At 46.0% G+C, this 110,106-nt stretch overlaps 1 protein-coding gene across 1 annotated transcript; it reads left to right on the top strand.

Annotated features, from left to right (window-relative positions):
* Positions 1 to 8,404: 8,404 nt before the first annotated feature.
* Positions 8,405 to 109,729, top strand: TLCD4 (TLC domain containing 4). The gene is made up of 7 exons (XM_075321049.1): positions 8,405 to 8,734; positions 49,748 to 49,908; positions 65,439 to 65,528; positions 70,209 to 70,267; positions 79,831 to 79,925; positions 104,512 to 104,585; positions 107,337 to 109,729. The coding sequence occupies exons 2-7, from the start codon at positions 49,754 to 49,756 to the stop codon at positions 107,650 to 107,652; spliced, it is 789 nt and encodes a 262-aa protein (XP_075177164.1). The 5' UTR covers positions 8,405 to 8,734; positions 49,748 to 49,753; the 3' UTR covers positions 107,653 to 109,729.
* The last annotated feature ends 377 nt before the right edge of the window (positions 109,730 to 110,106 follow it).

The following is a 110,106-nucleotide window of genomic DNA, read 5'->3' as shown; positions in this document are numbered from 1 at the left end:
GTATGATGGACCCCACACAGCCCTCCAAACAGTATGATGGAACCCACAAAGCCCTCCACACAGTATGAAAGACCCAACACAGCCCTCCACACAGTATGATGGACCCCACACAGCCCTCCACACAGTATTATGGACCCCACACAGCCCTCCAAACAGTATGATGGAACCCACAAAGCCCTCCACACAGTATGAAAGACCCAACACAGCCCTCTACACAGTATGAAAGACCCAACACAGCCCTCCACACAGTATGATGGACCCCACACAGCCCTCCAAACAGTATAATGGAACCCACAAAGCCCTCCACACAGTATGAAAGACCCAACACAGCCCTCCACACAGTATGATGGACCCCACACAGCCCTCCACACAGTATTATGGACCCCACACAGCCCTCCAAACAGTATGATGGAACCCACAAAGCCCTCCACACAGTATGAAAGACCCAACACAGCCCTCTACACAGTATGAAAGACCCAACACAGCCCTCCACACAGTATGATGGACCCCATACAGCCCTCCACACAGTATGAAAGACCCAACACAGCCCTCTACACAGTATGATGGACTCCACACAGCCCTCCACACAGTATGATGGACCCCACACAGCCCTCCACACACTATGATGGACCCCACACAGCCCTCCACACAGTATGATCGAACCGACACAGCCCTCCGCACAGTATGATGGACTCCACACAGCCCTCCACACAGTATGATGGACCCCACACAGCCCTCCACACAGTATGATGGACCCCACACAGCCCTCCACACAGTATGATGAACCCCACACAGCTCTCCACACAGTATGATGCACTGCACACAGCCTTCCACACAGTATGATGGACCCCACACAGCCCTCCACACAGTATGATGGACCCCACACAGCCCTCCACACAGTATGATCGAACCCACATAGCCTTCCACACAGTATGATGGACTCCACATAGCCCTTCACACAGTATTATGGACCCCACACAGCCCTCCACACAGTATGATGAACCCCACACAGCCCTCCACACAGTATGATGGACTCCACATAGCCCTCCACACAGTATTATGGACCCCTCACAGCCCTCCACACAGTATGATGAACCCCACACAGCCCTCCACACAGTATGATGGACTCCACACAGCCCTCCCCCTCCACACAGTATGATGGACCCCACACAGCCCTCCACACAGTATGATGGACCCCACACAGCCCTCCACACAGTATGATGGACTCCACACAGCCCTCCACACAGTATGATGGACACCACACAGCCCTCCACACAGTATGATGGACCCCACACAGCCCTCCAGACAGTATGATGGACCCCACACAGCCCTCCACACAGTATGATGGACCCCACACAGCCCTCGACACAGTATGATGGACTCCACACAGCCCTCCACACAGTATGATGGACCCCACACAGCCCTCCACACAGTATGATGGACCCCACACAGCCCTCCACACAGTATGATGGACCCCACATAGCCCTCCACACAGTATGATGGACCCCACACAGCCCTCCAGACAGTATGATGGACCCCACACAGCCCTCCACACAGTATGATGGACCCCACACAGCCCTCCACACAGTATGCTGCACCCCACACAGCCCTCCACACAGTATGATGGACCCCACACAGCCCTCCACACAGTACAATGAACCCCACACAGCCCTCCACAGAGTATGAAAGACCCAACACAACCCTCCACACAGTATGATGGACCCCACACAGCCCTCCACACAGTATGATGGACCCCACACAGCCCTCCACACAGTACGATGAACCCCACACAGCCCTCCACACAGTATGAAAGACCCAACACAACCCTCCACACAGTATGATGGACCCCACACAGCCCTCCACACAGTATGATGGACCCAACACAGCCCTCCACACAGTATGAAAGATCCAACACAGCCCTCCACACAGTATGATGGACCCCACACAGCCCTCCACACAGTATGATGGACCCCACACAGCCCTCCACACAGTATGACGGACCCCACACAGCCCTCCACACAGTATGATGGACCCCACACAGCCCTCCACACAGTATGATAGACCCCACACAGCCCCCCACACAGTATGAAAGACCCAACACAGCCCTCCACACAGTATGATGGACCGCACACAGCCCTCCACACAGTATGATGGACCCCACACAGCCCTCCACACAGTATGATGGACCCCACACAGCCCTCCACACAGTATGATGGACCCCACACAGCCCCCCACACAGTATGAAAGACCCAACACAGCCCTCCACACAGTATGATGGACCACACACAGCCCTCCACACAGTATTAAAGACCCCACACAGCCCTCCACACAGTATGATGGACCCCACTCAGCCCTCTACACAGTATGAAAGACCCAACACAGCCCTCCACACAGTATGAAAGACCCAACACAGCCCTCCACAAAGTATGAAAGACCCAACACAGCCCTCCACACAGTATGATGGACCCCACACAGCCCTCCACACAGTATGATGGACCCCACACAGCCCTCCACACAGTATGATGGACCCCACACAGCCCTCCACACAGTATGATGAACCCCACACAGCACTCCACACAGTATGATGAACCCCACACAGCCCTCCACACAGTATGATGAACCCAACACAGCCCTCCACACAGTATGAAAGACCCCACACAGCCCTCCACACAGTATGATGAACCCCACACAGCCCTCCACACAGTATGAAAGACCCAACACAGCCCACAACACAGTATGATGGACCACACACAGCCCTCCACACAGTATTAAAGACCCCACACAGCCCTCCACACAGTATGATGGACCCCACACAGCCCTCCACACAGTATGAAAGACCCAACACAGCCCACAACACAGTATGATGGACCACACACAGCCCTCCACACAGTATGAAAGACCCAACACAGCCCTCCACACAGTATGATGGACCCCACACAGCCCTCCACGCAGTATGATGAACTCCACACAGTATGATGGACCCCACACAGCCCTCCGCACAGTATGATGGACCCAACACAGCCCTCCACACAGTATGAAAGACCCAACACAGCCCTCCACACAGTATGAAAGACCCAACACAGGCCTCCACACAGTATGAAAGACCACACACAGCCCTCCACACAGTATGAAAGACCCAAAACAGCCCTCCACACAGTATGAAAGACCCAACACAGCCCTCCACACAGTATGAAAGACCCCACACAGCCCTACACACAAAATGATGAACAGGACTGTTGCTCAGTGGTCCAAGGTGTTGTTTTCAGATGAAAGTAAATTTTGCATTTCATTTGGAAATCACGGTCCCAGAGTCTGGAGGAAGAGTGGAGAGGCCACAATCCAAGCTGCTGGAGGTCTAGTGTGACATTTCCACAATCAGTGATGGTTTGGGGAGCCATGTCATCTGCTGGTGTAGGTCGACTGTGTTTTAGCAAGACCAAAGTCAGCGCAGCCGTCTATCAGGAAATGTTAGAGCAGTTCATGCTTCCCTCTGCCGACAAGCTTTTTGGACATGAAAATTTCATTTTCCAGCAGGACTTGGCCCCTGTCCACACTGCCAAAAGTACCAATACCTGGTATAATAACCACAGTATCACTATGCTTGATTGGCCAGCAAACTTGCCTGACCTAAACCCCATAGAGAATCTATGAGAGACACCAGACCCACCAATGCAGACAAGCTGAAGGCTGCTATCAAAGCAACCTGGGCTTCCATAACCCCTCAGCAGTGCCACAGGCTGATCGCCTCCGTGCCACGCCACATTGATGCAGAAATTTATGCAAAAGGAACCCCAACCAAGTATTGAGGCATTTGCTGTACAGACTTTTCAGTGGGCGCCAACATTTCTGAGTTTAACATCATTTTTTTCAGTTGGTCTTATATAATATTCTAATTTTCTGAGATAATGACTTTTGGGTTTTCATTGGCTGTAACCATAATCATCAACATTAACAGAAATAAACACATGAAATAGATCCCTCTGTGTGCAATGACTCTATATAATATATAGGAATAGATCCCTCTGTGTGTAATGACTCTATATAATATATAGGAATAGATCCCTCTGTGTGTAATGATAATGACTCTATATAATATATAGAACTAGATCCCTCTGTGTGTAATGACTCTATATAATATATAGCAATAGATCCCTCTGTGTGTAATGACTCTATATAATATATATATATCCATCTGTGTGTAATGACTCTATATAATATATAGGAATAGATCCCTCTGTGTGTAATGACTCTATATAATATATAGCAATAGATCCCTCTGTGTGTAATGACTATATATAATATATAGCAATAGATCCCTCTGTGTGTAATGACTCTATATAATATATATATAGATCACTCTGTGTGTAATGACTATATACGGTAATATATAGAAATAGATCCTCTGTGTGTAATGACTCTATATAATATATAGAAATAGATCACTCTGTGTGTAATGACTATATATAATATAAAGGAATAGATCCCTCTGTGTGTAATGACTCTATATAATATATAGGAATATATCCCTCTGTGTGTAATGACTCTATATAATATATAGAAATAGATCCTTCTGTGTGTAATGACTCTATATAATATATAGAAATAGATCACTTTGTGTGTAATGACTATATATAATATAAAGGAATAGATCCCTCTGTGTGTAATGACTCTATATAATATATAGGAATGGATCCCTCTGTGTGTAATGACTCTATGCAATATATAGGAATAGATCCCTCTGTGTGTAATGACTCTATATAATATATATAGATCCCTCTGTGTGTAATGACTCTATACAATATATAAGAATAGATCCCTCTGTGTGTAATGACTCTATATAATATATATATATAGATCCCTCTGTGTGTAATGACTCTATACAATATATAGGAATAGATCCCTCTGTGTGTAATGACTCTATACAATATATAGGAATAGATCCCTCTGTGTGTAATGACTCTATACAATATATAGGAATAGATCCCTCTGTGTGTAATGACTCTATACAATATATAAGAATAGATCCCTCTGTGTGTAATGACTCTATATAATATATATATAGATCCCTCTGTGTGTAATGACTCTATACAATATATAGGAATAGATCCCTCTGTGTGTAATGACTCTATACAATATATAGGAATAGATCCCTCTGTGTGTAATGACTCTATACAATATATAGGAATAGATCCCTCTGTGTGTAGTGACTGTGTTTCCCTTTTTAATTGAATTACTATAATAAATTAACCTTTGATGATATTCTAATTTATTGAGATGCACTTGTATGTCTAAAGTAGGGTTCAGATGAGTGTATGAACAATCAAATGCAATATTGATGCTGAATATGGGACCTGAGTTTTCCTGCACCCATAGTCTTGTATTAGTGAGTCTCATCCGATATACAGAATAGAATGGCGCATCCTGTGATTTTTTTTTTTTATCATACGGACACTCGACCCCTCAGAATAAACTTCATTTGTCCTTTTGAATAATATTGGTGAGCACGATGTCTGATTTTCCCCCGGACAGCACACTTCCATATAATACGCTTGTCTGTACAAGCCTTAGGGGTACTCTGCACGTTGCGACATCGCTACTGCGATATCGTCGGGGTCAAATCGAAAGTGATGCACATCCGGCGCCGGTAACGACGTCGCAACGTGTAAAGCCTAGATGCGCCGATAAACGATCGCAAAAATGTCGTAAATCGGTGATCTGTGTAGCGTCGGTCATTTTCATAATGTCGCACCAATAGGAGATACGATGTTGTTCCTCGTTCCTGCGGCAGCACACATCGCTGTGTGTGAAGCCGCAGGAGCGAGGAACATCTCCTTACCTGCCTCCACCGGCTATGCGGAAGGAAGGAGGTGGCGGGATGTTTACGTCCCGCTCATCTCCGCCCCTCCACTTCTATTGGCCGCCTGCCGTGTGATGTCGCTATGACACCGCACGACCCACCCCCTTAGGAAGGAGGCAGGTTGCCGGCCAGAGCGACGTCGCAGGGAAGGTGAGTGCATGTGAAGCTGCCGTAGCGATAATGTTCACTACGGCAGCTATCACAAGATATTGCATGTGCGACGGGGGCGGGGACTATCGCGCTCGGCATCGCTAGCCGATGCTAGCGATGTCGCAACGTGCAAAGTACCCCTTAAAAGTTGGGACTACATTCCTTCCTTTTAACTGTTTAATATACAGTGTGGAGAAAAAAAATTTAGTCAGCAACCAATTGTGCATGTTCTCCCACTCAAAAAGATGAGAGATGCCTGTAATTCACATCATAGGTAGATCCCAACTATGAGAGACAAAATGAGAAACAAATCCAGAAAATCACTGCGTCTGATTTGATAAGATTTTTTCTTTTGCAAATTATTGTGGAAAATAAATATTTGGTCAATAACAAAAGTTCATCTCAATATTTTGTTCTTTATCCTTTGTTGACAGTGACAGAGGTGAAACGTTTCCTGTAAGTCTTCACAAGGTTGGCACACGCTATTGGTGGTATATTGGCCCATTCCTCCATGCAGATCTACTCTAGAGCAGCAATGTTTTGGGCCTGTCGCTGGGCAACACGGACTCAACTCTCTCCAAAGGTTTTCTATGGGGTTGAGATCTGGAGACTGGCTAGGCTACTCCAAGACCTTCATATGCTTCTTATGAAGCCACTCCTTCGTTGCCCTGGCGGTGGTCATTATCATGCTGAAAGACCCAGCCACGTTTCATCTTCAATGCCCTTGCAGATGGAAGGAAGTTTGCACTCAAAATGTCATGATACATGGCCCCATTCATTCTTTCATGTACACGGATCAGTCGTCCTGGTCCTATTGAAGAGAAACAGCCCAAAAGCATAATGTTGCCTCCCCCATGTTTCACAGTAGGTATGGTGTTCTTTGGATGTAACTCAGCATTCTGTCTCCTCCAAACACGAGTTGTGTTTTTACCAAACAGTTCTACTTTGGTTTCATCAGACCATATGACCTTCTCCCAATACTCTTCTGGATAATGCAAATGCTCTCTAGCAAACTTCAGACGGACATGTACTTTAAGCAGGTTAAAAGGTTTTGGTACCGTGTTAGCCAAATCGGTTTAAGCAGGGGAACACGTGTGGCACTGCAGGATCTGAGTCCCTGGCGGCGTAGTGTGTCACTGAATGAAACCTTTGTTATGGTGGTCCCAGCTCTATCCAGGTCGTTCTCTAGGTCCCCCCGTGTGGTTCTAGTATTTTTGCTCACCGTTTTTGTGATGATTTTGACCCCACGGGGTGAGATATTGCAGAAAATGAGCGGGCCCATCTGGCCAACCAAGGTAGTTAGCATACCTAACGGCCAAGTTTTATAAAGTTATTTTTGGTCTGGAAGGGGAGTCAGGGCCAAGGTGCACCTTCATAGAATGCAGCCCAGGAGCTGCAGAAGGTGATTCTTTTAGTTTAAAGGGAACCTGTCACCACTTTTTTGGCCTATAAGCTGCGGCCACCACCACCGGGCTCTTTTATATAGTATTCTAACATTCTGTATATAAGAGCCCAGGCCGCTGTGAGAACATAAAAAACACTTTATAATACTTACCTAACGGTTGCGCGGTTGGCCATATGGGCGTTTCTGTTCTCCGGTGCTGGCGCCGCCTCTTTTGGCCATCTTCATCCTCCTTCTTCTATAGCTGGGGTGCATGACGCGTCCGACGTCATCCACACTCACCGGCATTCAGGTCCTGAGCAGGGCAGATCAAAGTATTGTAGTGCGCCTGCGCAGGACCGGTGAGTGTGTATGACGTAGCCACGTCATGCACCCAGGCTTCAGAAAGAGGACGAAGATGACCGAAAGAGGTGGCGCCGGCACCGGAGAACGAAGACGCCCATCTGGCCAATCGCGCGAACGTTAGGTAAGTATTGTAAGGTGTTTTTTACGTTCTACACTGCGGCCTGGGCTCTTATATACAGCATGTTAGAATACTGTATATAAGAGCTCAGTAGTGGTGGCCGCAGCTTATAGCCAAAAAAAGTGGTGACAGGTTCCCTTTAACTGTCATAATGCCAGTGGTAGTCTCAGAACTGACCACCAGGCGGCGCTGTGCTGTTACAGCATTAAGACCTATGGTGAATATTTCCAGTTTTATTAGATATGAAGCATGGATAGTGTATCAGTAACTAAAGTGTAACCATCTGTAACAGAATGCAGCCTCCCATCCTCTGCACTGACAGAGCACTATATGCTACACCTGCTTACATTGCTTGTTTTGATGCAAGTGTCATTTATTCTCTCTTGTATTTGTAAACACAGAGAGGAAATCTAAATTTATCTTCATTGATCCGATCCACATGCAAATGATCCAGCAGGGGGCTACCAGTGATATCTGGAAATTCAGGAAAGGGAGGTGTTAGATGCATTCCTCCTATGAATGGGCAGGGCTGGCAACAAAGGTGGCAGCCCCAGAGCCTGGGTGCAGAGCACATTAGCACAGCAGATGCCACATGACTACCATCAGCTGGATTGCCATACATTGTATACAGCAGCATCCCCTATTCAGCTTTCATCACTGCCTCCTCCTCCTCAGTGAGGCCCTGGGAGGGGGCAGAGATCTCACATACAGCAGTGTCTGGGAACAGAGCTCCTGCCATAGCCTGGATGTGAAGCCTGGATCAGCAGTGAATGCAGCAGCCAGCATGGTCTCCCTGCAGCCAGGACAGCAATGAGCTCCACACTGAAGCACCCTGACCTGCATGTAGGACCCCAGCCCACAGGTAATGCACTGCTTGCTTGTAGGCCTCCTGTATATCCTGCTTGTCATAATGCATGCACATAGGTATGAATTATATATACTTCTGTATTCTACTCCCTTGTTTTCCTCCCTTTGTTCCCAACACTTGTCATCATGGAGTATTAATCATCCTCCAATGAGTGGGGATATTATTATAGGGGGCTTTTTCCATTTGCAGCTGTATTTAAATTTATGGCTTTGCTTGTAATTCTGCATACTGTTACATAATGCTTCCATTACCTGTGATTACAATAGGCCGAGCCTTTCGCTGCTGGTCCATTTTTATCAGAATCGCTTATTTTTCCAAAATGTTGCACATCTGATTCTTCTTCTTTATAATAGAGGAAAACTAAGATTTTTGTAGATTTCTTAGAAAACGGCGTAACTCATTCACAAATCGAGCCAATGGTGGAAGCGCCAACGTTACCTGTGCACCTAGGCCTGATCATGGAGTGCAACATTGATACATTCACTGCTATATCAAAGACAACATCTGAAACCCTCTTAGGCCCGTTTCATACATCCGGCATTTCGCCAGATATCAGATCCGGCACGCATGCAGTACAGTACATTAATTTACAGTGGAAGCGTAACACCATGCGGACAAATGCGGTTGTGTATGATGCACAAAACCGCATGGTGTCGCGCTTGCACTGTAAATGAATAAAAATAATAAAATAAATCTTTATTTTTATATAGCGCTAACATATTCCGCAGCGCTTTACATACATCAGGAACACTGTCCCCATTGGGGCTCACAATCTAAATCTTGGAGTTTTTGGAGTGTGGGAGAAAACTGGAGCACCCGGAGGAAACGCACGCAAACACGGGGAGAACATACAAACTCCTTGCAGATGGTGTCCTTGGTGGGATTCGAACCCAGGACCTCAGCGCTGCAAGACTGCACTGCTAACCACTGAGCCACCATGCTGCCCATACTGTACTGTACTGCATGCGTGCCGGATCCGGTAAAATGCTGGATGTGTGAAACGGGCCTAAACGTAACCCAGGTGCACACACACACACACCCAGGGGCCAGGATCAATACAAACACCAATATGGCTGTGAAAAGCTCCCCTGCATGCATTAAACATATAGATAATGGAGCCATAAGAATCACCAAAAACTTTCTTTTTAAAAATATTATACATTTTATTTAACATTAATTAAGACAGACAAATACAGACAGTATATTAAAAAGTGCATGGTGCAGGACTCAAGATAATAGCTAAGATGCCAGAGTATTTAAAGTGCATGAAGAGAATAGATTACATTAACTAAGCCATTCGTAAAGGCATTACTAATCAAGCTCCCCCGACAAAGCCTACGCGAAGCGCGCGTAGGGGTTGTCGATGCCAGTAGTCCACTTGGTATATATGGGTGAGTGTATTTGATAACCTTATATCTGTGCTGTACATCCATGGGAATCTTGTTATCCCCGCTTGAGTTAAATAAAATGTAGAATATTTTTAAAAAGAGAGTTTTTAGTGATTCTTATGGCTCCACTTATCTATAGGTTTAATTCGCTGCTATAAGTTGAGTCACAAATGTAATTCCTTATTATATCACATACACATGGTATAATGGGAATTATACAGGAACAATTGGCCAATATGTAAAATCCACTTTCTACATGGTTAATTCTATGTATAATGGGTTATATCTGTTAGAACTTGTACATCCTGGAGTTATTACATTGAATCATTGGCACAGACTCGCTGTCTGTCAAAACATGGCCTCTCGGGTACAGCATTAGGCTAGGTTCATTTAGGTACAGTGTTCACTGCTGAACTCTTCGTAAGGTTTCCTGTTGGAATTCCCAAAAACGAGATTCCGACAGACACTACGACTAAGCCATTCACGTCAGTGAAGCCAACAGAGTCACTGTGGACACGGCCTGGCTTCCATCCTGGCAGGAGTCACCTTTTTAAGACCTACACAAAAATGTGGTCTATAAACAATATGTATGGGAGACCTATGGATTTGTTCCATTTGTGGAGCTGTCTAGGCCATCCACAGCAACAAAAAGTAGACACTTGCACTCTGTAGTGCTAAGATATGTGGAACAATGAATATAGGAATATAGACATGCATTACCGCTATGAAAAGCATGCAAAAATTGAGATACTTAGTGTAATACTATTGTATGAACTGAGGATTTCGATTGCGTTAGGGCAATGACAACCAGAGATGGGTTTTGATGCAAAGAAGTTTTATAATATGCAACCAACAATATATACACAGAGAAGAACATAAACACAGTAGATATCTGCCAGGTTCGGAGCACGGGGGAATTCGCAGGATCGCGCACTGGACTCCCCCAGGGAGGCCATCAGGAGCGAACCCCTGTATAGGAGCTGTCTGGCGATCACCCTAGAAGGCCTAGATGCGCAGCAGCCGGGCAACGAAGGGGCAACAGGTTATCATCCAAATTGTCCATACAGGATGTGGAACGCAGATCCTAGGGTGGATATGGACCGGAAGGGACCGGGCACAAGCGCCTACCGGAGACGGCGGATGGAGTCTGGGACCAGCGAGGGAATAGCTCGATGAGACCAGGTGGAGTCTAGGACCGGTGTCAGGTGATTCACCAGGATCCAAAAGAACAACCAGGAAACAAGAGCAGTGGAGCAGGAGTAGACAGGAAGCAGTATACTCAAGCAACTAGACTAAGCTTAGGGGCGGGCTTTTAAACAGATGAACAGGAAGCAGGGCAACAGAACAGAAAACTCCATGTTAACAAAGGGCAAGATCCTTCAGAAGCAAACTGGAAATCCTGGAACAATGACACTTAGCACACAAAAATGGCCAGTTTTATGTGAGCCCAACAGCCAGCAGCAAGGCGACCTCTTTTTGTTGGGTTCCTATCAAACTAATGCCTCTCTTTGGGTTAAAAAACCTACAATTTATGGGTGGACAGGAACCTGCAAATGGAAAATTAATAGAGCCTGAGGCTGAAGAGCAGGAGTGCTCAATCAATCCTCCAAAGTGAGGAAGACAGTCATTGTCACTGCTCTCCATGCAATATAAGCATACTAATCAGAAAACCCTTTTTCTATTAACTCAGAATAAATTCTCTAATTGTGCATATATTTTAGTGTTCCCCCTTAGACAAACCATGTAAGCGCTAACTGTGGAACCACTTACCTTCTTGGCACCATCTGCCAAATATTTGACGGAAGACCCCAGGCAGCATCGGACTGGCTACCAGAGGAATCTCCAGTAATGCCAGGCCTTGATTCAGTTACCTGCACTGAACTCCAGAGCTCTCACCTGAGCTCCAGAGTGCAGCCGAGACTGTACCGCGAGCGCCTTGTGATTGATTCCCCGGCGATTTCGGTTCAGTTCATGTCAGCTGCAGACAGGCCGAGCTGTTCTCGGTGCTCTCACCTAAACTCCGGATTGCACCCCGGCCTGTCCGCAGTTGTCATGAACTGAACCGCAATCGCCGGGGAATCAATCACTCGGCGCTCGCGGTTTAGTCCTGCAAACTCTGAAATCAGACCAGGCTGCAGGTGAGAGCTCCGGAGTGCAATGCAGGTACCTGAATCCAGGCCTGGCGTTACTGGAGATTCCTCCGGTAGCCAGTCCGACACTGGCCCCAGGGACTGTATAGAGCGGGCTCAGGAGCAGAACCTGCGCCATATGAAGTGTGAGCTGGCTCTAATACACAACCGGCTACTGCTTTGATAAGAAATTATTATTATTATTATTATTTATTATAAATAAAGATTATAAGAGATAACCTAACCCCAAACATTTAACCGTTTATATGCTGCTGTCAGTAGCTTTGGTGGGATACAGGCAGTTAGAATGAATTTAACTGACTGTTCTCGAATCACAAAACATGACCTGACCACCTGGTCTCCTGACCTGGGCTTACTGACTTATATAGGTTTAGGAAACTCGCCAATTATTGTGATCCATTCATGGTCTGTGTTTCATTGATGTGGGAATTCGTCCTTATAGAAAGGATTGGTTTATAATGGCAGGATGAAGTCTAATAAATGCCATATTAGTAGGCCTTTTAAAATGAATCTGTCACTAGGTTTTTGCCACCTAATCTGCAGCATAACATAGGGGCAGAGATCCTGATTCCAGTGATGTGTCACTTACTGAGCTGCTTACTGTGATTTTAATAAAATCACTGATTAATCAGCAGTAGATTATCATGCTATCAGTGCAGTCCGATGTTTCACACTCACCCATAGAATTGTATAGGTGTGCGTGATCTCGAGACTAGTTGCCAAACACGGCATGCATCGATTTTCCTCTTGTGCCGATTCGGCATAAGAAAAAATTGCAGATCTGCTCTGCCTCATTGAATAACATTGGTTCGAGTGCAATGGGTGATTTTTTTGCATTGTACTTGTACGATTCATACGCTCATGTGAGCGAGGCCTTACTCTTCTCCTATGTACCCTGTTTCCCCAAAAATAAGACACTATTTTTTTTTTTGCCCTGAAAAAAGCATTAGGTCTTATTTTCAGGGGGTGTTTTATTCCCGAAGAGACATGGATGGGGGTAAGTTTACCCCCCACAAAAAGCAGACCCCTTCCCAGGATCATCATACTTACCAGCCCTGGGCGTCTGTATGTCTCCCAAATCTCCCTGTGATCTCCCAGCAGCTGTGCTCCCCTGCGTCAGGCCGACGCTCACACATCAGAACAGTCACACATCAGGCAGCATACACTCACACATGGATGCGCGCGCACACACACACACACACACACACACACACACACACACATACAGCTTTCACATCATTCCTCCCTGTGCTTTCCGGTGGGCGCTCCCAGTAGCTGTGCTGCACACCGTCCTCCTCTGCCTCCCGCCAACATTCACAGATCCGATTGCATATATTCACACACACACATCAGTCAGCATATACGCACACATCCGATCGCATACACTCACACACATTCACGATATCGCACATACGCGTGCACACCCTCACAACATCCGGAGATACCACATGCTTCCGGCTATGTGATCCTCCGGCAGGTCCTGGAAGGTCACTGCACTGCACAGTATCGCCACCGAGAAGCAAACGATATCGCTGGATGTGGTGAGTGTGTGGATGCGATCTGATGTGTGTGTGTGTGTGTGTGCGTGATATCTGATGTGTGTGTGCATGTGCGTTCCGCTGAAGGACCTTGATGCGCTCACCTGCTCCGGCGTCTGGTGAGTATGATCGCGGGGGTCTTCTCTCTTCTTTCTTCTTTCTTTAAGGGGTCTCCGCTGTCTATAATGAAGTATCCTGCAGTGTCTTTAACTTTTTTACCGCTGCATGACACTTCATTATTGACCGCGGCTAGGTCTTATTTTCAGGGGATGTCTTATATTTAAGCATCCCTGAAAACTCCTGCTAGGTCTTATTATCGGGGGAGGTCTTATTTTCGGGGAACCACGGTATGTACCTGTGCCACCTTACATAATAGAGATACTCCTAAGATTTTACAATTAATTTTATGATTATGTGTGATGAGGGTCTGCAAACTAAAATCTGCACCAGACAAAATAGATAATTAATTTTTCTTTCTTTTTTTTGTATGTAGAGGTCACTCACTTTTCATTTTAATAAATGAGTCAGGAAAATGTGTCATTGGGAATATTTAAAGGTTTACAAGCCCACAATTAATTATAATGACGCACGAGCACACATGTGCATCCATCGCTGAGGAGGGGAACAGCGAGTACTTGTTCCCAAAATCATAAGAGCACATGTAGTACTCAACCCTATTAATATACAGTATATCATAACTCTATCCCGGAGCAATGACATTGAAGAATATATAAATATTCTCCAAAAGATGTATTAGGACTTAGTTTCAGGGGGTGTCTAATTTTCAGGGAATGTCTTATTTTCAGGGAATGTCTTATTTTCAGGGGGTGTCATATTTTCAGGCGGGTCTTATTTTCAAGGGATGTCTTATTTTCGGGGAGTGTCTTATTTTCAGGGGATTGTCTTATTTTCAGGGGATGTCTTATTTTCAAGGGATTGTCTTATTTTCAGGGGATGTCTTATTTTCAGGGGATGTCTTATTTTCAGGGAGTGTCTTATTTTCAAGGGATTGTCTTATTTTCAGGGGATGTCTTATTTTCAGGGAGTGTCTTATTTTCAAGGGATTGTCTTATTTTCAGGGGATGTCTTATTTTCAAGGGATTGTCTTATTTTCAGGGGGTGTCTTATTTTCAGGGGATGTCTTATTTTCACAGGATGACTTATTTTCAGGGAATGTCTTATTTTCAAAGGATGTCTTATTTTCAGGGGGTGTCTTATTTTCTGGGGGTGCCTTGTTTTCAGGGGGTGTCTTATTTTGACGGGGTGTCTTATTTTCAGGGTATGTTTTATTTTCACAGGATGACTTATTTTCAGGGGGTGTCTTATTTTCAGGGTTTTTTTTATTTTCGAGGGATTGTCTTATTTGCAGGAGGTGTCTTATTTTCAGGGAATGTCTTATTTTCACGGGATGACTTATTTTCAGGGGGTGTCTTATTTTCAAAGGATGTCTTATTTTCAGGGTATGTCTTAGGCCCCTTTCACATTGCGTTTTACCTTCCGCTCACAGGTCCCGTCGGAGCATCCGTCCGAACCACCCCTCCCCCACTCTGCCAAGCGTGTTCCAGACGCATGCGCCCGGCAGGGCCATTCACTGCTATGGAGTGCACTGCGTTAGCGTGTGCTCTGTTTTGTGCCATTTTGTGCACATGTACGTTTCTGCAGACGGACACCCGAACGTAGACCACCTACGTTCGGGTGTCCGTCTGCAGAAACGTATATATGCACAAAATGGCACAAAACAGAGCACACGCTAACGCAGTGCGCTCCATAGCAGTGAATGGCCCTGTCGGGCGCATGCGTCCGGAACACGCTTGGCAGAGTGGGGGAGGGGTGGTTCGGACGGATGCCCCGACGGGACCTGTGGACGTAGAGAAAAACGTGAACGTGAAAGGAGCCTTATTTTCACAGGATGACTTATTTTCAGGGGGTGTCTTATTTTCAGGGGTGTCTTATTTTCAGGGGATGTCTTATATTTCCATGTATAACAATCTCCATTTATTCTTGAAAAACAAAAAAATAAACATTTATTCAAATAAAGCCTTTGCTCTCCTGTCAGGAAACCATTCATCGATCATGTAGTCCAGCTCGGGAAACAAGTGTTGCCGACCTGATCCACACTTGCGCTTTTAGCGTTTCCCTTGTAACCTGTGACTGAGGTTTTCACACTCTTCGCCATTCTCAGACCATTTGAATACCCAGCATCTTCTCTTTGCAGAAAGCAGTAAGCTTTTTGCCCCGAGAGTCCTCCACGATTCCTTTCTTGCACTTGACGGAATAGCTCTATCTTTTTGCTGTCAATATACTAGTATAATATATTTCTTGCTCTTCTGTTTACATACGGTACTGTACCGTAGTACATGGTGGACAGACCCTTCACCACGTTAGGCAGACACAAGCTAAAGAATCGCACTCAAAAGACCCAAAAGAATATGTTGCGTGAGAGACTGGCACTTACCAATCCTTATTGCTTTGAGTCTTGTGGGGTCTTTTGAGTGCTATTCTTTTGGGGGGTGTCCACTTTCTTTTATTGAAGGGTCCTTCTGTCCTGCTACATTCTATTGCCAATTGTTTTTTCATGTATAGCCGCCTGGACACTCAATTTTTTTTATGAACTGTAACTAGGGCCTATTTTTTGGAGTAGGGCTTATAATTCGAGCATCCTCAAAAATTTTGAAAAATCACACTAGGGCTTATTTTCAGAGTTGGTTTTGTTTTCGGGGAAACGGGACATATATATCTCCAGAAGAACAGCGCTACCTAGATGGGTGCAAAACTACCCCAAGGAAACTGATAAAGCTTCTTACTAAAGATATAAAAATCCCAGAAAGGAGGCAGCACATTCAAAACAGTGATAAAGGTAAGGATTCACCAACACCAGCTGTGTTTCAGCTCTCGCTATGGAGCCTTTATAGAAAGAGCTGAAATGTAGTTGGTGTTGGTGAATCCTTACTTTTTCACTATTTTGGATGTGATTTCCTCCTTTATTGGATTTATATACATATATTTTGAGATAAAGCAATCCTAAAATGTATAATCGATGGAGATAGATTGACCTTGATGGACCTATTGACACAAGCAGATTTTTGCAATCATCGCCGATTGTCATGGTGGTGTCAGGATCTGTGGATACTAAAGATGCCTGCACTCTAACTTTATTTATTGTTTATTATCAAAGCAGGGAGACTCAGGTGTCAACCCAAAGACTTGTAGTTCATAGGCAGGATAGCAAGAGTTAATCTCTGCTGTGCTATTTGTAAAGGGTGCTTTACACGCTGCGACATCGCTAGCGATAGCACCCGCCCTTGTCGTTCGTGTGACATTTGGTGATCTCTGCCGTAGCGAACATTATCGCTACAGCAGCGTCACATGCACATACTTGTTCTGCGACGTTGCTGTTGATGCCGAACAATCCCTCCTTCGAGAGGAGGTGCGTTCGGCGCCACAACGACGTCACAAAACTGCCGTCCAATAGAAGAGAAGGGGGCGGAGATGAGTGGACGGAACATGCCGCCCACCTCCTTCCTTCCTCATTGCCGGTGGACACAGGTAAGGAGATACTCCTGGATAAAGTGCTATACAGCGCGAAACGTGCGTCGGAGAGGGTGAGGGACATCATTCACATTTATGTAAGATTTTGTAGGTATACTGATCGCTACTTTGTTACTATTGACTTAGCTGAGTCTTGTATTTTTACAACACTTTTGTGTTATATTATATATATATCTATAGCTGCAGGAATATTGGTATATCTTCTTTGCTATGATTATTGTTATGTGAAATTATGGTGTTCCCAAACATGACTTTGTGAGTTACATATTTTTGACCCTTTTAATGGGGTTTGTTTTTTCCTGAAGACATCTTTGTCTATGTTCTTATTTTTTATCAATTAATTAATAAAAGTTATTTTTATCAAACTTCTTCTCCTTTCATTGTCGGTGATTCATAGGTGTGACATGCTGCAATGTCGCTAATGATGCCGCATGTGCGTCACAAACACCGTGACCCCAACGATAGATCGTTAGCGATGTCGCAGCGTGTAAATGGCCCTTTAGTCTCCTTTGATCATATGCTGTGGGAGAGCCAGTCATATTTGCTCCCCTCCTGTATATGCTGGCTGTACAATTGCCAGCCATAGTTTATACTGGTCTTGAGAGGTGGTTTGAGCCAGTCTTACTGGCGGTTATTGTGCATTATTGCTGTGAGTAGTTGTGGTGTTAACCCAGGTTGTCCTTTTGTTGCTGCCTTACTTCTCTTGCTTTTCTCCTTAGTTTCTTACTGTTTGTTTCTGTGAATTTGCAGTGTGTCTGAGTTTTGCTTTTTTCCCTATCTACATATGTGTTTCCATCATGCTCCTGCTACTTCCTTGCCTGGAATGGGGGTGAGGGGGAACAGATTATCTCTGGTCAAGAGAATAGCCAGGCATGAGACTCGGGCATCGCCACCATTAGGGGTAATCCGAGGGTTAGGGATAGCTTAGTGTGAGGGACACTATAGAAGCCCCCTGTCCCTCGCTAACCTGCAGTCACATTGTGACACCTATATCTTTTTTCAACCTACATAACTATATATAACTATGAAAAATAAAGAGCTCCCTGGACATATCCTACTGTAAAAATAAAAAACGCTACCGCCTTACAGTCTTGTTTCCCAAAGACAGGTTACAAAATTATAACGCAGCACCCATTTTGTGCTGTAATTATTTATTTTGTATTGTACGAGGCCAGAAACAGTCTAGTTGGATTGAGGCCGGGAGTGTGCATATCATATACTTGTTGTCACGTGACCTCTGTTCCCGGCTCTGACACCGAAGAATCCTCGCACTACGTGCAATGTGAGAATTCACAAGTCTGCAATCACATAGTGACAAAGTGACCAGACAACCCTTTTAAGGCCTTTCTCTACTAATTCATTCTCTGAGTACGGTATGTTCAGCCCAGTGCGAGCCTCTTGCAGTCTTTGAATGGCAAAGACCCGAACTACCCAACCAGTGACTTCCAATGAGGTTTGGGTCCAGAAAAGAACTTTATCTAAAGTGTAACTGAACCCGAAATTCAACGGGTCCACTTATCTCTACTGAATTAATTACATTACAGATTTTAGAATTAAGCCGGCGTCACACGCGCCGATATGTCGTGCGATCGCACCCACCCCCATCGATTGTGCATCACGGGCTATTTCTTGCCCGTGTCGCACAAAGTCATTAACCCCCGTCACACGTACTTACCTGCTGAGCGACCTCGCTGTGGGCGGCGAACATCCTCTTCCTGAAGGGGGAGGGACTTCGGCGTCACCGCGACATCACACAGCGGCCGACCAATAGAAGCGGAGAGGCGGAGATGAGCGGGATGTAACATCCCGCCCACCTCCTTCCTTCTGCATAGCCGGCAGCCGCAGGTAAGCTGCATTTCGTTGGTCCCGGGGTGTCACACGGAGCGACGTGTGCTGCCTCGGGAACAATGAACAACCGGCGTGCAGAGGGAGGAACGATTTTATGAAAATGAGCGACGTGTCAACGAGCAACGATAAGGTGAGTATTTTTGCTCGTTAACAGTCGCTCGTAGCTGTCACACGCTACGATACCGGATGTGCGTCACTAACGACGTGACCCCGACGACATATCGCAGCGTGTGACGCCGGCTTTAGCAAGGAAGATCTGCAAAACAGAGTCTTTCTCCCCCACAGAATTTATGTGACACTTAGAATATCTATTTTCTAGCAAAACAAGTTTAACAAGATTTCCACATTTAAATAACAATGTTTGTGCTGATAATCCTCGCTGGTCAGTAGTGTGTGACCTCTGGTCCACATAAATGCAGAAAGTGGTAAAAGTTCACGTCATTTCCCTGCTGGAGATCTAGCCTTTGCCTGTAATGCCTCACTGACAAATACAGTTCTCCATTAGGGCAACTGTATTTAAACTTTGCCCTTGTCACTTGTTTCCAGAAACAAAGAAAACCTGTAGAGCGAGTTGAATATTGCATTTCTGTAGTCTGGATTGTGATACGACAGGTTCCATGTTCTGCAGCAAATATGCACCGGCTTCTTCTCAGGTTCTGTGAAATATGTTTCTTGGCTTACTAGAGTTTCTTGCACTATGACAGTGCAAAGTCATAAAATCAGTCTGTCGACTTCCAGGATTCCCACTAAGGACGTGACGCAATATGATATAACTTCTACGCACCCATCTCTCAGATGTTACTAGGACTTGGTCAACTCAATGCACATGGAGTTTTGCACAAACTTCCCCGACTGTCGCGGAGGCACTGGACTCTGTTCAGATTGCAGATTCTGACACTCTGCCTGATGGTTTCTCTGGTGTCTGGGATAGTGTTGAGCGGACCCGGATCCGCAAAATCCGGATCCGCACGGTTTGAGAGCCCGATCTGAGTCCGACCAGTACTCGGGATTCGGGGTGCACGATCCGGATCCAGTTGTTGTTGTGTGTGTTTTTTTGTTTTCTCTCTCTGTCTCTCTCTCCCCCTCTCCCTCTCCCTCTCTCTTTCTCTCTCTCTCTCCCCCTCCCCCTCTCTTTCTCTCTCTCCCCCTCCCTCTCTCTCTCTCGCTCTCTCTCTCCCCCTCCCTCTCTCTCTCTCGCTCTCTCTCTCCCTGGATCCGGCTCCCCATTTATTTACATGGACGCGGATTCCGGATCAGATCCGGACTTCTACGGCAACCCGATCCGGATCCGCCGGACCAATTGTAACCAATCCACTCAACTCTAGTCTGGGATCAACACAGGCAGATTCGGGCATCGACCAGCTGTGTGCTGATTCTTAGGTTAGCAAGAGTCAATCTATACTAGTATGCTTGCTCCTTTAAAGGGAACCTGTCACCGTTTTTTCGGCCTATAAGCTGCAGCCACCACCACCGGGCTCTTATATACATCATTCTAACATGCTGTATATAAGAGCCCAGGCCGGGGGTATAACATAAAAAACACTTTATAATACTTACCTACCGGTCACGCGGTGGGCCTTATGGGTGTCTCCGTTGTCCGGTCCCGGCGCCACCTCTTTCGTCCATCTTTCTTCTCCTTCTCTAGCCGCTGTGCATGACGGGTCCGACGTCATCCACACTCGCCGGCATTCAGGTCCTGAGCAGGCGCACGTTTATCTACTCTGAGCAGGGCAGATCAAAGTATTGTAGTACGCTTGTGCAGGACCGGCGAGTGTGTATGATGTAGCCGTGTCATGCACACAGGCTTCAGAAAGAGGATGAAGATGACCGATAGAGGCAGCGCCGGCACCAGACAACGGAGACGCCCTGGCCTGGGCTCTTATATACAGCACTTTAGAATGCTGTATATAAGATCCCGGTGGTGGTGGCCGCAGCTTATAGGCCAAAAAAGTGGTGACAGGTTCTCTTTAATCACATGTTGTGGGGAGACCTATCACATTTGATCCCCTCCTATTTATACTGTTGGAATCTTTCTACCCATGCTAGCCAAAGTTTATTCTGTGTTGGTCTGTGAGGTGTGGTGTACGAGACTTTCTCTGGTGAAAGTTGTGCTTAGTTGTTGCCTTTTGCTTGATGCCATTGTGGATTTTACCCCTGTTTTGTACTTCCTTCCTGCTCTTGTATTCCTCCTGAATCTCTTATTGTCTTATACTGTTTGTCTTTAACTGTGCTTTCAACATACTTCTGTCCCATCCCTCCCAGGGAGCAGGGAGAGGAGGAATTAGATCAGGGCTGATCACAAGCAGGGTCAGGAAGGAGACTGTGTCCTCTCCACCATTAGGAGTATCCCTGAAGTTATGGATAGCATAGGGTCCCCTAGCTTGAGGGACAGCTTAAGGGCCCTGGTTTTCAAGTATCCCAAACTCATCGTGACACTCAAATTGTGGTCAAAAGTTATAATTAAAGTCCCCCTAGCCCTGACCTTATATTGGTATTGTTATAATTATTGTCAGGAAAGTCCAGATATTTCATAAACTTTGCAGTTTTATCAGTAGATATTTAATGTTTATAAAACTAAAAGTTCTTGGGAACTTCTAGGGAAGCGATTAAGAATTGTGATGCACTATGCTGTATTATCAAAGCTCCGATGCTCTTGGGAACATTTTTGACAATAAGTATTATTTCCATATTGCGCATAGAGACAACTGGAATACATAGCTTTTATAAGGTTTTCTTAGACAACTATGTTATACCCACAAAATATCAGTGGGCACCGAGGCCAAACAGAATCTGCGAACATACATTAGGTCTTAAGCTGGTGTCACACATAACGACGACGACAACGACGTCGCTGCAACGTCACCATATTCTGTGACGTTGCAGCGACCTCAACAGCGACGTCGCTATGTGTGACACATAACAACGATCAGACCCCTGCTGCGAAATCGCTGCTCGCTCCTGAATGCTCCAGGTCATTTTTTGAACGCTGCTATCCCGCTGCGCCATGCTGATAAGCTGATAATCCTTTTGTTTGACACCGCAGCAGGGACGCTACGCTACGTCTGAAACCACACAACGACCGTCGACGTCGCTATGATCGCTACTCCGTCGCTGCTTTTTATAACATGTTTGACAGCTTACTAACGATCATCTATGGTCGCTGCTACGTCACAGAATATGGTGACGTTGCAGCGACGTCGTTGTCGTCGTCGTTATGTGTGACCCCAGCTTAAGGGGTACTTTTTATCCAAAGAGAGGTCTCAAATGTGGGGTCCCCAGTTATATCCCATTAGTGACATTTCCTGTAGAATCTGCCTGAATTGCAATTGATGCCAAGGTTTTTAAACCCAAAATAAAGTTGTTTTGCTGCTTGTTACAAGATTTATCAAGATGAAGGTCCTGATTTATCATTATTTATTTATTTATTTATTTTAATTTATTTATGTTTTTCTCTTTTTGTCTTGTGATATTCATTGCCATTTTTTGCCAAAATTCCTTATTGCATGTGGCTTCAAGAATTTTGGGCAAAATTACAGATTTCTTTTTGCACCTTTTTAAAAGCAAAAAGTTGCATGAATCTTTTAAAATGTTGCACGTTTTTCAACTGTTCAAAACTGAAATTAGACGACATTATAATGGAGTATATTTTTCCAAAAAAACACACTCGTAATGCCCCTCCCCCCCCAAAAAAAAATAAAAGACAAAACTAAACTAAAGTATCTCAGATTAAGAGTAAACTATAAAGTAACCTTTATGTTTTCACCTTATTCATTATTAGAACCATCTGTAGTACAGAAAACAAGTGCAAAAGAAATGATGAATCGGGAACAAGGCATCTTGGTTTGAAAGTACGCTCTGGAATATGGATGTTTTCCAATGTGGCCACCAGTTAATGCTTCATTTACAGCTCGGGACATCATATTTGTGGCCATAATGCAGTTAAAAAGTGTTTTAGCCAAGGTTTGATACCAGGAAAGCGGTGAAAGACAGGCAGTAATACTGAGGGGATTGGCGCTCTATAGTAAATTTCAAAGCAACTCAACGCAACCTAAGGCCTCAATCTCACTTTAGTATTTTTGCATCAGTATTTGTATAAAACAAAAGAAAAGATTCAAGCTCATCACATTGGACATAATTCATAGAATCATAGAATGGAAGAGTTGGAATGGGCTTCAAGGGCTATCAGGACTAACCCCCTGCGAGTGCAGGTTTTCCTAAATCATCCCAGCTATATATTTATCCAGTTTCTGCTTGAAGATTTCCATTGCTAGAGAGATCACCACCTCCCGTGGTAGCCTGTTCCACTCTCTGACTGCCCTCACTACCTCCTGTGGTCGCCTGTTCCACTCCCTGACTGCCCTTACTAACTCCCGTGGTTACCTGTTCCACTCCCTGACTGCTCTCACTGTTAGAAAGTTTTTCCTAATGTCTAATCTGAATCTCCTTCCTTTAAGTTTCATCCCATTGCTTCTTGTATTTCCTTGTGCTAATGAGAATAGGGTGGTTCCCTCTGCACTGTGACTACCTTTCCTTTCTTCCATTTGGAGCACAGATGTGCTCTCCCTCAGCGTGTAGAAATGACGAAAAACTTGGAATCTGGCACTACAAACTTCAAATTTCTTTATTCTTTAAAATATTGTACCAACGGAATACACCAAATTCTCTGTGAGCCCAGACATGTTATTTGGTGTATGCTGTTTATACCACATTTTAAAAAATAAAGAAATCCGCATTCCAAGTTTTTCTTCACCAGAATTTGTATGCCAAAGCCTGGAGTGAAACTTCCAGAGAAAAAACAATAACACTAGTATACAGTGATCTTGCTGCCAACAATGTCTGAACGGTTTTATATTATGTTTATGGTGCTGATTAAGAAAATGACTTCATTTTTTCCAAATTGGCTCTAATTTCTCAGATATTTAATAGTTAATCAATTAACATACATGATTCAAAAACATTCAGAATTGCAAAAATATTATTTTTGTTACAACTAGTAAGTAAACAATCTAAAATCATGCAAAAAAAGAAATTAAAAAAATGTCTAACAGTGACAGGGAAACGTTATGTATGATTTAATTAATATAATATTAATTAGTAAATGAAAAAGCATAAAAAAAATACTGTTTGTGATTTCCTTTCATGTGTGTCATTAGGACAATCAGGTTGGAGACTCCAACAGTCTGCCATCATGTGTGTGAGTCTTGTCTGCCGCCATGTGTGTGTGTCCTGTCTGCCGCCATGTGTGTGTGTCCTGTCTGCTGTCGCGTGTGTGCGTCCTGTCTGCAATCATGTGTGTGTGTTCTGTCTGCCATCGTGTGTGTCCTGTCTGCCGCCATGTGTGGTGTCCTGTCTACTGTTGCGTGTGTGTCCTGTCTGCCGTCGTGTGTGTCCTGTCTGCCGTCGTGTGTGTGTCCTGTCTGCCGTCGTGTGTGTGTCCTGTCTGCCGTCGTGTGTGTGTCCTGTCTGCCGTCGTGTGTGTGTCCTGTCTACCGTCGTGTGTGTGTCCTGTCTGCCGTTGTGTGTGTCCTGTCTGCCGTCATGTGTGTGTGTCCTGTCTGTCGTCGTATGTGTGTCCTGTCTGTCGTCGTGTGTGTGTCCTGTCTGCCGTCGTGTGTGTGTCCTGTCTGCTGTCGTGTGTGTGTGTCCTGTCTGCCGTCGTGTGTATGTGTCCGGTCTGCCATCATGTGTGTGTCCTGTCTGTCGTCGTGTGTGTGCCCTGTCTGTCGTCATGTGTGTGTCCGGTTTGTTGTCGTGTGTGTGTCCTGTCTGCCATAGTGTGTGTGTGTCCTGTCTGCCATCATGTGTGTGTGCATCCCGTCTGCCATCATGTGTGTATATCATATCTGCCGTCGTGTGTGCGCGTCCCATCTATTTTGATATCTCTCCTCCATCAACTTTATATCCTGGTAAAGCCTTCCGCCTTGTTCCTCGCTGAAGTCTCCAAGGTTATCTGAAAATCTGAAAAAATGCCTATGGAGATATTAACTCCCAAATTTCTGAAGTTAGAGAACATCTGTTGCCCCAATTCGTCATAATTGTCTGCTCTGTGATAACCCAAGTAGTTCTTCACAACAGACACAAAACTCTTCCAGGCCGAAGCCTCAGCGTCATTCATGCATGTGGTAAAATTGGTATCATTTATGAATATGAAGACCATCAATGATTTCAGCCTTTTAGTTTTTCCATGCTCAGTCCAGGGAATGATCTACAAATATACTTGAACCCGATTTGTCCAAATTACTTCATTAATCCTAGCTTAATATGAAGCGGTGGGGGAATTACTTTGTTCTTGCCCACCAGCGGCTTGTTGATGATATTTGCAGAGCCAACAATCATTTATTTCCTTGTAGGCCATGATAATTTTGTCCAATGTTCATGCTTTGCCCTGCTATCCCAGAGGCACATGAGTATTTTGTTTTTCCAGACTGCTGCCCAAGCAAGAAGTTCACCATCTTCAGATCAACACAAATCAACCACTTATGTTCATGATAACTGATTTTCTTTAATATGATTTTTACATTTTCATATTTTTCTTTAAGTTTTGTTGCGTTAGAAATGGAAATAGCGATTACCATTTCAAGCTTCTAATGGAGTCATCTATAAAAAAGCCACCAGTCTTCTGGTCGAAATTCCATTAGTCCTATTTGAAGTACAATTCTTGGGATATCATTGCAGTATACAAGATCATCCTCTTGGTTGAAATATGGGAGAAGCCTCTCTTCTCTTGTCCAATAGGCTGTAATTTTAACTTCCGTCTTCGTAAGATTGTGTTCATTAAGTCTGGACATTAAAAGTTCACATGGACAGATTTAAGGGCGGCTTTGCACGTTGCAACATCGCACGTGCGATGTTGGTGGGGTCAAATCGAAAGTGACGCACATCCGGCGTCACTTTCGACATCGTACTGTGTAAATGCTAGATGATACGATGAACGAGCGCAAAAACGACGTTATCGTATCATCGTTGCATTCACCGACATTTCCATAATGCCGGTGCAGCGACAGGTACGATGTTGTTCCTCGTTCCTGCGGCAGCACACATAGCTGTGTATGAAGCCGCAGGAGCGAGGAATAGCTCCTACCTGCGTCCACCGGCTATATGGAAGGAAGGATGTGGGCGGGATGTTTACATCCTGCTCATCTCCGCCCCTCCGCCGCTATTGGCCGCCTGCCGTGTGACGTCGCTATGACGCCACACGACCCGCCCCCTTAGGAAGGAGGCGGGTCGCCGGCCAGAGCGACGGTCGCAGGGCAGGTGAGTGCATGTGAAGCTGGCGTAGCGATAATGTTCGCTACGCCAGCTATCACAAGATATCGTACCTGCGACGGGGGCGGGGACTATCGCGTGCGACATCGCAGCATCGGCTTGCGATGTCGCAACGCGCAAAGCCCGCCTAAGTCTTGAATCAGGTCACAAACTTGTTTTTGGCTTAATGGTTGAGGTCTCAAAGAGCTTCGGTGATATTCCCTTCCACTGCTACTCCCTGCCTTATCCTCCAATCCTGGCCGCTCTTCAGAGTCTGACCATGGATGGTCTGGTATCTGATAAACACTGGTATGGGAACATCATTGTCATGTGGAATAGGTCGTCTTGCTGATTTCAAATCAGGTGAATCCCACCGAGCTTTCTTATACCCATTAAAGTCATTCATCTTTATAGCACAAAAATAACATTTGCCATGGTGGTTTTTTGGTTCTCTCCATACCGTTGGCACCGCAAAGTTTAGACTTTGTCTTTCATCATTTGTTCACTGTCGTAGGCGCTCTACATATGTTTTGAAATTCAATTTGTGGAGCCCAAGACTTAAGGGGCTTTACACGTTACGATATCGTTAATGTTTTATCGTCGGGGGTCACGTTGTTAGTGACGCACATCCGGCGTCATTAACGATATCGCAGCGTGCGACACGTACCTGCGACCTTAAGCGACCTCAAAAATGGTGAAAATCGTTCACCATGGAGAGGTCGTCCCAAACTCAAAAATCGGTAAGGGTTGTTTTTCGTTGTGGTTCGTCGCTCCTGCGGCAGCACACATCGCTATGTGTGACACCGCAGGAGCGAGGAACGTCTCCTTTCCTGCCGCCGGCCACAATGCGGAAGGAAGAGGTGGGAGGGATGTTTACATCACGCTCAGCTCCGCCCCTCCACTTTGGTTGGCCGGCCGCTTAGTGACGTTGCGGTGACGTCGCTGTGATGCCGAACGTCCCTCCCCCTTGAGGGAGGGGTTGTTCGGCAGTCACAGTGACGCCGTCGACCAGGTAAGTGCGTGTGACGCTGCCGTAGTGATAATGTTCGCTACGGCAGCGATCACAAACAATTGCATGCACGACAGGGGCGGGTGCTTTCGCGCTCGATATCGCTAGAAATTGCTAGCGATATCGCTACCGTGTAAAGCCCCCTTTATTCTGGTCTCCAAAATAACCCAGGTATACTCTATGCTCAAAGTCTGGGATATTTCTTCTTTGAGCTTCAACCATGTACTCTCCACAGATATAGCAGAACATATCAGGATAGTTGATGCCGACTCTTCTTGATTAAATCATAATTTTTACAAGTATTTATATACTTATTAAGGTAGAACTTTTTGGGTATAAACCAAGATTGGGATGACAAACTTTTTCTGTAGCCGAGTTCTTTCCTTAGCTAATTCATTCTACAATTCTGGCTTCAAAAAGTTGTTTTTATACCATTGTAGGCCTACAAATTGAAAAACAAAGTGGGATATTTCATTACCTTAAATACTGTTAGAGTGAAGAGATAGACCAAAAGCTATTCCATCTGTTATCACACACAAGTCACATTGGGGCATGCATTATTTTCATGGATATCCATTAGTTCAAAAATTAGAACTAATTCAGCAAAAGTAATGGAATTTTTTAATTCAGTACCCCCAAACTACCCTAAATCCATTAAAAAAATCCTTGGCACCTGAAATTTATTTTTTTTTGGAGACCTGTGAAGACTGACACTTGTTGTCATGTGATGTTCCGGCCCACACTCGCGGGGTGCCGCTGTGGTGTCAGACTCTGTTCACATTGCTGAGTCTGACAGGCAAATTGATCTTTCCTAGTTGTTAAGCCTCAGTTGGTCAATAAAAAGAAAAAACAAGGCTAAAAAGTGGAAAAATGTCCGCGCTGCAATGCCAATAAAGAGTTAATTTCAAATAAGAGCAATGCAGAGTGGTTTATTCTACACGTTTCGGAGATAACCCCTCTCCTTCATCAGGAAATCCACCAAAAAAAGTTGGTCGATGGCTGAGTCTTTCCAGTGTTTTCCAGTTTTGCAGGAGTTAAATCCTGTGGAGTGGTGTGCGGCTCCTTGAGAATCAGGTTGCTATTTCCTATTTGCCTGTGTCCTCAATTCAATAGACAATTGCCTTCAGATGACCCCAAAGATAAAAGTCTAAGGGGGTCAGATCTGGAGACCTTGGTGGCCATTCAAATGGCCCACGATGACCAATCCACTTTCCAGGACACTGTTCATGTCGGAATGCTCGGACCTGACACTCATAATGTGGTGGTGCAGCACCAGGTCCGAGTATTCCTACATGATTGGTGTCCTGGAAAGTGGATTAATTATCGTGGGCCAGTTGAATGGCCATAAAGGTCTCCTGATCTGACCCCCGTAGACTTTTATCTTTGGGGTCATCTGTAGGCAATTGTCTTTGTCTATGCTGTGAAGATACAAGATGTGCAGCATCTGAAACAACGAATACTGGAAGGCTGTGCTAGCATTTTTTCTCCGGTGTTGCTATCAGTGTGTCAAGAGTGGGAGAAGAGGGTTGCACTGACAATCCAACACAATGGGCAGCACTATGAACATAGTGGTCATAAAACTGTAAATAACTAATGAACAAATAAAGTTACATTGAAACTAAGCACACCATTGTTTTTCTCTTGAAATTCTCAATAAACTTGATGTTGCATGACCCTCTTCCCATTAGAAAAAATAAAGTTGGATCCAAAATGTCCGACTTCAAAATCGCCGTTTTAGTCACCACCCATCTTGAAAAGTTTCCCCCCCCTCCCATTAACTAATTAGCCAAAAACAGAAAGTTGATATCACCAACCATTCTCATTTTATTTAGGTGTATCCATATAAATGGCCCATTCTTTTTATATATATATATATATATATATGTATACATATGTATACATATATATATATATATACACATGAAACTATATTATATACATATCTATATATACTGTATACATATTTATATATATATATATATATATATATATATACAGTATATATAGATATGTGTACAATATAGCTACATGTGTATATATATATATATATATATATATATATATATATATATATATAGTGTGTGTGTGTGTGTGTATAATACAGGGTGGTCCAAAAGTTGGTGGACAGTATGTGTAAGAGGGTTATCAAACATGGTGTAAAGTGAAACTGACTCAGTTGCCCTTAGCAACCAATCAGATTCCACTTCTCATTCTTCACAGGCTCTTTGGAAAATGAAAGGTGGAATCTGATTGGTTGCTAAGGGCAACTGAGTCAATTTCACTTTACACCATGTTTGATAACCCTATTATACATACTGTCCACCTACTTTTGGACCACCCTGTGTAATTGTATATATATACAGTATATAGTATGTGTGTATGTATACTATAACTTTATATATGTGTATATACTGTATATTGTGTGTGTATTTACGGTATATATATATATATATATATATATATATATATATATACACACAGACCAAACGTTTGGACACACCTTCTCATTCAAAGAGTTGTCTTTATTTTTATGACTCTGAAAATTGTAGATTCACATTGAAGGCATCAAAACTATGAATTAACACATGTGGAATGAAATAATTAACACAAAAGTGTGAAACAACTGAAAATATGTCTTATATTCTAGGTTCTTCAAAGTAGCCACCTTTTGCTTTCATTACTGCTTTGCACACTCTTGGCATTCTCTTGATGAGCTTAAAGAGGTAGTCACTGGAAATGGTCTTCCAACAGTCTTGAAGGAGTTCCCAGAGATGCTTAGCACTTGTTGGCCCTTTTGCCTTCACTCTGCGGTCCAGCTCAACCCAAACCATCTAAATTGGGTTCAGGTCTGGTGACTGTGGAGACGAGGTCATCTGGTGTAGCACCCCATCACTCTCCTTCTTAGTCAAATAGTCCTTACACAGCCTGGAGGTGTGTTAGGGGTCATTGTCCTGTTGAAAAAAAAATTATGGTTCAACTAAACGCAAACCGGATGGAATAGCATGCATCTTCAAAATGCTGTGATAGCCATGCTGGTTCAGTATGCCTTCAATTTTGAATAAATCCCCAGCAGTGTCACCATCACACCTCCTCCTCCATGTTGCACAGTGGGAACCAGGCATGTAGAGTCCATCCGTTTACCTTTTCTGCGTCGCACAAAAACACGGTGGTTGGATCCAAAGATCTCAAATTTGGACTCATGAGACCAAAGCACAGATTTCCACTGGTCTAATGTCCATTCCTTGTGTTCTTAGCCCAAACAAGTCTCTTCTGCTTGTTGCCTGTCCTTAGCAGTGGTTTCCTAGCAGCTATTTTACCATGAAGGCCTACTGCTCAAAGTCTCCTCTTAACAGTTGTTCTAGAGATGTGTCTGCTGCTAGAACTCTGTGTGGAATTGACCTGGTCTCTAATCTGAGCTGCTGTTAACCTGCGATTTCTGAGGCTGGCGACTTGGATAAACTTATCCTCCGCAGCAGAGGTGACTCTTGGTCTTCCTTTCCTGGGGCGGTCCTCATGTGAGCCAGTTTCTTTGTAGCGTTTGATGGTTTTTGCCACTGCACTTGGGGACACTTACAAAGTTTCCCTATTTTTCTGACTGACTGATCTTCATTTCTTAAAGTAATGATCGCCACTCGTTTTTCTTTACTTAGCTGCTTTTTTCTTGCCATAATACGAATTCTAACAGTCTATTCAGTAGGACTATCAGCTGTGTATCCACCAGACTTCTGCACAACACAACTGATGGTCCCAACCCCATTTATAAGGCAAGAAATCCCACTTATTAAACCTGACAGGGCACACCTGTGAAGTGAAAATCATTTCCGGTGACTACCTCTTGCAGCTTCATCAAGAGAATGCCAAGAGTGTGCAAAGCAGTAATGAAAGCAGAAGGTGGCGACTTTGAAGAACCTAGAATATAAGACAGATTTTCAGTTGTTTCACACTTTTTATAAGTATTTCATTCCACATCTGGTAATTCATAATTTTGATGCCTTCAATGTGAATCTACATTTTTCAGAGTTATGAAAATAAAGAAAACTCTTTGAATGAGAAGGTGTGTCCAAACGTTTGGTCTGTACTTTGTGTACATATATATATATATATATATTATATGTATGTATGTATGTGTACAGTATATATATACACACACATTTTTCCTCAATCTCTGCTTGCTGTGAGTGAATTCAAACTTTCTACATTTAGAGCCCATGAGGACCAAATCTATTTCCGCTCGCACTGCTGAATTTATTTAAATATATGGATATAATCTATTCTCCTTTGTATATGGAGATTAGTACGGGGAGAAGATTTGCGCAGCGGCTTTGTTTAGTAAGCGGTGATTCGTCTACATTGATACATTGGGGTCAGGATAAGTTTTCAGCATAGAAACAAAAAATGTTCCTGTTCACAGTCTGAAAACAGAACTTTTTATTAGATGGTGGTTTATATTTATCCAGATTTTATATTTATAGATGACTAGACAGTGCGTTTCCCTTTATTTAGAAATGCCTTGTAACGGTTCATTAATAATAGATGTGTTCATTATAGCAGAGGAGTCCCGATTGGCCGCTCTTCTCTTCATCCAGCATAAGACACATAATTACAGACAGAAGCTGTGACTACCCCTAATATAAAGCGCTGCCGGGGGCTTCATGGCAGATCTCTGGCCTTTGGCAGCGTTTTGCTGATGAGGTTTTGAAATTTATTTTCATGGACGAATTAATCAACTGCAATTTGATAGAATGATAAATTTGTTGTATTTTCCATAATAATAATACACATACAGCATACATAAATCATATACGCGGAAGGAAATCATCCCTTGTTGTGAAATTGAGAAGGTGACATATTGGATTGGTTTAGTGTTTCCTAAACTGCACTGGCGGACACAAGCAGAAACGGGTCCCTGTGCAAGAAGAATATATGGGCCCTTTGCAGTCCAAAAACTCATGAATGCACAATTCCACCTGATTTGGAGGTAGAAACGAGCCCCTTGACCCCCTGGACCCCTGTGCATCTGCATCAATGATATGTCCGCCTTTGCTAAATTGTATATTTTGCTCAGACTTGAAACCCTGCTCTGTCCCTTATCTCAGAGGTAGGCTTGATGGTAGCCAGGCAAAGAGGAAAAAATCCAGCATCCAAGTCCACGTAATAAAAAACTCCAATTTTATTGTGTATTCATGTTAAAAAACATGGTAAAAAAGACTTCATCAGGGTAACATGATCATGTAGCAAGAAGATGCGTTTCGGACTGAGGACATCTGACTACTAAGGATGCAAGGTAATAATCAAAATTTCCGTATAAATATCACCATTAAGTTTCAATAAATATCAAAAATACCTTCAGATAAAAAATCCGTTAGGATTAAATAAATAAAGGAAATGATGATAGCAATAAAATTATTATTTTTATTCAACAATTAAAATAAATATTTCTTACAAATCCATATAAATATAAGGCAGGAAAAATGTCCCATAAATTATAGCAGCGGTTTCACTAGGAAAATAAGTTGCATAATGCCAAGATCAGTTAAAAAGTCAATCCCTAATATATGACAAAGTGCACAGTGCAAATAGTATCCAAATCCTATGTCATATATAAATAAGGTTGTGGTATAATGATATGATCCTATGTGATAAAATATTATTAACAATTATTTAATTTGCAAGGAAAATAATACCTTAAGTGATCTGTAAAAACTCCAAAGAACACCGCAAAGCCCCGACACGTGTTTCAGCGATCCTTTCCTCAGGGGGAGGATCGCTGAAACACGTGTCGGGGCTTTGCGGTGTTCTTTGGAGTTTTTACAGATCACTTAAGGTATTATTTTCCTTGCAAATTAAATAATTGTTAATAATATTTTATCACAAAGGATCATTATATGTCAGGGCCAGGTGGACGGGCAGACCCAGGAGGTGGATCCACTGGGCCGAACTCCTAGATGGTGGTAAGGGGTCCGGTTGCTGGAGCACTATAGGCAGCAGAACAGTCCGTGCATACGAGTATAACGGAGAAGTCCCTGGGACCACGGAGTCACTGATGGTAGTCCGGGTGACGCAGCTCAGGTTCGGAAGCCGAGAAGATGTCAGGTGGGGTCCGGAACCTTTGGAGCGGGATGACGGGTCACCGCAGGGATCCGAGATGGTACGGACTGTCAGGATGGCAGATGGACAGCGTTCGGGGGTTCGGGATTCGGCAGGACCGGATGGCGAGGCAGGCATGGCTCTACAAGAGAGATAGGTGAGTATATCATAGAGACACCAGGAGACCTGACTCCTAGCTTAAGAAACACGAAGATCAGGCCCCGCCCCCTTGGACATCAAACCCCTTTATACCCTGTACCTGTTTGCATCATTTCCTGTTAATGGACGCTGGCCCTTTAAGAAAGGGTCAATGACCGCGCGCGCGCCCTAATGCGCATGCGCGCGGCCCGAGTGCCAGAAGCCAGAGCAGGAAGCTGCGAGGAGGAAGCAGCAGGGCTGGGCTGGGGCTGAGAAGCCGACGGGCGCCGGGAGCGGGGACCAGGACGCCGGGGACGCGCCGGCAATGGATGCTGGAGAGCGGGGAGCGGCGGTGACCGGACCAAGGAACCGGGAAGCGAGGCAGGGGAGCCGGGGAGCGTGACAGGTGAGCCGGAGGGCAGCGCAGGGGACCCGGGGAGCGTGACAGTACCCCCCCCACGCCCCCCTCCCCGCAACCGGGACAGGAAGGCACGGATCAGCGGAGTACCCACATTCTCCCGGGGCTCCCAGGACCTATCCTCAGGACCATACCCAGCCCAGTCCACCAGAAAGAACTGTCGACCCCGTACGGTCTTCATGGCCACGATATCCCTTACCGCATAGATGTCGTCATCGGCAATAGGAGGAGGAGCCGAACTGGCCGCAGCGGAGAAGGGACCAAGGACAACCGGCTTGAGCAGGGAGACGTGGAAGGAATTGGGTATCCTCATCGTGGCCGGGAGCTGTAGCTTGTAGGAGACCTCATTGATCTTGTTGAGGACTTTAAACGGCCCGATGTAGCGAGGACCCAGATTGTAGGATGGTATCTTCAACCGGACGTACTTGGAAGCAAGCCAGACTAGATCTCCAGGAGAGAAACACGGAGGGTCCAGACGTCTCTTGTCTGCGTGTCTCTTCATCCGCAGGGAAGCACGCCCAAGGGACACCTTGACAGAGTCCCAAATGGTTGCAAAGTCACGGGCTACAGTATCAGCAGCAGGGACATCCGAAGAAGGGGATACAGGCAATGGAACGGAGGGCTGAAGTCCGTAAACGACATGGAAGGGAGAGCTGGAGGACGACTCACTGATGTGGTGGTTATGGGAGAATTCAGCCCAAGGAAGAAGCGTGGACCAGTCGTCGTGATGGGCGTTGACATAGTGACGTAAGAAGGAGGTCAAGATTTGATTGACCCTCTCCACTTGGCCATTAGACTGAGGATGGTAGGCAGAAGAAAAGTCCAGAGTCACTCCCAGATGTTTGCAGAGCGCCCTCCAGAAGCGGGAGGTGAACTGAGTTCCTCTGTCGGATACGATGTGTGATGGAAAGCCATGCAAGCGGAAGATATGATGTATATAGGCGTCCGCGAGTTCCTGAGCAGAGGGCAGTCCAGCCATAGGGACGAAATGAGCCATTTTAGAGAACCGATCCACCACGACCCATATGACTGTGTGTCCGGAGGACAATGGCAAGTCCGTAATAAAGTCCATCGCTATGTGTTGCCACGGAACTGAGGGTATAGGCAGAGGCAGAAGACGGCCATATGGCAGGTGTTTGGGCGTCTTGTTCCTGGCACAAGAGGAGCAGGCAGAGACAAAAGCAGCGACGTCCGTGCGAAGGGATGGCCACCAGTAATGGCGTACAATCGCACCCCATGTTCTCTTCTGGCCAGCATGACCGGCTGTTTTCGAGGCATGACCCCAGTGTAACACTTTTTGCCTGTCAGTCTCAGAGACATAGGTCTTCCCGGGCGGTATCTGGGCCAGGGTGACAGGAGCCACCGGAATGATTTTGCTAGGACAGATGATGGGTTGGGTAGTCTCCTCCTCCTGCTCCATGGGCATGAAAGACCTGGACAAGGCATCTGCGCGTACATTCTTGTCCGCGGGTCGGAAATGGAGCTGGAAATCAAACCTGGTAAAGAATAAGGACCACCTGGCTTGCCGTGGGTTCAGTCGCTGAGCAGACCGCAGGTATTCCAGGTTCTTGTGGTCCGTGTAAATAATCACGGGGTACACTGCTCCTTCCAGAAGGTAGCGCCATTCCTCCAGAGCCAGTTTGACTGCCAATAGCTCTCGGTCACCGATGGTGTAGTTGCGTTCAGGCGCTGAGAAGCTCTTGGAGAAGAAACCGCAAGTCACCATCTTCCCGTAGGAGGACTTCTGCATGAGCACTGCTCCGGCTCCCGAGGAGGAGGCATCCACCTCCAAGGTGAACTGGCGGTTTAAGTCCGGACGGTGGAGTACAGGAGAGGAGGCAAATGCCCGCTTCAGAGAGCCAAACGCGGCGTCGGCCGCAGGTGACCAGTCCTTTGGATTAGCCTCCTTCTTGGTCAAAGCGGAGAGAGGAGCAGTCAGAGCAGAGAAGTGAGGGATAAACTGGCGGTAGTAGTTGGCGAATCCCAGGAAACGTTGGATTGCCTTCAGTCCAGAAGGAGGAGGCCAGTTGAGAATGGAGGAGACCTTCTTTGGATCCATCTGCAGTCCGGTATCAGAGATGATGTACCCCAGGAAGGGGAGAGAAGACTGCTCAAAGACACACTTCTCGTACTTGGCGTACAGACGGTTCTCTCTCAGTCTTTGTAGAACCAGCTGTACGTTCTCTCTGTGGGTCTGGAGGTCCGGAGAGAAGACAAGGATGTCATCCAGATACACTACCACACAGACGTAGAGAAGGTCCCGGAAAACGTCGTTCACCAGTTCTTGAAAGACGGCTGGGGCGTTACACAGGCCGAAGGGCATCACGCAGTATTCATAGTGCCCATCGCGAGTGTTGAACGCGGTCTTCCATTCGTCCCCAGAGCGGATGCGTACCAGATTGTAAGCACCCCGAAGATCCAGCTTGGTGAACACACGAGCTCCTCTAAGCCGGTCAAACAATTCGGGGATGAGCGGCAGAGGGTACTTGTTTTTTACGGTGATTTGATTCAATCCCCGGTAATCTATGCATGGGCGTAAGTCGCCCTCTTTCTTCTTGCCGAAGAAGAAGCCTGCTCCAGCAGGAGAGGAGGATCTCCGAATGAATCCCCTTGCCAGGCTCTCTGTGATGTAAGTAGACATGGCCCTTGTTTCGGCTGGAGACAATGGATATATCCGTCCTCGAGGTGGTGTAGTTCCTGGGAGCAGGTCGATGGCACAATCGTAAGGACGATGTGGCGGAAGTACCTCAGATTCCTTTTTATCAAAGACGTCTGCGAAGGACCAATAGGCCGAGGGCAGTCCCGGTAGGTTCTCTGGAACCGGAGGTCGTCGGACGGGTTGGATGGTCTTCAGACACTTCTCATGGCACGAAGAGCCCCATCAGGTGATTTCGCCAGTACCCCAGCTGACTGATGGTTCGTGTGTCCGCAACCAGGGAAGTCCCAGCAGGATTTGATGGGACATGTGTGGAAGGACGTAGAGAGCGATGTTCTCGGTGTGCAGGGCACCGATACGCAGTTCGACCGGCCTGGTGATCCAGGAGATGGTGTCAGAGAGGGGTCTCCCATCCACAGAGGCAATCACTAGGGGCTTGTCGAGTGGAGTAACAGGCACCTGGTACTTGTCCACCGTGGCCTGCTGGATGAAATTGCCTGCTGCCCCGGAATCGAGGTATGCCTCAGCCGTGAAACGCGTCTCTCCCGTTGTCACTTGCACAGTCCACGTAACCGGGTCTGAGAGAGTCCCAGCACCTACGGTGGCCTCTCCTACCAACCCTAGGCTTTGGAGTTTCCCGGCCTCTCTGGACAGGAGCGTAGCAGGTGTGTGCCCTCTCCGCAGTAAAAGCAGAGACCCTTGGCGAGCCGCTCTGCTCGACGTTGTTCAGACTGCCGCACTCTGTCGATCTGCATGGGCTCGTGGACGGGGGCCCCAGCTGTTGATGACTGAAGTACGGAGGGCTTCTGCGGAGGAGAGGAATGCCGTACCGGACGTCTCTCACGGGACACTTCCTTGGATCGCTCCTGAAAGCGAATGTCTACTCGAGTCGCTAGGGCAATCAGGGCATCCAGGGTGGTCGGTACATCACGACCCGCCAGCTCATCTTTAATTCGCCCCGAGAGTCCTTCCCAGAAGGCGGCGGTTAGGGCCTCATTGTTCCAGCCGAGTTCCGCAGCCAGGGTGCGAAACCGGATTGCGTATTGACCCACCGTCAGAGTCCCCTGATGTAAGCGGAGAAGAGACGAAGCAGACGCGGAGGCGCGTCCGGGCTCATCAAAGGTGCCACGGAATGCCTGCAGGAACTCTTGGATGTTCGTGGTCACAGGATCCCCCTTCTCCCACAAGGGGTTCATCCACGCCAATGCCTCACCCTCTAGATGGGACATGATGAAGGCGACCTTGGCTTGGTCGGAGGCAAACAAATGCGGCAGCTGCGTGAAATGGAGGGAGCATTGGTTTAAGAATCCCCTGCAGGTCTTGGGGTCTCCGGCGTACCGGGGTGGTGAGGCCAAACGAAGTCTGGAAGCTTCTGAAGAAGTCGCCACGGGAGCTGGAGCCGTGGCTTGACTAGTGGAAGCCCGGGATGTTGAAGACGTAACTGCTGCTTGTAGCGTGTTCAGGCGGGCGTCCACAGAAGACATGAATTGCAGCATGCGGGTCTGAGTCTCACGCTGGCGTTGGAGTTCCTCCTGTACGGCTGCTAGTGCTGCAGCGGGATCCATGGCCTGATCTTACTGTCAGGGCCAGGTGGACGGGCAGACCCAGGAGGTGGATCCACTGGGCCGAACTATTATATGGTGGTAAGGGGTCCGGTAGCTGGAGCACTATAGGCAGCAGAACAGTCCGTGCATACGAGTATAACGGAGAAGTCCCTGGGACCACGGAGTCACTGATGGTAGTCCGGGTGACGCAGCTCAGGTTCGGAAGCCGAGAAGATGTCAGGCGGGGTCCGGAACCTTTGGAGCGGGATGACGGGTCACCGCAGGGATCCGAGATGGTACGGACTGTCAGGATGGCAGATGGACAGTGTTCGGGGGCTCGGGATTCGGCAGGACCGGATGGCGAGGCAGGCACGGCTCTACAAGAGAGATAGGTGAGTATATCATAGAGACACCAGGAGACCTGACTCCTAGCTTAAGAAACACGAAGATCAGGCCCCGCCCCCTTGGACATCAAACCCCTTTATACCCTGTACCTGTTTGCATCATTTCCTGTTAATGGACGCTGGCCCTTTAAGAAAGGGTCAATGACCGCGCGCGCGCCCTAATGCGCATGCGCGCGGCCCGAGTGCCAGAAGCCAGAGCAGGAAGCTGCGAGGAGGAAGCAGCAGGGCCGGGCTGGGGCTGAGAAGCCGACGGGCGCCGGGAGCGGGGACCAGGACGCCGGGGACGCGCCGGCAATGGATGCTGGAGAGCGGGGAGCGGCGGTGACCGGACCAAGGAACCGGGAAGCGAGGCAGGGGAGCCGGGGAGCGTGACAGGTGAGCCGAAGGGCAGCGCAGGGGACCCGGGGAGCGTGACATTATACCACAACCTTATTTATATGCGCCATAGGATTTGGATACTATTTGCACTGTGCACTTTGTCATATATTAGGGATTGACTTTTTAAGTGATCTTGGCATTATGCACCTTATTTTCCTAGTGAAACAGCTGCAATAATTTATGGGACATTTTTCCTGCCTTATATTTATATGGATTTGTAAGAAATATTTATTTTAATTGTTGAATAAAAATAATAATTTTAATGCTATTATCATTTCCTTTATTTATTTAATCCTAACGGATTTTTTATCTGAAGGTATTTTTGATATTTAAGGATGCAAGGTGTCCGAAACACGTCTTCTTGCTACATGTTACGCTGATGGGGTATCTTTTTTACCATGTTTTTTAACATGAATTCACAATAAAATTGGAGTTTTTTATTACGTGGACTTGGATGCTGGATTTTTTCCTCTTTGCCTTGCTGTGGATTTGCCTCCCAATCCGTGCACCGTCCCAGGATTGTCTCCTCAAGTGGTGAGTTGGACTCTTTTCCTTTGTTCATTTGATAGTAGCTAGGTCTGAGCCCCCGGCATGACCCTGACTCCTGTCCAAGCTCTGATCTTACTATCCTTCGCCCCCACCCTTGGGGCGGGCCAGAAACTCAGTAACAAAACCCCACGAAAACGACACGGACAAGGGAGAACGGAAACTCGTACACACTGCAGTCAAACACAAAGGAGAGACAATATGTGTACAGGGTAATAAAGAGAAAGGAAAGAAGTAAATGCACCAAAGGGAAAATACCACACTACTCAAAAAAGCAACAACAGATCATCACGAACTGGATCACCACAAAGACCAGAATATCTGGAGCTATGCTGAAGCTATTTTCGGCTCTGAGTAGCCAGGTCCAGAATCTGATATAGGAAGCAGACGGCTGGAATTGTTAATTAGCAACCTGAGCTCTTTAAAGAGTTCCCTAGATCAGCAGGAATTAACTCCTGCAGGACTGAGGGACAGAGCACATGAAATAGCCAACGTCCAGTTCTGGCTGAACAACCAGGAGACATCAAGTTGCCTGTCAGGCTCTGAGGTGTGAACAGAGCCTGACACCGCCATGACACCTAATCGCTGGAACCGAACATTGTATGACAGTGTACAGTTGTGACCAAGAGTTTTTAGACTGACACAGTTTTATCTTTTAGTCCGTTGATTCTATAATCAATAATCAGCATTTTATTAGTTTATATACTTGTATTTACAAATACAACAAGTTTATGTAAAGACTCAATATTTTCAGAGTTGACCCTAAACTTTCAAGACTTCTGCCCTTTGCCCTAACAGATGGATATCAACTTCTGGGACGAGTTCTGACTAATGTCAACCCATTCTTACTACCTAATTAGAATTACTGCTGCAGCAAAATTTGTGAAAACCAAAATTTGTGTCAGGGTATGTGCCCAGTGCCCACAATCAGGGTTATGTGGCGTTCTGGACGCAGCGTATTTTTGCTGCGTTCTCTCGCATAGGAAACTCAAGCATCTCCGCATGAAAAATTCAGATGCGGCGGGTAGGAAACCCAGCACGGTCACGCAAGTCAGTTTATGCAACATTAAAAAAGAAGCCCCGTGAACAAATAATTTCTATAAATCCCATCCACTGTGCTTGTACTGTACAATGCAGCGTTTTGGACGCAGCGAAAATACAATGTACCCAAAACGCTACTAACACTGATCGTGGGCACGGGCCTTTAGTCCTTAAAAACTTTTGATCACAACTGTATATTGGATCTACATGTTATTATATAAATGTTTTATTTGGGAGGGCAAGATGGCTTTTGATACCATTTAGGATTTACCAACGTTCCAATTGATCTCTAATATATTATGGAGATTTTATTTTTACCCCAGGTTACATATGGAGTGACCTAATTGACATTAAAGAGAACCTGTCATGTAAAAAAAACCCCAAAAAACAAAACACTATTAACCTGTAGATATTTGGTTAATTTGCAGGGTAATAGCATTCTGAAGCTGCCTGGTGCCAGTGCTGAGTTCTGGTGCTGGGAGGAAATTAACTTTATTCCTCCCTGCAGCCTCTGATTTCAGTCACAGGGGTCACACTGGAGTGGCTTCAGTCACCACTCTGTGTATGGAGAGTGGTGGCTGAAACTGTGCCCTCCTGCACTGACTGACAGCTGGGTCTAATGCCCAGGCTGCCGAGAGGAGTAAAATTTATTTTCTCCAGGCAGTAGGTCTCTTAAGGGAGTGTTACACGCAGCAATATCGCTAGCGATGTCGCTGGTGAAAGCACCCGCCCCCGTCGTTTGTGCGTCATGGGCAAATCGCTGCCCGTGGTGCACAAAATCGTTCGGAGCCGTCACACGTACTTACCTGCCTAGCGACCTCGCTGTTGCCAGAGAACCGCCTCCTTTCTAAGGGGGGGGCGGTTTGTGTGGCGTCACAGCGGCGTCACTAAGCAGCCGTCCAATAGAAGCGGAGGGGCGGAGATGAGCGGCCGTAACATCCCGCCCACCTCCTTCCGCATTGCCGGCGACCGCAGGTAAGCTGTAGGTCGTCGTTCCCGAGGTGTCACACATTCCGATGTGTGCTGTCTCGGGAACGGCGAACAACCTGCGTTCTCTACAATCAACGATTTTATGAAAATGAACGACGTGTCAATGATGGACGATTTAGTGAGTATTTTCCATCATTAAAGCTGGCTTTACACACTACAATATATCTTACAATGTGTCGGCGGGGTCACGTCGTAAGTGACGCACATCCAGCATCATAAGGTACATTGCAGTGTGTGACAGGTACATGCGATTGCGAATGAACGGTAAAACGTTCATCGCACGCACGTCATTCATTCCTCATGGATTGAACGTCAGATTGTTCATCGTACCCAGGGTAGCGCACATCGCAATTGCACCTCACTTGAAGTTTTTTTTTCCCATTTTCCAGTACAATATGGGGCAAAATGGATGGTGTCATTCAAAAGTACAACTCGTCCCACAAAAAAATAATCCCTCATATGGCAATATTGAAGGAAAAAAATAAAAGTTATGGCTCTTGGAAGAAAGGAAGGAAAAAACAGAAACGGAAAATTGCTGGGTGGGGAAGGGGTTAATGGTTTTCTGACAGCTGTTTTTTTGTATGTGGTTTTAAATTAAAGGAATATACGCCAATTTTTTTTCAGAATATATTTTCACTATATCTTACCCAGGCTTCTATTGTAAATTCTAATAAATCGATTGAGCTGCATTGTCCTTAACGTGTTCCACTAAATCATATCAAATTTTTAAGAAAAGTGAATAGGGAGGCAGAAAAAGGAAAATAAGTATAGACGAGTGGACTGTGTATGTTTGGGTTCAGCCAGACTTTATGAGGTTAAGTTAGTTTCGGGACCCATACTTGACCTGAACTTGTTCCCAAACCCCATATAAGTCAATGGGGACCCAAACTAATGGGCTCGATTCTAGTAATGAGTATAATGTAAGTTAATGATTGGCCACTTCGGCTCTCTGCCCACATACAGTCAGCCATAAATTGAGCTTTTCCAAGGGAGGGCAAGGTGGTTTTTTTTTTTAGTTTTTTTTTTCCAAAAATGTTGTTGTTACCTCTTGTGAGAGCCATTCAAAGACTGCAAGCGGCTCTCAGTGGGCCGAGCATCGAGTGTACCCAAGCACAGCATTTGACACTCAAGTGGTTAGCTGTTAACACAGTCCTCCTGTGGTGTCTGGCTGTAGAAGGTCGCAGTGTTTGTCTACACAAAGTGCTCCCTGACATTCTATTCTTCCTGCTGTGGCATAAATTGTATCCTATGTATCTTCTCTGCCTGGGGTTAATCCCTTTCCATTTAGGACCCTGCGGTCCTCACGTTTTAGCTGTTAATCATCATCACTTCGCCTTGTGTCCTTAAATACCCACATTCCCCTTGGTGTTTGGTGATAGTTATTTTCCTATACAGGCCTTGGATGCAAGCAGTTGGTTTGTATTAATTTGAAGAAACATTGTTGCTTGTTGCTGTATCTCTCCTAGAAACATCCTGGAGCTAAGTTGTTTGTATATGTGTGTCCTTTAGAACTTAGTGGGATTGACTAAGCACTCATCCCATCTGATTCTTACTTAGGGCCCAGTGCAGGGTCACCCAAGACCAGGTATCCTGCTCGGCGCATAGGTGCTAAACCTATCTAGCTAGGGTGGTCAGGGAAGCCAGGGGTCAGCGGAAAGTTTGGTGAGGGGGTCACCATCTACCCCTTCCCTAGACACAGGGTTTGCCCTCCATGTCACCGTACGTGTGGTGCTTCCCCATACCTAGCGTGACATTAGCATACAACTTTTTGTTTAATTCTGTGTTCAGGTTGAGCCCGGACACTCTATGTTCAGTATGAACCCTGAACTTTATAATTCGGGTTTGCTCATCCCTAACAAGAAGCTTTATAGTACAAACCTTCTAAGAAGAACCCTGACCAAAACACTTCATACTGGTTGTCTAGCTGAGCCCATAACCCTGGTTATTGCCAGTAATCGCACCCCACCTAAGCGTGAGCATGATGAGATCGATGTGTATGACGAGAACACAGACTGGCACACATTCAGCCAGAAGCCTGTACAACCTCTCTGGCACATCGGGTGGTTTCCACCTTTGTTTTTTTTGGCACTGGGAACCATATTTTTAATCTAATCTCCAGAGCGGAGAATGAGGAACTGAGCTCATAGGGAAACCGAGCGGCCGATAAAGAGGAAAGAGCAGGGTCTACCTCTCATCAAAATGATCTACTAAGACTTGAAGAACCTGGTCATTTTCAAAACGTTTTTTTTTTTTTCACAGTTTTGGCTTTTTTTATGTTGGGTTTGTGTAAAGGGTGTGTTCACTTTTGATTTTTATTTTCAGGAGTTTTTAGAGCATAAACTCTCTAGTGTTTTGGGTTTTTTTTAACTCCTTGTGGTTTTTTGCAGAGTTGCTGCTCCAAAAACTCCTGGAAAAAGCTTAGGGTGAACAAATCCTGAGAGTATGGCCACTCCGTTTCTTTTTCAGGCAAATCCTCCTTACAAAGCGCAAAACTTTTCAAAAATGTGGAATTTCTGCTCCGAAAGATCTTCAAAAAAAATAATCTTAGTGTGCAAATTTCTTTTTTTTACCATAAAGCTTTACACTTTTGACATAGGCCAAATACATGGCACAGTTTACGCTGTGTGTAAATTCTGAGAGTCACCTAGTTGAACAGATGCCGCCGATCTCTTTATTTAAATGATATTGTGAAATGCGGTTGTATGCTCGCCAAAAGTGTGTTTATTTATATCATTCACAGCTTATTCTCTGTTCATGAGTGGATTTAGGTGCTGCTTCTGCTTTCAAACAATATTTCCTGGATAGCGCTAATCTCTGCTCGGGGATTATAGTTTAGTATGTTGTTGTGACTTCATCTAATTTTTAAAGTGCTTGTCTCGATGATTGCAACATCATGGAGACAATGTATAAAAACTATTGGATTTCAATGATGACAGAAGACACCAAGCAGATCTTGACCTTGTCGTTGTGGACTTTGAGGCTACGTTCAGCTGAAAACAAAAAATCCTTAGCAGATTTGCAACAAAATATGCACCGTACTCATGTGGATTAACCATAGATTGAGTCTTTCTGGTCATTTACTGTGGATTTCATCCCTTACAAATAATACAGCTATTTTTCAACAAGAATTTGTAGTTCTAAAACCCCCAAAACAATAAGTTTCATTGCACAGAATATGGTTGACTTTTTTCTTTTTTTAAGGGTTTCACCTGAGGTTAAAGGGAACCTGTCACCACTTTTTTGGCCTATAAGCTGCGGCCACCATCACTGGGCTCTTATATACAGCATTCTAACATGCTGTATATAAGAGCGCAGGCCGCTGTGAGAACATAAAAAACACTTTATAATACTTACCTAACAGTTGCTCGGTTGGCCAGATGGGCATCTCCTTTCTCCGTTGCCGGCGATGCCTCTTTCGGCCATCTTTGTCCTCCTTCTTCTCTAGCCATGGTGCATGACACGTCCGACGTCATCCACACTCGCCGGCATTCAGGTCCTGAGCAGAGCAGATCAAAGTATTGTAGTGCGCCTGCGCAGGACCGGCGAGTGTGTATGACGTAGGACGCGTCATCCACACAGGAGTCAGAATGAGGACGAAGATGGCCGAAAGAAGCGGCGCCGCCACCGGACAATGGAGACGCCCATCTGGCCAACTGAGCAACCGTTAGGTGAGTATTATAAAGTGTTTTTTATGTTCTACACAGCGGCCTGGGCTATTATATACAGCATGTTAGAATGCTGTATATAAGAGCCTGGTGGTAGTGGCCGCAGCTTATAGGCCAAAACAATGGCCTATATATATATATATATATATATATATATATATATATATTTTTTTTTTTTTTTTCATTATTTGCACAGCATAAACCGACCTGCACTGAGTGTTTCCAATCTGCAACATAAAAAATTCTCTTGTGAGTACGCTGAGTTATATATGAGGATTTTCCACATTAATTTGCATAAGATACAGAAAATCAATAGGTAAAAAGAACACAGTTTTGCAAGGTGTGGAGTCCCCCATCCAGCCCCGATATATCATGTTACATGACCCCTGTCGCGGGCGGGGAGGACGCCACTGCGCTGCGCTCGCCAACGCTCGGGTCCGGCGCTGCTGCGATGGCTGCTCGGTGGCTCGAGTGGTGGGCCGAATCCGGGGACTCGAGCAGCGCTCCTCGCCCGTGAGTGAAAGGGGTGGTTGGTTTGGGGGATTTAGTCCGTGACGCCATCCACGGGTCGTGGTGAAGATGGGCACCACCGCTGCTGGTGTCGGGGATCCCGGGAGCGATGGTAGGGAACAGCTGGGATGTTGTTTTCCCCCTCCGTGGGTAGGGGTTGGTGGTCCCGGGGCCCGATGATGTGACGGGGAGGCAGGGTTGGTGAGGCGCAGGGCCGCAGGGACAGCGCGGCGCGGTGCCGGATGGCACGGGTGTACTCACTCAGCAAGAAAGGTACAAAGTCCTCGGTAAATCAAACGGCTGGATGGACGGGTCCCGCAGCCGGCTGTAGTGTCTCTCCTCGGACAGGTGATAGCGGCTGTCTTTCCCTGCACCTTGATGTTCTCCTTCTGACTACTATGGATTCCCAACGGTAGTCGCTCCCCAGTGTATGGGTACCGGAGGAGCCCGTTTGCCCGCAGGCGCTGGCCCTTGGGTCTCTAGCCTTAGGCGGTAGCTGTATACCCTCACGGTGTGGGCTGTTGCCTTCAATCGGGACTTTTGCTGTTGTGAAACCCCTGGGGTTCCAGTTACATTCGGATCTGACTATTGTCGGCGGCTCCAAGCCTGGTCGGGGTCCGATGGCCCTGCCTGTGTGTGCTGGCTTCACTTCACTCCCCAGTCGGTACCGGCGGGCCGTCGCCCGACCCCGGTCCTACGGTTCCGCGTTGCTCCACCACTGCTGCAGATGGCCACCACCATCTGCCAACCTTGCTGTCAGTGCCTGGGCCACAAACCCAGACACCCAAGTGTTCACTCCTCACTCTTCACTGCTCAACATTGAACTGTCACTTTTCCCGCCTCCAGGCCTGTGAACTCCTCGGTGGGTGGGGCCAACCGCTTGGCTCCGCTCCACCTGGTGTGGACATCAGACACTGGAGGGAGGCAACAAGGGTTTTGTGTTTGGCTGGTGTCCCTGTCTAATGGGGGTGGGGGTGTTTGTGTGTTATCTGTGACGACCTGGCTAGTCCAGGGCGCCACAACCCCCTTGTTAGATCATGTGACATATCCATGATTAATGCACAGGTGCACATCTGCACTCCTAAAATGAGAAAGACAGTGCTATATATAATAGAGTAGGGGTTGGAATTAATTTTCCCAAGGGGCCACAGGAGAGGCCATGAATGATGAGGAGGGCTGAACCAGAAGGCTAGAATTAATTCTACTCAATATTAATATTTATTATTATTTTATACTAATATTAATTGTATCGCAATATTGAGCAAAATTAATTCTGCTGACAATCCCCTATATACAGAATGAGCCCTCACACAGCCCCTCTATACACAATATGATCACCTATATAAAGTATGAGCCCCCACATAGCCTCCTATATACAGTATGAGCCCTCACATAGCCTAGTATATACAGTAGGAGCTCCAACACATCATCCTTTATACAATATGAGCCCCTATATAGCCTCCTATGTACAGCAGGAGCCCCCCACATAATACAATATGAGCTCCCACATAGTCTCATATACAGCATGAGCCCACACAGCCTCCTATATACAACAGGAGCTCCCACATAGCTTCTATATACAGTATGAGTGAGAACACACAACCCCCTATATGCAGCATGAGCCCCCACATAGCTTCCTAGATACAGTAGAAGCCCCCACATAGCCTCCTATATACAGCAGGAGCCCCCACATTATCCTTTATAGAATGAGTTCCCTCATAGCCTCCTATATACAGCAGGAGCCCCCCACATCATCATCATTATACAATATGAGTTCCGACATAGTCTCCTATGTACAGCATAAGCCCCCACATAGCCCCCCTATTTACAGTATGAACCCACACATAGCCTCATATGCACAGCATGAGCCCCCACATAGCCTTTTAGATACAGTATGAGCCCTCACATAGCCTCCTATATACAGCATGAGTCCCCAGATAGCCTCTTATATACAGCAGAAGGCCCCCACATCATCCTTTATACAATATGAGTTCCCACATAGTCTCCTATGTACAGCATAAGCACCCACATAGCCCCCCTATTTACAATATGAGCCCTCACAAATCCTCCTATATACAGCAGGAGCCCTCATATAGCCTCTATATACAGTATGAGCACACACACAGGTCCCTATATATAGCATGAGCCCCCACATAGACTCCTATATACAGCATGAGCTCCCATATAGCTTCCTATATACAGTTTGAACCCTCACACATAAAAATCCTCCCACATGCTCACCTCGCTTCCATTCTCTGGGGCGCCACTTCTTCTTGATGCTGACGCATACATCCTGGTGCTGGCTGATGCATAGTTCCAGGTAAGCTCCCTGCTTGGAGATCTGCGTCAGGGAAAGAGGAAGAAGGTGAGTATGTGTTGCTGCACAAAACATTATAATAAGGGTAATCTGGCCATGGGTCCCCCAGGAGCTATGGGCCCTGTGCGGTAGCCCAGGTTGCATCATTATAATCTGCCTATGTTTGTTACGGAATGTTCTGAAACTGTCCCATTCTTGTGAGATGATCCCCAATCAAGTGGATAGAATGGATTTTCAATGGCAGAAATTTTTGCATCAAAATCTGCAACCTGTGAATTCACCTGAAAAAGGTATTACAATATAGACATTTCTCCTATATCCTAAAGGGGGCTTTACACGCAACAACATCGCTAACGAGATGTCATTGGGGTCACGGAATTCGTGACGTACATCCGGCCTCGTTAGCGACGTCGTTGCGTGTGAAACGCAAGAACGACCGTTAACGGTCAAAATTACTCACCTTATCGTTGATTGTTGACACGTCGTTCAAATCCCAAATATCTTTGCTGTTGCAGGACGCAGGTTGTTTGTCGTTCCTGCAGCAGCACACATCGCTATGTCCTCCAGCAAAGAGGTGGGCGTGTCTTACCTTCGGCTGCTCTCTGCCCCTCCGCTTCTATTGGACGGCTGCCGTGTGACGTCGCACGAACCGCCCCCTTAGAAAGGAGGCGGTTCGCCGGTCACAACGACGTCGCTAGGCAGGTAAGTCTGTGTGATGGGTCCTAGTGATGTGCGCCATGGGCAGCGATTTGCCCGTGACGCACAACTGACGGGGGCGGGTGCTTTCACCAGCGACATCGCTAGCGATGTCGCTACGTGTAAAGCAGCCTTTAGGATACATAATAAATGTCTGATAGGTGATGTTCAAACTATTAGGAAAAGTAGGGGTCCTAAAACTTGCAAACAGTAATCCAAGGTTACTGGGAACATCTGGGAAACGGGGCAGACATAGTGAAGACCCCTGCTGAGGTGAGGTGGGATCCCATTTAATCAGACATTGATGATATATCCTATCGATGCAATGAAAATGTCCATGGCCATGATATGAGCAACATGATGGCAACTTAATTTTAGGATTTAAAAATATTCTAATATATATATATATCTAGCGTAAAATAGAAAAGACAACCAAAAAGGTTCGAGGAAGATAAAAAATGATATACGGTGAGTCCGCCTGCTTATTAATAATTCCACGCTCCTAGATGCTATTCTTAGATTCATTTGATGAAGTCTAAATCCTTCTCAAAAGTATTTCGGTGTCACCTGCGACTGCATATTTTTTTTTTATATCTGGTTAAAACAATACAATACAATACAAACAAGTGTTACAATATCTGCAATGCATCGTTTGCTATTTTGGTAAGGAGAATCAATCCGCTGGTATGTATAATCAATCCCTCCTTCAGATTTGCTGGCTCGGTTCAAGGCAATAAGTTAATGTGTCAAGGAGTATCAACAATGCAGCATTTTAGAGGACTGCTTGAAAGAAATGCGCTGTTGGCACTGGAAGTAATGGGAGTTATAAAGTGAAAGCTAAGCATATTCTAAATCTGAAGCATGCTGTATTTAATCTCTTTCTCTTGTAGGTTACCATGCCTAATTTCAGTCCGCTGACACTGTGCATCTCCGCGACGGGCTTTGCCGTTTCTCAGTTCCTGTTTCACGTAGGAAGCCGTTGGCTCTCGACGCGTTTTACCTGTGGCTTCGCCAAGCTCAACCAGAAGCAGAAGATTGAATGGAATTCCAGGTACAACTGGGAAGAGTGGAGCCGATTGGTGACATATCACACATTGCTGTCTTCACGTTGCGTTATGTATTCTGTTTATTCATGAGGATTTAAACTCTAAGCTTTACAGTATTTTTTGTGATCGCCCTTTAAAGAAATATATACTATTGATGTAACGTTTTGAATATTGTGCATACAGAAAAGCCCGCTATATGGATAATTACTCCGCTGTTTCGCATTGTGGAATATGTAATGCTCACGACCAACTTTGTATAGTAGACTTTTGTAGCTATAACTTTGGATTAGTAGAAAATAAGTAAATGTCACGCTAGGTACAGGGAAGTACCAAGCGAAAAGGAAGGGAAGGAAAACCATGTGTCTAGGGAAGGGCAAGATGGTGACCCCTGACCAAACCTACTTCTGGTCCCTGTGGTCCCTCACCACCCTTGATAGGTTCTGCAGCTATGCGCTGAGGGGGATACCTGACCCAAGGTATCCCTAGTGCTGGGCACTAAATAGGGAACAGGTGAGATGAACTCTTAGTCAACTCCACTAAACAGCTATAGAGGACACAAGGGAAGGGGAAGATGGTGACCCCCTGACCAAACCTACCACTGGTCCCTGGGGTCCCTCACCACTCTAGATAGGTTCCGCACCTATGTGCCGAGCTGGATACCTGACCCTTGGTATCCCGAGTGCTGGACTGTAAATAGGGAACAGGTAGGAAGGGCTCTTAGTCAACCCCACTTAACAACTATAGAAGAGACAAGGGAAGGAGAAGATGGTGACCCCCTGACCAAACCTACCACTGGTCCCTGGGGTCCCTCACCACCCTAGATAGGTTCTGCACCTATGCGCCAAGTTGGATACCTGACCCTGGGTATCCCTAATGCTGGGTACAGATGAGATGAACTCTTAGTCAACCCCACTAAACACTATAGAAGACACAAGAGGGACATACAGGGGGAAAAGAATGAACTACTTATCTACAGATCACACAGTTAGAAGTACAGCAACGATACCACAGATGAGTACAAACCTCCTGCTTGCAATCAGAGCTAGAATGAGCTGAATAATATCACCACTACAAGTATAGGCAAGATGGGAGTATTTAAGTACAAGGGGAATACTGATAATTATCAGCTGAACGGAAGGAGCGCTCCCTTTGGTCCTAAAGGGGCATAGATGAAAATCCAACAGGATATCTATCTAGTACAATGAATACTGAGCAGGAACAATAGAAAGTCTGGGAGCATTTTGTGCAGCCAAACACTGTGACCTTCTATTGCCAGCAACCGCATGACTGTGTGTCACCTGTGACTCACCCATGACAGTAAAGAAAAGTATTTTTTAATTTGTGGAGTCCTATCAGCTGACGCACAGGAATATTTTGGCTCCATACAGACTCCCTAGGCTTTTGTGTGCTTCTTTTACTCTATAGGTTCCTAATTTTAGATGTAGTTGCAACAACAAAAACCTGACATTTTCCATTGGATATTGCATTGCAAATTATTTATTAACATAAAACATATTAAGGAAAATTCCATTCCTGCATGATAAAAAACATATTTATATAACAGAATAGAAAAATCTGAATTTTATGATACAGATGTGGGCAGTCCATATGTTTTCTTATCCCAATGTATGTAAAGTGCTATGGAATTAATAGCGCTATATAAATGAATAAATTATTATTATTATTATCTTCAATGCTGGAGAGTGGAAGTGGAAAGCCATGCTGTCGCCAAAGGATGATAAAAAATTATTGATTTAATGATAGATTATTTTTTTCCATAGGTCTACGCGTTTCGAGGTAAAGACCTCTTCTTCAGGACCACAAACAGCAGCAAAATCAACAATACATCATAATGTATTGTTGATTTTTCTGCTGTGTGTGGTCCTGAAGAAGAGATCCTTATCTTGAAACGTGTAAACCTATGGAATAAAATAATCTGTAATTAAATCAACTATTTTTTATCATCCTTTGGTGACAGTGTGGCGTTAACCCCTTCCACTCTCCAGCATTGAAGATAGCTTCACGTAGGGCTGCGGCAGCCGCCATTATCTGTGCACTTATTGTGGTGGTTGTGACTTTCACAACCACACTAGGGGAGTGTACAGTAGCATACCTTTATTTTAACATCTGGTAAGACACTATTTGGCGCTCTCTTTTTCTTCGTGTTGCATATGCTTTCTTGTGATATTGGAGGTCCACTGAAAATGGAGCACACTGAGAATATTATCTTCAGCGATTATGTGCGGGGGAACAATGCATTTTTGTTTGTACAGTAGATGAGAAATGGTACAGGAGAACAATGGCTATCATCTGCAGTCTTCCCAGTTGTCAATATAAGCGAGTCAAAGTTTCTTTTGGCAAAGATAAATGATAAAGGGTGGTCTATTTAGAGGTATTTTGGATAGTCCTGTGGGATCAAGTCAAGAGCAGACATATCATTGGTGGAGCCTGAGCAGTTGCACAGGAGCCTACGAGGGAAGGGAGCCCATTTCTACCATTTCTACCTCCAAAGCAAGTGGAATTGTGCATTTTTATGAGCTCTTAGGATGAAAAGGGCTCATATATTGTTCTTGCACAGGGTCCCTTTTCTGTCTGTGTCGGCCAGTGGATCAGGTGTTGGGAGCATTGGTAAAATGATGTAGTGATCAGACCAACCGCCGCAGCTGATAAGTAATCATTAAAGGGACTCTATCATCACAGAATGTTTGCTCAAACTAGTACAGGCGCTTGGGGCATTATGGCGTGGCCAAACGTTTATGTGTACCTTCCCACCTACTTGTTTCCCATCTATCTCCACCCTCTTCTTTGATTGACAGCTCTCACTTTATAGATCTAGAGAATTGTGTAGTTAGAGGGAAAACCAGTAGATGGGAAGGTGCACAAAAATGTTTGGCCATGTCATAGTGCACCAAGCACCTGTACTAGGTCACAGAGGCATTTTTTTAACAATATTGACATAGAGGAGATTCCACATTTTTGTAGTCTTGTTTTGAACTCTTTGTAGTATAAGATCTGTGAGTTGTTGGTATTACTCCAACCCATGCAGCCTCTTTCCCTAAACTGTTGACTCGTAGACCCTGGTCTCGAAATGAGTCTAAATATATTATCTAATCCAACTTCTATCTCTTAAGGGTGGTTGTGTAAACTAGATAAATGTTAAAAGAACCAGATAATTACAAGGGCTTGATCAGACAACTGACAGCTTTGTTCACACTACCATTATGGCTTCACATCGCAAAAGCCCCCGTCACACACAGCGAGATCGCTAGCGAGATCGCTGAAACGTCACAGGTTTTGTGACATATCAGTGACCTCGCCAGCGATATCGCTGTGTGTGACAAGCAGCAGCGAGCGGGCCCCTGCTGCGAGGTCGCTGATCGTTACAAACCGATCAGGACCATTTTTTGCTCATTGGTCTCCCGCTGTGCAGCACACATCGGCGTGTTTGACGGCGGGAGACCAATGATCTAAATGTGCAGGGAGCCGGTGTCTGGCAGCCTGTAAGCGGCGGTACACTGGTAACCATGGTACACATAGGGTAACTATGGAAAGCGCTTTGCTTAGTAACCCTATGTGTATCCTGGCTACATGTGCAGGGAGCCAGCGTCTGGCAGCCTGTAAGCGGCATACGCTGGTAACCATGGTACACATCAGGTAACTAAGCAAAGCGCTTTGCATAGTAACCCAATGTGTACCCTGGCTACCAAGCACAGCGTCGTTACACGGGTCGCTGGTGGCTGGTCTCTGATCGCTGTGGAGATCTGCCTGATTGACAACTCACCAGCGACCATGTTGCGACACTCCAGCGATCCCTGCCAGAAAGGATCGCTGGTGGGATCGCTGGTCGCGTCGGTACGTGTAACGGGACCCTAAGCCAGATCTGTTGTTCGACTGATATCAAGGCACCCAACAGATCTAGAGAATTGTGTAGTTAGAGGGAAAACCAGTAGATGGGAAGGTGCACAAAAATGTTTGGCCATGTCATAGTGCACCAAGCACCTGTACTAGGTCACAGAGGCATGTTTTTAACAATATTGACATAGAGGAGATTCCACATTTTTGTAGTCTTGTTTTGAACTCTTTGTAGTATAAGATCTGTGAGTTGTTGGTATTACTCCAACCCATGCAGCCTCTTTCCCTAAACTGTTGACTCGTAGACCCTGGTCTCGAAATGAGTCTAAATATATTATCTAATCCAACTTCTATCTCTTAAGGGTGGTTGTGTAAACTAGATAAATGTTAAAAGAACCAGATAATTACAAGGGCTTGATCAGACAACTGACAGCTTTGTTCACACTACCATTATGGCTTCACATCGCAAAAGCCCCCGTCACACACAGCGAGATCGCTAGCGAGATCGCTGAAACGTCACAGGTTTTGTGACATATCAGTGACCTCGCCAGCGATATCGCTGTGTGTGACAAGCAGCAGCGAGCGGGCCCCTGCTGCGAGGTCGCTGATCGTTACAAACTGATCAGGACCATTTTTTGCTCATTGGTCTCCCGCTGTGCAGCACACATCGGCGTGTTTGACGGCGGGAGACCAATGATCTAAATGTGCAGGGAGCCGGTGTCTGGCAGCCTGTAAGCGGCGGTACACTGGTAACCATGGTACACATAGGGTAACTATGGAAAGCGCTTTGCTTAGTAACCCTATGTGTATCCTGGCTACATGTGCAGGGAGCCAGCGTCTGGCAGCCTGTAAGCGGCATACGCTGGTAACCATGGTACACATCAGGTAACTAAGCAAAGCGCTTTGCATAGTAACCCAATGTGTACCCTGGCTACCAAGCACAGCGTCGTTACACGGGTCGCTGGTGGTTGGTCTCTGATCGCTGTGGAGATCTGCCTGATTGACAACTCACCAGCGACCATGTTGCGACACTCCAGCGATCCCTGCCAGATCGGATCGCTGGTGGGATCGCTGGTCGCGTCGGTACGTGTAACGGGACCCTAAGCCAGATCCGTTGTTCGACTGATATCAAGGCACCCAACAGATCTTATTGTTTTAAAATAGGGTTTGCCCCATCCATAGCATAGATTGATTCTTTCCATAAAATCTTTAGAGACTGATAAAGGACTCTGTGAATCTCTGAGTCTAAACTGTATGGGGAATTCCAAGGTTCCTTCCTTGAGGGGAAAGAAAGCTTGAACAGTCCTTTATTTGTCATGGAGATAAGCGATTACCGATAAGCAGATGATCTGGACTTTGATCATCTCTCACTTATACTAACTGTAACAGTGCAGCTTATCTATTTATTATAATCATTCATTCATCACACATCACCATGGAAGATAATGCAGTAGGCATATGTCCTTCTTTCCTCCCACCTGACTCCTCCTTTTATCTAATTACATATTGGACAGATTAAGGGTATGTGCCCATGTGGAGTATTTGTATGCAGAGATTTCTGCACCTTTCCTGCATCTTTTGGTAGGAAAAACGTAGCGGCACAAAACGCGTGTGTTGCTACATTTTCAATACATTTTTATATGCAATTTTCTAGCCTTTTTGGACACCAATGACTGCTATAGAGATACATAATAGATATAGACAGACAAATATATAGACAAATATATAGTATAGACATATAATAAAATTGCATCATGCTGTATAGATCTCTGGAAAAGACCACTCTCCTTGCCAACTCTGCACTTGTACCACCGCCGCTTGCTGCAACCGCCGAGCCGCTCGGAACCGTGCTCGTACTGTGAGTGGTGGCTCGAGCTTCTCACGGACCCGGGGGTCACGTCGCTCTGCAAGGGAGTTGGCGCTACACGCGAGGATTTGGGTGTTTGATTTGGAATGACAGTTTGTGACGTCACCCACGGGTTGTGGTGATTGTGGACACCAACGCTGCGGTGAAGGTGCGGGGATCCCGGGAGCGGTGTAATGGCGCAGCTAGGTGTTGACCCGTCCGTGGGTAGGGGGGTGTTGGGCCTGGGGCCCGGTAGGCGAGGGCCGGGATGCAGGGTGAAGTGTTGCGGTGCAGTGCGGTGCGGTGCCTGAGGGCACTGGTGTACTCACTCTGACCTGACACAAGACACTGGAGTTGCTGGTAAACCAAACGGAGTGATGAACGGGGCCCGCAGCCGGCTGCAGCTTCTTCCAAATTAGGCTGGTGGTCTCCACCTTTCTCCTGCACCTCTGTGTAAATGTTTTGACTCCTGTGCCTAGACACTGGTAGTCCGCTCCCCGACTGATATATGCCGGAGGAGCCCGTTTGCCCTCAGACGCTGGCCCTTTGGGTCTCTATGCCTTGGCGGTGGCGTTACCCGGTATGGTTGGGCTGTTGTCTTCTAAAGGGACTTGTGTGGGGTAGGGCCTTAAGTCCAGCCCGCAATCAGTTGATTCGACTCAGCCCTGTCGGTTCAGGGATTTGTACTGGGTCTGAGTACCCTGCCTGGTGCTCCGGTATCCAGTTGGCTCCCCGGTTCGGTTCCGGCGGGCCATTACCCTGTCCCGGTTCCTTACGGTTCCACCGGTCGTTTTCCCGGTCTACTGCAGGCGGCCACCACCCCCTGCCTCCTTGCCAATGGTGACTGGGCTCTGACCCAGCCACCAATAGTCTTTGGCAGGCCTGAGCGCAGGTCTGCCTGTGAACTTGTCTGCTCTGCACTCGTCCTTGAACTTGGCTCAGACAGAGCCTGAACTAGACTCACTGTTTTCCCGCCTCCAGGCCTGTGAACTCCTCGGTGGGCGGAGCCAACCGCCTGGCTCCGCCCAACCCCCTGGTGTGGACATCAAACCTGGAGGGTGGTAACAAGGGTTTTGGTTTGGCTGGTGTTACCTAACAAGGAGGGGGGTGTGGTGTGGTGTGGTGACTTCCTAGGACGACCTGGATAATCCAGGGCATCACATAATGATAAGGGACAAAAAAGCCCAAATTAGCTTTTTTGGCTAAATATTCTTATCTCTTAGTGTCAGAGCTCCATTCCTAGGGTTTGAACCAGTGATCTTTAATTGTTGGTCGGTTTCCCTCTTGGTTGGATCACACCCTGTTTTGTGTTGCTTTAGGATCTATTGTCTTTCTTATGCTTTGCCTTGCTGTTTCACTTCTAGTCTGATGCGTGCACTTTCTCACTTGGTTTGCCCTATCACATTTTGGGAGGGGCTATTTATACTCACTACTCACATGCCTCAGAGTTGACTATATTTATGGATAGTTGGCTAGAGTCCCAGCTCCTTGATTAAGGTTTTCTTACTGAGACATTTGTTATTGCTGTTCGCTGCACTTTGTGGGAATCCCTTCCCAGTTGTCTCCTATTTTTGGTTTTTTTTTAGGTTTGGGAGGTTTTCCCACATATTCTGTTATTCTTTTTTGTTTCTTGTATTCCATCATTCCTGTACAACTGTTTTTGCACGTTCCTAGCCCTGTGTCTCACCCTCTGCCTCTGTGCACTTCATTTATGTTTATAGATATTGTTTTGCTACACGTGGTTTATAGCTTAGGGTGCAGTTATTGACACACAGAGTCAGCTTTTGACGAGTGGGGGCGCTATGATGTGATCTTAGGGTGCCAACCTCAACCTGTCGGGCACGGATAAAGTAGGTTCTGGTCTAGGTCAAGTACTAGCCTGTTTTACGACCAGTGAATTTCTCTTGGTTTGTCCATCCCTGTGTTGGGGTTCAGTCATAAAACTTAGAAAATACATACTTGTCAACTGTGCGTCCCTGTACTCAGCAATTACGTCACCCATCTAATTTCTTATAGTGTCTTGAGTCTGTTTACTATCTGTTAACACCTATGTAATAGACGTGACTAATAATTATTTTATTTCTATAGCACCAACATATTCCACAGAACTTTACAAATCAGAGGTGAGCTGCACAGACAATAAAGACATTGTACAGTAACACAAATTAAAGGGAACCTATCAGCAGATTTGGGGCCTATAAGCTGCGGCCATCACCAGTGGGCTCTTATAGACATCATTCAGAATACTGTATATAAGAGCCCAGGCCGCTGTGTAGAACAAACCCATTTATAATACTCACCTAGAGGGCGATCATGTCCGATGGATGTCGCTGCTGTCCAGTCCGGCGCCTCCTCTCTGCTGCGATCTCTGTCCTCCCTCTATCAATCTTGGGCCGGTAAAGCGCAGGTGCGAGGAAAGGTTTAAGAACACCCACGCATGCGCACTACAATACTTTGATCTGCCCTGAGCAGGGCAGATCAAAGTGTGCCTGCGCAGGACCTTAATACCAGCTAGTGTGGATTACGTAGGACACGTCATGCACACGGACCTCAGAAGAAGAAGGATGTATATCGCTGCAGAGAGGAGGCACCGGACCAGAGAGTAGTGACACCCATCGGACCGGACCACCCCCTAGGTGAGGCACCGGACCAGAGAGCAGTGACACCCATTGGACCGAACCACCCCCTAGGTGAGTATTATAAAAGTGTTTTTTATGTTATACAGAGCGGCCTGGTCTCTTATATACAGTATTCTGGAATGCTGTATATAAGGGCTCACTGGTGGTGGCTGCAGCTCATAAGGCAAAAACCTGGTGACAAGTTCCCTTTAACAAATACCCAAAAGAGTGAGGGCTCTGCTTGCATTGTTACTATCAATTGTATAATGTATAGGGGCATAAAAATATTGCAGGATGAACCAATCACCAGCCAGTATATGTTTAAGTACAGATACAAAGTACTATTGAATGAGTTGAAGGTGAGGAAATAGATGATAGGAGGGACCACATTCAAAGCAAAAGTTAGGGAGAAAGAACAGGGAATAGTTGATTGGCTAGTCAAGAGCACATCTGAAACTGAAGATACTAGGAATTAACTGGATAGTGTATTTCAGAAATCTGGCACAGCACAAGAGAAGACTTGGAGGCGAGAGTGGAAGGACAGGATTACATGGGATCTTAGTCTTAAGTCATTAACAGAACAGAGCTCATGGATCGGGTGATAGACAGAGATGATGGAGGAAATTTAGATCAGTTCAGAACTGTGGAGAGCTTTGTGGGTGTGAGTGATAAGTTTATATTGTACTCTGTAGTGATTGGGCAACCAGTGCAATGACTGGAACAGAGTGGAGGCATCGGTGTAGCAGCTGGACAGAAATATGACCCTGGATACTGAAATCAAGAGAGGGGAGAGTTTAGTAAGAGGGAGATAGATTAGTGGAGAGTTGCAATAGTCCAGACGAAAATGAATCAGAGCAACAGTAAGGGTTTTTGGATGATATTATCTACTAAAATTTGACAATTGTGCACTGACTGACCATATGAGCCTGTGTTGCCATATGTTGATTGAGTTTGATTATCAGAAGTTTTATAACAAGCCATTTCCTGGCCTAGCTCTGACTGCAATGCACAAATACGTCTCAGCTTTGAATTTCACTGACTGGTATCTCTGGGTGTAATATGATGTGCCTGTGGGGAATGTAAAGTAGCTTTCCCCTCTGTCTTGGCAACCAAGCAAGTTAATGTGGCTCTTTTGAGATGCAGAGCTGAACGGAAGGAGACTGTTGTATAGGAGATCCTGAAGCAAGATTTCATGCATTAGAATGCTAAGAAATGACATATTTCATAGCAACAGCTTATTATTTTGTCATTTCTGTGCCTAAAGTTATTGCATCAATTTGACTGGCTGTCTGATTGGAGATGCTGTCTTCCTGAAGCTAAAACAATGTCTTAATTATATTCCCATTTATTAGAATAACCCTCTCCCTAGTCTGTTTTCCCGGATGACCTTTTAAATATATTGCAATTAATACAGTGTAATGCATTTAATGGAGCACAGTTAGTATAACTTGCAGTAAGATTTGCAGGATTCGGCTGATGAGTGGCATCAGGTTATCCAAGGGTCTTCTGGGAACTAGTGTTATATCTACAAACTTAATTTTAACCTTAGCAATAATGGTTAAAATGTATCTACTAATAAGCTCAACAGCTTAGATTAGGTTCACATTATAACGGTGCTCTTCGCCAAGCACTACATAGGCGTTTCTATTCGAATCCCTAAAAAACAGTATTCTGATGTGAACCACAACGAGAGCCATCCTCGTGAATGGAGTCAATGGAATTGTTGTTGATACTGTTTTACCTGAAAAATAACAAAACTGCTAAGATGGAAGCCAGATGGTGCACAGCCGGTAGTGTTGGGGTAGTTGCCCAATTGTGGGGCACAGATGTTGGTTAGGTGTACCGATGGGTTTGGACATCATTAAAATAAAAATTTACTGACTGTTTATAAACTCCCACAGTCTAACAACTTCTTCTTCTTCTTCTTCTTCTTCTTCTTCTTCTTCTTCTTCCTCTTCCTCTTCCTCTTCCTCTTCCTCTTCCTCTTCCTCTTCCTCTTCCTCTTCCTCTTCCTCTTCCTCTTCCTCTTCTCCTTCTCCTTCTCCTTCTCCTCCTCCTCCTCCTCCTCCTCCCCCTCCCCCTCCCCCTCCCTTCTTCTTCTTCTTCTTCTTCTCCTTCTCCTCCTCCTCCTCCTCCTCCCTCTCCCTCTCCCCCTCCCTCTCCTCCTTCTCCTCCTCCTTCTCCTTCTCCTTCTCCTCCTTCTCCTCCTCCTCCTCCTCCTCCCCCTCCCCCTCCCTCTCCCTTCTTCTTCTTCTTCTTCTTCTCCTTCTCCTCCTCCCTCTCCCTCTCCCTCTCCCTCTCCCTCTCCCTCCCCCTCCCCCTCCCCCCTCTCCGTCCCCCTCCTCCTCCCCCTCCCACTCCTCCTCCCCCTCCCCTCTCCTCCTCCTCCTCCTCCTTCTCCTCCTCCTTCTTCTCCTTCTTCTTCCTCCCATGGCGCTTTACAAGTGAAAAGGGTATACATAAAAACAAGTACAACAATCATTAACAATACAAAACAGACTGGTACAGGAGGAGAGAGGACCCTGCCCGCGAGGGCTCACAGTCTACAGGGAATGGGTGATGGTACAATAGGTGAGGACAGAGATGGTTGCGCAGTGGTCTACTGGACTGAGGGCTATTGTAGGTTGTAGGCTTGTTGGAAGAGGTGGGTCCAGGTTCCTCTTGAAGCTTTCCACAGTGGCAGAGATTCTGATATGCTGGGGTAGTATGCTCCATAAAGGCACTCAATCATTGCAGTTACACAACCATAAAATAGTGTTTCCCTGAAAATAAGACCTACCCCGAAAATAAGCCCTAGCATGATTTTACAGGATTTTTGGAGTATGCTTGAAACATAAGCCCTACTCCAAAAAATATGCCCTAGGTACAGTCAGGGGGAGTCAAAGTACACAATGTTTCAGGGCTCCCACTCTCTTTGGGACCCCAGTGTTTGTATTCTGAGGTTAACCTTGTTTAAGGACCTTTGGTGGCTTCACAGTCATGTGACCATGATGTAATCAAAGGTCTCATAATTGCTGAAGTCTAAAAGAACTGAATAGGAGATGGTCTGGTATGCAGGACTGACAATAGGGGGAAGGGAGAGAAAACTGGCATTTTCACAGGGCCTCTATTCTCCTAGAGCCCCCATGGTTTGATACACGTGCTACACACAGGGTTTGGAGAGTTATGTTGATGTTCCATAATGTGATATGATTATATTTGAAGAAATTTTGATGTTTTTGTTTTGTTTTTGTTTTTTTTTGTTCAAGAATAAATGTGGATTGTTGTTCCTGGGGGGCGGGGAATAAGTCATCCCCTGAAAATAAGCCTTGACCCATCTTTTGGAGCAAAAAATAATACAAGTCCCCTACTTATTTTCGGAGAAATAGTGTACGTAAAGATATTGGTTATACTTCTGCAATCATAGTGGTTCACCTACAGTTGGGCGCAATGCTTGGGGTTTTCAGTTGGAACAATATATATAAGGGTTTCCCTTTTGCAATTTTTACACAGTAATTTTTCACCAGTAATTCATACTGCTTTAAAATGTCTCAAATACTTGTCCAAAGATTGTACTTACTGTTTTTTTAAGAGTTAAAGGGGTGATCTGGCTCTGCTCACTTCTGCAGCAGGAGATGAGTTGGCCAGTGATGTGACCCTTACACTCACCTGACAGCTGGCATGCATGAGTATCGTGCACCTGGTTATTCTGATGAATGTATCTGCAGATATGACATCTCCAGTTCCTCTCCCCTGCCAATGCAGATATGCGTATGACTGGATCACCCCATTAAAGCAACGCTTTGATTCCCTCTGGTGTCTTAGCGGAGTATTGCCTGTCAGTCTGTAGGGGAGCGCTTAGGTTTGATGAACAGTTCAGGCAAATGCCACTGACATATAGCAGCAGCAAGAGTGCAATGAAGCAATGTATTAAAGCCATCCATGGCAGCATGGCCTGCAGTGGGCACTTGGAAGGTAGGCAAGTACAGTCTAGTCAGGACTGCAGTGTGCATTTGGAAGATAGCCTAGTGCAGGCTAGTCAGGGCTGCAATGTGCAGTTGGAAGGTAGGCTAGTGCAGGCTAGTCAGGGCAGCAGAGTGCAGTTGGAAGGTAGGCTAGTCAGGGCAGTAGGGTGCAGTTGGAAGGTAGGCTAGTCAGGGCAGTAGGGTGCAGTTGGAAGGTAGGCTAGTCAGGGCTGTAGGGTGCAGTTGGAAGGTAGGCTAGTCAGGGCTGTAGGGTGCAGTTGGAAGGTAGGCTAGTCAGGGCTGCAGTGTGCAGTTGGAAGGTAGGCTAGTGCAGGCTAGTCAGCGCTGCAGTGTGCAGTTAGAAGGTAGGCTTGTGCAGGCTAGTCAGGGCTGTGGGGTGCAGTTGGAAGGTAGGCTAGTCAGGGCTGCAGTGTGCAGTTGGAAGGTAGGCTAGTCAAGGCTGTAGGGTGCAGTTGGAAGGTAGGCTTGTGCAGGCTAGTCAGGGCTGCAGTTTGCAGTTGGAAGGTAGGCTAGTAAGTGCTGTAGGGTGCAGTTGGAAGGTAGGCTAGTCAGGGCTGCAGTGTGCAGTTGGAAGATAGGCTAGTGCAGGCTAGTCAGCGCTGCAGTATGCAGTTAGAAGGTAGGCTTGTGCAGGCTAGTCAGGGCTGTGGGGTGCAGTTGGAAGGTAGGCTAGTCAGGGCTGCAGTGTGCAGTTGGAAGGTAGGCTAGTCAGGGCTGTAGGGTGCAGTTGGAAGATAGGCTAGTGCAGGCTAGTCAGCGCTGCAGAATGCAGTTAGAAGGTAGGCTTGTGCAGGCTAGTCAGGGCTGTGGGGTGCAGTTGGAAGGTAGGCTAGTCAGGGCTGCAGTGTGCAGTTGGAAGGTAGGCTAGTAAGGGCTGTAGGGTGCAGTTGGAAGGTAGGCTAGTCAGGGCTGCAGTGTGCAGTTGGAAGATAAGCTAGTGCAGGCTAGTCAGCGCTGCAGTATGCAGTTAGAAGGTAGACTTGTGCAGGCTAGTCAGGGCTGTGGGGTGCAGTTGGAAGGTAGGCTAGTGCAGGCTACTCAGGGCTGTAGGGTGAAGTTGGAAGGTAGGCTAGTGCAGGCTAGTCAGGGCTGTAGGGTGCAGTTGGAAGGTAAGCTAGTCAGGGCTGCAGTGTGCAGTTAGAAGGTAGGCTTGTGCAGGCTAGTCAGGGCTGTAGGGTGCAGTTGGAAGGTAGGCTAGTCAGGGCTACAGTGTGCAGTTGGAAGGTAGGCTAGCCAGGGCTGTAGGGTGCAGTTGGAAGGTAGGTTAGTCAGGGCTACAGTGTGCAGTTGGAAGGTAGGCTAGCCAGGGCTGTAGGGTGCAGTTGGAAGGTAGGCTAGTCAGGGCTATAGTGTGCAGTTGGAAGGTAGGCTAGCCAGGGCTGTAGGGTGCAGTTGGAAGGTAGGCTAGTCAGGGCTGCAGTGTGCAGTTGGAAGGTAGGCTTGTGCAGGCTAGTCAGGGCTGTAGGGTGCAGTTGGAAGGTAGGCTAGTCAGAGCTACAGTGTGCAGTTAGAAGGTAGGCTTGTGCAGGCTAGTCAGGGCTGTGGGGTGCAGTTGGAAGGTAGGCTAGTCAGGGCTGCAGTGTGCAGTTGGAAGGTAGGCTAGTCAAGGCTGTAGGGTGCAGTTGGAAGGTAGGCTTGTGCAGGCTAGTCAGGGCTGCAGTTTGCAGTTGGAAGGTAGGCTAGTAAGTGCTGTAGGGTGCAGTTGGAAGGTAGGCTAGTCAGGGCTGCAGTGTGCAGTTGGAAGATAGGCTAGTGCAGGCTAGTCAGCGCTGCAGTATGCAGTTAGAAGGTAGGCTTGTGCAGGCTAGTCAGGGCTGTGGGGTGCAGTTGGAAGGTAGGCTAGTCAGGGCTGCAGTGTGCAGTTGGAAGGTAGGCTAGTCAGGGCTGTAGGGTGCAGTTGGAAGATAGGCTAGTGCAGGCTAGTCAGCGCTGCAGTATGCAGTTAGAAGGTAGGCTTGTGCAGGCTAGTCAGGGCTGTGGGGTGCAGTTGGAAGGTAGGCTAGTCAGGGCTGCAGTGTGCAGTTGGAAGGTAGGCTAGTCAGGGCTGTAGGGTGCAGTTGGAAGGTAGGCTAGTCAGGGCTGCAGTTTGCAGTTGGAAGATAGGCTAGTGCAGGCTAGTCAGCGCTGCAGTATGCAGTTAGAAGGTAGGCTTGTGCAGGCTAGTCAGGGCTGTGGGGTGCAGTTGGAAGGTAGGCTAGTAAGGGCTGCAGTGTGCAGTTGGAAGGTAGGCTAGTCAGGGCTGTAGGGTGCAGTTGGAAGGTAGGCTTGTGCAGGCTAGTCAGGGATGCAGTTTGCAGTTGGAAGGTAGGCTAGTCAGGGCTGCAGTGTGCAGTTGGAAGGTAGGCTAGTGCAGGCTACTCAGGGCTGTAGGGTGAAGTTGGAAGGTAGGCTAGTGCAGGCTAGTCAGGGCTGTAGGGTGCAGTTGGAAGGTAAGCTAGTCAGGGCTGCAGTGTGCAGTTGGAAGGTAGGCTAGTGCAGGCTAATCAGGGCTGTAGGGTGCAGTTAGAAGGTAGGCTTGTGCAGGCCCTGCAGGGCTGTAGGGTGCAGTTGGAAGGTAGGCTAGTCAGGGCTACAGTGTGCAGTTGGAAGGTAGGCTAGCCAGGGCTGTAGGGTGCAGTTGGAAGGTAGGCTAGTCAGGGCTACAGTGTGCAGTTGGAAGGTAGGCTAGCCAGGGCTGTAGGGTGCAGTTGGAAGGTAGGCTAGTCAGGGCTATAGTGTGCAGTTGGAAGGTAGGCTAGCCAGGGCTGTAGGGTGCAGTTGGAAGGTAGGCTAGTCAGGGCTGTAGGGTGCAGTTGGAAGGTAGGCTAGTCAGGGCTGTAGGGTGCAGTTGGAAGGTAGGCTAGTCAGGGCTGTAGGGTGCAGTTGGAAGGTAGGCTAGTCAGGGCTGTAGGGTGCAGTTGGAAGGTAGGCTAGTGCAGGCTAGTCACGAACTTACTACACTTGCTTCAGCATGCACAATCTGCTATTCTTCATTAAAAGTGTAGAGGGCAAATTTCATTGCATCAGTGGCCCCAATCCCTGACAAACAAGCCATAAGCAGCACATTTGGAGGACCATGACTATCAAGAGAATGGGTACAATTTTAACATGATCTATGACCTGAAAGAACATTAACGAGAAGGCAATACTGTTAACATTAAACTTTTAATAGATCAAGAAATAAAATGTTTGTAAAAACATTGTCAGTTTTGATCTATGACTTGTCGTTTTGTGAAGATATTCAATAGTTCTTTTCCATCCTCTCGTTTCCCCAGGACTGTGTCCACATTTCATGCGGTGGTGGTTGGCTGTTTCTGCTTGTACATTTTAGTGTATGATGACGCCGTCAACACAGATCCAGTGTGGTAAGTAGTTGCTGCCTCTTATACGTTTTTTTTTCTCTTCTCGTTATAGCTTCTCTAGATGCCTAGTGTATCAAAAAAGCATAATATCCTCTAAGAATGTATGTATCCCAAATTTTAGCTCAACTTTGTCATTATAAACTTAAGTCGGCGTTACACGGTACGATTTATCTGCCGATCTCATGAGCGACGTGACACGCCCAGATCATAGTTACGATTTGCCGAGTTCGCTCATAGGTCATTTATTAGCGGTCACGTAACGCGCACACAAACGACACAAACTCGTTTAGCGATATATTGTTTGACCAAGGCGGTCGTGTGAATGTTGTTCGTCGTTGGCAGGGTGTCAAATGTACCAATATGTCTGCTGCGAACCAAACGATGAACAATATTTTGAAAGTGAACGACGTGTCAACGATCCACGATTTTCATCCTATTTGCGATTGTTCAGAGTCGCTCGGAGGTGTCACACGCAACGACGTCGCTAACGATGCCGGATGTGCGTCACGGAATCCGTGACCCCGACGACATATCGGCAAATAAATCGTAGCGTGTGACGCCGCCTTTGGAACATTAGCTGGCCCAAATTAGTCCTTGTTTATGCAGGTCAGGCCATTAAGTCCATATTTCAGGTTCTTTTTTAATATCTGATAATGGTCACAACTGAGATGGCCAACATAGTAAATCACTGGGCGGCACAACAGCTCAGTGGTTAGCACTGACGTCTGGCAGTGCTGGGATCCTGGGTTTAAAGGGAATCTGTCAGCAGATTTGGGGCCTATAACCTGCGGCCACCACCAGTGGGCTCTTATATACAGCATTCTAGAATACTGTATATAAGAGCCCAGGCCGCGCTGTATAATGTACAAATCACTTTTATAATACACACCTAAGAGGCGGTCCGGTCAGATGGGTATTTGGTCCAGCGCAACCTCTCTGTGGTGATCATCGTCCTCCTTCTTCTGAAGCATGTATGCATAATGTGTCCTATGTCATCCACACTGGCTGGCATGGAGGTTTTGCGCAGGCGCACTTTGATCTGCCCATACTTGGGTCAGATCAAAGCATTGTAGTGCGTCTGTGTGGGCGGTCTTTAACCTTTTCATGCGCCTGCGCATTACAGTACTTTCATCTGCCCTGAGCAGGGCAGATCAAAGTGCGTTTGCGCAGGACCGCAAGGCCGGCCTGTGTGTATGACTTAGGATGTGTCATGAACACAGGTCTCAGAAGGAGGATGGCGATCACATCAGAGAGGAGGCACTGGACTGGAGAGCAGCAACAGCCATCGGACTGGACCGCCCCCTAGGTGCGTACTATAAGGCCCCTTCACACGTCAGTGATTCTGGTACGTTTGGGCTTTTTTTTTTGTACGTACCAGAATCACTGACATACGCAGACACAATATAATCAATGGGTCTGCTCACACATCAGTGATTTTTCACTGAACGTGTCTCCGTGCAGCATACACGCGTGTCCGTGATTCTGCACGGAGACAAGTCCATTTTTTTCTGGCATCACTGATGACCCACGGACCACACTATGGTGTGATCTGTGTGTGATCCGTGAAAAACGTACCAGAAAAGCACTGACATATTAAATAATAAACATTTCCAACTTACCTTGCCTGCGATTCGCTGTGCCTGCTCCGCTCTCTGCAGCTCCTGCCCGGCTCATGAATATTCATGAAAGCAGGAACAGCCGACCCGGAAGTAGCTGCAGAGAGTGGTGGGCGGACGCTGCAGAGCCGAGGAGTTCAGCACCATGGACAGCAGGAGCGAAGACAGGTGAGTAATGTCCATTCGCAATCACGGATCACAGATCACGGATGGCACATGGACAACCCACGTGTGCCGTGAATCACGGAACACAGAGGGACATGTGCGTGTTTTACACGTCAGTGAAGAACGTCTGTGTTTTTCACTGACGTGTGAAGGGGGCCTAAAAGGGATTTTTTTCGTTATACAGAGCGGCCTGGGCTCTACAGTATTCTGTAATGCTGTATATAAGAGCTCAGTGGTGGTGGCTGAAGTTTATAGTCTGCAGCCTAGTCTGCAGCTTATAGTCACCACCAAATTTGGTGATGGGTTCCCTTTAAATCTCAACAAGAACGTCTACAAGGAGTTTGTATGTTCTCCTCATGTTTCTGTGGTTTTACTCCGGTTCCTCCCACACTTCAAAGACACACTGATAGGGAATTTAGATTCTGAGCCCCAATGGGGACAGTGATGATCACGTTTGTAAAGCGCTTTAGACTATGTTGCCAGAATAGCATGAAAAAATAAATAATTACTGCGGTTCATCAAAACCAGAGTTGGCGTCCTACAGGTTTTGCATTGTGGGGACACAAAAGTGCTTTTATTACAAGTGTCTAGAAGTGGCCTTAGGATAAATTCAGACACTGCAAACATTTTCCACATTATAGGCATGCTGCCAATATTTAAGCCACAGCATGCCCTCAATGGCATAATGGAAAATTCTTAATCTGTGTAAATGTGTAACTTTGTTGTGGACTTTATATGTAGAAACCACTGTTTAAAAAAAAAATAATTTATGAAAATTTCTTACATTTAAATGTGACTTTATGTTAACATCTGGTGGTTGGAATAGCCATGTTCACCCTGATGTTTACTGTAGAGGAAAAAAATATTACATTATAACTAGGGATGATCGAATACCTCAAATATTCGGCTTTGTGAATATTTGCCGAATAGGTCACCACTATGCGAATATTCTCGAATACTCGATGCGTAATGTAAGTTCATGGAAAACCTGAATAACAACTATTCTGAACTATTTGGGCTTCCCATAGACTAAGGGGTACTTTGCACGTTGCGACATCGCTACTGCGATATCGTCGGGGTCAAAATGAAAGTGACGCACATCCTGCGCCAGTAACGACGTTGCAATGTGTAAAGCCTAGATGCACCGATAAACGATCAGAAAAGCGTTGTAAATCGGTGATCTGTGTAGTGTCGGACATTTCCATAATGTCGCACCAATAGGAGATACGATGTTGTTCCTCGTTCCTGTGACAGCACACATCGCTGTGTATGAAGCCGCAGGAGCGAGGAACATTTCCTTACCTGCCTCCATCGGCTGTGCGGAAGGAAGGAGGTGGGCGGGATGTTTACGTCCCGCTCATCTCCGCCCTTCCGCTTCTATTGGCCGCCTGCTGAGTGACGTCGCTGTGACGCCGCACGACCCGCCCCCTTAGGAAGGAGGTGGGTCGCTGGCCAGAGCGACGTTGCAGGGCAGGTAAGTGCGTGTGAAGCTGCCGTAGCGATAATGTTCGCTACGGCAGCTATCACAAGATATCGCATGTGCGACGGGGGCGGGGACTATCGTGCTCGGCATCGCTATCATCGGCTAGCGATGTCGCAGCGTGCAAAGTACTCCTTACACTGCGCATCGAATATTCGCATAGCGGCGACCTATTCGGCGGATATTCGCGAAGCCGAATATTTGAGGTATTCGATCATCCCTAAATGTCACCTATGAAAATCAATGTGCTGTCCATTTATATAAATATATTGTGCCTCCGGAGGGAGAGCGTGGCTACTGCAGGGGATCCTAGTAAAATTTGCACAGCCATAGCCGAGCTTAAAGGAAAGCTATCATCAAAAAGTGACCTATTGTTTAAATCAGGCTTTTGTGCTTAAAGGGAACCTGTCAGGTGTAATATGCACCCAGAACCACGAGCAGTTCTGGGTGTATATTGCTAATCCCTGTCTAACTGTCCCTGTATACACTAGCATAGATAAAGAGATCTTTAGAAAAACTTAATTTTGTCATTTTGGAATTTTTTCTTGCTATGCCATATACCAATAAGATGAATTGATTTTATATTTTGATAGATTGAGCATTTCTGAAAGAAGTGATATCAAATATGTGGTTTGTTTTTTTGTTTAATTGTTTTATTTTCAATGGCGTAAAATAAAGGTGATTTGAATATTTTAGGGTTTGTATTTTAATATTTTTTAAAACATTTTTTTCAACCTTTTTTTTTTTTTTAATTTTACTAGTCCCTCTATGAGACTTTATGACTCTATACACCGATCACTTGTGCTGATCAGAGCAATGCTTCAGCTTATAGGGGCCAAATCTGGTGACAGGTTATTATTATTATTATTTATTATTATAGCACCATTCCCTTTAATTCATATTTGGGACACTTGATCAAAACTGGAAGCGGACCTTATAACCTTGTAGACTTGTGAGCCCTCGGAGGGCAGGCTCCTCGCTCCTCCTGGACCAGTCTGTGTCTTGCATTGGCTAGGATTATTGTTTTTATTATGTATACCCCTTTTCACATGTAAAGCGCCATGGAATAAATAGCGCAATAATAATAATAAAAATGATTTACTAGAATGAAATGACAAACTTAAAATGTTTGTGTCTTTACATAGTCACAGATAATCTAACAAGCAATATACATTTTATATGCTTTAGCTCAGTAGGATGGCTAGTATTATATATCCAGCTCTATATATAGGGATGGACTGTGTACATCGTTTAGTGATATATGAGTGTTGTGTGACAGTGGCCAGCATTACTGTAAATGTAAATGTCTTCTTCTCGCTCTATAAACCATGTGGTGTTGCATGTTTCTTTTTTGGTTGATGTCTGGAAATGTATAGATACTTGCTATATTTGGTGCATAACTTTCTGTAATGTATTTTCCAGGGGCGATCCTTTTATGGTGAAGTTGAATGTTGCAATAACTTCAGGCTACCTCATCTCAGGTAAATAAAGGCTGGAGAGACGCGGATAAACCATTACCAAGTCATTCCTATCTATAGGTTATAAGTCTGTGCTGCCAGTGGTTTCTTATCATGGGCTCTGACGTCTGTGTCATCAGGTCAGCAATATTATGATTAGTTATAGCCAATCAGATGCATGAACAGTAACTGTTTTTAGGAAGCTGTCCTGCAGCCCACATCTAGGTGCCTTACGCATATGCTCCTTTTTTTGGGGGGCCATTTCAGAGTGCCAGTTTCAGAGTGCCAGTTTCAGAGTGCCAGTTTCAGAGTGCCAGTTTTATGATGTGACAACAATACTGTAGCAATAATAATGCAAAAGAGTCATGTGGAGTCCCGGTTTTCTTTATCTTACTGCCATTACAATGATTTTATTACTGATTTATATTGTAAAAATTAAAGGCAGTGAGAAATAAATTGTTCACATCTCAGAGTTTCAAAATTAGAGCTAAATAAGTATTACTTAACAATTAATTACATCAGAAAACTCTGATGGGTGCCACTGTATAAAGTCTGTAAGATGTACATTCCTGTACATTTGAAGGAAAAGTATACCAATGGAGGACAGAAAAAAAATTGCACATGGTGAATAGGGTCCTTTTGCTAGGTTTGGCAAACATGTCAGGAAGTCTTCGAGCACTTAAGGCCCCGTCACACACAACGAGATCGCTAACGAGATCGTTGCTACGTCACCGTTTCTGTGACGCAGCAGCAATCTCGTTCTGTGTGACACCTACCAGCGATCAGGCCCCTGCTGTGAGATCGCTAGTCGTTGCTGAATGGTTGGGACCATTTTCTTCAAAGGTGATGTCCTGCTGGGCAGGACACATAGCTGTGTTTGACGCCTACCAACGACCTCCTAACACAGTCCCAACGCCCGCCGAGATCGTTATACAGGTCGCTGATTGTTACTGTGTCGTTGGTATGATCTGACTGTGTGACATCTCACCAGCGACCTCCCAGCGACTTACCAGCGATCCTTATCAGGTCACATTGTTTTCGGGATCGCTGGTAACTCGTTAAATGTGACGGGGGAGGGTCCTTTACTCTAGATGTGTTGGAGTGAGGCGTCAGACAAGGCTGCATCCTGTTACGAACTGAAGTCTTTTATAACTTCTAATCTACTCAGATTAATGATCACACAGGATGCAACAACGGCACCAGAAGTCATTAGTAGAATAGCTATGGGCAAATCAACCATGAAGTCACTGGACAAGGTCCTCAAATCGAGGAACATTTCACTGCTGATGAAGACACTGCTCTTATATAGTCTGGTCTGTTCTGTGGTCACATATGGATGCAAAACCTTGACGATTAAGAAACAAGACAGAAGAAGAATCAATGCCTTTGAAATGTGGTGTTGTAGAAGGAGGTTATCTATACTGTGGATGGCAAGAAGAACAAACCAATTTTGGAACAAATAAAGCCAGACATATCACTCAAAGCAAGAATCACCAAGCTACAACTTGCCTACTTTTTACACATCATTTCAATCACTGGAGAAGGACTTCATAGTCGGAAGAATAGAAGGAACAAGGTGAAGAAGACCAGCTACTCAATGGCTGCATACTATCAAGATAATGGTGGAGAAGACCCTGGTGGACCTATCTAGGTTTGCAAAAGATCAATCTTTTTATAGCGCGTTCATTCATCAAGTCGCTACTAGGCTTGAGATCGCTGAAGGCTGTTGAAAGTAAGAAATAAAAGCATCCTATCCATGCAGATCTGTATTGTCTTCCATAGGAAGCATAGGCTCTGCTCTTATGTAATGTGATCCAAACTATATGCATCAGCAGGGAGTATCAAAAAGCCCAGGTGAAAATACAGCCTAGTGTAGGAAAAGAAATGTACTGTTATTTCTGGTCCATGAGAAGACATGTGTAATACTATTGTATGTTCTGAGGATTTCGATAGCGTTAGGGCAATGACAACCAGAGATGAGTTCTTGGTACAAATATGTTTATAACAGGTAACCACGATAGGTACACAACGGAACAAACACAGTAGAACAATAATACACGAAATACCTTCCCGAAACGGAGCGAAGGGAATTCCCGGGGCCACGCACCGGACTCCCCCAGGGAGACCACCAAGAGCGAACCCCTATACAGGGACTGTCTGGCAATCACCCCGGAAGGCCTAAATGCGCAGCAGCCGGGACACAAGGGGCAAGTGGTAAAGTCCAGAAGTGTCCGTACGGGATGATAGTCCAGAGTGGTTACGAACCGGAAGGTACCGGGCAGAAGTGCTGACCGAAGATGGCAGACGGAGTCCGGGCACAGCTTGAAGAAAATGGGGTACGGTCCAGAGACGGTGTCGGTAGTCTTTCAGGAGGATCCAAAGGCAATCAAGAATTAGGAGCAGCAAAGCAGGAGCACACAGCAAGCAGTATACTCAGGCACTGGACTAGGCTTAGAGGCGGCCTTTTAAGCAGCTGGACAGGAAGTAGGGCAACAGAACAGTAAACTCCATGTTAACCGAGGGCAAGCTCTTTCAAAAGAGAACTGGAAATCCCGGAAACCTGACATTACTCCCCCCCCCAGAAACGGCCTCAGGACGGATTAGGGCCTGGCTTGTCCGGGTACCGCCGATGAAACTGAGCAATCTTCCGGGGTGCCCGAATGTTACCCACCGGTTCCCAGGAATCGTCCTCGGGGGCGTACCCCTGCCAACGTACCAGATACTGAAGCCGACGACGATGGAGCCGGGAGTCAATAATGTCCTCAACCACGAACTGCTCCTCGCCGTCAACCATCACAGGCGGAGGAGGAGGCACGACACGACCATGAAACGTATTAGGAGAAACGGGTTTGAGGAGAGAAACATGAAAGACCGGGTGTACCTTTAGATGGTGCGGTAACCGCAGCCGACAGGCCACAGGGCTCACGATCCCGGTGATCCTAAACGGACCGATGAATTTTTGTCCCAGCTTCTGCGAAGGAACACCCAATCTCAGGTTTTTGGTGGATAACCATACAGAGTCCCCTACCTTATACATGGGTGCCGGTCTCCGGTGAGTGTCTGCTGACCTCTTGTAACGCTCCTGAGCCGTAGCCACAGTGTCCTTTAGAACCTCCAGATTTTGTCGTAGCTCTGTCAATCTGTCCTCCACCGCAGGCACAGAAACCGCAACCGGTGACCTAGGCAAAACATTCGGATGGTAACCCAAGTTAGCGAAAAAGGGCGTTACCTTAGTGGAGCTGCTCTGAGTGTTGTTATACGAAAACTCCGCCAACGGAAGCATCTTCAACCAATCGTCCTGCAGATGGCTGACATAACATCGAAGGTATTGTTCCAGGGTTTGGTTAGTCCGTTCGGTTTGCCCATTTGTCTGAGGATGGTATGCAGAAGACAAACAGACATCAATCTGGAGTGCCATACAAAACCCCTTCCAGAATCTAGACGTGAACTGCACGCCCCGGTCAGAGATGATCTCGTCTGGTACCCCATGTAATCGGAATACGTTCTGGATAACCAAATCCACTGTCTCTGCGGCTGAGGGAAGACCGGTACACGGAATAAAGTGAGCAGCTTTTGTCAACCGATCCACCACCACTAAAATGGTATTGTGACCGCCTGAGACTGGCAACTCCACAATAAAATCCATTGAGATAGAACCCCAAGGGCGAGATGGAACGGGTAACGGTTGGAGGAGTCCCGTAGGAGCCACACGAGGGACCTTGCACCGGGCACAAACCACACATGAGTGGACATAGTCCTTTAAACAGGTAGGCCACCAGAAAAAACGGCTCAGAAATTCCTGCGTCTTCTGTACCCCCCTATGACCGGCCAACACGGAGTCATGAACCAACTTGAGAACCCGAAGTCTTACAGCCTCCGGGACATAAATGCGCCGCTCTCTCAACCACACACCATTCCGAAGAACCAGAGTTACATCATTCGGGGGGGCAGCAAGAAATACGTCACCATCATAGGCCAGCTTGATGTCCTTCCACAAGTCCTGGTCCTGGATTACTCCAACGAAATTGGCATCCGATAACACGGTCTGAGACGGGGTTCCAGGCACGGAGTCCACGGCGTGGATTCGGGACAAGGCATCGGCTTTCCCATTACGTGAACCTGGACGGTATGTAACGATAAAATTGAACTGGTTAAGGAATAGGCTCCAACGGGCTTGCCGTGGAGACAGGCACCTGGCAGATTTAAGAAACTCCAGGTTACGATGATCTGTGAGTACTATCACTTGCTGCGCAGCTCCCTGTAAGTGGTGTCTCCATTCCTTAAAAGCTGAAATAATCGCCAACAATTCCTTGTCCGCAATGTCATAGTTCCTTTCTGCAGGGGACAACCGGCGAGAAAAGAAAGCACACGGATGCAAGAGACTCTTGTCCCCAGTCCTTTGAGAAAGGATTGCCCCTAATGCATAGTCGGAAGCGTCGACTTCCACGATAAAGGGAAGTGCGGGATTCGGATGTACTAATATTGGCGCTGAGGTAAAACATACCTTGAGATGATTGAAAGCTTCCTGGGCCTGGGCGGACCACACAAACTTCTGTCCTTTTTTGGTTAACAGAGTGATGGGACGGACGATCTCTGAAAAGTTACGGATAAAGCGGCGGTAAAAGTTGGCAAAACCGACAAAGCGTTGTACCTCTTTGATGTTTCCCGGTTCCGGCCAGTCTAGAATTGCTTGTATCTTGCCAGACTCCATGTTCAGTCCCTGAGGAGAGATGACATAACCTAAGAATTGTATTTGTGAGCAATGGAATTCGCATTTCTCCAGTTTAATGTACAGGTGGTTATCCCTCAGACGGGTCAGTACGGTCTTGACGTGCTCCTGGTGTTCCTGTGGGGAATCAGAAAAGATCAGGATATCATCCAGATAAATCACCATGAATTGGTCCATTATATCCCTAAAAATATCGTTAACTAGATGTTGGAAAGCCGCGGGAGCGTTACAAAGTCCAAAAGGCATCACTAGGTACTCATAATGTCCATACCGACATCGGAACGCGGTCTTCCACTCGTCTCCCGGACGTATGCGAAGTAGATTATATGCCCCACGGAGATCCAATTTAGTGAATATTTTTGCCTGTTGGACTCTCTCCAATAGCTCAGGAATCAACGGTAACGGATATCGGTTCCGGATGGTTATTTTATTCAGTTCCCGGTAGTCAATACAGGGTCTCAGAGTCCCCTCTTTCTTTTTCACGAAAAAGATGGGTGCCCCTGCTGGTGAGGTAGACGGGCGAATAAATCCCTTAGCTAGACTTTCATCGATGTACTCTTTTAGTGCTTCTAGCTCAGGTGCCGCCAACGGGTAGACATGCCCAAACGGGATCTCCGCCCCTGGGAGTAAGTCTATGGGGCAATCATACGGTCTATGTGGGGGAAGCCGATCGGCTTTTCTTTTGTCGCATATATCAGCGAAGTCATGATAAACCGGGGGTAAAACAGGTACCTGTACAGTGCCCTCCGCATTCGGTGTTACTGGAACCGGTACAGTTGGACTAATGGTCGGACCACTCTGCGGTGGGAAGGATATTTCCTTAGTCTCCCAATCGATGACTGGATTTGTAGACCGTAGCCACGGAATTCCTAGAATAATCGGAAAATGAGGAGAAGAAATCAACATGAAAACAAGAGTCTCCTGCTGACCCGGCTTCATCACGCATTCTAGGGGTACTGTTTCCCGATCAACTGGTCCAGAAACTAACGGAGATCCGTCTACCATCTCCATGGTAACCGGTGAGGCTCTTTGCTGAGTCCGGATACCGTGTTTCCTGGCAAAAGAGGAGTCCATGAAATTTCCCCCTGCCCCAGAGTCTATCATTGCCGATGTAGGTATTAGCTGTCCCTCCCACCGGATCTGAATGGGACGCGAACAATGGGTATATTTCCCTTCTGAGTCCTGCGGTGATGTTGACATTACAGTCAAGGGAAATACCGCATCCAGGTGTCCACTTGCCTCAGAGATATCGGACTCTGCGTCCGTGTTGTCACACTCTGCCATGGCTGCCAATACCTTATTTGGGCGATTTGGACGTCTCGGGCAGTCGATCAAGAAATGGTCCGATTGACCGCAATAGAAACATAAACGCTCACGGAGCCGGTGTTCACGACGTTCGTTGGTCTCTCGCTTTTGCAGAGAGTCCACTTGCATAGGAACGTCCTCGGCCTCCCGTGGCGTCCTGGGAGCGGGTTCTCTGGAAGGAAACGCAAGGTTGGTTACTCGGTTTACAGCTGCCCATTTTTCCTGTCTACGTTCCGTCAAGCGGGTATCAATACGCACACAGTGCTGGAGAAACAGTTCAAAATCCCCTGGAGATTCGGAACGGGCTAACTCATCCTTGATGGTACCGGACAAACCTTTTCTGAAAACAGACAATAATGCATTGTTTCCCCAGTCGGTGTCTACCACTAACCTCTTGAACTCAGTGGCGTATTCAACGACAGAACGCTTTCCCTGACGTAAGGAAAGGAGAGCCGATTCAGCGGTAGCACGGCGATTCGGATCATCAAACATTTGCGCCATTGCGGTCAGAAAGTCATCCAGGTGATTTAAACGGATATCCCGATTCTCTATCATAGGATTAGCCCAAGCCAGTGCTCGTGAGGTTAATAACATGATTATACATAACACTTTTGACCGGTCAGAACGGTAATAATCAGCATGTACATCAAAAAACAGTATACATTGGTTGATAAATCCACGAAACTGACTACGATCACCATTGAAACGGAATGGGGGTAACCTAGGCATACCGGCAGCTGATACGGACGTAGTGGGGACGGCTTCCTGAGCCTCCACTCTGACTTGCAAATCCTGAATAGCCGGACCCAGTACCTGGTGATCATGGCCCAGCTGTGCCTCCACATCTCTAAGTTTAGTTTGTACCGCCTCCATCTCCTGCTGCAAGGAGTTAATCATGGAAAAGAGCTGATCTACTCGTGTCTCAGTCATTGCCCCAGCGAAATCCTTTTTATGGCCTGAGTATAATGTAATACTATTGTATGTTCTGAGGATTTCGATAGCGTTAGGGCAATGACAACCAGAGACGAGTTCTTGGTACAAATATGTTTATAACAGGTAACCACGATAGGTACACAACGGAACAAACACAGTAGAACAATAATACACGAAATACCTTCCCGAAACGGAGCGAAGGGAATTCCCGGGGCCACGCACCGGACTCCCCCAGGGAGACCACCAAGAGCGAACCCCTATACAGGGACTGTCTGGCAATCACCCCGGAAGGCCTAAATGCGCAGCAGCCGGGACACAAGGGGCAAGTGGTAAAGTCCAGAAGTGTCCGTACGGGATGATAGTCCAGAGTGGTTACGAACCGGAAGGTACCGGGCAGAAGTGCTGACCGAAGATGGCAGACGGAGTCCGGGCACAGCTTGAAGAAAATGGGGTACGGTCCAGAGACGGTGTCGGTAGTCTTTCAGGAGGATCCAAAGGCAATCAAGAATTAGGAGCAGCAAAGCAGGAGCACACAGCAAGCAGTATACTCAGGCACTGGACTAGGCTTAGAGGCGGCCTTTTAAGCAGCTGGACAGGAAGTAGGGCAACAGAACAGTAAACTCCATCTTAACCGAGGGCAAGCTCTTTCAAAAGAGAACTGGAAATCCCGGAAACCTGACAACATGACAGGAGTGATGTTTAGAAGTAAATTTACAACATTGGACTTTCGAGGCTGTCTGTTTCTCTGCTTATGCCTGCGTGCGAAATGAGATTGATTCTGTCATTTAGCTTAGCTCCAATCGGCTAATTTATGCCTACAGACCACATCAAAGGAGAGCTGAACATTTATGTGGTCATAAATCCGTTGAAAACTGCTCAGTACAAGACAGATAAGAGTTACAAATTCAATAACTCACTGGTCCTTAATTCTCATTTTGCAGCCAACAATAGACACACAACAAAAACCTTAAGCTAATGACCTGGCAGGGATTGTTGGTGCATCGCTACATGGTCGCTGGTGAGCTGTCAATCAGGCAGATTTCACCAGCAACTCCTGTAACTATGCTACGCTTGTTAACCAGGGTAAATATCGGGTAACTAAGCAAAGCGCTTTGCTTGGTTACCCGATATTTACCCTGGTTACCAGCGTACACCGCTTAGCGCTGGCTCCCTGCACACATAGCCGGGGTACACATCGGGTTACTAAGCAAAGCACTTTGCTTAGTTACCCGATATTTACCCTGGCTACGTGTGCAGGGAGCCAGCGCAAAGCGGTGTACGCTGGTAACCAGAGTAAATATCGGGTAACTAAGCAAAGCGCTTTGCTTGGTTACCCGATATTTACCCTGGTTACCAGCGTATGCTGCTTACCACAGAGTCGGTGCTCGTTGGTCAAACACGCCGATGTGTGCTGCACAGCAGGAGACCAACAAGCAAAAAATGAACCAGAACAGTGTGTAACGATCAGCAATTTCGCAGCAGGGGCCAGGTCGCTGCTTAGTGTCACACACAGCGAGATCGCTGATGAGGTCACTGGTACATCACAAAGCCTGTGACTCAGCAGCGATCTCGCTATGTGAGAAGTACCCCTAAGTAAGGCAAGTGGTGCCAAATTTTTAATGGAAGCCAATTGCAAAAAAATATTTTATGCCAAAATATGTGTATTTAAGTGAAAAAAGGGCCCTGAAGGTATCCATATCCGTTAAAGGGAATCTGTCACCATGTTTTTCCCTTATGAGCTGCGGCCAATACCAGTGAGTTATATACTGCATTCTAGAATTCTGTATATAAGAGCCCAGGCCGCTCTCTATAACGTAAAAAAGACCTTTATTATACTCAACTAGGGGGCGGTCCGGTCCGATGGGCGTCACTGCTCTCCGGTCCAGTGCCTGCACTATCTTGTACGATCGCCGTCCTACTTCCCAGCCCCGTGTGTATGACACATCCAATGTCATCGACACAGAGGCCTCCATAGCGCTCCTACACTTGTGCACTTTGATCTGCCCGGCTGTGGGCAGATCATAGTACTGTAATACGCTGGCGCGAGGAAAGGTCAAAGACCGCCCGCACATGTGTACTACAATACTTTGATCTGCCCTCATCCGAGCAGATCAGAGTGCGCAGGAGCACAATTAAGGCCTCGGTGTGGATGACGTAGGACGCTTGATCCACACGCGGCTGAGAAGGATGGCGATTGCATAGGATGGAGGAAGCGCTGGACCGATTGTATAGGATGTAGGAAGCGCTGGACTGAGAGCAGGTACACCCACTGGAGCGGCGAGACCCCTAGGTGAGTATAATAAATGTATTTTTTTTGCGTTCTACAGAGCAGCCTGGGCTCTTATATACAGTATTCTATAATGCTGTATATAAGAGCTCACTGGTGGTGGCTACAGCTCATAAAGGAAAAACTTGGTGACGGGTTTCCTTTAAGTATCCGCTTTTGAAAAGCCTCAACCACTTACTTTGAAAATTCTATCTACGATTCATAGTAACTGGACTTGTTCTTTACTGACCAGGCGTCATTAGTTACGATATTCAGTCTTATCTCCTCTCCGTCACCTCTTTTGGGTTCCCGTTCTTTGCAGATTGTAAGTCATTTTGGCTTTTTCTCTTGCAGACTTGTTACTGATTATTTGTTACTGGAAGGCGATTGGGGATAAGTATTTTGTGACGCATCATGTGGCAGCTCTGTATGCTTACTACTATGTACTGGTGAGTGCCATATTAACTTATACTGCAGTAGTACCAGCAGACAAGTTGGAAAGCTTGGCCACAAATGAACTTTCAAGGCAACATGATCTAATTTAATGAGAGATCAGCATTACTTAAGAGGGTGTAATGCCATGTAATACCTTTAATCCTAATTAGTGCACTGAAGGATTAAAACACTTTATAAATCTGTGTTCATTGGAACAATCACCATTTGGAATTTTCATGTAAATCACAAAGTCATTTTGCTAAATAAGTCTTAATCTTAAATGGCAAAAAAATAAAAAAATGTACCTTTTGAAGCTGATTTTTTGGCCAATCTATTATGTACATGGCTTGAGTTATCTTCCCTCTTCTGCCAGGTAGGTCCTGCAATGACTTGTATAGCAATTCATGTTGGGTCCTGCTGGCAGTGAGGGAAATCTGCACGGAATGCTGAATATTTCTTTCTGTCTTCTGTACAGTAAGGTAATGCATGTCTGCCTGCATGATAATCGTGTATTGAGGTTGGAGAGGAAAGTCTCACTGCATGGTTTTTCAGCTTGTTAAGTAGTGAAAGTTTTGTCAAATCTACCTGTGCATGTGTCAGTAGACGTAGTAATAGCCGTAAGTGGTGCCCGGCTTGCATGTGCCAAGGCCTTGAAGGGAACCGGTCACCACATTTTCGGCTTATAAGCTGTGGCCACCACCACTGGGCTTTTATATACAGCATTCTAACATGCTGTATATCAGAGCCCAAACTGTGCTGTATAACCTAAAAAACACTTTATAATACTCACCTAGAAGGTCCCGCCGGTGCACAACGGTCGGATGGGTGGCGCCATTCTCCGGGTGTGGTTCCTCCCCTTTCGGTCATCCTTATTCTGACGCCGCGGTGTATGACGCGTCTACATCATACGCACGCATCGGCATTGAGGTCCTGTGCAGGCGCACTTTGATCTGCCCTACACAGGGCAGATCAAAGTATTGTAGTGCGCCTGTGCATGACCTCAATGGCGGCGCGTGTGTATGACGTAGACGCATCATGCACCACAGCTTCAGAATAAGGAAGACCAAGATGGCGCCGGTCACGGAGAACGGTGCCACCCATCCGACTGCTGTGCAACAGAGAGACCGTCTAGGTGAGTATTATAAAGTGTTTTTTATGTTATACAGGAAAGCCTGGGTCTTATATACAGCATGTTAGAATGCTGTATATAAAAGCCCAGTGGTGGTGGCCACAGCTTATAGGCCGAAAATGTGGTGACAGGTTCCTTTAAATGTAGAACATTGTATATATGACAAATATTGGTGCTTGTATATTATGTTGCTTGAAATTAGGTGTGAAATGTACATTTATTGCACCAATATTCTTCTCAATGCGCCATAATGAAATACTACTAATAATGTACAGTTGTGGAACTGTAGAGTATTAAAAAGGTTGTCCTCTACTAGGACATCACGTTCTCAATCGCGATATTTCCCCCACATAAAATAACAGCTATGCTCCCATCCGCTGCGGCTGCCGTTTTGGAGATGTCGGCGCCTGCTCTCCCTGGACTCTGACTTTACTATGTCATCACAAAAAACGAAGAAAAAATGGTAGATAGTGTTGACTGAGTAGATGACTATTCATACTTGCTATGCTGTTAGCGAGTACTGTCCACTACTCACATATTCGTTACGAGTAGCGGGCGCAATGTAAGTCAATGGGAAATACTCGCTAAGAAGCGAGTATTCTGAAAGCCGTACTATTCACTACTCGCACGAAAAGTACGGCTGTCGGGTTACTCGCTACTTAGCGAGTATTTCCCATTGATCTACATTGTGTCTGCTACTCGTAACGAATAGCTAACAGCATAGCGAGTACGAATAGCTAACTACTCACTCAACACTAATGGTAGGCACACACCCAGTTTTGTAGAAACAGTCCTTTAGTTCATCTGTACAGGAGGAGAGGGGGAGGATGCGGGGAACAATCGGACAACGCCTGCCGTTTCCTTTATTTCATCCGGACAGACTCGTTGAAGCGCGATCTTCCGCGCAAAATGGCAGCATTCGATCGATTGTTCCCTGCAATCCTCCTCCTGTCCGAATGAAATAAAGGACTGTTTCTACAAAATTGGGTGAATGCCTACTAATTTTTCTTCCTTTTTCTTGTGGCTACATTGACTATACCCCTTTGGGTTGAGCACCACCTACATGTCCTCGGTCTTCATTCCAGCATTTCTTTGTAGCTGATATTATGGCCCCAAATTTGGGTCTCTAGTGCTAGACGTCTGCTCTATTTTGTATAGTGACATTATTAGGTCATGTGAGCCTCGGGAGAGCAGACACCAACATCTCTCCAGCGACGTAAGTGAGTATAGCTGTTATTATTTTACATTGGGGGGGAAATATACTGATTGTCCTAGTAGTAGACAACCCCTTTAAATCGGGTTTTAAAGTTTTGTAACTGTATCTACCTGTTTTATTTAGAATGTTGCCAGGACTTGTTAGAAATGGGTGTGTATAGGGCCAAAACCTATGCTCAAGTAATGTATTTAAAGGGGTTGTCCAGATAAAAAAAAGTTATCAGCTATCCTTTGGATGTGTGATAATTAACTAATTGATAAAGGTCTTACAACTGGGACCTCCACCAATATGGAAATTTCTTTTCTAGCCACTTTAGGCCAAGTTCACATGTTCTGCATTTTTCACACACTCCTGGTGTTGGCTTACAAATGTTGAGATAAAATCCAGAAGTTGTACACGTGTTTCTATTATACTTTTCCTCTGATTGTTCCATTCTTGGTTTTGGCTTACTAAGTGTTGGCTCACACTGGCTTCTAGCCAGCGTATAACATGGAGAGTGCTATCCAATGTTTTCTCGAATAAAGGCCCTGTTACACGCAACGACATATCTAACGAGATATCGCTGGGGTCACGGAATTCGTGACGCACATCCGGCCTCGTTAGTGACGTCGTTGCGTGTAACACGAGCGACCGCTAACGATCACAAATACTCACCACATCTTTGATTGTTGACACTCGTTCATTTCCATAATATCGTTGCTCGTTCTGGACGCAGGTTGTTCATCGTTCCTGAGGCAGCACACATCACTATGTGTGACACCCCGGGAATGACGAACAACAGCTTACCTGCGTCCTCCGGCAACAAGGTGGGAGTGATGATCATGCGTCTGCTCTCCGCCTATCCGCTTCAATAGGTGTCCTACTGGGTGACGTCACGGTGACGCCACACAAACCGCCCCCTTAAAATAGAAGTTGTTCGGCGGCCACACCGACGTCGTTTATAAGGTATGTTTGTGTGACGCATACCAGCGATATTGTTCGCCACGGGCAGCGATTTGCCCATGACGCACAAACGACGGGGGCTGGTGCTATCGCTAGCGATGTCGCTGCGTGTAAAGCAGCCTTAACACTAAGGGGTACTTTGCACACTACGACATCACAGGTGCGATGTCGGTGGGGTCAAATTGAAAGTGACGCACATCCGGCGTCGCAGGCGACATCGTAGTGTGTAAAGCCTAGATGATACGATTAACGAGCGCAAAAGTGTTGTAATCGTATCATCTGTGTAGCATCGGCATAATCCATAATTACGCTGACGCGACGGTCCGATGTTGTTCCTCGTTCCTGCGGCAGCACAGCACAATAAGGAGGCGGTTCGCCGGCCAGAGCGACGTCCCAGGACAGATGAGTCCATGTGAAGCTGCCGTAGCGATAATGTTCGTTACGGCAGCTATCACAAGGATATCGCAGCTGCGACGGGGGCGGGGACTATCGCGTGCGACATCGCAGCATCGGCTTGCGATGTCGCAACGTGCAAAGCCCGCCTTAGCCTAATGTTCTACTATGGGGCAGGGCTGATCAGCAATTTTTTTTTTCTTAATTTCTTTATTTATTTTCTCATGCCGATTCTGCGTGAGCAAAAAATATCAGCATGTTGCAATTTTCAGCGTTTATCAGATCATGCGCACCCATACAAGTCTAGGGGTACGTGTGAAACATCGGATGGCACTCAGATGTCATCCGAGTGCAGTGCGATATACACTGAGACAGGCAAGAGAAAAGTTGGAGAAATTAGGCTGCTTTCACACCTCCGGTTTTAGCAGAGCCGGCCAATCCGGCTCTAAAACCTATGCAATGGATGCGGCAACAAAACCGCATCCTTTGCATACGTTTTTGACATGCGGCCCGTCCGGTTTTTGCCGCTTGCGGCACGCTACTGAGCATGCGCAGTGGGAAAAAACGCATGCGGCGGCCGGATGCAGTGTTTGCCGCAGGACGCCGCATGCGGCGTCCATAGGCATGCATTGCAAATCGAGCCGCATCGGTCGGATGCGGCGCGATGCGTTTTTTTTTTGCCGGACAAAAAAACGTGCCAGGCAACGTTCCATACGGCCGCCGTATCTGCTAAATCTGCCGCATGCGGCAAAAAACGGACCGAACGCAAGCCCATGCGGCACAATCCGGCACTAATGAAAGTCTATGCAAAAAAAACGCAACCGGCGGCAAAAAAAAACGGTTGCGGTTTTTCTGCAAAGCGCTGGATTGTGCCGCACAGGAAAAAATGGATGCGTGAAAGCAGCCTTAATCTCTCTCGCTTCTAATAATCTGTTCTCTGATTCTTGCATGCAAGAGAATCGGATCACATTGAGTGACACTCGGCTCATGTTCGCAGTAGAGTTTGAGCCGAGTGTCATTAGCTTATCGCATCCGATTCTCTCGCATTGGATGCTATATGCCAATGTGACCCCGGCCTAATACTAACCAGATACTGAATGTGTTACCATAGATTTACAAATATGTACGGAAGGCCGGTCACCCCACGGCTGTTCCATTCATTTGGAAAAAAACGAGAACAGTACTTTGAAGCCCCATAGGAAATGAATGGAGCTGCGGCTGAACATGTGCACTCAAGAAAGAAAGCTCCTAGTTGTAAGGGGTACTTCTCACATAGCGAGATCGCTACTGAGTCACAGGTTTTGTGACGTACCAGTGACCTCATCAGCGATATCGCTGTGTGTGACACTAAGCAGCGACCTGGCCCCTGCTGTGAAATCGTTGATCGTTTCATACTGTTTTGGTTCATTTTTTGCTCGTTGGTCTCCCGCTGTGCAGCACACATCGGCGTGTTTGACAGCGGGAGACCAACAAGCACCGACTCTGTAAGCAGCGTACGCTGGTAACCAAGGTAAATATCGAGTAACTAAGCAAAGCGCTTTGCTTAGTAACCCGATATTTACCTTGGTTACCAGCGTACACCGCTTAGCGCTGGCTCCCTGCACACGTAACCAGGGTACACATCGGGTTACTAAGCAAAGCGCTTTGCTTAGTTACCTGATATTTACCCTGGCTACGTGTGCAGGGAGCCAGTGCTAAGCGGTGTACGCTGATAACCAAGGTAAATATCTGGTAACCAAGCAAAGCGCTTTGCTTGGTTACCCAATATTTACCCTGGTTACCAGTATACACGCTTACAGGCTGCCAGCGCTGTCTCCCTGCACACGTAACCAGGGTAAATATCAGGTAACTAAACAAAGCGCTTTTCTTAGTAACCCGATGTGTACCTTGGTTACCAAGCGCAGAGTCGCTGGTGGCTGGTCGCTGGTGAGATCTGCCTCATTGACAGCTCACCAGCGACCATGTCGCGACGCATCAGCGATCCTGGCCAGGTCAAATCGTGGTCACAATCGCTGGTACGTCTTTTAGTCAGACGGTACCCTAAGACCCCCAGCAATCAGCAAGTTATCACCTATCCTGTATGTAGATGGGTGATATCTTATTTTCAATAAACAACCTTTTGAAGGTGATCTTTGATTGTTTTAAGAAGGGCAGTGAGCCCCATAGGGGTGAATGGACCCCATGACGATCGGGAGGGTGCAAGGTTAGGAAAGGGTTAATAGGTTTGCATGGGATGGGGGATGTGTGGGAGTACAGGATTGGTAGTAGGGAGCTGTAAGGGGATTGGGGGGGAGCAAGGAAGGGGTGGGGTGTTGGGAGAGGTATAAGAGAGGGGGGTGTGCTGTTTACCTCCCCTTTCGTCGATTGATCTTTGTGTCCCAGGACGTAGTGCTGCTGCTGCTTCCTGCCATGGCTGCCCTTGCTGAACTCCTGGAGATGGTGCGGGGGGCATCCGAGGTCATGGGAGTGGATGCCCTGAGGCAGCAGCTGGCAGCGGTCTGTGGGGCTGGAGCGGCGCCGCCTGCTGTTCCAGCGCCCGGGCCGTGGCTACGTGCTCGGCGGGCGCGACCGCCGGAGCGCTACTCCCCCAGCTGGAGGGGGAGAATCAGATCAAGGAGCCCCTGCGGGGACCCTCCGGAGCAGCGGCGGAGCCCTCCAACTAACCTAGGGGAGCAGCCGGCCACCGGGAGGAATCCGCGACGGAGATCCCGTGGGTCGGGGGTGGGCGGAGCCTCTGCGAGGCCCACTTCCGGTCCGCGGCCTGCGCAGCACCAGACCGGAGCATGGATGACGGCAGCCCCCAGTGATGTGCCGGCTGGGGGTGGCGCTCGGCGTGCCGGATTGCCGGAGGAGACTCCCTGCAGGCCGCAGGGGAGAGCAACAGGACGGGGGATGGGAGCGGATGTGAGCAGCGAGGTCAGGAGATCGGAGGAGGGGTACGGTGGCCCGCAGGCACAGAGGAGATCGGTAGTCACGGTCCCCCCCGGCGAGGAGCGTGCTGGGGGTGGGTCCCGGCGAGGAGCAAGCTCGGCACGGCCTTCCGGCAGTCGGCAGGGAGGGAGCCCACTGAGGACGACAGGAGAAGGGGCGGCGCAGCAGGATATCACGATTACAGCGGGAAGAGACGGCGGCAGGGCGCCACGGCGGGAGAAAAGGAAGAGGTCAAGCAGGAGTCGCCCGGACGAGCGGGGTGCGGTGACCGTGGGGGTCGACGGCCGCCAGGTGCGGGCTGTCCCCTCGCTGGTCCCCCCTGAGGATTTCGGCAGCGCATCAGACTCCAGCGAGGAAGAAGGAGCAGCGGCAGGTCGGACGGAGCGGCAGCTGGAAGATCGTGGCACGGCTGTTCCGGCGTCGGCTCAACGGCAGCCTGGTGAGCAGACAACAGAAATGTTACATGCTGTGGGTAGCGCGGGCGAGGGCGGGGGTTCCGTCGCGGGACGCGTTGCGCTGGGGGCGAGTGCGGTCGGGCAGTCTGGTTTACCGGGTCCGGAGTTTTGGGGGCAGCTTTTGGGGGTGTTGCAGGGGTTGTCTGCGGAACGGGTTAGTCGGACTGGGCCTGGGGCTCCGGTGGGGGCGTGGGTGGGCCCCACGGAGGTGGTGCGGACAGAAGCGCCGGTGCGCGATGTTGCTGCGGGGGACACGACCTCGGCGGCAGGTACGGGACAGGAGGCTGGTGGGGCGGCTTCCGTGGGTGCGAGTAAGGAGGCGGAAAAGGAAAAAGAAAAGGAGGATGAGGTAGTGCGTTTGGATGATAGGGCACGGAGTGAAATTTATGTGTGCTTTGAAGGGCAGTTAGGGGTTCATTTGAAAAGGAGGTGAGGGAAAAGATTTGGAAGGGGGAGTATGTGGAAATTTTTTCCCTGCTTCCCTTGGAAAAGTTTAATTTGGATAAGGTGAAACCTAGTGATACAAAAAAGGAGAAGGAGGATGAGGAAAAACGGCGATATAGGTTGAGCCCGAGGACGTTTACCAATTGGTTGCAGGTCTTTGCTATCTTAGCCAGTGTGATCGGGGAAAAGGAGCCGGAGCATTGTTCCGCCCTATTTGGATATATGGACGCGATAGGGGAAGCGTATAGAGTATACGGCGGTTTGGGGTGGTTGAGATATGATGAGCAGTTCCGGCAGCGGAAGGCTCTGCGGCCGGGAGTCCAGTGGGGCCACAAGGATATTTCTTTGTGGATGCGGTTAATGACGGCGCCGGCTCAGCCCTTTCGAGGGGGTGCCGGGAGCCCGGGTGCGAGTGGCGGGTCCTCGGCTGGACAGAAAAAGGGAGCTTGTTGGCAGTATAACGAGGGACAGTGTAAGTTCGGGGCCTCTTGTCGGTTCAGACACGAGTGTTCCGGATGTAGAGGGTCCCACCCTCTGGCCAGGTGCTTCAAGAAAGGCAAAGGAAAGGCGGGGGAGGGGTCTGGAAAAAGGGAGGACGCCAGTGAGGGTAGAGGCGATGCTTCCCTATTTAAGTAGATACCCGGATGTGCGGGCGGCGGAGTTGTTGGAACGTGGTTTTACAGAGGGCTTTCGGATTCCGTTTGAATCTGAGGCGCCGGTGTTTCGCCCGGGAAACTTGCGGTCCGCAAAAGAACATCCGGCGGTGGTGAAGGAAAAGCTGCAGAAGGAGGTGGAGTTGGGGAGGATGGCGGGCCCATTCCAGGACCCGCCATTCTCTAATTTACGGATTTCCCCCCTTGGGGTGGTACCTAAGAAGGAGCCGAACAAATTTCGGCTCATTCATCATTTATCTTATCCGGCGGGATTGTCGGTGAATGATGGGATATCACCGGAATTGTCGGCGGTATGTTATGTATCGTTCGATAGGGCCTTGGAGCTGGTAAGGGTAGCGGGGCGGGGGGCCCTGATGGCAAAGGCGGATGTGGAAGCAGCTTTTCGTTTACTCCCGGTGCATCCAGAGAGCTTTCATCTCTTAGGGTGTATGTGGGATGGTGAATACTATGTGGATCGTTGCCTGCCGATGGGCTGTTCCATTTCGTGTGCTTATTTTGAGGCATTCAGTACGTTTGTGGAATGGGTAGTCAAGGAGGTGGCAGGAGTCCATTCGGTGATTCACTATTTGGATGACTTCTTTTGCGTGGGTCCGGCGGGCTCTTCGGTTTGCTCCTTGTTGTTGTTTACGTTAGAGCGGATCGCGCGGAGCCTGGGTATTCCGTTGGCAAAAGACAAAACAGAAGGGCCGGTGACGGTATTATGTTTCTTAGGTATCGAAATTGATACACTGGCAATGGAATGCCGGTTGCCGGAGGGAAAGCTGTTGGATTTGAAGGCGTCGGTGCGGTTTTTGTCTCAGGCCAAGAAGGTGCGGTTGCGCGAGTTGCAGTCAGTGCTCGGAAAATTGAATTTCGCTTGTCGCATTATGCCGATGGGGCGGATATTTAATAGGAGACTGGTGAGCGCAACCGCAGGGGTAAAAGCTCCAAATCACTTTGTCAGAGTGACAAAAATGATGAAAGGGGATTTGTTGGTGTGGGAGGAGTTCTTGGACCGGTACAACGGTCGGACCCTTTGGATGAGCGAGGCGGTGTCCAATAGCCAGCTGGAATTGTACACGGATGCGGCTGGGGCGACAGGTTTTGGAGCAATTTTTCAAACGCGCTGGTGCGTGGGAAAGTGGCCGCGGCGGTGGGTGGAAGCAGGTTTGGTGAGGAATTTGGCGCTGTTGGAATTGTTTCCCATTATTGTGGCGGTGGAGTTGTGGGGCCCTGTTTTTGCTGGAAGAAGGGTTTGCATGCATTGTGACAACATGGCGGTGGTGCATTCCATCAACGCACTGTCGGCAAAATCCCCGCCGGTTGTGGGGTATTTAAGGCATCTAGTGTTGCGTTGTTTGGAGTTAAACATTTGCGTGGTGGCTCGGCATGTGCCTGGGATTCGCAACGAGGTGGCTGATGCGCTATCACGGTTTCAGTTTTGCAGGTTCAGGAAGCTGGTGCCGGAAGCGGACGCGGAGGGGGAACCTTGCCCGAACTGGCTGTGGGACCTGGCATCGGTGTAGCTTTTGAGGGAATTCGGAGATCGGTGTCTGAGGCTACTTGGTGCCGATATCAGGCGGTGTGGCAGGAATGGGCAAAGTTGGAAAGTAGGGAGTTCATGGAGTCGGGTTACCAGGGTCGAGTGTTGGGGGTACTGATGTTAATAAGTGGGGATTTTTCGGAAGGCAGGTCTGTTTCGGTGATTGGTTGCAAGTTGGCGGCGTTGGCCTTTTTGTTCCAGATGCAAGGGGTTCGGGACGCGACTAAGGATTTTCTGGTGCGACAGGCGATGAAGGGTTTTCGAAAAGGGGCTCAGTCGCGTGACTGTAGGCGGCCGGTGTCATTGCCATTGTTGGTGCGTTTGGTGGGGTGTTTAGGGGAGTTGTGTTCGTCTCCTTATGAGCGGGTGTTGTTCTCGGTAGCTTTTGTACTGGCGTTTTTTGGGGCCTTTCGTATTGGCGAATTGGTCAGCCCGACTAAGCAAGCGATGGGTGGTTTGCTGTTGGGTGATGTGATGCTGGGGGAGGATAGAGTGGAATGTCGGCTTCGTTTTTCTAAGACGGATCAGAGGGGCCGGGGGCGCTTAGTAGTGTTGTACGCTTTACCGGGGCACCAGTTGTGCCCAGTGTTACATGTGTCAGAGTTTTTAAAGGTGCGCGGCGGTTACCCTGGTGTTTTTCTTAGACATACGGACGGATTGGCTTTGTCGCGGTATCAATTCAATGCGGTGCTGAAGATGGCTCTAGCAAGGGTGGGGGAGGAGCCACGTGAGTACGGGTCTCACTCCTTCCGGATTGGGGCGGCAACGGAGGCCGCCAGGTGGGGCTTGAGTGAGGATTGTATCCGGCGGATTGGGAGGTGGGAGTCTTCCAGGTTCCGTTTGTACATTAGGCCTCACTTGGTCAGGTGATGGTCAGGGGTGGGGGATTCAAGGTTGGTGTTAGATGCCGGTTTGTGGGCAATTTCTTGTGCTGTTGCTGTTTTTATTCGTGGTCTTTGTATTTTATAGGTCCATGCCTTGTGTGGATCCTCGGGCACTCCTATGTGTATTGGGGAGCGTTGCGGGCGGATGTGCGGCGTGACGGTCGGCAGCTCGGAGTGTCGGTGTCGGAAGCTCGAGTAAAGTGGCTCGGAATTCGGGGCATGACCTGGGGTAGGGTGCGCCCTGAGGTGGCTTATTATAGCCGTATGGATCGTGTCCCTGATGTGTTAATTTTGCATGTGGGAGGGAACGATTTGGGAGTAAGGTCGGCGAGGGAATTGAAAAGGGATATAAAGCTGGACCTGTTACATTTGTGGAGGGCGTTCCCGGGCATAGTTATCGTTTGGTCGGACATTATAGCTCGGACGCAGTGGCGTTTTGGGAGGTCGGTGGACCGTATTAATAGGGCTCGGAACAAGCTGAACCGGGCTATTGGCAGGTTTGTGGCGAGAAATGGTGGGTTGGTGGTGCGGCATAGAGAATTGGAGGAGTCCACGGAGCAGTATCTAAGGAGAGATGGGGTTCACCTGACTGATGTGGGTCTGGATTTATGGATGTTGGGTTTGAGGGATGGCCTAGAGCAAGCACTGGGGGTGTGGGGGGCCCGGGCCAAGTAAGGGTGTCACTTGGCCGGCCTGTGGCGGGGTGATAGGTCCGTCTGAGAGGTTGGGAGTACCGACAGTCGGCTTGTTGGTACGAAGTCGCTCAAGGGGAGTGGCTTCGGAGTGGATGGGAACTTGTGGGCGGAGGTCCCGCAGGTTCTGGGTAGGGGTAATTAACGATGGAACGTTGTTACCCCTCACCTCGGGCCGGGTGGTCACGGCCGAGGTGGTCCTCTGGGCCGGTTTGGAGGTTACGGCCGGGGGGTTAGGAATGATGGTTTGCCTCTCGGACGGATCTATCGGTGTTTCTGGTTATACGGGTATATATATGTATAAGGTTAAGTTTAACAATTGAGTGGCATGTTGGGCCACAAGTTTGGTATACATATATACGGTAAAATAAAACTGTGGCCATTCCTGCAATAAAGTCGTGGTTCTCGTCTTCATTTAGGTAGATATGGTACGGGGGGTGTGTTTTACAGGATAACCTGCTTATCCCTTATAGATGCGTCAAGAAGGGCAGTGAGCCCCATAGGGGTGAATGGACCCCATGACGATCGGGAGGGTGCAAGGTTAGGAAAGGGTTAATAGGTTTGCATGGGATGGGGGATGTGTGGGAGTACAGGATTGGTAGTAGGGAGCTGTAAGGGGATTGGGGGGGAGCAAGGAAGGGGTGGGGTGTTGGGAGAGGTATAAGAGAGGGGGGTGTGCTGTTTACCTCCCCTTTCGTCGATTGATCTTTGTGTCCCACCCGCCCGCCCTGATATATAATTATATGTATATGTTCAAAAAAAAAAAAAAAAAGATAAAAGGTGAAAAGGTGATGGTTTTTCAAAAAAAAAAAAAGAACTTTAAAAAAAAAAAAAAAAAAAAAGAGGAATAAAGGAGAATACAAGGTTGAGTTGCTAATTTATTGTTGTCACAGCGGGGTGATAGGTCCGTCTGAGAGGTTGGGAGTACCGACAGTCGGCTTGTTGGTACGAAGTCGCTCAAGGGGAGTGGCTTCGGAGTGGATGGGAACTTGTGGGCGGAGGTCCCGCAGGTTCTGGGTAGGGGTAATTAACGATGGAACGTTGTTACCCCTCACCTCGGGCCGGGTGGTCACGGCCGAGGTGGTCCTCTGGGCCGGTTTGGAGGTTACGGCCGGGGGGTTAGGAATGATGGTTTGCCTCTCGGACGGATCTATCGGTGTTTCTGGTTATACGGGTATATATATGTATAAGGTTAAGTTTAACAATTGAGTGGCATGTTGGGCCACAAGTTTGGTATACATATATACGGTAAAATAAAACTGTGGCCATTCCTGCAATAAAGTCGTGGTTCTCGTCTTCATTTAGGTAGATATGGTACGGGGGGGGTGTTTTACAGGATAACCTGCTTATCCCTTATAGATGCGTCATGACTTTGTGGCTATGTCAAGACAACAGTGTAGTAATAAAAGAAGATGAAAGTGAGACTATTCTACCTACTAAAATGACATATCAAAGAGTTCCATCACAGTAGGGTCACCGGGCACAGTCCCGTTGTCACAGTCACATCTGTCACATCTATGATGAATAAAACTAGTATACTGTATATTACAAAAATATACTGCAAAAAAAAAATCATACTACAATATAGTGACATAATATTTTTAATGGCCATGTGCTAGTGCGACAAAATAAAACAAAGGGTATTTTTACACCTTTTTTTTATTTGTTACATTATGAGCAGAGCCACCTCCAAAGTTTTTGATGTGAATCCGCTTCAAAATCCATGTCAAAAACCTCTGGGGGGTTGAAATAATGAAGGAGAAGTGGGAAACACTGACAAGTCATCTGCTTTTCTAAAAGTCATATCTGACAAGATCCGCTGCAGACAAAAGTGGAAGCAAAAAAATGGAAATGGGGGGAAAAAAAAAGAAGCACGAATTCTACTCCAATAGATAAAGGGTGTAAATATCAGAAAAATGTCATTTTTAGTTTTTTTTATAACTGTTGCGCACAGTAAGCAGAATGCTGATGCCGTTTTTTACCCTGTACTTTGTAAATGGGCCATTGTACCATTGATTGTCAACAGGAAAGCTATTGCAATAACGCCATTCACAAAATACATGATTAGGATTCCTCCAACTCTTTTTGAAGCCCTGGATTTACTCCTGCGTAGAAAAGTCTATCTGATCCATAGTAAGGACGTGCTCAAGTTTGTACTAAATCTTCTATGAATTACACACACACACACACACACACAGACACACACACACAGACACACACACACACACCACACACACACACAGAGAGAGACACACACACAGACACACACACACACACAGACACACACACACCACACACACACAGACACACATACACACACAGACATACACACACAGACACACACACGCACACACACCACACACGCACACACACACATACAGACACACGCACGCTGGGTGAAATATTAATTGAGCTCATGTCACACATTTTTATAAGTAAATACGTTTCTAAAGGTACTATTGACATCAATTTCTCACCAGATGTCGATAACAACCCATCCAATCCACACAGGCAAATAAATCGAACCATGGATGTCCATAAATAATGTGTAATAATGAGTAATGACAGGGAAAAAGTATTGAACTGAAATGTACTTGTAGTTAATATTTTGTACAAAAGCCTATACTGGTAATGCAGCTTCAAGACTCCTCCTCTATGGAAAAACTAGTCACATGCATTGCTCAGGTGTGACTTTGGCCTGTTGTTCCGCACAAGCACTCTTCAAATCCTGAAGGTCCCATGGGCTCCTTCTATAAACTCTGAACTTTAGTTCCTTCCATACATTTTCTGTTGGATTCAAGTTAGGTAAATTCTAGCAGATTTATTTTCCTTCTTTGAAACCAATTTTGAGTTTCCTTGGTTGTGTGTTTGGGATTATTGTCTTGCCGAAATGTCCTCTCTTGTTTCATCTTCTACACAAACACTCGAGAAAAAGTATTGAACTGAAATTTATTTAATACTTTACACAAAAGCTTTTGTTGGCGATGCAGGTTCAAAATGTCTCCTGTATGGAGAAACTAATCACATGCATTGCTGAGATGTGATTTTGGGCCATTCTTCCACACAAACACTCTTCAAATCCTGAAGGTCTCATGGGCTCCTTCTATGAACTGTGAGCTTTAGTTCCTTCCATACATTTTCTATTGGATTACGGTAAATTCTATCAGATATATTTTCTTTCTCTGAAACCAATTTAGTTTCCTTGGCTGTGTGTTTGGGATCATTGTCTTGCTGAAATGTCCACTCTTGCTTCAACTTCATCATCCTGGTAGATGGCAGCAAATTTTTGTCAAAAATATCTTGGTACATTTGTGCATTCATCTTTTCTTCAATCATATGAAGGTTGCTAGTGCTGTAGGCTGTAAAACAGCCCCATAACATGATGTTCCTGCATCTAAACGTCACTGCTGATATGGTGTTTTGGGGTGATATGCAGTTCCGCCTTTTGGGCTCCCATCATGTTGTGTAATATGGCATACAAAGAGTTCAATTTTGGTCTCATCTGACCAGCATATATTCTCCCAGTACTTTACAGGCTTGTCTAAATATTGTTTAGCAAACTTTATTTGCACTTAAACATGCTTTTTTCTGAGAAATGGAGTCTTGCGTGGTGAGTGTGCATACTGGCCATGGAGGGTGAGTGCATTACTTATTGTTTTCTTTTGAAGCAATTGTACCTGCCGACTTTCAGGTCTTTCTGTTGCTCTGCACAGGTGGTACTAGGCTCTTTGATAACCCTTCTGATTATTTTCACTTGTCTGTCAGAAATCTTGCTAGAGCATTTAGTCGTGGCAGGTTTACGATGAAATTATGTTCTTTTCACTTCCGGATTTAGGCCCCAACAAGGTTCACTGGAGCCTTCAGTAGTTTAGAAATTCTTCTGTAACCAATGCCATCAGCATGTTTTGCTAAGGTTTTGAGACTGCTCACTGGTTTTACCCATCATGAGATGTTTTTTGTGTGGCACCTTGGTAACGAGATACCTTTTTATAGGCCATGAGTTGAACCGGCTAATATTTTTTTTTTTTACTAAGTGGCAGGATTGCTTTCCAATTACTGATAGATTTCAGCTGGTGTTATGACTTTCCATGGCTTTTTGCACATCTTTTTCTTCATGTGTTTAATACTTTTTGTCATTTTTCCTTATTACACATAACTAAATTCATTGACATCTATGGTTTTATTTCTTTGCCTGTGTGGATTGGATGTGTTATTACTGACATCTTGTGATAAATTCATGTCAATAGCACCTTTAGAAATATATTTACTTAGAAAATTTGTGACTTGTTAAATACTTCTTTCACCTGCTCTCTATATACATATCTTACCTTTTTGGTTTCTGCATTGTAAGAAGTAAAAAGATTGTCAAAGATTAGCAAAGATGGTCTAGATAGTGTGCCACTCTTGTCCATGGGTTGTGTCTGGTATTGCAGCTGAAAACTATATACTTGAATGGGTATGAACTGCAATACCACACAACCCATGGACAAGAGCTGTTATTTGTGAAAGAAAAAGCAAAACCTTTGTTCAAATACAGATGAGATCTTAGGTACCACATTATTCATACCACATAGTCTTTGTACCGTATACATTGGTGGACACAGACAGAAAAGGGTCCCTGTGCATGAACAATGTATGGGCCTTTTGAAGTCCAATAACTCGTCATAATGCACAATTCCACCTGATTTGGAGGTGGATGTGGGCCTCATTACCTCCTTGGCCCCTGTGCCATTGCATCAATAGTATATCATCCACTGTATGTGCACAATATACCGTATTTTTTAGATTATAAGACACACTTTTACTCTCAAAATTTGGGAGGATAATGGTGGGGTCTTATAAGCCAAATGTAGCTTATCGGGGGATGGTGAAGAGGGGTCACAGGAGTCAGGGGTGATGCTGTTGGTTGTGCGCTGCTCTGTGGACAGTGCTGATGCTAATGTCGGGCTGTACTGTAGGCTGTGCTACGGGGATTGCAGCAGGGGCCATCCTAAAAATGTTGGAAGTGTGGGCTTCAAATAATGGTGCCAGGACCAGGAGTTGGCGCATGCACAGATTGAGCTCTCGGCTCAAGGTCTCATATGTGCATGTGTTGCCACCGGTCCATTGATCTCCCAGCAGCGGACTTAAGGAAAATGGCACTCGGAAGTGGCGTGTGTACAGATGAGATCTCAACCTGTCATTGAGCAGATAGCTCAATTTGCGCGCACACCGACTCCGGGGGCGCGATTTCTTTGAACCCAGCATCGCCGACAGTTTCTGGATGCTCCTTCTCTCCTCACAGTGCTCACAGCGCACATCCAGAACACCCGCCACTCTGCCTGCAACATCTCCCTACTCCAGCATCGCCCCTGCCATCTGTGACTTCGCTCCACCTCTGCTGCCTACCCTACCCAGTAAGACACCACAGGATTATAAGATGGACCCCATATTTTTTTTTCTCTAAATACGGGGTGTGTCTTATAATCCGGTGCAGCTTGTAAAATGAAAAATATGGTAATGCCTCTAGTTTTATGTGGGCCCTTGGTCGACAGGGTCCTAGTGAACCCCCTTCACTTTCCTTTTTTTTCTCTTAATTTTCCAAAAGCTATACCATTTTTTATTTTATTATTTTTCAGTTCATAGAGTTGTTTGAGGGCTTGCTTTTTGCAATACGAGTTACAATTTTTATTTTTACCATTTTGAGATTCATATAAGTTTTTGATCTTTGCCTCCCAAAAATATATGGATATAAAGAGACCAAAAAAGAGTGATTCTGCCATTTTGTTATATATTTTATTTTTTTTCAAATTTTGTACTTACCTTTATGAGATTAATATGATATTTTATTAGGACAGTCACACACGGTTATGTCAAATGTTTTTTTTTCTCTACCTTTTCTTTATTTTACGGGAAAAGGGCAGAGATTTACACATCCCCAGGCAAAGTGACCAAGCACTTACCGGTTTAGCCAGGTCCTAACACCAGCCCTGCTGTCAGTATCAATTCCCAGAGGACTTTTAATTAGTACATTTACATTATAGAATCCCAAGAGATATGAGAATTGTTGCATATTATTACATTTACAATTTGACCTTTCTATTCATGTTTACATTTTTTTTTTTAGACATTATAGTCATTATCAACCATCCCTATAACAAGTGTGTGGCATCAGTGTATCATTATTTACATCCATCCATTAGTTTCATGTTCTAGATCTGTGTTGATATGAGAAACAGTTTGTGTGTGTTTTATGTGAACCGTTGTGGATGTCCTTTATTTTATATGCGCGGTTGCTGGTACTCTGATGGCTCATTCAGAAAATTAGATACCTTAATATGCAATTGTTGAGTGTTCGTAGAAGTGCTCAGTTCTCAGTATCAGGCTAAAGCCTGCTTTACACGTTGCAATTTCGCATACTATATCGTATGCAATTTGCAACGCCCCCATCGTATGTGTGGCACGTTCAATTTGTTGAACGTGCCGCACAAACGATTAACCCCCGTCACACGTACTTACCCGTCCATACGACCTCGATGTGGGCGGCGAACGTCCACTTCCTGGAGTGGGAGGGACGTTCGGCATCACATCGACGTCACGCGGCAGCCGGCCAATAGAAGCAGAGGGGCGGAGATGAGCGGGTCGTAAACATCCCGCCCACCTCCTTCCTTCCACATTACCGGCCGGGAGCCGCAGGACGCAGGTAAGATCTGTTCATCGTTCCCGGGGTGTCACACACTGCGATGTGTGCTATCCCGGGTACGATGAACAATCTGACGTTCAATTTATGAGGAATGAAAGACATGTGTGCGATGAACGTTTTACCGTTCATTCGCAATCTCACGTAGTGTCACACACTACAATGTACCTTACGATGCCGGATGTGCGTCACTTATGACGTGACCCCGCCGACACATTGTAAGATACATTGCAGCGTTTAAAGCGGGGGCTTTAGTAAACAAGTTGGTGATCAAAACAAATGTTTTTTGTTGGATGATCAGATCATTGCCAGCAAAAAAAAAATATATATTTAGAGCTTCCAATGCCCGTGTAAACATGTAATGTGCCGATGACCTGAAGCTGTATGGTGACGGAGCAATCGTTTTATTGATTGTCATTGGCCCGTGTAAACAAGTCTGTAAGGCCATGTTCACATCAGCGGTATTTTGCCGCAAAACCGGATCCATCACAAATACGTTTCAGTTCCATTCATTTCCAATGGAATCGCGGCAAGATGTGATCAAATGCGGTTGCGTGCGTCATACACAATCGCATATGACCGCATCTTGCAGCGATTCCATTAGAAATGAATGGAACTGAAACGCATTTGTGACAGATCTGTTTTTGCGGCAAAATACCGCTGATGTGAGGGCTGCCTAAATGAGCTTGATCTGTATATAGTCAATAGGCACTTGTTAAGGTGCATTGAGGGGTTGGAATCGGCACATCAAAATGCTCCATAAATGTAGTGGCTAATTGTCTTCTATATCTAGAAGCTGAACATAAGTTAAAGCAGCTGGCTGCCTATACAGCGGAACCTTTTTACAGCTTGAATCGAGGTCCTCTAAATAGAGATGAGCGAACCGCATACCGCAACCCCAGTCCACAGTCCAGGTCTGTGCTCTTTACAGTGGACAGGAGCTGCCCAAATTTTCTGGTGTGATGTCATCTATTGCGTGCACACAGGTGACATATCACCACTGATGTGGCTGCGTGAAGCGATCCACTCCTCTCCTCTACTAAATTATCCCTTCAATATTCAAATAGCAGAATACAGAAAATAGCTGTCCACCCAACACTCTTCTATCTTATAAAGCATTTCCAAACTTATAACCAAGATATATATATATTTTTTTTCTATCGGCTTCTAGAAAAGTCAATATGACTCCCATGAGTATTTCCAGTTTAATAAAGCTCCCCATAAACAAAAGATAGCTGGTACCTAAACAATGATCCGCACATATCCAGAATGGAGAGTAGTGGATACAAAAAGACCATGCCAGATCAAGAAAATAGCACCGTTTGCAGCAGATTAAAAAAAATAAATAAATAAATGGGGGCCTTCCCAAACGCCTGGATTGTCCAATGTACCTCCCACTCTACGGGTCTCTTTGGGGCTTGTTACTAGGCACGTAACAAGCACTATTTTGTGGAGTAAAAACCACTTTATGCAGTGGATTTCTCAGGATGTTTTGCATTTTGGACTGATAATTTTTGCTTACTTATGCTAAATTATGCTATTGACTGTCCTTTAATGCATTTGTGCGTATATGTCTTCTGCACAAAATGAGTTATATTTACCTGTAGGTCTGCTCTGTTGATCTGCTCTTTGATGTTGTGATTATGTACCATTGATCCATATACGTGCCTTGTGAACCTTGGGAGACTCTGTTGTACATATATACCAATAATCTTTTTTGGTCTAGTCCTGGCGTCTTGACTTTTAGAAAAAGTTTTTATTGAAATTGTCACCAATTGTGAAATAAAATATGTACACTTGCACTTTAAAAACTCAGAATCTTTGTCTTAAATTATTATGTTTATGAGTTTGTGCCACCCGAGGGATTTCTGTAGGTACAGAACCCAGGGGAATTGTTTGAGTATGGTTTTATGGAATCTCCTTCTAATATGATTCTATACATACCTGTAGTGGTCAGCTCGGATGTTTAGGTTTTGAAATCCAAATAAGTAAAGTTTATAAAATTAACTGCTTGTTGAGTGACAGCAGCTGAGGATGAGATAATATATTCATAGTTATCCACTCCCTCTGTTAGAACTAGCATAAGTAGTATACAAACGATTCACCTTGTCTCTTGCATGACCTGTTTGAGGCCATACCCATGTGACCAGAAGGGGTGGGACCTAAGCAAAAAAATCATCCAGATTCCCCAAGTGTACGAGTAACAAATCTACTAAGTTATTTAGTGATCTCCCTGTCTAGTATCATTATATAATCTTGTCAGACTTGCGTACCCCATACACATTAGATTAATGTCTGAACCCACTGATGTGTATGGGGGTCTGTCCTCTATTCCCCAACAGATAGTCAGGGAGATAAGGTTCTGGCATGTCTGATTTTTAACTACCAGGATTTTTACTTTCCGTGAGATAAGCTGGCGCCAGAAGAGTCTGGCAATGGCTCTCTCGTAGTGAACAGAGGACCTCTTGGCAAAGCTGAGTGTTCTGAAGTATTTAGGAGTCAGAAGAGATGGCCATCAACCAGAACATCTGACTGATATCTATGGTTTATTGGGAGACTTTACTGATCTAGAAAACTGTTTGGTAGGCTTGTGGGAGGCATATTGACTTTTCTTTTTTTAATGTTAAATTAGCTTTTTAATATTGTTATTCGCCCAGGATAAACTCTATTTGCTATATTAAGACGTTTGAATAACTTGAGTATGATTGAGTGGACATTTTGCTCACCATTGGGGGCCTACCTAGAGAAGGAGTTTCTACGAGACTGATCATCACTTTACATGACATTCCAATGTGGTCCCCGCTCTTGGTATCCACCTCTCGAGACTTTGCAGTACACAAAACCTTTGGGAATCATGATTACTAGAAAATTTCAGTGGAGCCCAAGAGATTTCAAGACTATTCTAGGAGTCTAGGAAGTATTTCCTTTTTCTAGGAGCCTCTCAGATGGTCTAGGTTAGAAGTATTGGCAAGTATGCTTAGCATAGATGAATGATGAATGGGTTTTAGTTGAGGGCTTGAATGCTTGGTTATGGGTCTGCTACTAACCACAACTAATTTCCTCACACTTTGTACTCAATCATTAATATGACAACACTTGTGTTGTCAGTCACTTCTTAATATTCAGCTTCCACACGCGTATAATAAGCCAGTTACTGACTTGTCTGTGTGTAGTACTAATAGTATAAACCAAGTTGTCTCCGTGCTAGACCATGATATGGATTTACCAGTATGTAAGAGTACTGGTATAAAGACTGTTCATATCTGTTGCGTTGGAGTCTCCTCTTGCTTTTTAGGCAACTGTTTGCTCATGGACCAGTAAGTACGTTTTGTTAGCGTACAGATCACCAACATGTCAGCTGTCATTGATGTCTACGTGGGTAAGAATGATGGTGGTTTTATGTAGAGAATGGCCAGAAAGCCACAGTTTAACCACATACATATCGTTAACCTGTCATGAAAATCAAGTCTTGACATGCACTACCAATTGTTAGGTCATTCTGGGTGTAGATTGTCCATTTTAAGGTATTAGCACCCAAAACATAAAAATGCCATATTAGTAGATGAGCCGTTAAAGCAATTTATACCAGAAAAGTGGTAACCAACACTGGCAAATCTATTCAGTGAGGCCTGTGGAAATGGCAGTCATAATGGAATAGAAGCCACACCACTACCAACAGAATTAAAGAATTGTGGCTCTTGATTTACAAATTTGTGGCCAGTAAATGTTGTTCTGTCTTTCTGTCTCCAACACTTTCCCTCAAATTTATTAATTTCATTGCGTTTTGTCATTTCAAGTGAACCATTGTGTATGTGTGTAATGGAGCCATTTTGTCAGGTATGCCTGTGGTCTGCAATGGTGGTCACAATAGGCCTTATGTATGAGAAGATGCTCATCGCAACCAGAGGATTAATTTAATGTTGTAAACTACATTGGAAGAATAAAGCCCAGTTGCAATTGAAAACATGGTTACTTTTTCCTTATACCGCCAAATGTATTTCTACATGGTCACAGGCACCTGTCATACAGAATGTAGATTGTACAAGAAATGGCCTGGAACAATTCTCCAAAATATACCAGATGTGTAATCTTCTTGTATTATGTTATTATGTCCTCTAGCCGTGAATGGATTATCACTTTCTCATTTTACACTGTGAATGACGGCAGCAGGTGTTCGGCTCCTTCTTATTCCAAATCTGCTACTATGTGGAATCTCACAATATACTAGGCCTCAGGTATAAAACTTGCTACAATGTGGTAGCTCACAATATACTAGGCCTTGTAAAGAAAACCTGCTACTATGTGGAATCTCACAATATACTAGGCCTCAGGTATAAAACCTGCTACTATGTGGTAGCTCACAATATACTAGGCCTTGTATATAAAACCTGCTACTGTGTGGTATTTCACAATATACTAGGCCTCATGTATAAAGCATGCTACTATGTGGTATCTCACAATATACTAGGCCTCATGTATAAAGCATGCTACTATGTGGAATCTCACAATATACTAGGCCTCATGTATAAAACTTGCTACTATGTGGTAGCTCACAATATACTAGGCCTTGTGTATAAAACCTGCTACTATGTGGTATCTCACACTATACTAGGCCTCATGTATAAAACCTGCTACTATGTGGTATCTCACAACATTGTAGGCCTTGTGTATAAAATCCACCTACTATGTGGTGGCTCACAATATACTAGGCCTCAAGTACAAAGCCAGTGGAACAGTTGCACATGGCAACCAATCAGTTCAATCTTTTTATGTTCTAGACTGCACTAGAAATATGAAAGCTGGAATGTGATTGGTTGCCATGTGGTTCTCCTGCACTTGTTCATTTACATGATAACCTGGATAAGGCTCTGATTACAAAGTGTTTGAGTCCTCCATTAGACGTATACATTGGAGAATATGCCTATGGCCTCTTTCACACGTCCGTGCCTCCGGTACGTGTATGGTCAGTTTTCTCACGTACCGGAGACACGTGCACACGTAGACCCATTAAAATCAATGGGTCTGTGTTCACGTGCATATTCTGCCATGGACCGTGTATACGTGTGGAGCATGCGTGTGTCTGTGTGCTCAACACGTAGACATGTCCACGTTTTCTACGGTATCACTGGTGTCACACGGAACGCAAATGGGTCACACGTAACACAAACGGACCACGCGGATGTGTTCCGTGTGACACGCGTCAGAGTAAACACATTGTATCAGCGAGAAAAAATACCAAAACATTACTCACCTTCTCCAGCCCTCCGGTCTCTGCCGCTGCTGTCACTTTCTGCCGACCACCGCTCATTATGGTCATTGAATATTCACTTCACTGTGGCCGGAAGCAGCAGCAGCGGGGAGTCGGCAGGACCGGAGACTGAAGATCAGCACCACGGACAGCGACGCCAGGGACAGGTGAGTAGAAAGTTCCTGTTCTCCGTGTGTTATCAAGGATAACACACGGAGAACACACGTGTGCCATACACACGGCACGCCGAGGGCAATACGCACCTTTTACCCGTTCGTGAAAAACGTGCGTGATTTTCACAGACGTGTAAAAGAGGCCTATAACTGTACACTCCGACAGTATACACCTCATATAGTGACCAAACCAAGGGCAGAATGAATCAGAGCCTGGCTATACAATTGCAGTTAGTTATGTTTTCCTCTGACATGCCATGACACAAATAGCTTAAAGAGCTGGCCGAGGACTATAGGGAGAGATGAGCCTAGTCCGTTGCTGCTGCTGGATTCTCCCTGTCCAGTTCTCCAGGTGTACATACATGCAACAGATCTGTCAATCAACTAGAGCGGTAGAGCAGTGCGGGGAGAAGTCGGCAAGTGGCGGCATCCCTGGTCGGAAATTCTAACAATGCTTTCTACAGCCTTTCAGAGAAAAACATACCTAGCTTCAGTCATGCTGCCTGTGGTTTGGGCAGCATCAATTGACTGACAGATTCCCTTATCTGTGGGTTTAGATAAGTAAAGGTTATTCACAAATTGTGAATTACCATTTTTAATTCCCAGAGTATTCTTGATCTTGATCTATGGTCCTCGGCGATTGCACTTACCTGCGTTTGCAAGACAAAGGACTGGAACTTTGAATTTATTTATTGCAAGGACCTTACAAAGGAGCAGGGGACATGCACTACTACGTATATAGGAAAGGTGATTCCGGAATATAAATAGGAAAGGATTCTTCACAGTCAGAGCAAGATGTAGTAATGACAATATAACCGCATTTAAAAAAGGACTAGATGCTTTTCTCACAAAAAATAGCATGGTGGGTTATAAATAATAGTGATTGAGAATGTATAATTGGTAAGTAATGGATCTTCATGGACTATTTTTTTCTTTTTTTTATTTTTATATCAATTAAGAAGTACTGTACATATAAATTTGTATAAGAATGTGCCGATTCAATATGTGGTGTAGTGTTCTGCTATTATACTGTATATACAGTGCTTCTGCTTACAATGGTGCCTCCAAATATATACCTTTTTTTTACTATAGCAGAATTAAGCTTATACCTCCTTTTATATTGCTATGAATTAAATGTAGCAGATGCTGTGAAGAGGGAGCACTGTATATAACAAACGCTTGCAAAAGTTATTTTTTACATTTTCGCTTACTTTCCAGGGTGAAGGAATGTTGCCATATTTTGGTAATTTCCGCCTCTTAGCTGAATTCTCGACACCTTTTGTCAATCAACGGTAGGTCAAAAACTCTTTTTGTGCTGTAATTCTTGAATATTGTGTGCATATGGATATTTTCTAATGTTATCTTGCCAGAGGTGGGATAGACATTGAAGTTGAGTAGTGCAGATATAGTTTTGGGGGAAAAGGTTCGATAGAACTTTTTAATTTTGTCATTCAACTTTCTACTCATTCTGCCAAATATATCTCTGTGCCCGCACGTATACGATGATCACTGTCAATCAAACAGCAGATCGCCCACTGGACAGCTAAGCTCAGCAGGAATTAAAATGAATAAATTACTACCGTATTATAAATCACCTACTATACTACTATATTAACCTTTTCCCCAAAAGCTATATATCTATCTGCTCAGCTCCATGATATTCTGCCCCCAGATTGGACTGCATGTTCATCATGGCAGGTTCCCTTTAATTATATGCTATATAATGATCTAGTATAGACTACAGGGCTTAAGGGGGCTTTACACGGTAGCGATATCGCTAGCAATTTGTAGCGATAGCGAGCGTGTAAGTACCCGCCCCCGTCGCGCATGCAATTGTTTGTGATCGCTGCCGTAGCGAACATTATCGCTACAGCAGCGTCACACATACTTACCTGGTCAGCGGCGTCGCTGTGACTGCCGAACAATCCCTCCTTCAAGGGGGAGGGACGTTCGGCATCACAACGACGTCACCGAAACGTCACTAAGCGGCCGGCCAATCAAAGCGAAGGGGCGGAGATGAGCAGGACGTAACATCCCGCCCACCTCCTTCCTTCCGCATTGGGGCCGGCGGCAGGTAAGGAGACGTTCCTCGCTCCTGCGGTGTCACACATAGCGATGTGTGCTGCCGCATGAGCGATGAACCACCTGGATAAACAACCCTTACCGATTTTTGAGTTTGGGACGACCTCTCCATGGTGAACGATTTTCACCATTTTTGAGGTCGCTTAAGGTCGCTGGTCAGTGTCACACGCTGCGACATCGTTAATGACGCCGGATGTGCGTCACTAACAACTTGACCCCGACGACAAAACATTAACGATATCGTAGTGTGTAAAGCCCCCTTTAGGCTAAAATTTTGTGCCTGGTTATACTCTGTATACATGGAGCTTTAGGCATGAGCTGCATATTGAGCGCTACGAATTGGATCTTGTTAGTGTTGGTAAAACCTTTCCTGTCCTTGGACTAATATATGCTATTGCATGAAATGTAATACAGCATTCAGCACGTGCCGTTAATTACAGGAGGAGTTTCCCCTTTAGCAAATCGTCTAGGTTCTTGTCAAACAGGAACATGAACCAGAACATGCTATGAATTATTTGCAGTTATCACCTCAGGGTTTCTCATCCATTACAAATCTGTATCGCTGTGTTGTCCATGTTTCGGGCAAAAGTGTGCAGTCACTCTGTGAGACTGCAGACTACCGAATCCTGATGGGTTGTAGTCATCACACTCTCATGATTCCATAATATTTTGATTGCGAGTGGGCTGAGCATACCCACCATCTTGTATCGACTAAACCCATCTGGCTTCTCTCAATTCTGATCTATTGACAAAAGCCGAACACATCTAGTCAGCACAGGGCGGAAAGTATAAAAATCACACGCAAAAAGACAGTTGCACTCTATAGTGTTAAGATATGTGTAACAATGAATATAGGAATATAAAAATACAATACTGCTATGGAAAATGTTAAAAAATTAGATACTTGGAACACAAAAATGGTCAGTTTTATGTGAGCCCAACAGCCAACGCCAAGGCGACCTTTTATTGTTTGGTCCCGATCAAACTATGCCTTTCTTTGGGTTAAAAATCAAATCTAAAATTTATGGGTAGACAGGAACCTGCTAGTGAAGAATTAAAATTGCCTAAAGCTGATGAGCAGGAATGCTCAATCAGAAGGCATGACCTTGTAATCTAAGAAAGACAGATGGCACTTCCTAACTCTCTAATGTGAACAGGTGCAAACTGAGGATGAAACATCGTAAAAAAAGAGACAGTTGCACTCTGTAGTGCTAAGATATATGTAAAAATGAATATAGATATGCAATACTGCTGTGGAAAACATTTAAAAAGGGACATACGTAGCACACAAGGCTGTTGGGCTCACATAAAACTGGCCATTTTTGTGTGCTAAGTATCTCATTTTATACATGTTTTTCATAGCAGTAATGCATGTCTATATTCCCATATTCGTTGTTCCACATATCTTAGCACTACAGAGAGCAACTGTCTTTATTTCATGCTCAGTATGTACCTGTTCACATTAGAAAGATAGGACGTGCCATCAGTCTTTTTCTTACAAATCACATAAAGTCATGTGACTGGATTTTATTTTGGATATTCTATCTCTCACTGTTAAAATTACCCTACCCTTAAAATTATAGACTGTTCATGTGTTTGTCAGTGGGCAAACTTACAAAATCAGCAAGGGATAAAATAATGATTTCCTTCACTGTATATTGCTTTTATTACATCTGTTGTAAATCAGACGATTATCTAGAGTGAACTTTACTTCCTTTTTATATATAATTTGCTTGAATAGCATAACCACCCATATATGAACAGGGCAGAAGACCAAGGCTAGACTTTATATTGCTTTTCTCTGTATTTACTACACTCAAAGTGGTTAAAACTTAACTTTTTCGTTAAGAAATTATTCCATGTCACACATTTAATTTTGGACAATTGAGGTTTACTTACATATATTTCATTGTTCGTATCTAGTTTACCGTTAATGCTATTTCATCCATTGAGTTTTGCAGGTGGTTCTTCGAAGTCCTGGGATACCCAAAGCATTCCCTGCCTAACATGGTGAATGGAGTCTTGATGACAGTTGTCTTCTTCATTGTTAGAATAGCGGTCATACCCACCTATTACAGGCGTGTCTTTTCAACCTTCGGCACAGAGGCATTTCATAGACTGGGCTTAGGAGCACAGTGTGCCTGGATCATCTCCAGCGTCTCCTTGGATATAATGAACGTTATGTGGATGATGAAAATCACAAAGGGATGCTACAAAGTCTTGTATCACACTGATGGTATATTGACCAAAACTCAGAAAAATGGAAAAACAGAGTAGAAGCAACAGACTTTCTAGCGTCTTCCATTCTTCCATCCTTCAGATGTTGCAGGCTCTGCCAGGACTTGCATGTTTTATTTTCTCCCCATGACATAAAATGTATTTTAATGAACTTCCATAATTTACCTCTTTGTAATGTTCCTTCTTCATATTCACATCCTGCACTTCCACCAACCATCCACTGTTCCAAAGAGCGAGAACGTCTCTCCCGATAAAGCGGCATTGTCACCATAGGACATAACTCAGCAGGAAGCTCCGTAATCCAGTCTAGAACTTTGACACTCAGTGACCATCCTACCCTTCATGTATACTAATCTAGAGATGGGTTGGCAAGATACGGTTGGCAGGGAAGTCAGAGCTCATTTGATCGTGTTTCTATTTTTTGCAAGGCTTTGCCAAGCTCCTACAGATTTGCTCTACCGGACGTCCAAGAAAGGCTTGGATCATGGCTCATGTCAAGAAGGGATATTTCTCAATAAAACATAAGGGAATGTTTCACGCATCCTTTGCAACATGATACATTCACCTTTCTTGATCTAAAACATGTCCGGAAGGACTGATCTCCCAAACTTGATATGTGAGGGGCCTTACTTGGGGGCTCCATGAAATTATACAGATGTCATATGAAGCCAAGGCATATCCTAAACATCACTCTGTATGGACAACTGAATTATTGATATGTTAGAGCAGTGTTTCTCAACTCCAGTCCTCAAGACCCACCAACAGATCATGTTTTTAGGTTTTCCTCAATCAGGTTTTCAGGATTTCCTTAATGTTGCACAGGTGATGGAATTATTCCCTGTCTAAGGCCTCTGCCACACTTCAGTATAAAAAACGTACGTGTCTCACGTTCCGTTTTTCGGGTGCATGTTCCGTTTTTCATGTCTGTTTCTCCGGTACGTATGACATCTGTGTGATGGCGTATGCTTGCCGTGCGTGCGTGTTGAATGTCCGTGTATGCGTGAGATACGTACATGTCATGTTCGTGTGCAGTCCGTATGGAGTCCGTATGTCTTGAGACGTTTCACCATTAAAAAAATTAAAAAACGCACACGGACCATACGGAAAACACATGGACATGGTCCGTGTTACTTACGTGCAGACACGGACCCATTGACTTCAGCGGCTCCATGTCTGCGTGATGCCGGAGAAACATGGACAGGTCATCCGTTCCAAAAAACGCTCACACGTAGAAACCACACGGACACACGTTCAGTGTGGTTTTACGTGTGTGTGCTTGTTACCATAGGGTAACATTGGTGCACGTGTGCCGGTATGTGCAAAAAAGTACCAAACACGTACCGGTGGCACGGATGTGTGTTGGAGGCCTTACATTGAGGAAATCCTGAAAACATGATCTGTTGGTGGGTCTTGAGGACTGGAGTTGAGAAACACTGTGTTAGAGGTTGTTCCTTCTGGAATATTTATGGTATATTGATATCGTATGCCATTAATAACCAATATATGTAGGTCCCACTGCTGCGACCCCCATCTGTCTCAAGAACAAGCCCATGGTACATGCTCACGGGAATAGAGAGGTGGTTTATGCCTCTTCAATGTAAAAAGTAAGATGTCTCATAATTGTGCAAAGATTTCAGGCATAGATAGAATCGCTTCAGGTGGAACTGGAGCACATTTGCGCCTTTTCCAACTAAATTTGCAACTTTTAAAAAAAAATTGCACTTGATGAATCAGCCAAAAACAACCAGAAACCCCAAACCCTGTCCACAATGGTGAACATTTAGAAAAAAAAAAAGCGAACACTTGTAAAATAAACTTTAAAAAAGGTTCAAATTGATGGAAGGATTAAAAATACCTGAAATTAGACCAAAAAAGGTGCAACTGCAATAATGAATAAGGCCCCGAGTCGCCTAGAAACATCTGTGTGAGTCAAACTTAAAGTACGTAATTTGTAAGTATAACCCCCTCTTCTTCATCTTCAGTCTACTAGGGGAGATCAGATTTGATGGAGAAGGATCTGTCTTTTGAACATTTTTGGTTCACAATGAAAAGAAGATTTTCATGAGTTGCATGTACCAGAGATATCTGATTTCTGTTACTTAAAGAGGACCAACCACCAGGATTTTTCTATATAAACTAAAGCCAGTGCTATACTGGCACTATCATGCTGATTCTACACATACCTTTAGTTGTGAGATCGGATGTATACTTCCTGTAATACAGGCAAGTAAAGTTTGTGAAATGCACTGTTATTTGATTGATAGGTGCAATGGAATATCTAATAGGTGGGTCGGGTTTTGCTAGTTATTCCCGCTCCTGCCTGCCTGTCCTTCCTCCCCCTATCTTTCCTTCCCCTGTAATAACAGAGACAGTGGGAGGAAGGACAGGAAGCAGACAGGGGCGAGAATAACTAGCAAAACCCGACCCACCTATTAGACATTCTGTTGCACCTATCAATCAAATAACAGTGCATTTCGCAAACTTTACTTGCCT

The sequence above is a fragment of the Anomaloglossus baeobatrachus genome, chromosome 8, assembly GCF_048569485.1.
Source record: "Anomaloglossus baeobatrachus isolate aAnoBae1 chromosome 8, aAnoBae1.hap1, whole genome shotgun sequence".
Classification (NCBI taxonomy): domain Eukaryota; kingdom Metazoa; phylum Chordata; class Amphibia; order Anura; family Aromobatidae; genus Anomaloglossus; species Anomaloglossus baeobatrachus.
This window is presented reverse-complemented; position numbering and strand designations above follow the sequence as displayed.

Bases quoted from the DNA above. Each gene is read 5' to 3' on its own strand.
- TLCD4 (XM_075321049.1), top strand. From the start codon at position 49,754: ATGCCTAATTTCAGTCCGCTGACACTGTGCATCTCCGCGACGGGCTTT. The intron at 65,529-70,208 runs GTAAGTAGTTGC...TGTATTTTCCAG, and splicing joins GTCAACACAGATCCAGTGTG to GGGCGATCCTTTTATGGTGA. The intron at 70,268-79,830 runs GTAAATAAAGGC...TTTCTCTTGCAG, and splicing joins TTCAGGCTACCTCATCTCAG to ACTTGTTACTGATTATTTGT.